This window comes from Schistocerca serialis, chromosome 4, assembly GCF_023864345.2.
Source record: "Schistocerca serialis cubense isolate TAMUIC-IGC-003099 chromosome 4, iqSchSeri2.2, whole genome shotgun sequence".
Lineage (NCBI taxonomy): Eukaryota > Metazoa > Arthropoda > Insecta > Orthoptera > Acrididae > Schistocerca > Schistocerca serialis.
The window spans coordinates 982,016,497-982,160,675 of record NC_064641.1 but is presented as its reverse complement, the minus strand read 5'-3'; positions in this window follow the sequence as shown (position 1 = coordinate 982,160,675).

The following is a 144,179-nucleotide window of genomic DNA, read 5'->3' as shown; positions in this document are numbered from 1 at the left end:
AAGCATCGGAATCTATAACTAGTGTCACAGGAATGGTTCAAATCATAGACTGTAAGAAGAGTCAGTCTTCGTGTACTTAAGTCAGCATTGTGCCTTTTGTATTTAATTCCGATGCAATTTCTGTGTTTCATTGTCATTAAGAAGATCGTAGGGATACAGTAAACCTGATGTGAAACATCGGAATCTATAACTAGTGTCACAGGAATGGTTCAAAACATAGACAGTAAGAAGAGTCAGTCTTCTTGTACTTAAGTCGGTATTGTGCCTTATGTATTTAATTCCGATGCAATTTCTGTGTTTCATCGTCAATAAGAAGGTCCAAGGGATACAGTAAACCTGGAGTGAAGCATCGGAATCTATAACTAGTGTCAATGGACTGGTTCAAAGCATAGACAGTAAGAAGAGTCAGTCTTCTTGTACTGAAGTCGGCATTGTGCCTTTTGTAATTAATTCCGATGCAATTTATGTGTTTCATCGTCAATAAGATGGTCCAAGGGATACAGTAAACCTGGAGAGAAGAATCGGAATGTGTAACTACTGTCACAGGAATGGTTCAAAGCATAGACTGTAAGAAGAGTCAGTCTTCTTGTACTTAAGTTGGCATTGTGCCTTTTGTATTTAATTCCGACGCAATTTCTGTGTTTCATCGTCAATAAGAAGGTCGAAGGGATACAGTAAACCTGAAGTGAAGCATCGGAATCTATAACTAGTGTCACAGGAATATTTCAAAAGCATAGTCAGTAGAAAGAGTCCGTCTTCATGTACTTAAATCGGCATTGCGCCTTTTGTATTTAATTCCGATGCAATTTCTGTGTTTCATCGTCAATAAGAAGGTCCAAGGGATACAGTAAACCTGAAGTGAAGCATCGGAATCTATAACTAGTGTCACAGGAATGGTTCAAAACATAGACAGTAGGAAGAGTCAGTCTTCTTGTACTTAAGTCGGCATTGTGCCTTTTGTATTTAATTCCGATGCAAATTCTGTGTTTCATCGTCAATAAGAAGGTCAGAGGGATACAGCAAACCTGAAGTGAAGCATCGCAATCTATAACCAGTGTCACAGGAATGGTTCAAAACATAGTCTGTAAGAAGAGTCAGTGTTATTGTACTTAAGTCTGCATTGTGCCTTTTGTATTTAATTCCAATGCAATTTCTGTGTTTGATCATCAATAAGAAGGTCAGAGGGTTACAGTAAACCTGAAGTGAAGCATCGGAATCTATAACTAGTGTCTCAGGAATGGTTCAAAACATAGACACTAAGAAGGATCAGTCCTCTTGTACTTAAGTCGGGATTGTGCCTTTTGTATTTAATTCCAATGCAATTTCTGTGTTTCATCATCAATAAGAAGATCATAGGGATACAGTAAACCTGAAGTGAAGCATCGGAATCTATAACTAGTGTCACAGGAATGGTTCAAAACATAGACAGTAAGAAGAGTCAGTCTTCTTGTACTTAAGTCGGTATTGTGCCTTTTGTATTTAATTCCGATGCAATTTCTGTTTTTCATCGTCAATAAGAAGGTCCAAGGGATACAGTAAACCTGGAGAGAAGAATCGGAATGTGTAACTACTGTCACAGGAATGGTTCAAAGCATAGACTGTAAGAAGAGTCAGTCTTCTTGTACTTAAGTTGGCATTGTGCCATTTGTATTTAATTCCGATGCAATTTCTGTGTTTCATCGTCAATAAGAAGGTCCAAGGGAAACAGTAAACCTGGAGTGAGGCACCGGAATCTATAACTAGTGTCACAGGAATGGTTGAAAAACATAGTCAGTAAGAAGCGTCAGTCTTCTTGTACTTAAGTCGGCATTGTTCCTCTTCTATTCAATTCTGATGCAATTTCTGTGTTTCATCGTCAATAAGAAGGTCCAAGGGATACAGTAAGCCTGAAGTGAAGCATCGGAATCTATAACTAGTGTCACAGGAATGGTTCAAAACATAGACTGTAAGAAGAGTCAGTCTTCTTGTACTTAAGTCAGCATTGTGCCTTTTGTATTTAATTCCGATGCAATTTCTGTGTTTCATTGTCATTAAGAAGATCGTAGGGATACAGTAAACCTGATGTGAAACATCGGAATCTATAACTAGTGTCACAGAAATGGTTCAAAACATAGACAGTAAGAAGAGTCAGTCTTCTTGTACTTAAGTCGGTATTGTGCCTTATGTATTTAATTCCGATGCAATTTCTGTGTTTCATCGTCAATAAGAAGGTCCAAGGGAGACAGTGAACCTGAAGTGAAGTATCGCAATCCGTAACTAGTGTCACAGAAATGGTTCAAAACATAGACAGTAAAAAGAGGCAGCCTTCTTGTACTTAAGTCGGCATTGTGCCTTTTCTATTTCATTCCGATGCAATTTCTGTGTTTCATCGTTAATAAGAAGGTCCAAGGGATACAGTAAACCTGAAGTGAAGCATCGGAATCTATAACTAGTGTCACAGAAATGGTTCAAAACATAGACAGTAAGAAGAGTCAGTCTTCTTGTACTTAAGTCGGTATTGTGCCTTATGTATTTAATTCCGATGCAATTTCTGTGTTTCATCGTCAATAAGAAGGTCCAAGGGAAACAGTAAACCTGGAGTGAAACACCGGAATCTATAACTAATGTCACAGGAATGGTTCAAAACATAGACTGTAAGAAGAGTCAGTCTTCTTGTACTTAAGTCAGCATTGTGCCTTTTTTATTTAATTCCGATGCAATTTCTGTGTTTCATTGTCAATAAGAAGATCATAGGGATACAAAAATAATGATGTGAAGCATCGGAATCTATAACTAGTGTCACAGGAATGGATCAAAACATAGTCAGTAAGAAGAGTCAGTCTGCTTGTACTTAAGTCGGTATTGTGCCTTTTGTATTTAATTCCGATGCAATTTCTGTTTTTCATCGTCAATAAGAAGGTCCAAGGGATACAGTAAACTTGGAGTGTAGCATCGAAATCTATAACTAGTGTCACAGGAATGGTTCAAAACATAGGCAGTAAGAAGAGTCAGTCTTCGTGTACTGAAGTCGGCAATTTGCCCTTTGTATTTAATTCCGATGCAATTTCTGTGTTTCATCGTGAATAAGAAGGTCCAAGGGATACAGTAAACCTGTGGTGAAGCATCGGAATCTATGACTAGTGTCACCGGAATGGTTCAAAACATAGAAGGAAGAGGAGTCAGTACTCTTGTACTTAAGACGGCATTGTGCCTTTTCTATTTAATTCCGATGCAATTTCTGTGTTTCATCGTCAATAAGAAGGTCCAAGGGATACAGTAAATCTGGAGTGAAGCATCGGAATCTATAACTAGTGTCAATGGAATGGTTCAAAGCATAGACTGTAAGAAGAGTCAGTCTTCTTGTACTTAAGTTGGCATTGTGCCTTTTGTATTTAATTCCGATGCAATTTCTGTGTTTCATCGTCAATACGAAGGTCGAAGGGATACAGTAAACCTGAAGTGAAGCATCGGAATCTATAACTAGTGGCACAGAAATAGTTCAAAAGCATAGTCAGTGGAAAGAGTCCGTCTTCATGTACTTAAATCGGCATCGTGCCTTTTGTATTTAATTACGATGCAATATCTGTGTTTCATCGTCAATAAGAAGGTCCAAGGGATACAGTAAACCTGGAGTGAAGCATCGGAATCTATAACTAGTGTTACAGGAATGGTTCAAAACATAGACAGTAGGAAGAGTCAGTCTTCTTGTACTTAAGTCGGCATTGTGCCTTTTGTATTTAATTCCGATGCAAATTCTGTGTTTCATCGTCAATAAGAAGGTCAGAGGGATACAGCAAACCTGAAGTGAAGCATCGCAATCTATAACCAGTGTCACAGGAATGGTTCAAAACATAGTCTGTAAGAAAAGTCAGTGTTATTGTACTTAAGTCTGCATTGTGCCTTTTGTATTTAATTCCGATGCAATTTCTGTGTTTGATCTTCAATAAGAAGGTCAGAGGGTTACAGTAAACCTGAAGTGAAGCATCGGAATCTATAACTAGTGTCTCAGGAATGGTTCAAAGCATAGACAGTAAGAAGGATCAGTCCTCTTGTACTTAAGTCGGGATTGTGCCTTTTGTATTTAATTCCAATGCAATTTCTGTGTTTCATCATCAATAAGAAGATCATAGGGATACAGTAAACCTGAAGTGAAGCATCGGAATCTATAACTAGTGTCACAGGAATGGTTCAAAACATAGACAGTAAGAAGAGTCAGTCTTCTTGTACTTAAGTCGGTATTGTGCCTTTTGTATTTAATTCCGATGCAATTTCTGTGTTTCATCGTCAATAAGAAGGTCCAAGGGAGACAGTAAACCTGAAGTGAAGCATCGCAATCTATAACTAGTGTCACAGAAATGGTTCAAAACATAGACAGTAAAAAGAGGCAGCATTCGTGTACTTAAGTCGGCAATGTGCCTTTTCTATTTAATTCCGATGCAATCTCTGTGTTTCATCGTCAATTAGAAGGTCCAAGGTATACAGTAAACCTGAAGTGAAGCATCGGAATCTATAACTAGTGACACAGGAATGGTTCAAACCTAGTCAGTAAGACGAGTCAGTCTTCTTGTACTTAAGTCGGCATTGTGCCTTTTGTATTTAACTCCGTTGCAATTTCTGTGTTTCATCGTCAAAAAGAAGGTCCAAGGGAAACAGTAAACCTGGAGTGAAGCACCGGAATCTATAACTAGTGTCACAGGAATGGTTGAAAAACATAGTCAGTAAGAAGCGTCAGTCTTCTTGTACTTAAGTCGGCATTGTTCCTTTTCTATTTAATTCTGATGCAATTTCTGTGTTTCATCGTCAATAAGAAGGTCCAAGGGATACAGTATGCCTGAAGTGAAGCATCGGAATCTATAACTAGTGTCACAGGAATGGTTCAAAGCATAGACTGTAAGATGAGTCAGTCTTCTTGTACTTAAGTCAGCATTGTGCCTTTTGTATTTAATTCCGATGCAATTTCTGTGTTTCATTGTCATTAAGAAGATCGTAGGGATACAGTAAACCTGATGTGAAACATCGGAATCTATAACTAGTGTCACAGGAATGGTTCAAAACATAGACAGTAAGAAGAGTCAGTCGTCTTGTACTTAAGTCGGTATTGTGCCTTATGTATTTAATTCCGATGCAATTTCTATGTTTCATCGTCAATAAGAAGGTCCAAGGGAGACAGTGAACCTGAAGTGAAGTATCGCAATCTGTAACTAGTGTCACAGAAATGGTTCAAAACATAGACAGTAAAAAGAGGCAGCCTTCTTGTACTTAAGTCGGCATTGTGCCTTTTCTATTTCATTCCGATGCAATATCTGTGTTTCATCGTCAATAAGAAGGTCCAAGGGATACAGTAAACCTGAAGTGAAGCATCGGAATCTATAACTAGTGTCACAGGAATGGTTCAAAAACATAGTCAGTAAGAAGCGTCAGTCTTCTTGTACTTAAGTCGGCATTGTGCCTTTTCTATTTAATTCTGATGCAATTTCTGTGTTTCATCGTCAATAAGAAGGTCCAAGGGAAACAGTAAACCTGGAGTGAAGCACCGGAATCTATAACTAATGTCACAGGAATGGTTCAAAACATAGACTGTAAGAAGAGTCAGTCTTCTTGTACTTAAGTCAGCATTGTGCCTTTTGTATTTAATTCCGATGCAATTTCTGTGTTTCATTGTCAATAAGAAGATCATAGGGATACAAAAAATCTGATGTGAAGCATCGGAATCTATAACTAGTGTCACAGGAATGGTTCAAAACATAGACAGTAAGGAGAGTCAGTCTTCTTGTACTTAAGTCGGTATTGTGCCTTTTGTATTTAATTCCGATGCAATTTCTGTTTTTCATCGTCAATAAGATGGTCCAAGGGATACAGTAAACTTGGAGTGTAGCATCGGAATCTATAACTAGTGTCACAGGAATGGTTCAAAACATAGGCAGTAAGAAGAGTCAGTCTTCGTGTACTGAAGTCGGCAATTTGCCCTTTGTATTTAATTCCGATGCAATTTCTGTGTTTCATCGTCAATAAGAAGGTCCAAGGGTTACAGTAAACCTGTGGTGAAGCATCGGAATCTATGACTAGTGTCACCGGAATGGTTCAAAACATAGAAGGAAGAAGAGTCAGTACTCTTGTACTTAAGACGGCATTGTGCCTTTTCTATTTAATTCCGATGCAATTTCTGTGTTTCATCGTCAATAAGAAGGTCCAAGGGATACAGTAAACCTGGAGTGAAGCATCGGAATCTATAACTAGTGTCAATGGAATGGTTCAAAGCATAGACAGTAAGAAGAGTCAGTCTTCTTGTACTGAAGTCGGCATTGTGCCTTTTGTATTTAATTCCGATTCAATTTCTGTGTTTCATCGTCAATAAGAAGGTCAGAGGGATACAGTAAACCTGAAGTGAAGCATCGGAATCTATAGCTAGTGTCACAGGAATGGTTCAAATCATTGTCAGTAAGAAGAGTTAGTCTTCTTGTCCTTAAGTCGGCATTGTGCCTTTTGTATTTAATTCCGATGCAATTTCTGTGTTTCATCGTCAATAAGAAGGTCCAAGGGATACAGTAAACCTGGAGAGAAGAATCGGAATGTGTAACTACTGTCACAGGAATGGTTCAAAGCATAGACTGTAAGAAGAGTCAGTCTTCTTGTACTTAAGTTGGCATTGTGCATTTTGTATTTAATTCCGATGCTATTTCTGTGTTTCATCGTCAATAAGAAGGTCGAAGGGATATAGTAAACCTGAAGTGAAGCATCGGAATCTATAACTAGTGTCACAGGAATAGTTCAAAAGCATAGTCAGTAGAAAGAGTCCGTCTTCATGTACTTAAATCGGCATAGTGCCTTTTGTATTTAATTCCGATGCAATTTCTGTGTTTCATCGTCAATAAGAAGGTCCAAGGGATACAGTAAACCTGAAGTGAAGCATCGGAATCTATAACTAGTGTCACAGGAATGGTTGAAAACATAGACAGTAGGAAGAGTCAGTCTTCTTGTACTTAAGTCGGCATTGTGCCATTTGTATTTAATTCCGATGCAAATTCTGTGTTTCATCGTCAATAAGAAGGTCAGAGGGATACAGCAAACCTGAAGTGAAGCATCGCAATCTATAACCAGTGTCACAGGAATGGTTCAAAACATAGTCTGTAAGAAGAGTCAGTGTTATTGTACTTAAGTCTGCATTGTGCCTTTTGTATTTAATTCCGATGCAATTTCTGTGTTTGATCATCTATAAGAAGGTCAGAGGGTTACAGTAAACCTGAAGTGAAGCATCGGAATCTATTACTAGTGTCTCAGGAATGGCTCAAAACATAGACAGTAAGAAGGATCAGTCCTCTTGTACTTAAGTCGGGATTGTGCCTTTTGTATTTAATTCCAATGCAATTTCTGTGTTTCATCATCAATAAGAAGATCATAGGGATACAGTAAACCTGAAGTGAAGCATCGGAATCTATAACTAGTGACACAGGAATGGTTCAAACGTAGTCAGTAAGACGAGTCAGTCGTCTTGTACTTAAGTCGGCATTGTGCCTTTTGTATTTAACTCCGTTGCAATTTCTGTGTTTCATCGTCAAAAAGAAGGTCCAAGGGAAACAGTAAACCTGGAGTGAAGCACCGGAATCTATAACTAGTGTCACAGGAATGGTTGAAAAACATAGTCAGTAAGAAAACTCAGTCCTCTTGTACTTAAGTCGGCATTGTTCCTTTTCTATTTAATTCTGATGCAATTTCTGTGTTTCATCGTCAATAAGAAGGTCCAAGGGATACAGTAAGCCTGAAGTGAAGCATCGGAATCTATAACTAGTGTAACAGGAATGGTTCAAAACATAGACTGTAAGAAGAGTCAGTCTTCTTGTACTTAAGTCAGCATTGTGCCTTTTGTATTTAATTCCGATGCAATTTCTGTGTTTCATTGTCATTAAGAAGATCATAGGGATACAGTAAACCTGATGTGAAACATCGGAATCTATAACTAGTGTCACAGGAATGGTTCAAAACATAGACAGTAAGAAGAGTCAGTCTTCTTGTACTTAAGTCGGTATTGTGCCTTATGTATTTAATTCCGATGCAATTTCTGTGTTTCATCGTCAATAAGAAGGTCCAAGGGAGACAGTGAACCTGAAGTGAAGTATCGCAATCTGTAACTAGTGTCACAGAAATGGTTCAAAACATAGACAGTAAAAAGAGGCAGCCTTCTTGTACTTAAGTCGGCATTGTGCCTTTTCCATCTCATTCCGATGCAATATCTGTGTTTCATCGTCAATAAGAAGGTCCAAGGGATACAGTAAACCTGAAGTGAAGCATCGGAATCTATAACTAGTGTCACAGGAATGGTTCAAAAACATAGTCAGTAAGAAGCGTCAGTCTTCTTATACTTAAGTCGGCATTGTGCGTTTTCTATTTAATTCTGATGCAATTTCTGTGTTTCATCGTCAATAAGAAGGTCCAAGGGAAACAGTAAACCTGGAGTGAAGCACCGGAATCTATAACTAATGTCACAGGAATGGTTCAAAACATAGACTGTAAGAAGAGTCAGTCTTCTTGTACTTAAGTCAGCATTGTGCCTTTTGTATTTAATTCCGATGCAATTCCTGTGTTTCATTGTCAATAAGAAGATCATAGGGATACAAAAAATCTGATGTGAAGCATCGGAATCTACAACTAGTGTCACAGGAATGGTTCAAAACATAGACAGTAAGAAGAGTCAGTCTTCTTGTACTTAAGTCGGTATTGTGCCTTTTGTATTTAATTCCGATGCAATTTCTGTTTTTCATCGTCAATAAGAAGGTCCAAGGGATACAGTAAACTTGGAGTGTAGCATCGGAATCCATAACTAGTGTCACAGGAATGGTTCAAAACATAGGCAGTAAGAAGAGTCAGTCTTCGTGTACTGAAGTCGGCAATTTGCCCTTTGTATTTAATTCCGATGCAATATCTGTGTTTCATCGTCAATAAGAAGGTCCAAGGGATACAGTAAACCTGTGGTGAAGCATCGGAATCTATGACTCGTGTCACCGGAATGGTTCAAAACATAGAAGGAAGAAGAGTCAGTTCTCTTGTACTTAAGACGGCATTGTGCCTTTTCTATTTAATTCCGCTGCAATTTCTGTGTTTCATCGTCAATAAGAAGGTCCAAGGGATACAGTAAACCTGGAGTGAAGCATCGGAATCTATAACTAGTGTCAATGGAATGGTTCAAAGCATAGACAGTAAGAAGAGTCAGTCTTCTTGTACTGAAGTCGGCATTGTGCCTTTTGTATTTAATTCCGATGCAATTTCTGTGTTTCATCGTCAATAAGAAGGTCAGAGGGATACAGTAAACCTGAAGTGAAGCATCGGAATCTATAGCTAGTGTCACAGGAATGGTTCAAATCATTGTCAGTAAGAAGAGTTAGTATTCTTGTCCTTAAGTCGGCATTGTGCCTTTTGTATTTAATTCCGATGCAATTTCTGTGTTTCATCGTCAATAAGAAGGTCCAAGGGATACAGTAAACCTGGAGAGAAGAATCGGAATGTGTAACTACTGTCACAGGAATGGTTCAAAGCTGAGACTGTCAGGAGAGTCAGTCTTCTTGTACTTAAGTTGTCATTGTGCCTTTTGTATTTAATTCCGATGCAATTTCTGTGTTTCAGCGTCAATAAGAAGGTCCAAGGGATACAGTAAGCCTAAAGTGAAGCATCGGAATCTATAACTAGTGTCACAGGAATGGTTAAAAACATAGACTGTAAGAAGAGTCAGTCTTCTTGTACTTAAGTCAGCATTGTGCCTTTTGTATTTAATTCCGATGCAATTTCTGTATTTCATTGTCATTAAGAAGATCATAGGGATACAGTAAACCTGATGTGAAACATCGGAATCTATAACTAGTGTCACAGGAATGGTTCAAAACATAGACAGTAAGAAGAGTCAGTCTTCTTGTACTTAAGTCGGTATTGTGCCTTATGTATTTAATTCCGATGCAATTTCTGTGTTTCATCGTCAATAAGAAGGTCCAAGCGAGACAGTGAACCTGAAGTGAAGTATCGCAATCTGTAACTAGTGTCACAGAAAGGGTTCAAAACATAGACAGTAAAAAGAGGCAGCCTTCTTGTACTTAAGTCGGCATTGTGCCTTTTCCATCTCATTCCGATGCAACATCTGTGTTTCATCGTCAATAAGAAGGTCCAAGGGATACAGTAAACCTGAAGTGAAGCATCATAATCTATAACTAGTGTCACAGGAATGGTTCAAAAACATAGTCAGTAAGAAGCGTCAGTCTTCTTGTACTTAAGTCGGCATTGTGAGTTTTCTATTTAATTCTGATGCAATTTCTGTGTTTCATCGTCAATAAGAGGTCCAAGGGAAACAGTAAACCTGGAGTGAAGCACCGGAATCTATAACTAATGTCACAGGAATGGTTCAAAACATAGACTGTAAGAAGAGTCAGTCTTCTTGTACTTAAGTCAGCATTGTGCCTTTTGTATTTAATTCCGATGCAATTTCTGTGTTTCATTGTCAATAAGAAGATCATAGGGATACAAAAAATCTGATGTGAAGCATCGGAATCTACAACTAGTGTCACAGGAATGGTTCAAAACATAGACAGTAAGAAGAGTCAGTCTTCTTGTACTTAAGTCGGTATTGTGCCTTTTGTATTTAATTCCGATGCAATTTCTGTTTTTCATCGTCAATAAGAAGGTCCAAGGGATACAGTAAACTTGGAGTGTAGCATCGGAATCTATAACTAGTGTCACAGGAATGGTTCAAAACATAGGCAGTAAGAAGAGTCAGTCTTCGTGTACTGAAGTCGGCAATTTGCCCTTTGTATTTAATTCCGATGCAATTTCTGTGTTTCATCGTCAATAAGAAGGTCCAAGGGATACAGTAAACCTGTGGTGAAGCATCGGAATCTATGACTAGTGTCACCGGAATGGTTCAAAACATAGAAGGAAGAAGAGTCAGTTCTCTTGTACTTAAGACGGCATTGTGCCTTTTCTATTTAATTCCGATGCAATTTCTGTGTTTCATCGTCAATAAGAAGGTCCAAGGGATACAGTAAACCTGGAGTGAAGCATCGGAATCTATAACTAGTGTCAATGGAATGGTTCAAAGCATAGACAGTAAGAAGAGTCAGTCTTCTTGTACTGAAGTCGGCATTGTGCCTTTTGTATTTAATTCCGATGCAATTTCTGTGTTTCATCGTCAATAAGAAGGTCAGAGGGATACAGTAAACCTGAAGTGAAGCATCGGAATCTATAGCTAGTGTCACAGGAATGGTTCAAATCATTGTCAGTAAGAAGAGTTAGTCTTCTTGTCCTTAAGTCGGCATTGTGCCTTTTGTATTTAATTCCGATGCAATTTCTGTGTTTCATCGTCAATAAGAAGGTCCAAGGGATACAGTAAACCTGGAGAGAAGAATCGGAATGTGTAACTACTGTCACAGGAATGGTTCAAAGCATAGACAGTAAGAAGAGTCAGTCTTCTTGTACTGAAGTCGGCATTGTGCCTTTTGTATTTAATTCCGATGCAACTTCTGTGTTTCATCGTCAATAAGAAGGTCAGAGGGATACAGTAAACCTGAAGTGAAGCATCGGAATCTATAACTAGTGTCACAGGAATGGTTCAAAAACATAGTCAGTAAGAAGCGTCAGTCTTCTTGTACTTAAGTCGGCATTGTGCGTTTTCTATTTAATTCTGATGCAATTTCTGTGTTTCATCGTCAATAAGAAGGTCCAAGGGAAACAGTAAACCTGGAGTGAAGCACCGGAATCTATAACTAATGTCACAGGAATGGTTCAAAACATAGACTGTAAGAAGAGTCAGTCTTCTTGTACTTAAGTCAGCATTGTGCCTTTTGTATTTAATTCCGATGCAATTTCTGTGTTTCATTGTCAATAAGAAGATCATAGGGATACAAAAAATCTGATGTGAAGCATCGGAATCTACAACTAGTGTCACAGGAATGGTTCAAAACATAGACAGTAAGAAGAGTCAGTCTTCTTGTACTTAAGTCGGTATTGTGCCTTTTGTATTTAATTCCGATGCAATTTCTGTTTTTCATCGTCAATAAGAAGGTCCAAGGGATACAGTAAACTTGGAGTGTAGCATCGGAATCTATAACTAGTGTCACAGGAATGGTTCAAACATAGGCAGTAAGAAGAGTCAGTCTTCGTGTACTGAAGTCGGCAATTTGCCCTTTGTATTTAATTACGATTCAATTTCTGTGTTTCATCGTCAATAAGAAGGTCCAAGGGATACAGTAAACCTGTGGTGAAGCATCGGAATCTATGACTAGTGTCACCGGAATGGTTCACAACATAGAAGGAAGAAGAGTCAGTTCTCTTGTACTTAAGACGGCATTGTGCCTTTTCTATTTTATTCCGATGCAATTTCTGTGTTTCATCGTCAATAAGAAGGTCCAAGGGATACAGTAAACCTGGAGTGAAGCATCGGAATCTATAACTAGTGTCAATGGAATGGTTCAAAGCATAGACAGTAAGAAGAGTCAGTCTTCTTGTACTGAAGTCGGCATTGTGCCTTTTGTATTTAATTCCGATGCAATTTCTGTGTTTCATCGTCAATAAGAAGGTCAGAGGGATACAGTAAACCTGAAGTGAAGCATCGGAATCTATAGCTAGTGTCACAGGAATGGTTCAAATCATTGTCAGTAAGAAGAGTTAGTCTTCTTGTCCTTAAGTCGGCATTGTGCCTTTTGTATTTAATTCCGATGCAATTTCTGTGTTTCATCGTCAATAAGAAGGTCCAAGGGATACAGTAAACCTGGAGAGAAGAATCGGAATGTGTAACTACTGTCACAGGAATGGTTCAAAGCTGAGACTGTAAGAAGAGTCAGTCTTCTTGTACTTAGGTTGTCATTGTGCCTTTTGTATTTAATTCCGATGCAATTTCTGTGTTTCAGCGTCAATAAGAAGGTCGAAGGGATACAGTAAACCTGAAGTGAAGCATCGGAATCTATAACTAGTGTCAAAGGAATAGTTCAAAAGCATAGTCAGTAGAAGGAGTCCGTCTTCATGTACTTAAATCGGCATTGTGCCTTATGTATTTAATTCCGATGCAATTTCTGTGTTTCATCGTCAATAAGAAGGCCCAAGGGATACAGTAAACCTGAAGTGAAGCATCGGAATCTATAACTAGTGTCACAGGAATGGTTCAAAACATAGACAGTAGGAAGAGTCAGTCTTATTGTACTTAAGTCTGCATTGTGCCTTTTGTATTTAATTCCGATGCAATTTCTGTGTTTGATCATCAATAAGAAGGTCTGAGGGTTACAGTAAACCTGAAGTGAAGCATCGGAATCTATAACTAGTGTCTCAGGAATGGTTCAAAACATAGACAGTAAGAAGGATCAGTCCTCTTGTACTTAAGTCGGGATTGTGCCTTTTGTATTTAATTCCGATGCAATTCCTGTGTTTCATCATCAATAAGAAGATCATAGGGATACAGTAAACCTGAAGTGAAGCATCGGAATCTATAACTAGTGTCACAGGAATGGTTCAAAACATAGACAGTAAGAAGAGTCAGTCTTCTTGTGCTTAAGTCGGTATTGTGCCTTTTGTATTTAATCCCGATGCAATTTCTGTGTTTCATCGTCAATAAGAAGGTCCAAGGGAGACAGTAAACCTGAAGTGAAGCATCGCAATCTATAACTAGTGTCACAGAAATGGTTCAAAACATAGACAGTAAAAAGAGGCAGCATTCGTGTACTTAAGTCGCCATTGTGCCTTTTCTATTTAATTCCGATGCAATCTCTGTGTTTCATCGTCAATTAGAAGGTCCAAGGTATACAGTAAACCTGAAGTGAAGCATCGGAATCTATAACTAGTGACACAGGAATGGTTCAAACATAGTCAGCAAGACGAGTCAGTCTTCTTGTACTTAAGTCGGTATTGTGCCTTTTGTATTTAATTCCGATGCAATTTCTGTTTTTCATCGTCAATAAGAAGGTCCAAGGGATACAGTAAACTTGGAGTGTAGCATCGGAATCTATAACTAGTGTCACAGGAATGGTTCAAAACATAGGCAGTAAGAAGAGTCAGTCTTCGTGTACTGAAGTCGGCAATTTGCCCTTTGTATTTAATTCCGATGCAATTTCTGTGTTTCATCGTGAATAAGAAGGTCCAAGGGATACAGTAAACCTGTGGTGAAGCATCGGAATCTATGACTAGTGTCACCGGAATGGTTCAAAACATAGAAGGAAGAAGAGTCAGTACTCTTGTACTTAAGACGGCATTGTGCCTTTTCTATTTAATTCCGATGCAATTTCTGTGTTTCATCGTCAATAAGAAGGTCCAAGGGATACAGTAAACCTGGAGTGAAGCATCGGAATCTATAACTAGTGTCAATGGAATGGTTCAAAGCATAGACTGTAAGAAGAGTCAGTCTTCTTGTACTTAGGTTGGCATTGTGCCTTTTGTATTTAATTCCGATGCAATTTCTGTGTTTCATCGTCAATACGAAGGTCGAAGGGATACAGTAAACCTGAAGTGAAGCATCGGAATCTATAACTAGTGTCACAGGAATAGTTCAAAAGCATAGTCAGTGGAAAGAGTCCGTCTTCATGTACTTAAATCGGCATCGTGCCTTTTGTATTTAATTACGATGCAATTTCTGTGTTTCATCGTCAATAAGAAGGTCCAAGGGATACAGTAAACCTGGAGTGAAGCATCGGAATCTATAACTAGTGTCACAGGAATGGTTCAAAACATAGACAGTAGGAAGAGTCAGTCTTCTTGTCCTTAAGTCGGCATTGTGCCTTTTGTATTTAATTCCGATGCAAATTCTGTGTTTCATCGTCAATAAGAAGGTCAGAGGGATACAGCAAACCTGAAGTGAAGCATCGCAATCTATAACCAGTGTCACAGGAATGGTTCAAAACATAGTCTGTAAGAAGAGTCAGTGTTATTGTACTTAAGTCTGCATTGTGCCTTTTGTATTTAATTCCGATGCAATTTCTGTGTTTGATCATCAATAAGAAGGTCAGAGGGTTACAGTAAACCTGAAGTGAAGCATCGGAATCTATAACTAGTGTCTCAGGAATGGATCAAAGCATAGACAGTAAGAAGGATCAGTCCTCTTGTACTTAAGTCGGGATTGTGCCTTTTGTATTTAATTCCAATGCAATTTCTGTGTTTCATCATCAATAAGAAGTTCATAGGGATACAGTAAACCTGAAGTGAAGCATCGGAATCTATAACTAGTGTCACAGGAATGGTTCAAAACATAGACAGTAAGAAGAGTCAGTCTTCTTGTACTTAAGTCGGTATTGTGCCTTTTGTATTTAATTCCGATGCAATTTCTGTGTTTCATCGTCAATAAGAAGGTCCAAGGGAGACAGTAAACCTGAAGTGCAGCATCGCAATCTATAACTAGTGTCACAGAAATGGTTCAAAACATAGACAGTAAAAAGAGGCAGCATTCGTGTACTTAAGTCGGCATTGTGCCTTTTCTATTTAATTCCGATGCAATCTCTGTGTTTCATCGTCAATTAGAAGGTCCAAGGGAAACAGTAAACCTGGAGTGAAGCACCGGAATCTATAACTAGTGTCACAGGAATGGTTGAAAAACATAGTCAGTAAGAAGCGTCAGTCTTCTTGTACTTAAGTCGGCATTGTTCCTTTTCTATTTAATTCTGATGCAATTTCTGTGTTTCATCGTCAATAAGAAGGTCCAAGGGATACAGTATGCCTGAAGTGAAGCATCGGAATCTATAACTAGTGTCACAGGAATGGTTCAAAGCATAGACTGTAAGAAGAGTCAGTCTTCTTGTACTTAAGTCAGCATTGTGCCTTTTGTATTTAATTCCGATGCAATTTCTGTGTTTCATTGTCATTAAGAAGATCGTAGGGATACAGTAAACCTGATGTGAAACATCGGAAACTATAACTAGTGTCACAGGAATGGTTCAAAACATAGACAGTAAGAAGAGTCAGTCTTCTTGTACTTAAGTCGGTATTGTGCCTTATGTATTTAATTCCGATGCAATTTCTATGTTTCATCGTCAATAAGAAGGTCCAAGGGAGACAGTGAACCTGAAGTGAAGTATCGCAATCTGTAACTAGTGTCACAGAAATGGTTCAAAACATAGACAGTAAAAAGAGGCAGCCTTCTTGTACTTAAGTCGGCATTGTGCCTTTTCTATTTCATTCCGATGCAATATCTGTGTTTCATCGTCAATAAGAAGGTCCAAGGGATACAGTAAACCTGAAGTGAAGCATCGGAATCTATAACTAGTGTCACAGGAATGGTTCAAAAACATAGTCAGTAAGAAGCGTCAGTCTTCTTGTACTTAAGTCGGCATTGTGCCTTTTCTATTTCATTCTGATGCAATTTCTGTGTTTCATCGTCAATAAGAAGGTCCAAGGGAAACAGTAAACCTGGAGTGAAGCACCGGAATCTATAACTAATGTCACAGGAATGGTTCAAAACATAGACTGTAAGAAGAGTCAGTCTTCTTGTACTTAAGTCAGCATTGTGCCTTTTGTATTTAATTCCGATGCAATTTCTGTGTTTCATTGTCAATAAGAAGATCATAGGGATACAAAAAATCTGATGTGAAGCATCGGAATCTATAACTAGTGTCACAGGAATGGTTCAAAACATAGACAGTAAGAAGAGTCAGTCTTCGTGTACTGAAGTCGGCAATTTGCCCTTTGTATTTAATTCCGATGCAATTTCTGTGTTTCATCGTCAATAAGAAGGTCCAAGGGATACAGTAAACCTGTGGTGAAGCATCGGAATCTATGACTAGTGTCACCGGAATGGTTCAAAACATAGAAGGAAGAAGAGTCAGTACTCTTGTACTTAAGACGGCATTGTGCCTTTTCTATTTAATTCCGATGCAATTTCTGTGTTTCATCGTCAATAAGAAGGTCAGAGGGATACAGTAAACCTGAAGTGAAGCATCGGAATCTATAGCTAGTGTCACAGGAATGGTTCAAATCATTGTCAGTAAGAAGAGTTAGTCTTCTTGTCCTTAAGTCGGCATTGTGCCTTTTGTATTTAATTCCGATGCAATTTCTGTGTTTCATCGTCAATAAGAAGGTCCAAGGGATACAGTAAACCTGGAGAGAAGAATCGGAATGTGTAACTACTGTCACAGGAATGGTTCAAAGCATAGACTGTAAGAAGAGTCAGTCTTCTTGTACTTAAGTTGGCATTGTGCATTTTGTATTTAATTCCGATGCAATTTCTGTGTTTCATCGTCAATAAGAAGGTCGAAGGGATACAGTAAACCTGAAGTGAAGCATCGGAATCTATAACTAGTGTCACAGGAATAGTTCAAAAGCATAGTCAGTAGAAAGAGTCCGTCTTCATGTACTTAAATCGGCATAGTGCCTTTTGTATTTAATTCCGATGCAATTTCTGTGTTTCATCGTCAATAAGAAGGTCCAAGGGATACAGTAAACCTGAAGTGAAGCATCGGAATCTATAACTAGTGTCACAGGAATGGTTGAAAACATAGACAGTAGGAAGAGTCAGTCTTCTTGTACTTAAGTCGGCATTGTGCCATTTGTATTTAATTCCGATGCAAATTCTGTGTTTCATCGTCAATAAGAAGGTCAGAGGGATACAGCAAACCTGAAGTGAAGCATCGCAATCTATAACCAGTGTCACAGGAATGGTTCAAAACATAGTCTGTAAGAAGAGTCAGTGTTATTGTACTTAAGTCTGCATTGTGCCTTTTGTATTTAATTCCGATGCAATTTCTGTGTTTGATCATCAATAAGAAGGTCAGAGGGTTACAGTAAACCTGAAGTGAAGCATCGGAACAGTAAGAAGGATCAGTCCTCTTGTACTTAAGTCGGGATTGTGCCTTTTGTATTTAATTCCAATGCAATTTCTGTGTTTCATCATCAACAAGAAGATCATAGGGATACAGTAAACCTGAAGTGAAGCATCGGAATCTATAACTAGTGTCACAGGAATGGTTCAAAACATAGACAGTAAGAAGAGTCAGTCTTCTTGTACTTAAGTCGGTATTGTGCCTTTTGTATTTAATTCCGATGCAATTTCTGTGTTTCATCGTCAATAAGAAGGTCCAAGGGAGACAGTAAACCTGAAGTGAAGCATCGCAATCTATAACTAGTGTCACAGAAATGGTTCAAAACATAGGCAGTAAAAAGAGGCAGCATTCGTGTACTTAAGTCGGCATTGTGCCTTTTCTATTTAATTCCGATGCAATCTCTGTGTTTCATCGTCAATTAGAAGGTCCAAGGTATACAGTAAACCTGAAGTGAAGCATCGGAATCTATAACTAGTGACACAGGAATGGTTCAAACGTAGTCAGTAAGACGAGTCAGTCGTCTTGTACTTAAGTCGGCATTGTGCCTTTTGTATTTAACTCCGTTGCAATTTCTGTGTTTCATCGTCAAAAAGAAGGTCCAAGGGAAACAGTAAACCTGGAGTGAAGCACCGGAATCTATAACTAGTGTCACAGGAATGGTTGAAAAACATAGTCAGTAAGAAGACTCAGTCTTCTTGTACTTAAGTCGGCATTGTTCCTTTTCTATTTAATTCTGATGCAATTTCTGTGTTTCATCGCCAATAAGAAGGTCCAAGGGAAACAGTAAACCTGGAGTGAAGCACCGGAATCTATAACTAATGTCACAGGAATGGTTCAAAACATAGACTGTAAGAAGAGTCAGTCTTCTTGTACTTAAGTCAGCATTGTGCCTTTTGTATTTAATTCCGATGCAATTTCTGTGTTTCATTGTCAATAAGAAGATCATAGGGATACAAAAAATCTGATGTGAAGCATCGGAATCTACAACTAGTGTCACAGGAATGGTTCAAAACATAGACAGTAAGAAGAGTCAGTCTTCTTGTACTTAAGTCGGTATTGTGCCTTTTGTATTTAATTCCGATGCAATTTCTGTTTTTCATCGTCAATAAGAAGGTCCAAGGGATACAGTAAACTTGGAGTGTAGCATCGGAATCTATAACTAGTGTCACAGGAATGGTTCAAAACATAGGCAGTAAGAAGAGTCAGTCTTCGTGTACTGAAGTCGGCAATTTGCCCTTTGTATTTAATTCCGATGCAATTTCTGTGTTTCATCGTCAATAAGAAGGTCCAAGGGATACAGTAAACCTGTGGTGAAGCATCGGAATCTATGACTAGTGTCACCGGAATGGTTCAAAACATAGAAGGAAGAAGAGTCAGTTCTCTTGTACTTAAGACGGCATTGTGCCTTTTCTATTTAATTCCGATGCAATTTCTGTGTTTCATCGTCAATAAGAAGGTCCAAGGGATACAGTAAACCTGGAGTGAAGCATCGGAATCTATAACTAGTGTCAATGGAATGGTTCAAAACATAGACAGTAAGAAGAGTCAGTCTTCTTGTACTGAAGTCGGCATTGTGCCTTTTGTATTTAATTCCGATGCAATTTCTGTGTTTCATCGTCAATAAGAAGGTCAGAGGGATACAGTAAACCTGAAGTGAAGCATCGGAATCTATAGCTAGTGTCACAGGAATGGTTCAAATCATTGTCAGTAAGAAGAGTTAGTCTTCTTGTCCTTAAGTCGGCATTGTGCCTTTTGTATTTAATTCCGATGCAATTTCTGTGTTTCATCGTCAATAAGAAGGTCCAAGGGATACAGTAAACCTGGAGAGAAGAATCGGAATGTGTAACTACTGTCACAGGAATGGTTCAAAGCTGAGACTGTAAGAAGAGTCAGTCTTCTTGTACTTAAGTTGTCATTGTGCCTTTTGTATTTAATTCCGATGCAATTTCTGTGTTTCAGCGTCAATAAGAAGGTCGAAGGGATAAAGTAAACCTGAAGTGAAGCATCGGAATCTATAACTAGTGTCAAAGGAATAGATCAAAAGCATAGTCAGTAGAAAGAGTCCGTCTTCATGTACTTAAATCGGCATTGTGCCTTATGTATTTAATTCCGATGCAATTTCTGTGTTTCATCGTCAATAAGAAGGCCCAAGGGATACAGTAAACCTTAAGTGAAGCATCGGAATCTATAACTAGTGTCACAGGAATGGTTCAAAACATAGACAGTAGGAAGAGTCAGTCTTCTTGTACTTAAGTCGGCATTGTGCCTTTTGTATTTAATTCCAATGCAAATTCTGTGTTTCATCGTGAATAAGAAGGTCAGAGGGATACAGCAAACCTGAAGTGAAGCATCGCAATCTATAACCAGTGTCACAGGAATGGTTCATAACATAGTCTGTAAGAAGAGTCAGTCTTATTGTAATTAAGTCTGCATTGTGCCTTTTGTATTTAATTCCGATGCAATTTCTGTGTTTGATCATCAATAAGAAGGTCTGAGGGTTACAGTAAACCTGAAGTGAAGCATCGGAATCTGTAACTAGTGTCTCAGGAATGGTTCAAAACATAGACAGTAAGAAGGATCAGTCCTCTTGTACTTAAGTCGGGATTGTGCCTTTTGTATTTAATTCCGATGCAATTCCTGTGTTTCATCATCAATAAGAAGATCATAGGGATACAGTAAACCTGAAGTGAAGCATCGGAATCTATAACTAGTGTCACAGGAATGGTTCAAAACATAGACAGTAAGAAGAGTCAGTCTTCTTGTGCTTAAGTCGGTATTGTGCCTTTTGTATTTAATTCCGATGCAATTTCTGTGGTTCATCGTCAATAAGAAGGTCCAAGGGAGACAGTAAACCTGAAGTGAAGCATCGCAATCTATAACTAGTGTCACAGAAATGGTTCAAAAACATAGACAGTAAAAAGAGGCAGCAATCGTGTACTTAAGTCGCCATTGTGCCTTTTCTATTTAATTCCGATGCAATCTCTGTGTTTCATCGTCAATTAGAAGGTCCAAGGTATACAGTAAACCTGAAGTGAAGCATCGGAATCTATAACTAGTGACACAGGAATGGTTCAAACATAGTCAGTAAGACGAGTCAGTCTTCTTGTACTTAAGTCGGCATTGTGCCTTTTGTATTTAATTCCGATGCAATTTCTGTGTTTCATCGTCAATAAGAAGGTCCAAGGGAGACAGTAAACCTGAAGTGAAGCATCTCAATCTGTGACTAGTGTCACAGAAATGGTTCAAAACATAGAAAGTAGAAAGAGGCAGCCTTCTTGTACTTAAGTCGGCATTGTGCCTTTTCTATTTCATTCCGACGCAATATCTGTGTTTCATCGTCAATAAGAAGGTCCAAGGGATGCAGTAAACCTGAAGTGAAGCATCGGAATCTATAACTAGTGTCACAGGAATGGTTCAAAAACATAGTCAGTAAGAAGCGTCAGTCTTTTTGTACTTATGTCGGCATTGTGCCTTTTCTATTTAATTCTGATGCAATTTCTGTGTTTCATCGTCAATAAGAAGGTCCAAGGGAAACAGTAAACCTGGAGTTAAGCACCGGAATCTATAACTAGTGTCACAGGAATGGTTCAAAACATAGACTTTAAGAAGAGTCAGTCTTCTTGTACTTAAGTCAGCATTGTGCCTTTTGTATTTAATTCCGATGCAATTTCTGTGTTTCATTGTCAATAAGAAGATCATAGGGATACAGTAAATCTGATGTGAAGCATCGGAATCTAACACTAGTGTCACAGGAATGGTTCAAAACATGGACAGTAAGAAGAGTCAGTCTTATTGTACATAAGTCTGCATTGTGCCTTTTGTATATAATTCCGATGCAATTTCTGTGTTTCATCATCAATAAGAAGGTCAGAGGGTTACAGTAAACCTGAAGTGAAGCATCGGAATCTATAACTAGTGTCACAGGAATGGTTCAAAACATAGACAGTAAGAAGAGTCAGTCTTCTTGTACTTAAGTCGGTATTGTGCCTTTTGTATTTAATTCCGATGCAAGTTCTGTGTTTCATCGTCAATAAGAAGGTCCAAGGGAGACAGTAAACCTGAAGTGAAGCATCGCAATCTGTAACTAGTGTCACAGAAATGGTTCAAAACATAGACAGTAAAAAGAGGCAGCCTTCTTGTACTTAAGTTGGCATTGTGCCTTTTCTATTTCATTCCGATGCAATAACTGTGTTTCATCGTCAATAAGAAGGTCCAAGGGATACAGTAAACCTGAAGTGAAGCATCGGAATCTATAACTAGTCTCACAGGAATGGTTCAAAACATAGTCAGTAAGAAGCGTCAGTCTTCTTGTACTTAGGTAGGCATTGTGCCTTTTCTATTTAATTCTGATGCAATTTCTGTGTTTCATCGTCAATAAGAAAATCCAAAGGAAACAGTAAACCTGGAGTGTAGCACCGGAATCTATAACTAGTGTCACAGGAATGGTTCAAAACATAGACTGTAAGAAGAGTCAGTCTTCTTGTACTTAAGTCAGCATTGTGCCTTTTGTATTTAATTCCGATGCTATTTCTGTGTTTCATTGTCAATAAGAAGATCATAGGGATACAGTAAATCTGATGTGAAGCATCGGAATCTATAACTAGTGTCACAGGAATGGTTCAAAACATAGACAGTAAGAAGAGACAGTCTTATTATACTTAAGTCTGCATTGTGCCTTTTGTATTTAATTCCGATGCAATTTCTGTGTTTCATCGTCAATAAGAAGGTCAGAGGGTTACAGTAAACCTGAAGTGAAGCATCGGAATCTATAACTAGTGACACAGGAATGGTTCAAACATAGTCAGTAAGACGAGTCAGTCTTCTTGTACTTAAGTCGGCATTGTGCCTTTTGTATTTCATTCCGATGCAATTTCTGTGTTTCATCGTCAATAATTAGGTCCAAGGGAGACAGTAGACCTGGATTGAAGCACCGGAATCTATAACTAGAGTCACAGGAATGGTTGAAAAACATTGTCAGTAAGAAGCGTCAGTCTTCTTGTACTTAAGTCGGCATTGTTCCTTTTCTATTTAATTCTGATGCAATTTCTGTGTTTCATCGTCAATAAGAAGGTCTAAGGGATACAGTAAGCCTGAAGTGAAGCATCGGAATCTATAACTAGTGTCACAGGAATGGTTCAAAACATAGACTGTAAGAAGAGTCAGTCTTCTTGTACTTAAGTCAGCATTGTGCCTTTTGTATTTAATTCCGATGCAATTTCTGTGTTTCATTGTCATTAAGAAGATCATAGGGATACAGTAAACCTGATGTGAAGCATCGGAATCTATAACTAGTGTCACAGGAATGGTTCAAAACATAGACTGTAAGAAGAGTCAGTCTTCTTGTACTTAAGTCGGCATTGTGCCTTTTCTATTTAATTCCGATGCAATCTCTGTGTTTCATCGTCAATTAGAAGGTCCAATGTATACAGTAAACCTGAAGTGAAGCATCGGAATCTATAACTAGTGATACAGGAATGGTTCAAACATAGTCAGTAAGACGAGTCAGTCTTCTTGTACTTAAGTCGGCATTGTGCCTTTTGTATTTAATTCCGATTCAATTTCTGTGTTTCATTGTCAATAAGAAGATCATAGGGATACAGTAAATCTGATGTGAAGCATCGGAATCTATAACTAGTGTCACAGGAATGGTTCAAAACATAGACAGTAAGAAGAGTCATTCTTATTGTACATAAGTCAGCATTGTGCCTTTTGTATTTAATTCCGATGCAATTTCTGTGTTTCATTGTCAACAAGAAGATCATAGGGATACAGTAAATCTGATGTGAAGCATCGGAATCTATAACTAGTGTCACAGGAACGGTTCAAAACATAGACAGTAAGAAGAGTCATTCTTATTGTACATAAGTCAGCATTGTGCCTTTTGTATTTAATTCCGATGCAATTTCTGTGTTTGATCATCAATAAGAAGGTCAGAGGGTTACAGTAAACCTGAAGTGAAGCATCGGAATCTATAACTAGTGACACAGGAATGGTTCTAACATAGTCAGTAAGAACAGTCAGTCTTCTTGTACTTAAGTCGGCATTGTGCCTTTTGTATTTAATTCCGATGGAATTTCTGTGTTTCATCGTCAATAAGAAGGTCCAAGGGAAACAGTAAACCTGGATTGAAGCACCGGAATCTATAACTAGAGTCACAGGAATGGTTGAAAAACATTGTCAGTAAGAAGCGTCAGTCTTCTTGTACTTAAGTCGGCATTGTTCCTTTTCTATTTAATTCTGATGCAATTTCTGTGTTTCATCGTCAATAAGAAGGTCCAAGGGATACAGTAAGCCTGAAGTGAAGCATCGGAATCTATAACTAGTGTCACAGGAATGGTTCAAAACATAGACTGTAAGAAGAGTCAGTCTTCTTGTACTTAAGTCAGCATTGTGCCTTTTGTATTTAATTCCGATGCCATTTCTGTGTTTCATTGTGATTAAGAAGATCATAGGGATACAGTAAACCTGATGTGAAGCATCGGAATCTATAACTAGTGTCACAGGAATGGTTCAAAACATAGACTGTAAGAAGAGTCAGTCTTCTTGTACTTAAGTCAGCATTGTGCCTTTTGTATTTCATTCCGATGCAATTTCTGTGTTTCATCGTCAATAAGAAGGTCCAAGGGAGACAGTAAACCTGAAGTGAAGCATCGCAATCTATAACTAGTGTCACAGAAATGGTTCAAAACATAGACAGTAAAAAGAGGCAGCATTCGTGTACTTAAGTCGGCATTGTGCCTTTTCTATTTAATTCCGATGCAATCTCTGTGTTTCATCGTCAATTAGAAGGTCCAAGGTATACAGTAAACCTGAAGTGAAGCATCGGAATCTATAACTAGTGATACAGGAATGGTTCAAACATAGTGAGTAAGACGAGTCAGTCTTCTTGTACTTAAGTCGGCATTGTGCCTTTTGTATATAATTCCGATGCAATTTCTGTGTTTCATTGTCAATAAGAAGATCATAGGGATACAGTAAATCTGATGTGAAGCATCGGAATCTATAACTAGTGTCACAGGAATGGTTCAAAACATAGACAGTAAGAAGAGTCATTCTTATTGTACATAAGTCAGCATTGTGCCTTTTGTATTTAATTCCGATGCAATTTCTGTGTTTCATTGTCAATAAGAAGATCATAGGGATACAGTAAAACTGATGTGAAGTATCGGAACCTATAACTAGTGTCACAGGAATGGTTCAAAACATAGACAGTAAGAAGAGTCTTTCTTATTGTACATAAGTCAGCATTGTGCCTTTTGTATTTAATTCCGATGCAATTTCTGTGTTTGATCATCAATAAGAAGGTCAGAGGGTTACAGTAAACCTGAAGTGAAGCATCGGAATCTATAACTAGTGACTCAGGAATGGTTCAAACATAGTCAGTAAGAACAGTCAGTCTTCTTGTACTTAAGTCGGTATTGTGCCTTTTGTATTTAATTCCGATGCAATTTCTGTTTTCCATCGTCAATAAGAAGGTCCAAGGGAGACAGTAAACCTGAAGTGAAGCATCGCAATCTGTAACTAGTGTCACAGAAATGGTTCAAAACATAGACAGTATAAAGAGAGACAGCCTTCTTGTACTTAAGTCGGCATTGTGCCTTTTCTGTTTCATTCCGACGCAAGATCTGTGTTTCATCGTCAATAAGAAGGTCCAAGGGATGCAGTAAACCTGAAGTGAAGCATCGGAATCTATAACTAGTGTCACAGGAATGGTTCAAAAACATAGTCAGTAAGAAGCGTCAGTCTTTTTGTACTTATGTCGGCATTGTGCCTTTTCTATTTAATTCTGATGCAATTTCTGTGTTTCATCGTCAATAAGAAGGTCCAAGGGAAACAGTAAACCTGGAGTGAAGCACCGGAATCTATAACTAGTGTCACAGGAATGGTTCAAAACATAGACTTTAAGAAGAGTCAGTCATCTTGTACTTAAGTCAGCATTGTGCCTTTTGTATTTAATTCCGATGCAATTTCTGTGTTTCATTGTCAATACGAAGATCATAGGGATACAGTAAATCTGATGTGAAGCATCGGAATCTATAACTAGTGTCACAGGAATGGTTCAAAACATAGACAGTAAGAAGAGTCATTCTTATTGTACATAAGTCAGCATTGTGCCTTTTGTATTTAATTCCGATGCAATTTCTGTGTTTCATTGTCAATAAGAAGATCATAGGGATACAGTAAATCTGATGTGAAGCATCGGAATCTATAACTAGTGTCACAGGAATGGTTCAAAACATAGACAGTAAGAAGAGTCAGTCTTATTGTACTTAAGTCTGCATTGTGCCTTTTGTATTTAATTCCGATGCAATTTCTGTGTTTCATCGTCAATAAGAAGGTCAGAGGGTTACAGTAAACCTGAAGTGAAGCATCGGAATCTATAACTAGTGTCTCAGGAATGGTTCAAAACATAGACAGTAAGAAGGATCAGTCCTCTTGTACTTAAGTCGGGATTGTGCCTTTTGTATTTAATTCCGATGCAATTTCTGTGTTTCATCGTCAATAAGAAGATCATAGGGATACAGTAAACCTGAAGTGAAGCATCGGAATCTAAAACTAGTGTCACAGGAATGGTTCAAAACATAGACAGTAAGAAGAGTCAGTCTTCTTGTACTTAAGTCGGTATTGTGCCTTTTGTATTTACTTCCGATGCAAGTTCTGTGTTTCATCGTCAATAAGAAGGTCCAGGGGAGACAGTAAACCTGAAGTGAAGCATCGCAATCCATAACTAGTGTCACAGAAATGGTTCAAAACATAGACAGTAAAAAGAGGCAGCATTCGTGTACTTAAGTCGGCATTGTGCCTTTTCTATTTAATTCCGATGCGATCTCTGTTTTTCATCGTCAATTACAAGGTTCAAGGTATACAGTAAACCTGAAGTAAAGCATCGGAATCTATAACTAGTGACACAGGAATGGTTCAAACATAGTCAGTAAGAAGAGTCAGTCTTCTTGTACTTAAGTCGGCATTGTGCCTTTTGAATTTAATTCCGATGCAATTTCTGTGTTTCATCGTCAATAAGAAGCTCCAAGGGAAACAGTAAACCTGGAGTGAAGCACCGGAATCTATAACTAGTGTCACAGGAATGGTTGAAAAACATAGTCACTAAGAAGCGTCAGTCTTCTTGTACTTAAGTCGGCATTGTTCCTTTTCTATTTAATTCTGGTGCTATTTCTGTGTTTCATCGTCAATAAGAAGGTCCAAGGGATACAGTAAGCCTGAAGTGAAGCATCGGAATCTATAACTAGTGTCACAGGAATGGTTCAAAACATAGACTGTTAGAAGAGTCAGTCTTCTTGTACTTAAGTCAGCATTGTGCCTTTTGTATTTAATTCCGATGCAATTTCTGTGTTTCATTGTCAATACGAAGATCGTAGGGATACAGTAAATCTGATGTGAAGCATCGGAATCTATAACTAGTGTCACAGGAATGGTTCAAAACATAGACAGTAAGAAGAGTCATTCTTATTGTACATAAGTCAGCATTGTGCCTTTTGTATTTAATTCCGATGCAATTTCTGTGTTTCATTGTCAATAAGAAGATCATAGGGATACAGTAAATCTGATGTGAAGCATCGGAATCTATAACTAGTGTCACAGGAATGGTTCAAAACATAGACAGTAAGAAGAGTCAGTCTTATTGTACTTAAGTCTGCATTGTGCCTTTTGTATTTAATTCCGATGCAATTTCTGTGTTTCATCGTCAATAAGAAGGTCAGAGAGTTACAGTAAACCTGAAGTGAAGCATCGGAATCTATAACTAGTGATACAGGAATGGTTCAAACATAGTCAGTAAGACGAGTCAGTCTTCTTGTACTTAAGTCGGCATTGTGCCTTTTGTATTTAATTCCGATGCAATTTCTGTGTTTCATTGTCAATAAGAAGATCATAGGGATACAGTAAATCTGATGTGAAGCATCGGAATCTATAACTAGTGTCACAGGAATGGTTCAAAACATAGACAGTAAGAAGAGTCATTCTTATTGTACATAAGTCAGCATTGTGCCTTTTGTATTTAATTCCGATGCAATTTCTGTGTTTCATTGTCAACAAGAAGATCATAGGGATACAGTAAATCTGATGTGAAGCATCGGAATCTATAACTAGTGTCACAGGAACGGTTCAAAACATAGACAGTAAGAAGAGTCATTCTTATTGTACATAAGTCAGCATTGTGCCTTTTGTATTTAATTCCGATGCAATTTCTGTGTTTGATCATCAATAAGAAGGTCAGAGGGTTACAGTAAACCTGAAGTGAAGCATCGGAATCTATAACTAGTGACACAGGAATGGTTCAAACATAGTCAGTAAGAAGAGTCAGTCTTCTTGTACTTAAGTCGGCATTGTGCCTTTTGTATTTAATTCCGATGGAATTTCTGTGTTTCATCGTCAATAAGAAGGTCCAAGGGAAACAGTAAACCTGGATTGAAGCACCGGAATCTATAACTAGAGTCACAGGAATGGTTGAAAAACATTGTCAGTAAGAAGCGTCAGTCTTCTTGTACTTAAGTCGGCATTGTTCCTTTTCTATTTAATTCTGATGCAATTTCTGTGTTTCATCGTCAATAAGAAGGTCCAAGGGATACAGTAAGCCTGAAGTGAAGCATCGGAATCTATAACTAGTGTCACAGGAATGGTTCAAAACATAGACTGTAAGAAGAGTCAGTCTTCTTGTACTTAAGTCAGCATTGTGCCTTTTGTATTTAATTCCGATGCCATTTCTGTGTTTCATTGTCATTAAGAAGATCATAGGGATACAGTAAACCTGATGTGAAGCATCGGAATCCATAACTAGTGTCACAGGAATGGTTCAAAACATAGACTGTAAGAAGAGTCAGTCTTCTTGTACTTAAGTCAGCATTGTGCCTTTTGTATTTCATTCCGATGCAATTTCTGTGTTTCATCGTCAATAAGAAGGTCCAATGGAGACAGTAAACCTGAAGTGAAGCATCGCAATCTATAACTAGTGTCACAGAAATGGTTCAAAACATAGACAGTAAAAAGAGGCAGCATTCGTGTACTTAAGTCGGCATTGTGCCTTTTCTATTTAATTCCGATGCAATCTCTGTGTTTCATCGTCAATTAGAAGGTCCAAGGTATACAGTAAACCTGAAGTGAAGCATCGGAATCTATAACTAGTGTCACAGGAATGGTTCAAAAACATAGTCAGTAAGAAGCGTCAGTCTTTTTGTACTTATGTCGGCATTGTGCCTTTTCTATTTAATTCTGATGCAATTTCTGTGTTTCATCGTCAATAAGAAGGTCCAAGGGAAACAGTAAACCTGGAGTGAAGCACCGGAATCTATAACTAGTGTCACAGGAATGGTTCAAAACATAGACTTTAAGAAGAGTCAGTCATCTTGTACTTAAGTCAGCATTGTGCCTTTTGTATTTAATTCCGATGCAATTTCTGTGTTTCATTGTCAATACGAAGATCATAGGGATACAGTAAATCTGATGTGAAGCATCGGAATCTATAACTAGTGTCACAGGAATGGTTCAAAACATAGACAGTAAGAAGAGTCATTCTTATTGTACATAAGTCAGCATTTTGCCTTTTGTATTTAATTCCGATGCAATTTCTGTGTTTCATTGTCAATAAGAAGATCATAGGGATACAGTAAATCTGATGTGAAGCATCGGAATCTATAACTAGTGTCACAGGAATGGTTCAAAACATAGACAGTAAGAAGAGTCAGTCTTATTGTACTTAAGTCTGCATTGTGCCTTTTGTATTTAATTCCGATGCAATTTCTGTGTTTCATCGTCAATAAGAAGGTCAGAGGGTTACAGTAAACCTGAAGTGAAGCATCGGAATCTATAACTAGTGTCTCAGGAATGGTTCAAAACATAGACAGTAAGAAGGATCAGTCCTCTTGTACTTAAGTCGGGATTGTGCCTTTTGTATTTAATTCCGATGCAATTTCTGTGTTTCATCGTCAATAAGAAGATCATAGGGATACAGTAAACCTGAAGTGAAGCATCGGAATCTAAAACTAGTGTCACAGGAATGGTTCAAAACATAGACAGTAAGAAGAGTCAGTCTTCTTGTACTTAAGTCGGTATTGTGCCTTTTGTATTTACTTCCGATGCAAGTTCTGTGTTTCATCGTCAATAAGAAGGTCCAGGGAGACAGTAAACCTGAAGTGAAGCATCGCAATCCATAACTAGTGTCACAGAAATGGTTCAAAACATAGACAGTAAAAAGAGGCAGCATTCGTGTACTTAAGTCGGCATTGTGCCTTTTCTATTTAATTCCGATGCGATCTCTGTGTTTCATCGTCAATTACAAGGTTCAAGGTATACAGTAAACCTGAAGTGAAGCATCGGAATCTATAACTAGTGACACAGGAATGGTTCAAACATAGTCAGTAAGAAGAGTCAGTCTTCTTGTACTTAAGTTGGTATTGTGCCTTTTGAATTTAAGTCCGATGCAATTTCTGTGTTTCATCGTCAATAAGAAGCTCCAAGGGAAACAGTAAACCTGGAGTGAAGCACCGGAATCTATAACTAGTGTCACAGGAATGGTTGAAAAACATAGTCACTAAGAAGCGTCAGTCTTCTTGTACTTAAGTCGGCATTGTTCCTTTTCTATTTAATTCTGGTGCTATTTCTGTGTTTCATCGTCAATAAGAAGGTCCAAGGGATACAGTAAGCCTGAAGTGAAGCATCGGAATCTATAACTAGTGTCACAGGAATGGTTCAAAACATAGACTGTTAGAAGAGTCAGTCTTCTTGTACTTAAGTCAGCATTGTGCCTTTTGTATTTAATTCCGATGCAATTTCTGTGTTTCATTGTCATTAAGAAGATCATAGGGATACAGTAAACCTGATGTGAAGCATCGGAATCTATAACTAGTGTCACAGGAATGGTTCAAAACATAGACAGTAAGAAGAGTCAGTCTTCTTGTACTTAAGTCGGTATTGTGCCTTTTGTATTTAATTCCGATGCAATCTCTGTGTTTCATCGTCAATTAGAAGGTCCAAGGTATACAGTAAACCTGAAGTGAAGCATCGGAATCTATAACTAGTGATACAGGAATGGTTCAAACATAGTCAGTAAGACGAGTCAGTCTTCTTGTACTTAAGTCGGCATTGTGCCTTTTGTATTTAATTCCGATGCAATTTCTGTGTTTCATTGTCAATAAGAAGATCATAGGGATACAGTAAATCTGATGTGAAGCATCGGAATCTATAACTAGTGTCACAGGAATGGTTCAAAACATAGACAGTAAGAAGAGTCATTCTTATTGTACATAAGTCAGCATTGTGCCTTTTGTATTTAATTCCGATGCAATTTCTGTGTTTCATTGTCAACAAGAAGATCATAGGGATACAGTAAATCTGATGTGAAGCATCGGAATCTATAACTAGTGTCACAGGAACGGTTCAAAACATAGACAGTAAGAAGAGTCATTCTTATTGTACATAAGTCAGCGTTGTGCCTTTTGTATTTAATTCCGATGCAATTTCTGTGTTTGATCATCAATAAGAAGGTCAGAGGGTTACAGTAAACCTGAAGTGAAGCATCGGAATCTATAACTAGTGACACAGGAATGGTTCAAACATAGTCAGTAAGAACAGTCAGTCTTCTTGTACTTAAGTCGGCATTGTGCCTTTTGTATTTAATTCCGATGGAATTTCTGTGTTTCATCGTCAATAAGAAGGTCCAAGGGAAACAGTAAACCTGGATTGAAGCACCGGAATCTATAACTAGAGTCACAGGAATGGTTGAAAAACATTGTCAGTAAGAAGCGTCAGTCTTCTTGTACTTAAGTCGGCATTGTTCCTTTTCTATTTAATTCTGATGCAATTTCTGTGTTTCATCGTCAATAAGAAGGTCCAAGGGATACAGTAAGCCTGAAGTGAAGCATCGGAATCTATACCTAGTGTCACAGGAATGGTTCAAAACATAGACTGTAAGAAGAGTCAGTCTTCTTGTACTTAAGTCAGCATTGTGCCTTTTGTATTTAATTCCGATGCCATTTCTGTGTTTCATTGTCATTAAGAAGATCATAGGGATACAGTAAACCTGATGTGAAGCATCGGAATCTATAACTAGTGTCACAGGAATGGTTCAAAACATAGACTGTAAGAAGAGTCAGTCTTCTTGTACTTAAGTCAGCATTGTGCCTTTTGTATTTCATTCCGATGCAATTTCTGTGTTTCATCGTCAATAAGAAGGTCCAAGGGAGACAGTAAACCTGAAGTGAAGCATCGCAATCTATAACTAGTGTCACAGAAATGGTTCAAAACATAGACAGTAAAAAGAGGCAGCATTCGTGTACTTAAGTCGGCATTGTGCCTTTTCTATTTAATTCCGATGCAATCTCTGTGTTTCATCGTCAATTAGAAGGTCCAAGGTATACAGTAAACCTGAAGTGAAGCATCGGAATCTATAACTAGTGTCACAGGAATGGTTCAAAAACATAGTCAGTAAGAAGCGTCAGTCTTTTTGTACTTATGTCGGCATTGTGCCTTTTCTATTTAATTCTGATGCGATTTCTGTGTTTCATCGTCAATAAGAAGGTCCAAGGGAAACAGTAGACCTGGAGTGAAGCACCGGAATCTATAACTAGTGTCACAGGAATGGTTCAAAACATAGACTTTAAGAAGAGTCAGTCATCTTGTACTTAAGTCAGCATTGTGCCTTTTGTATTTAATTCCGATGCAATTTCTGTGTTTCATTGTCAATACGAAGATCATAGGGATACAGTAAATCTGATGTGAAGCATCGGAATCTATAACTAGTGTCACAGGAATGGTTCAAAACATAGACAGTAAGAAGAGTCATTCTTATTGTACATAAGTCAGCATTGTGCCTTTTGTATTTAATTCCGATGCAATTTCTGTGTTTCATTGTCAATAAGAAGATCATAGGGATACAGTAAATCTGATGTGAAGCATCGGAATCTATAACTAGTGTCACAGGAATGGTTCAAAACATAGACAGTAAGAAGAGTCAGTCTTATTGTACTTAAGTCTGCATTGTGCCTTTTGTATTTAATTCCGATGCAATTTCTGTGTTTCATCGTCAATAAGAAGGTCAGAGGGTTACAGTAAACCTGAAGTGAAGCATCGGAATCTATAACTAGTGTCTCAGGAATGGTTCAAAACATAGACAGTAAGAAGGATCAGTCCTCTTGTACTTAAGTCGGGATTGTGCCTTTTGTATTTAATTCCGATGCAATTTCTGTGTTTCATCGTCAATAAGAAGATCATAGGGATACAGTAAACCTGAAGTGAAGCATCGGAATCTAAAACTAGTGTCACAGGAATGGTTCAAAACATAGACAGTAAGAAGAGTCAGTCTTCTTGTACTTAAGTCGGTATTGTGCCTTTTGTATTTACTTCCGATGCAAGTTCTGTGTTTCATCGTCAATAAGAAGGTCCAGGGGAGACAGTAAACCTGAAGTGAAGCATCGCAATCCATAACTAGTGTCACAGAAATGGTTCAAAACATAGACAGTAAAAAGAGGCAGCATTCGTGTACTTAAGTCGGCATTGTGCCTTTTCTATTTAATTCCGATGCGATCTCTGTGTTTCATCGTCAATTACAAGGTTCAAGGTATACAGTAAACCTGAAGTGAAGCATCGGAATCTATAACTAGTGACACAGGAATGGTTCAAACATAGTCAGTAAGAAGAGTCAGTCTTCTTGTACTTAAGTCGGCATTGTGCCTTTTGAATTTAATTCCGATGCAATTTCTGTGTTTCATCGTCAATAAGAAGCTCCAAGGGAAACAGTAAACCTGGAGTGAAGCACCGGAATCTATAACTAGTGTCACAGGAATGGTTGAAAAACATAGTCACTAAGAAGCGTCAGTCTTCTTGTACTTAAGTCGGCATTGTTCCTTTTCTATTTAATTCTGGTGCTATTTCTGTGTTTCATCGTCAATAAGAAGGTCCAAGGGATACAGTAAGCCTGAAGTGAAGCATCGGAATCTATAACTAGTGTCACAGAAATGGTTCAAAACATAGACAGTAAGAAGAGTCAGTCTTCTTGTACTTAAGTCGGTATTGTGCCTTTTGTATTTAATTCCGATGCAATTTCTGTGTTTCATCGTCAATAAGATGGTCCAAGGGAGACAGTAAACCTGAAGTGAAGTATCGCAATCTGTAACTAGTGTCACAGAAATGGTTCAAAACATAGACAGTAAAAAGAGGCAGCCTTCTTGTACTTAAGTCGGCATTGTGCCTTTTCTATTTCATTCCGATGCAATATCTGTGTTTCATCGTCAATAAGAAGGTCCAAGGGATACAGTAAACCTGAAGTGAACCATCGGAAACTATAACTAGTGTCACAGGAATGGTTCAAAAACATAGTCAGTATGAAGCGTCAGTCTTCTTGTACTTAAGTCGGTATTGTGCCTTTTGTATTTAATTCCGATGCAATTTCTGTGTTTCATCGTCAATAAGAAGGTCCAAGGGACACAGTAAACCTGAAGTGAAGCATCGCAATCTGTAACTAGTGTCACAGAAATGGTTCAAAACATAGACAGTGAGAACAGGCAGCCTTCTTGTAATTAAGTCGGCATTGTGCCTTTTCTATTTAATTCCGATGCTATTTCTGTTTTTCATCGTCAATAAGAAGGTCCAAGGGATACAGTAAACTTGGAGTGTAGCACCGGAATCTATAACTAGTGTCACAGGAATGGTTCAAAACATAGGCAGTAAGAAGAGTCAGTCTTCGTGTACTGAAGTCGGCAATTTGCCCTTTGTATTTAATTCCGATGCAATTTCTGTGTTTCATCGTCAATAAGAAGGTCCAAGGGATACAGTAAACCTGGAGTGAAGCATCGGAATCTATAACTAGTGTCAATGGAATGGTTCAAAGCATAGACAGTAAGAAGAGTCAGTCTTCGTGTACTGAAGTCGGCATTGTGCCTTTTGTATTTAATTCCGATGCAATTTCTGTGTTTCATTGTCAATAAGAAGGTCAGAGGGATACAGTAAACCTGAAGTGAAGCATCGGAATCAATAGCTAGTGTCACAGGAATGGTTCAAATCATTGTCAGTAAGAAGAGTTAGTCTTCTTGTCCTTAAGTCGGCATTGGGCCTTTTGTATTTAATTCCGATGCAATTTCTGTGTTTCATCGTCAATAAGAAGGTCCAAGGGATACAGTAAACCTGGAGAGAAGAATCGGAATGTGTAACTACTGTCACAGGAATGGTTCAAAGCATAGACTGTAAGAAGAGTCAGTCTTCTTGTACTTAAGTTGGTATTGTGCCTTTTGTATTTAATTCCGGTGCAATTTCTGTGTTTCATCGTCAATAAGAAGGTCGAAGGGATACAGTAAACCTGAAGTGAAGCATCGGAATCTATAACTAGTGTCACAGGAATAGTTCAAAAGCATAGTCAGTAGAAAGAGTCCGTCTTCATGTACTTAAATCGGCATTGTGCCTTTTGTATTTAATTCCGATGCAATTTCTGTGTTTCATCGTCAATAAGAAGGTCCAAGGGATACAGTAAACCTGAAGTGAAGCATCGGAATCTATAACTAGTGTCACAGGAATGGTTCAAAACATAGACAGTAGGAAGAGTCAGTCTTCTTGTACTTAAGTCGGCATTGTGCCTTTTGTATTTAATTCCGATGCAAATTCTGTGTTTCATCGTCAATAAGAAGGTCAGAGGGATACAGCAAACCTGAAGTGAAGCATCGCAATCTATAACCAGTGTCACAGGAATGGTTCAAAACATAGTCTGTAAGAAGAGTCAGTCTTATTGTACTTAAGTCTGGATTGTGCCTTTTGTATTTAATTCCGATGCTATTTCTGTGATTGATCATCAATAAGAAGGTCAGAGGGTTACAGTAAACCTGAAGTGAAGCATCGGAATCTATAACTAGTGTCTCCGGAATGGTTCAAAACATAGACAGTAAGAAGGATCAGTCCTCTTGTACTTAAGTCGGGATTGTGCCTTTTGTATTTAATTCCGATGCTATTTCTGTGTTTCATCATCAATAAGAAGATCATAGGGATACAGTAAACCTGAAGTGAAGGATCGGAATCTATAACTAGTGTCACAGGAATGGTTCAAAACATAGACAGTAAGAAGAGTCAGTCTTCTTGTACTTAAGTCGGTATTGTGCCTCTTGTATTTAATTCCGATGCAATTTCTGTGTTTCATTGTCATTAAGAGGATCATAGGGATACAGTAAACCTGATGTGAAGCATCGGAATCTATAACTAGTGTCACAGGAATGGTTCAAAACATAGACAGTAAGAAGAGTCAGTCTTCTTGTACTTAGGTTGGTATTGTGCCTTTTGTATTTAATTCCGATGCAATTTCTGTGTTTCATCGTGAATAAGAAGGTCCAATGGAGACAGTAAACCTGAAGTGAAGCATCGCAATCTGTAACTAGTGTCACAGAAATGGTTCAAAACATAGTCAGTTAAAAGAGGCAGCCTTCTTGTACTTAAGTCGGCATTGTGCCTTTTCTATTTCATTCCGACGCAATATCTGTGTTTCATCGTCAATAAGATGGTCCAAGGGATACAGTAAACCTGAAGTGAAGCATCGGAATCTATAACTAGTGTCACAGGAATGGTTCAAAAACATAGTCAGTAAGAAGCGTCAGTCTTCTTGTACTTATGTCGGCATTGTCCCTTTTCTATTTAATTCTGATGCAATTTCTGTGTTTCATCGTCAATAAGAAGGTCCAAGGGAAACAGTAAACCTGGAGTGAAGCACCGGAATCTATAACTAGTGTCACAGGAATGGTTCAAACATAGACTTTAAGAAGAGTCAGTCTTCTTGTACTTAAGTCAGCATTGTGCCTTTTGTATTTAATTCCGATGCGATTTCTGTGTTTCATTGTCAATAAGAAGATCATAGGGATACAGTAAATCTGATGTGAAGCATCGGAATCTATAACTAGTGTCACAGGAATGGTTCAAAACATAGACAGTAAGAAGAGTCAGTCTTATTGTACATAAGTCTGCATTGTGACTTTTGTATTTAATTCCGATGCAATTGATGTGTTTGATCATCAATAAGAAGGTCAGAGGGTTACAGTAAACCTGAAGTGAAGCATCGGAATCTATAACTAGTGTCACAGGAATGGTTCAAAACATAGACAGTGAGAAGAGTCAGTCTTCTTGTACTTAAGTCGGTATTGTGCCTTTTGTATTTAATTCCGATGCAAGTTCTGTGTTTCATCGTCAATAAGAAGGTCCAAGGGAGACAGTAAACCAGAAGTGAAGCATCGCAATCTATAACTAGTGTCACAGAAATGGTTCAAAACATAGACAGTAAAAAGAGGCAGCATTCGTGTACTTAAGTCGGCATTGTGCCTTTTCTGTTTAATTCCGATGCTATCTCTGTGTTTCATCGTCAATTACAAGGTCCAAGGTATACAGTAAACCTTAAGTGAAGCATCGGAATCTATAACTAGTGACACAGGAATGGTTCAAACATAGTCAGTAAGAACAGTCAGTCTTCTTGTACTTAAGTCGGCATTGTGCCTTTTGTATTTAATTCCGATGCAATTTCTGTGTTTCATCGTCAATAAGAAGGTCCAAGGGAAACAGTAAACCTGGAGTGAAGCACCGGAATCTATAACTAGTGTCACAGGAATGGTAGAAAAACATAGTCAGTAAGAAGACTCAGTCTTCTTGTACTTAAGTCGGCATTGTTCCTTTTCTATTTAATTCTGATGCAATTTCTGTGTTTCATCGTCAATAAGAAGTTCCAAGGGATACAGTAAGCCTGAAGTGAAGCATCGGAATCTATAACTAGTGTCACAGGAATGGTTCAAAACATAGACTGTAAGAAGAGTCAGTCTTCTTGTACTTAAGTCAGCATTGTGCCTTTAGTATTTAATTCCGATGCAATTTCTGTGTTTCATTGTCATTAAGAAGATCATAGGGATACAGTAAACCTGATGTGAAGCATCGGAATCTATAACTAGTGTCACAGGAATGGTTCAAAACATAGACAGTAAGAAGAGTCAGTCTTCTTGTACTTAAGTCGGTATTGTGCCTTTTGTATTTAATTCCGATGCAATTTCTGTGTTTCATCGTCAATAAGAAGGTCCAAGGGAGACAGTAAACCTGAAGTGAAGCATCGCAATCTGTAACTAGTGTCACAGAAATGGTTCAAAACATAGACAGTAAAAAGAGGCAGCATTCTTGTACTTAAGTCGGCATTGTGCCTTTTCTATTTCATTCCGATGCAATATCTGTGTTTCATCGTCAATAAGAAGGTCCAAGGGATACAGTAAACCTGAAGTGAAGCATCGGAATCTATAACTAGTGTCACAGGAATGGTTCAAAAACATAGTCAGTAAGAAGCGTCAGTCTTCTTGTACTTAAGTCGGCGTTGTGCCTTTTCTATTTAATTCTGATGCAATTTCTGTGTTTCATCGTCAATAAGAAGGTCCAAGGGAAACAGTAAACCTCGAGTGAAGCATCGGAATCTATAACTAGTGTCACAGGAATGGTTCAGAAACATAGACTGTAAGAAGAGTCAGTCTTCTTGTACTTAAGTCAGCATTGTGCCTTTTGTATTTAATTCCGATGCAATTTCTGTGTTTCATCATCAATAAGAAGGTCAGAGTGTTACAGTAAACCTAAAGTGAAGCATCGGAATCTATAACTAGTGTCACAGGAATGGTTCAAAACATAGACAGTAAGAAGAGTCAGTCTTCTTGTACTTAAGTCGGTATTGTGCCTTTTGTATTTAATTCCGATGCAAGTTCTGTGTTTCATCGTCAATAGGAAGGTCCAAGGGAGACAGTAAACCTGAAGTGAAGCATCGCAATCTATAACTAGTGTCACAGAAATGGTTCAAAACATAGACAGTAAAAAGAGGCAGCATTCGTGTACTTAAGTCGGCATTGTGCCTTTTCTATTTAATTCCGATGCAATCTCTGTGTTTCATCGTCAATTACAAGGTCCAAGGTATACAGTAAACCTGAAGTGAAGCATCGGAATCTATTACTAGTGACACAGGAATGATTCAAACATAGTCAGTAAGAAGAGTGAGTCTTCTTGTACTTAAGTCGGCATTGTGCCTTTTGTATTTAATTCCGATGCAATTTCTGTGTTTCATCGTCGATAAGAAGGTCCAAGGGAAACAGTAAACCTGGAGTGAAGCACCGGAATCTATAACTAGTGTCACAGGAATGGTTGAAAAACATAGTCAGTAAGAAGAGTCAGTCTTCTTGTACTTAAGTCGGCATTGTTCCTTTTCTATTTAATTCTGATGCAATTTCTGTGTTTCATCGTCAATAAGAAGGTCCAAGGGATACAGTAAGCCTGAAGTGAAGCATCGGAATCTATAACTAGTGGCACAGGAATGGTTCAAAACATAGACTGTAAGAAGAGTCAGTCTTCTTGTACTTAAGTCAGCATTGTGCCTTTTGTATTTAATTCCGATGCAATTTCTGTGTTTCATTGTCATTAAGAAGATCATAGGGATACAGTAAACCTGATGTGAAGCATCGGAATCTATAACTAGTGTCACAGGAATGGTTCAAACATAGTCAGTAAGAACAGTCAGTCTTCTTGTACTTAAGTCGGCATTGTGCCTTTTGTATTTAATTCCGATGCAATTTCTGTGTTTCATTGTCATTAAGAAGATCATAGGGATACAGTAAACCTGAAGTGAAGTATCGCAATCTGTAACTAGTGTCACAGAAATGGTTCAAAACATAGACAGTAAAAAGAGGCAGCCTTCTTGTACTTAAGTCGGCATTGTGCCTTTTCTATTTCATTCCGATGCAATATCTGTGTTTCATCGTCAATAAGAAGGTCCAAGGGATACAGTAAACCTGAAGTGAAGCATCGGAATCTATAACTAGTGTCACAGGAATGGTTCAAAAACATAGTCAGTAAGAAGCGTCAGTCTTCTTGTACTTAAGTCGGTATTGTGCCTTTTGTATTTAATTCCGATGCAATTTCTGTGTTTCATCGTCAATAAGAAGGTACAAGGGACACAGTAAACCTGAAGTGAAGCATCGCAATCTGTAACTAGTGTCACAGAAATGGTTCAAAACATAGACAGTAAGAACAGGCAGCCTTCTTGTACTTAAGTCGGCATTGTGCCTTTTCTATTTAATTCCGATGCAATTTCTGTTTTTCATCGTCAATAAGAAGGTCCAAGGGATACAGTAAACTTGGAGTGTAGCATCGGAATCTATAACTAGTGTCACAGAAATGGTTCAAAACATAGGCAGTAAGAAGAGTCAGTCTTCGTGTACTGAAGTCGGCAATTTGCCCTTTGTATTTAATTCCGATGCAACTTCTGTTTTTCATCGTCAATAAGAAGGTCCAAGGGATACAGTAAACCTGTGGTGAAGCATCGGAATCTATGACTAGTGTCACCGGAATGGTTCAAAACATAGAAGGAAGAAGAGTCAGTACTCTTGTACTTAAGACGGCATTGTGCCTTTTCTATTTAATTCCGATGCAATTTCTGTGTTTCATCGTCAATAAGAAGGTCCAAGGGATACAGTAAACCTCGAGTGAAGCATCGGAATCTATAACTAGTGTCACAGGAATGGTTCAAAACATAGACAGTAGGAAGAGTCAGTCTTCTTGTACTTAAGTCGGCATTGTGCCTTTTGTATTTAATTCCGATGCAAATTCTGTGTTTCGTCGTCAATAAGAAGGTCAGAGGGATACAGCAAACCTGAAGTGAAGCATCGCAATCTATAACCAGTGTCACAGGAATGGTTCAAAACATAGTCTGTAAGAAGAGTCAGTCTTATTGTACTTAAGTCTGCATTGTGCCTTTTGTATTTAATTCCGATGCAATTTCTGTGTTTGATCATCAATAAGAAGGTCAGAGGGTTACAGTAAACCTGAAGTGAAGCATCGGAATCTATAACTAGTGTCTCAGGAATGGTTCAAAACATAGACAGTAAGAAGGATCAGTCCTCTTGTACTTAAGTCGGGATTGTGCCTTTTGTATTTAATTCCGATGCTATTTCTGTGTTTCATAATCAATAAGATGACATAGGGATACAGTAAACCTGAAGTGAAGCATCGGAATCTATAACTAGTGTCACAGGAATGGTTCAAAACATAGACAGTAAGAAGAGTCAGTCTTCTTGTACTTAAGTCGGTATTGTGCCTTTTGTATTTAATTCCGATGCAATTTCTGTGTTTCATTGTCATTAAGAGGATCATAGGGATACAGTAAACCTGATGTGAAGCATCGGAATCTATAACTAGTGTCACAGGAATGGTTCAAAACATAGACAGTAAGAAGAGTCAGTCTTCTTGTACTTAAGTCGGTATTGTGCCTTTTGTATTTAATTCCGATGCAATATCTGTGTTTCATCGTCAATAAGAAGGTCCAAGGGAGACAGTAAACATGAAGTGAAGCATCGCAATCTGTAACTAGTGTCACAGAAATGGTTCAAAACATAGACAGTAAAAAGAGGCAGCCTTCTTGTACTTAAGTCGGCATTGTGCCTTTTCTATTTCATTCCGACGCAATATCTGTGTTTCATCGTCAATAAGATGGTCCAAGGGATACAGTAAACCTGAAGTGAAGCATCGGAATCTATAACTAGTGTCACAGGAATGGTTGAAAAACATAGTCAGTAAGAAGCGTCAGTCTTCTTGTACTTATGTCGGCATTGTGCCTTTTCTATTTAATTCTGATGCAATTTCTGTGTTCCATCGTCAATAAGAAGGTCCAAGGGAAACAGTAAACCTGAAGTGAAGCATCGGAATCTATAACTAGTGTCACAGGAATGGTTCAAACATAGACTTTAAGAAGAGTCAGTCTTCTTGTACTTTAGTCAGCATTGTGCCTTTTGTATTTAATTCCGATGCAATTTCTGTGTTTCATTGTCATTAAGAAGATCATAGGGATACAGTAAACCTGATGTGAAGCATCGGAATCTCTAACTAGTGTCACAGGAATGGTTCAAACATAGTCAGTAAGAACAGTCAGTCTTCTTGTACTTAAGTCGGCATTGTGCCTTTTGTATTTAATTCCGATGCAATTTCTGTGTTTCATTGTCATTAAGAAGATCATAGGGATACAGTAAACCTGATGTGAAGCATCGGAATCTATAACTAGTGTCACAGGAATGGTTCAAAACATAGACAGTATGAAGAGTCAGTCTTCTTGTACTTAAGTCGGTATTGTGCCTTTTGTATTTAATTCCGATGCAATTTCTGTGTTTCATCGTCAATAAGAAGGTCCAAGGGAGACAGTAAACCTGAAGTGAAGTATCGCAATCTGTAACTAGTGTCACAGAAATGGTTCAAAACATAGACAGTAAAAAGAGGCAGCCTTCTTGTACTTAAGTCGGCATTGTGCCTTTTCTATTTCATTCCGATGCAATATCTGTGTTTCATCGTCAATAAGAAGGTCCAAGGGATACAGTAAACCTGAAGTGAAGCATCGGAATCTATAACTTAGTGTCACAGGAATGGTTCAAAAACATAGTCAGTAAGAAGCGTCAGTCTTCTTGTACTTAAGTCGGTATTGTGCCTTTTGTATTTAATTCCGATGCAATTTCTGTGTTTCATCGTCAATAAGAAGGTCCAAGGCACACAGTAAACCTGAAGTGAAGCATCGCAATCTGTAACTAGTGTCACAGAAATGGTTCAAAACATAGACAGTAAGAACAGGCAGCCTTCTTGTACTTAAGTCGGCATTGTGCCTTTTCTATTTAATTCCGATGCAATTTCTGTTTTTCATCATCAATAAGAAGGTCCAAGGGATACAGTAAACTTGGAGTGTAGCATCGGAATCTATAACTAGTGTCACAGGAATGGTTCAAAACATAGGCAGTAAGAAGAGTCAGTCTTCGTGTACTGAAGTCGGCAATTTGCCCTTTGTATTTCATTCCGATGCAATTTCTGTTTTTCATCGTCAATAAGAAGGTCCAAGGGATACAGTAAACCTGTGGTGAAGCATCGGAATCTATGACTAGTGTCACCGGAATGGTTCAAAACATAGAAGGAAGAAGAGTCAGTACTCTTGTACTTAAGACGGCATTGTGCCTTTTCTATTTAATTCCGATGCAATTTCTGTGTTTCATCGTCAATAAGAAGGTCCAAGGGATACAGTAAACCTGGAGTGAAGCATCGGAATCTATAACTAGTGTCAATGGAATGGTTCAAAGCATAGACAGTAAGAAGAGTCAGTCTTCTTGTACTGAAGTCGGCATTGTGCCTTTTGTATTTAATTCCGATGCAATTTCTGTGTTTCATCGTCAATAAGAAGGTCAGAGGGATACAGTAAACCTGAAGTGAAGCATCGGAATCTATAGCTAGTGTCACAGGAATGGTTCAAATCATTGTCAGTAAGAAGAGTTAGTCTTCTTGTCCTTAAGTCGGCATTGTGCCTTTTGTATTTAATTCCGATGCAATTTCTGTGTTTCATCGTCAATAAGAAGGTCCAAGGGATACAGTAAACCTGGAGAGAAGAATCGGAATGCGTAACTACTGTCACAGGAATGGTTCAAAGCATAGACTGTAAGAAGAGTCAGTCTTCTTGTACTTAAGTTGGCATTGTGCCTTTTGTATTTAATTCCGGTGCAATTTCTGTGTTTCATCGTCAATAAGAAGGTCGAAGGGATACAGTAAACCTGAAGTGAAGCATCGGAATCTATAACTAGTGTCACAGGAATAGTTCAAAAGCATAGTCAGTAGAAAGAGTCCGTCTTCATGTACTTAAATCGGCATTGTGCCTTTTGTATTTAATTCCTATGCAATTTCTGTGTTTCATCGCCAATAAGAAGGTCCAAGGGATACAGTAAACCTGAAGTGAAGCATCGGAATCTATAACTAGTGTCACAGGAATGGTTCAAAACATAGACAGTAGGAAGAGTCAGTCTTCTTGTACTTAAGTCGGCATTGTGCCTTTTGTATTTAATTCCGATGCAATTTCTGTGTTTCATCGTCAATAAGAAGGTCAGAGGGATACAGCAAACCTGAAGTGAAGCATCGCAATCTATAACCAGTGTCACAGGAATGGTTCAAAACATAGTCTGTAAGAAGAGTCAGTCTTATTGTACTTAAGTCTGCATTGTGCCTTTTGTATTTAATTCCGATGCAATTTCTGTGTTTGATCATCAATAAGAAGGTCAGAGGGTTACAGTAAACCTGAAGTGAAGCATCGGAATCTATAACTAGTGTCTCAGGAATGGTTCAAAACATAGACAGTAAGAAGGATCAGTCCTCTTGTACTTACGTCGGGATTGTGCCTTTTGTATTTAATTCCGATGCCATTTCTGTGTTTCATCATCAATAAGAAGACATAGGGATACAGTAAACCTGAAGTGAAGCATCGGAATCTATAACTAGTGTCACAGGAATGGCTCAAAACATAGACAGTAAGAAGAGTCAGTCTTCTTGTACTTAAGTCGGTATTGTGCCTTTTGTATTTAATTCCGATGCAATTTCTGTGTTTCATTGTCATTAAGAGGATCATAGGGATACAGTAAACCTGATGTGAAGCATCGGAATCTATAACTAGTGTCACAGGAATGGTTCAAAACATAGACAGTAAGAAGAGTCAGTCTTCCTGTACTTAAGTCGGTATTGTGCCTTTTGTATTTAATTCCGATGCAATTTCTGTGTTTCATCGTCAATAAGAAGGTCCAAGGGAGACAGTAAACCTGAAGTGAAGCGTCGCAATCTGTAACTAGTGTCACAGAAATGGTTCAAAACATAGACAGTAAAAAGAGGCAGCCTTCTTGTACTTAAGTCGGCATTGTGCCTTTTCTATTTCATTCCGACGCAATATCTGTGTTTCATCGTCAATAAGATGGTCCAATGGATACAGTAAACCTGAAGTGAAGCATCGGAATCTATAACTAGTGTCACAGGAATGGTTGAAAAACATAGTCAGTAAGAAGCGTCAGTCTTCTTGTACTTATGTCGGCATTGTGCCTTTTCTATTTAATTCTGATGCAATTTCTGTGTTCCATCGTCAATAAGAAGGTCCAAGGGAAACAGTAAACCTGGAGTGAAGCACCGGAATCTATAACTAGTGTCACAGGAATGGTTCAAACATAGACTTTAAGAAGAGTCAGTCTTCTTGTACTTTAGTCAGCATTGTGCCTTTTGTATTTCATTCCGATGCAATTTCTGTGTTTCATTGTCAATAAGAAGATCATAGGGATACAGTAAATCTGATGTGAAGCATCGGAATCTATAACTAGTGTCACAGGAATGGTTCAAAACATAGACAGTAAGAAGAGTCAGTCTTATTGTACATAAGTCTGCATTGTGACTTTTGTATTTAATTCCGATGCAATTTCTGTGTTTGATCATCAATAAGAAGGTCAGAGGGTTACAGTAAACCTGAAGTGAAGCATCGGAATCTATAACTAGTGTCAAAGGAATGGTTCAAAACATAGACAGTAAGAAGAGTCAGTCTTCTTGTACTTAAGTCGGTATTGTGCCTTTTGTATTTAATTCCGATGCAAGTTCTGTGTTTCTTCGTCAATGAGAAGGTCCAAGGGAGACAGTAAACCAGAAGTGAAGCATCGCAATCTATAACTAGTGTCACAGAAATGGTTCAAAACATAGACAGTAACAAGAGGCAGCATTCGTGTACTTAAGTCGGCATTGTGCCTTTTCTGTTTAATTCCGATGCAATCTCTGTGTTTCATCGTCAATTACAAGGTCCAAGGTATACAGTAAACCTTAAGTGAAGCATCGGAATCTATAACTAGTGACACAGGAATGGTTCAAACATAGTCAGTAAGAACAGTCAGTCTTCTTGTACTTAAGTCGGCATTGTGCCTTTTGTATTTAATTCCGATGCAATTTCTGTGTTTCATCGTCAATAAGAAGGTCCAAGGGAAACAGTAAACCTGGAGTGAAGCACCGGAATCTATAACTAGTGTCACAGGAATGGTTGAAAAACATAGTCAGTAAGAAGATTCAGTCTTCTTGTACTTAAGTCGGCATTGTTCCTTTTCTATTTAATTCTGATCCAATTTCTGTGTTTCATCGTCAATAAGAAGTTCCAAGGGATACAGTAAGCCTGAAGTGAAGCATCGGAATCTATAACTAGTGTCACAGGAATGGTTCAAAACATAGACTGTAAGAAGAGTCAGTCTTCTTGTACTTAAGTCAGCATTGTGATATTTGTATTTAATTCCGATGCAATTTCTGTGTTTCATTGTCATTAAGAAGATCATAGGGATACAGTAAACCTGATGTGAAGCATCGGAATCTATAACTAGTGTCACAGGAATGGTTCAAAACATAGACAGTAAGAAGAGTCAGTCTTCTTGTACTTAAGTCGGTATTGTGCCTTTTGCATTTAATTCCGATGCAATTTCTGTGTTTCATCGTCAATAAGAAGGTCCAAGGGAGACAGTAAACCTGAAGTGAAGCATCGCAATCTGTAACTAGTGTCACAGAAATGGTTCAAAACATAGACAGTAAAAAGAGGCAGCATTCTTGTACTTAAGTCGGCATTGTGCCTTTTCTATTTCATTCCGATGCTATATCTGTGTTTCATCGTCAATAAGAAGGTCCAAGGGATACAGTAAACCTGAAGTGAAGCATCGGAATCTATAACTAGTGTCACAGGAATGGTTCAAAAACATAGTCAGTAAGAAGCGTCAGTCTTCTTGTACTTAAGTAGGCGTTGTGCCTTTTCTATTTAATTCTGATGCAATTTCTGTGTTTCATCGTCAATAAGAAGGTCCAAGGGAAACAGTAAACCTGGAGTGAAGCATCGGAATCTATAACTAGTGTCTCAGGAATGGTTCAAAACATAGACAGTAAGAAGGATCAGTCCTCTTGTACTTAAGTCGGGATTGTGCCTTTTGTATTTAATTCCGATGCAATTTCTGTGTTTCATCGTCAATAAGAAGATCATAGGGATACAGTAAACCTGAAGTGAAGCATCGGAATCTATAACTAGTGTCACAGGAATGGTTCAAAACATAGACAGTAAGAAGAGTCAGTCTTCTTGTACTTAAGTCGGTATTGTGCCTTTTGTATTTAATTCCGATGCAAGTTCTGTGTTTCATCGTCAATAAGAAGGTCCAGGGGAGACAGTAAACCTGAAGTGAAGCATCGCAATCTATAACTAGTGTCACAGAAATGGTTCAAAACATAGACAGTAAAAAGAGGCAGCATTCGTGTACTTAAGTCGGCATTGTGCCTTTTCTATTTAATTCCGATGCAATCTCTGTGTTTCATCGTCAATAAGAAGGTCCAAGGGATACAGTAAGCCTGAAGTGAAGCATCGGAATCTATAACTAGTGTCACAGGAATGGTTCAAAACATAGACTGTAAGAAGAGTCAGTCTTCTTGTACTTAAGTCAGCATTGTGCCTTTTGTATTTAATTCCGATGCAATTTCTGTGTTTCATTGTCATTAAGAAGATCATAGGGATACAGTAAACCTGATGTGAAGCATCGGAATCTATAACTAGTGTCACAGGAATGGTTCAAAACATAGACAGTTAGAAGAGTCAGTCTTCTTGTACTTAAGTCGGTATTGTGCCTTTTGTATTTATTTACGATGCAATTTCTGTGTTTCATCGTCAATAAGAAGGTCCAAGGGAGACAGTAAACCTGAAGTGAAGTATCGCAATCTGTAACTAGTGTCACAGAAATGGTTCAAAACATAGACAGTAAAAAGAGGCAGCCTTCTTGTACTTAAGTCGACATTGTGCCTTTTCTATTTCATTCCGATGCAATATCTGTGTTTCATCGTCAATAAGAAGGTCCGAGGGATACAGTAAACCTGAAGTGAAGCATCGGAATCTATAACTAGTGTCACAGGAATGGTTCAAAAACATAGTCAGTAAGAAGCGTCAGTCTTCTTGTACTTAAGTCGGTATTGTGCCTTTTGTATTTAATTCCGATGCAATTTCTGTGTTTCATCGTCAATAAGAAGGTCCAAGGGAGACAGTAAACCTGAAGTGAAGCATCGCAATCTGTAACTAGTGTCACAGAAATGGTTCAAAACATAGACAGTGAGAACAGGCAGCCTTCTTGTACTTAAGTCGGCATTGTGCCTTTTCTATTTAATTCCGATGCAATCTCTGTGTTTCATCGTCAATTATAAGGTCCAAGGTATACAGTAAACCTGAAGTGAAGCATCGGAATCTATAACTAGTGACACAGGAATGGTTCAAACATACTCAGTAAGAGGAGTCAGTCTCCTTGTACTTAAGTCGGCATTGTGCCTTTTGTATTTAATTCCGATGCAATTTCTGTGTTTCATCGACAATAAGAAGGTTTAAGGGATACAGTAAACCTGAAGTGAAGCATCGGAATCTATAACTAGTGTCACGAGAATGGTTCAAAACATAGTTAGTAAGAAGAGTCAGTCTTCCTGTACTTAAGTCGGCATTGTGCCTTATGTATTTATTTCCGATGCAATTTCTGTGTTTCATCGTCAATAAGAAGGTCAGAGGGATACAGTAAACCTGAAGTGTAGCATCGAAATCTATAACTAGTGTCACAGGAATGGTTCAAAACATAGACAGTAGGAAGAGTCAGTCTTCTTGTACTTAAGTCGATATTGTGCCTTTTGTATTTAATTCGGATGCAATTTCTGTGTTTCATCGTCTATAGGAAGGTCCAAGGGATACAGTAAACCTGAAGTGAAGCATCGGAATCTATAACTAGTGTCACAGGAATGGTTCAAAACATAGGCAGTAAGAAGAGTCAGTCTTCGTGTACTTATGTCGGCAATTTGCCCTTTGTATTTAATTCCGATGCAATTTCTGTGTTTCATCGTCAATAAGAAGGTCCAAGGGATACAGTAAACCTGTGGTGAAGCATCGGAATCTATGACTAGTGTCACCGGAATGGTTCAAAACATAGAAGGAAGAAGAGTCAGTACTCTTGTACTTAAGACGTCATTGTGCGTTTTCTATTTAATTCCGATGCAATTTCTGTGTTTAATCGTCAATAAGAAGGTCCAAGGGATACAGTAAACCTGGAGTGAAGCATCGGAATCTATAACTAGTGTCAATGGAATGGTTCAAAGCATAGACAGTAAGAAGAGTCAGTCTTCTTGTACTGAAGTCGGCATTGTGCCTTTTGTATTTAATTCCGATGCAATTTCTGTGTTTCATCGTCAATAAGAAGGTCAGAGGGATACAGTAAACCTGAAGTGAAGCATCGGAATCTATAGCTAGTGTCACAGGAATGGTTCAAATCATTGTCAGTAAGAAGAGTTAGTCTTCTTGTCCTTAAGTCGGCATTGTGCCTTTTGTATTTAATTCCGATGCAATTTCTGTGTTTCATCGTCAATAAGAAGGTCCAAGGGATACAGTAAACCTGGAGAGAAGAATCGGAATGTGTAACTACTGTCACAGGAATGGTTCAAAGCATAGACAGTAAGAAGAGTCAGTCTTCTTGTACTTAAGTTGGCATTGTGCCTTTTGTATTTAATTCCGATGCAATTTCTGTGTTTCATCGTCAATAAGAAGGTCGAAGGGATACAGTAAACCCGAAGTGAAGCATCGGAATCTATAACTAGTGTGACAGGAATAGTTCATAAGCATATTCAGTAGAATGAGTCCGTCTTCATGTACTTAAATCGGCATTGTGCCTTTTGTATTTAATTCCGATGCAATTTCTGTGTTTCATCGTCAATAAGAAGGTCCAAGGGATACAGTAAACCTGAAGTGAAGCATCGGAATCTATAACTAGTGTCACAGGAATGGTTCAAAACATAGACAGTAGGAAGAGTCAGTCTTCTTGTACTTAAGTCGGCATTGTGCCTTTTGTATTTAATTCCGATGCAAATTCTGTGTTTCATCGTCAATAAGAAGGTCAGAGGGATACAGCAAACCTGAAGTGAAGCATTGCAATCTATAACCAGTGTCACAGGAATGGTTCAAAACATAGTCTGTAAGAAGAGTCAGTCTTATTGTACTTAAGTCTGCATTGTGCCTTTTGTATTTAATTCCGATGCAATTTCTGTGTTTGATCATCAATAAGAAGGTCAGAGGGTTACAGTAAACCTGAAGTGAAGCATCGGAATCTATAACTAGTGTCTCAGGAATGGTTCAAAACATAGACAGTAAGAAGGATCAGTCCTCTTGTACTTAAGTCGGGATTGTGCCTTTTGTATTTAATACCGATGCTATTTCTGTGTTTCATCATCAATAAGAAGATCATAGGGATACAGTAAACCTGAAGTGAAGAATCGGAATCTATAAATAGTGTCACAGGAATGGTTCAAAACATAGACAGTAAGAAGAGTCAGTCATCTTGTACTTAAGTCGGTAATGTGCCTTTTGTATTTAATTCCGATGCAATTTCTGTGTTTCATTGTCATTAAGAGGATCATAGGGATACAGTAAACATGATGTGAAGCATCGGAATCTATAACTAGTGTCACAGGAATGGTTCAAAACATAGACAGTAAGAAGAGTCAGTCTTCTTGTACTTAAGTCGGTATTGTGCCTTTTGTATTTAATTCCGATGCAATTTCTGTGTTTCATCGTCAATAAGAAGGTCCAAGGGATACAGTAAACCTGGAGAGAAGAATCGGAATGTGTAACTACTGTCACAGGAATGGTTCAAAGCATAGACTGTAAGAAGAGTCAGTCTTCTTGTACTTAAGTTGGCATTGTGCCTTTTGTATTTAATTCCGATGCAATTTCTGTGTTTCATCGTCAATAAGAAGATCATAGGGATACAGTAAACCTGAAGTGAAGAATCGGAATCTATAACTAGTGTCACAGGAATGGTTCAAAAACATAGTCAGTAAGAAGCGTCAGTCTTCTTGTACTTATGTCGGCATTGTGCCTTTTCTATTTAATTCTGATGCAATTTCTGTGTTTCATCGTCAATAAGAAGGTCCAAGGGATACAGTAAACCTGGAGTGAAGCACCGGAATCTATAACTAGTGTCACAGGAATGGTTCAAACATAGACTTTAAGAAGAGTCAGTCTTCTTGTACTTAAGTCAGCATTGTGCCTTTTGTATTTAATTCCGATGCAATTTCTGTGTTTCATTGTCAATAAGAAGATCATAGGAATACAGTAAATCTGATGTGAAGCATCGGAATCTATAACTAGTGTCACAGGAATGGTTCAAAACATAGACAGTAAGAAGAGTCAGTCTTATTGTACATAAGTCTGCATTGTGCCTTTTGTATTTAATTCCGATGCAATTTCTGTGATTGATCATCAATAAGAAGGTCAGAGGGTTACAGTAAACCTGAAGTGAAGCATCGGATTCTATAACTAGTGACACAGGAATGGTTCAAAACATAGACAGTAAGAAGAGTCAGTCTTCTTGTACTTAAGTCGGCATTGTGCCTATTGTATTTAATTCCGATGCAATTTCTGTGTTTCATCGTCAATAAGAAGGTCCAAGAGAAACAGTAAACCTGGAGTGAAGCACCGGAATTTATAACTAGTGTCACAGGAATGGTTGAAAAACATAGTCAGTAAGAAGACTCAGTCTTCTTGTACTTAAGTCGGCATTGTTCCTTTTCTATTTAATTCTGATGCAATTTCTGTGTTTCATCGTCAATAAGATGGTCCAAGGGATTCAGTAAGCCTGAAGTGATGCATCGGAATCTATAACTAGTGTCACAGGAATGGTTCAAATCATAGACTGTAAGAAGAGTCAGTCTTCTTGTACTTAAGTCAGCATTGTGCCTTTTGTATTTAATTCCGATGCAATTTCTGTGTTTCATTGTCATTAAGAAGATCATAGGGATACAGTAAACCTGATGTGAAGCATCGGAATCTATAACTAGTGTCACAGGAATGGTTAAAAACATAGACAGTAAGAAGAGTCAGTCTTCTTGTACTTAAGTCGGTATTGTGCCTTTTGTATTTAATTCCGATGCAATTTCTGTGTTTCATCGTCAATAAGAAGGTCCAAGGGAGACAGTAAACCTGAAGTGAAGCATCGTAATCTGTAACTAGTGTCACAGAAATGGTTCAAAACATAGACAGTAAAAAGAGGCAGCATTCTTGTACTTAAGTCGGCATTGTGCCTTTTCTATTTCATTCCGATGCAATATCTGTGTTTCATCGTCAATAAGAAGGTCCAAGGGATACAGTAAACCTGAACTGAAGCATCGGAATCTATAACTAGTGTCACAGGAATGGTTCAAAAACATAGTCAGTAAGAAGCGTCAGTCTTCTTGTACTTAAGTCGGCGTTGTGCCTTTTCTATTTAATTCTGATGCAATTTCTGTGTTTCATCGTCAATATGAAGGTCCAAGGGAAACAGTAAACCTGGAGTGAAGCACCGGAATCTATAACCAGTGTCACAGGAATGGTTCAAAACATAGACTGTAAGAAGAGTCAGTCTTCTTGTACTTAAGTCAGCATTGTGCCTTTTGTATTTAATTCCGATGCAATTTCTGTGTTTCATTGTCAATAAGAAGATCATAGGGATACAGTCAATCTGATGTGAAGCATCGGAATCTATAACTAGTGTCACAGGAATGGTTCAAAACATAGACAGTAAGAAGAGTCAGTCTTATTGTACATAAGTCTGCATTGTGCCTTTTGTATTTAATTCCGATGCAATTTCTGTGTTTCATCGTCAATAAGAAGGTCAGAGTGTTACAATAAACCTGAAGTGAAGCATCGGAATCTATAACTAGTGTCACAGGAATGGTTCAAAACATAGACAGTAAGAAGAGTCAGTCTTCTTGTACTAAAGTCGGTATTGTGCCTTTTGTATTTAATTCCGATGCAAGTTCTGTGTTTCATCGTCAATAAGAAGGTCCAAGGGAGACAGTAAACCAGAAGTGAAGCATCGCAATCTATAACTAGTGTCACAGAAATGGCTCAAAACATAGACAGTAAAAAGAGGCAGCATTCGTGTACTTAAGTCGGCATTGTGCCTTTTCTATTTAATTCCGATGCAATCTCTGTGTTTCATAGTCAATTACAAGGTCCAAGGTATACAGTAAACCTTAAGTGAAGCATCGGAATCTATAACTAGTGACACCGGAATGGTTCAAACACAGTCAGTAAGAACAGTCAGTCTTCTTGTACTTAAGTCGGCATTGTGCCTATTGTATTTAATTCCGATGCAATTTCTGTGTTTCATCGTCAATAAGAGGGTCCAAGAGAAACAGTAAACCTGGAGTGAAGCACCGGAATTTATAACTAGTGTCACAGGAATGGTTGAAAAACATAGTCAGTAAGAAGACTCAGTCTTCTTGTACTTAAGTCGGCATTGTTCCTTTTCTATTTAATTCTGATGCAATTTCTGTGTTTCATCGTCAATAAGAAGGTCCAAGGGATACAGTAAGCCTGAAGTGAAGCTTCGGAATCTATAACTAGTGTCACAGGAATGGTTCAAAACATAGACTGTAAGAAGAGTCAGTCTTCTTGTACTTAAGTCAGCATTGTGCCTTTTGTATTTAATTCCGATGCAATTTCTGTGTTTCATTGCCATTAAGAAGATCATAGGGATACAGTAAACCTGATGTGAAGCATCGGAATCTATAACTAGTGTCACAAAAATGGTTCAAAACATAGACAGTAAGAAGAGTCAGTCTTCTTGTACTTAAGTCGGTATTGTGCCTTTTGTATTTAATTCCGATGCAATTTCTGTGTTTCATCGTCAATAAGAAGGTCCAAGGGAGACAGTAAACCTGAAGTGAAGCATCGCAATCTGTAACTAGTGTCACAGAAATGGTTCAAAACATAGACAGTAAAAAGAGCAGCATTCTTGTACTTAAGTTGGCATTGTGCCTTTTCTATTTCATTCCGATGCAATATCTTTGTTTCATCGTCAATAAGAAGGTCCAAGGGATACAGTAAACCTGAAGTGAAGCATCGGAATCTATAACTAGTGTCACAGGAATGGTTCAAAAACATAGTCAGTAAGAAGCGTCAGTCTTCTTGTACTTAAGTCAGCATTGTGCCTTTTGTATTTAATTCCGATGCAATTTCTGTGTTTCATTGTCAATAAGAAGATCATAGGGATACAGTAAATCTGATGTGAAGCATCGGAATCTATAACTAGTGTCACAGGAATGGTTCAAAACATAGACAGTAAGAAGTGTCAGTCTTATTGTACATAAGTCTGCATTGTGCCTTTTGTATTTAATTCCGATGCAATTTCTGTGTTTCATCGTCAATAAGAAGGTCAGAGTGTTACAGTAAACCTGAAGTGAAGCATCGGAATCTATAACTAGTGTCTCAGGAATGGTTCAAAACATAGACTGTAAGAAGGATCAGTTCTCTTGTACTTAAGTCGGGATTGTGCCTTTTGTATTTAATTCCGATGCAATTTCTGTGTTTCATCGTCAATAAGAAGATCATAGGGATACAGTAAACCTGAAGTGAAGCATCGGAATCTATAACTAGTGTCACAGGAATGGTTCAAAACATAGACAGTAAGAAGAGTCAGTCTTCTTGTACTTAAGTCGGTATTGTGCCTTTTGTATTTAATTACGATGCAATTTCTGTGTTTCACCGTCAATAAGAAGGTCCAAGGGAGACAGTAAACCTGAAGTGAAGTATCGCAATCTGTAACTAGTCTCACAGAAATGGTTCAAAAACATAGTCAGTAAGAAGCGTCAGTCTTCTTGTACTTAAGTCAGCATTGTGCCTTTTGTATTTAATTCCGATGCAATTTCTGTGTTTCATTGTCAATAAGAAGATCATAGGGATACAGTAAATCTGATGTGAAGCATCGGAATCTATAACTAGTGTCACAGGAATGGTTCAAAACATAGACAGTAAGAAGTGTCAGTCTTATTGTACATAAGTCTGCATTGTGCCTTTTGTATTTAATTCCGATGCAATTTCTGTGTTTCATCGTCAATAAGAAGGTCAGAGTGTTACAGTAAACCTGAAGTGAAGCATCGGAATCTATAACTAGTGTCTCAGGAATGGTTCAAAACATAGACTGTAAGAAGGATCAGTTCTCTTGTACTTAAGTCGGGATTGTGCCTTTTGTATTTAATTCCGATGCAATTTCTGTGTTTCATCGTCAATAAGAAGATCATAGGGATACAGTAAACCTGAAGTGAAGCATCGGAATCTATAACTAGTGTCACAGGAATGGTTCAAAACATAGACAGTAAGAAGAGTCAGTCTTCTTGTACTTAAGTCGGTATTGTGCCTTTTGTATTTAATTCCGATGCAATTTCTGTGTTTCATCGTCAATAAGAAGGTCAGAGTGTTACAGTAAACCTGAAGTGAAGCATCGGAATCTATAACTAGTGTCTCAGGAATGGTTCAAAACATAGACTGTAAGAAGGATCAGTTCTCTTGTACTTAAGTCGGGATTGTGCCTTTTGTATTTAATTCCGATGCAATTTCTGTGTTTCATCGTCAATAAGAAGATCATAGGGATACAGTAAACCTGAAGTGAAGCATCGGAATCTATAACTAGTGTCAAAGGAATGGTTCAAAAACATAGTCAGTAAGAAGCGTCAGTCTTCTTGTACTTAAGTCGGTATTGTGCCTTTTGTATTTAAATCCGATGCAATTTCTGTGTTTCATCGTCAATAAGAAGGTCCAAGGGACACAGTAAACCTGAAGTGAAGCATCGCAATCTGTAACTAGTGTCACAGAAATGGTTCAAAACATAGACAGTAAGAACAGGCAACCTTCTTGTACTTAAGTCGGCATTGTGCCTTTTCTATTTAGTTCCGATGCAATCTCTGTGTTTCATCGTCAATTATAAGGTCCAAGGTATACAGTAAACCTGAAGTGAAGCATCGGAATCTATAGCTAGTGTCACAGGAATGGTTCAAAACATTGTCAGTAAGAAGAGTTAGCCTTCTTGTCCTTAAGTCGGCATTGTGCTTTTTGTATTTAATTCCGATGCAATTTCTGTGTTTCATCGTCAATAAAAAGGTCCAAGGGATACAGTAAACCTGGAGTGAAGAATCGGAATGTGTAACTAGTGTCACAGGAATGGTTCAAAGCATAGACTGTAAGAGGAGTCAGTCTTCTTGTACTTAAGTCGGCATTGTGCCTTTTGTATTTAATTCCGATGCAATTTCTGTGTTTCATCGTCACGAAGAAGGTCCAAGGGATACAGTAAACCTGAAGTGAAGCATCGGAATCTATAACTAGTGTCACAGGAATGGTTCAAAGCATAGTCAGTAGAAAGAGTCGGTCTTCATGTACTTAAATCGGCATTGTGCCTTTTGTATTTAATTCCGATGCAATTTCTGTGTTTCATCGTCAATAAGAAGGTCCAAGGGATACAGTAAACCTGAAGTGAAGCATCGGAATCTATAACTAGTGTAACAGGAATGGTTCAAAACATAGACAGTAGGAAGAGTCAGTCTTCTTGTACTTAAGTCGGCATTGTGCCTTTTTAATTTAATTCCGATGCAAATGCTGTGTTTCATCGTCAATAAGAAGGTCAGAGGGATACAGCAAACCTGAAGTGAAGCATCGCAATCAATAACTACTGTCACAGGAATGTTTCAAAACATAGTCTGTAAGAAGAGTCAGCCTTCTTGTACTTAAGTCTGCATTGTGCGTTTTATATTTAACTCCGATGCAATTTCTGTGTTTCATCATCAATAAGAAGGTCTGAGGGTTACAGTAAACCTGAAGTGAAGCATCGGAATCTATAACTAGTGTCTCAGGAATGGTTCAAAACATAGACGTTAAGAAGGATCTGTCCTCTTGTACTTAAGTCGGCTTTGTGCCTTTTGTATTTAATTCCGATGCAATTTCTGTGTTTCATCGTCAATAAGAAGGTCAGAGTGTTACAGTAAACCTGAAGTGAAGCATCGGAATCTATAACTAGTGTCTCAGGAATGGTTCAAAACATAGACTGTAAGAAGGATCAGTTCTCTTGTACTTAAGTCGGGATTGTGCCTTTTGTATTTAATTCCGATGCAATTTCTGTGTTTCATCGTCAATAAGAAGATCATAGGGATACAGTAAACCTGAAGTGAAGCATCGGAATCTATAACTAGTGTCACAGGAATGGTTCAAAACATAGACAGTAAGAAGAGTCAGTCTTCTTGTACTTAAGTCGGTATTGTGCCTTTTGTATTTAATTACGATGCAATTTCTGTGTTTCACCGTCAATAAGAAGGTCCAAGGGAGACAGTAAACCTGAAGTGAAGTATCGCAATCTGTAACTAGTCTCACAGAAATGGTTCAAAACATAGACAGTAAAAAGAGGCAGCCTTCTTGTACTTAAGTCGGCATTGTGCCTTTTCTATTTCATTCCGATGCAATATCTGTGTTTCATCGTCAATAAGAAGGTCCAAGGGATACAGTAAACCTGAAGTGAAGCATCGGAATCTATAACTAGTGTCAAAGGAATGGTTCAAAAACATAGTCAGTAAGAAGCGTCAGTCTTCTTGTACTTAAGTCGGTATTGTGCCTTTTGTATTTAAATCCGATGCAATTTCTGTGTTTCATCGTCAATAAGAAGGTCCAAGGGACACAGTAAACCTGAAGTGAAGCATCGCAATCTGTAACTAGTGTCACAGAAATGGTTCAAAACATAGACAGTAAGAACAGGCAACCTTCTTGTACTTAAGTCGGCATTGTGCCTTTTCTATTTAATTCCGATGCAATCTCTGTGTTTCATCGTCAATTATAAGGTCCAAGGTATACAGTAAACCTGAAGTGAAGCATCGGAATCTATAGCTAGTGTCACAGGAATGGTTCAAAACATTGTCAGTAAGAAGAGTTAGCCTTCTTGTCCTTAAGTCGGCATTGTGCTTTTTGTATTTAATTCCGATGCAATTTCTGTGTTTCATCGTCAATAAAAAGGTCCAAGGGATACAGTAAACCTGGAGTGAAGAATCGGAATGTGTAACTAGTGTCACAGGAATGGTTCAAAGCATAGACTGTAAGAGGAGTCAGTCTTCTTGTACTTAAGTCGGCATTGTGCCTTTTGTATTTAATTCCGATGCAATTTCTGTGTTTCATCGTCACGAAGAAGGTCCAAGGGATACAGTAAACCTGAAGTGAAGCATCGGAATCTATAACTAGTGTCACAGGAATGGTTCAAAGCATAGTCAGTAGAAAGAGTCGGTCTTCATGTACTTAAATCGGCATTGTGCCTTTTGTATTTAATTCCGATGCAATTTCTGTGTTTCATCGTCAATAAGAAGGTCCAAGGGATACAGTAAACCTGAAGTGAAGCATCGGAATCTATAACTAGTGTAACAGGAATGGTTCAAAACATAGACAGTAGGAAGAGTCAGTCTTCTTGTACTTAAGTCGGCATTGTGCCTTTTTAATTTAATTCCGATGCAAATGCTGTGTTTCATCGTCAATAAGAAGGTCAGAGGGATACAGCAAACCTGAAGTGAAGCATCGCAATCAATAACTACTGTCACAGGAATGTTTCAAAACATAGTCTGTAAGAAGAGTCAGCCTTCTTGTACTTAAGTCTGCATTGTGCGTTTTATATTTAACTCCGATGCAATTTCTGTGTTTCATCATCAATAAGAAGGTCTGAGGGTTACAGTAAACCTGAAGTGAAGCATCGGAATCTATAACTAGTGTCTCAGGAATGGTTCAAAACATAGACGTTAAGAAGGATCTGTCCTCTTGTACTTAAGTCGGCTTTGTGCCTTTTGTATTTAATTCCAATGCAGTTTCTGTGTTTCATCGTCAATAAGAAGATCAGAGGGATACAGTAAACCTGAAGTGAAGCATCGGAATCTATAACTAGTGTCACAGGAATGGTTCAATATAAAGGCAGTAAGAAAAGTCAGTCGTCTTGTACTTAAGTCGGCATTGTGTCTTTACTATTTAATTCCGATGCAATTTATGTGTTTCATCGTCAATAAGAAGGTCAGAGGGATACAGTAAACCAGAAGTAAAGCATCCGAATCCATAACTAGTGTCACAGGAATGGTTCAAAACATAGTCAGTAAAAAGAGTCAGTCTTCTTGTCCTTAAGTCGGCATTGTGGCTTTTGTATTTAATTCCGATGCAATTCTGTGTTTCATCGTCAATAAGAAGGTCAGAGGGGTACAGTAAACCTGAAGTGAAGCATCAGAACCTATAACCAGTGTCACAGGAATGGTTCAAAACATAGTCAGTAAGAAGAGTCAGTCTATATGTACTTAAGTCGGCATTGTGCCTTTTGTGTTTAAATCCGATGCAATTTCTGTGTTTCATCGTCAATAAGAAGGTCCAAGGGATACAGTAAGCCTGAAGTGAAGCATCGGAATCTATAACTAGTGTCACAGGAATGGTTCAAAGCATAGACAGTAAGAAGAGTCAGTCTTCTTGTACTTAAGTCGGCATTGTGCCTTCTGTATTTAATTCCGATGCAATTTCTGTGATTCATCGTCAATAAGAAGATCAGAGAGATACAGTAAACCTGAAGTGAAGCATCGGAATCTATAACTAGTGTCACAGGAATGGTTCAAAACATAGACAGTAAGAAGAGTCAGTCTTCTTGTACTTAAGTCGGTATTGTGCCTTTTGTATTCAATTCCGATGCAATTTCTGTGTTTCATCGTCAATAAGAAGGTCCAAGGGAGACAGTAAACCTGAAGTGGAGCATCGGAATCTATAACTAGTGTCACAGAAATGGTTCAAAACATAGAGAGTAAGAAGGGTCAGTCTTCTTGTACTTAAGTCGTCATTGTGCCTTTTCTATTTAATTCCGATGCAATTTCTGTATTTCATCGTCAATTAGAAAGTCCAAGGTATACAGTAAACCTGAAGTGAAGCATCGGAATCTATAACTAGTGACACAGGAATGGTTCAAAACATAGTCAGTAAGAAACGTCAGTCTTCGTGTACTTAAGTCGGCATTTTGCCCTTTGTATTTAATTCCGATGCAATTTCTGTGTTTCATCGTCAATAAGAAGTTCCAAGGGACACAGTAACCTTGAAGTGAAGCTTCGGAATCTATGACTAGTGTCACCGGAATGGTTCAAAACATAGTCAGTAAGAAGAGTCAGTCTTCTTGTACTTAAGTCGGCATTGTGCCTTTTGTATTTAATTCCGATGCAATTTCTGTGTTTCATCGTCAATAAGAAGGACCAAGGGATACAGTAAACCTGGAGTGAAGAATCGGAATGTGTAACTACTGTCACAGGAATGGTTCAAAGCATAGACAGTAAGAAGAGTCAGTCTTCTTGTACTTAAGTCGGCATTGTGCGTTTTGTATTTAATTCCGATGCAATTTCTGTGTTTCATCGTCAATAAGTAGGTCCAAGGGATACAGTGAACCTGAAGTGAAGCATCGGAATCTATGACTAGTGTCACCGGAATGGTTCAAAACATAGTCAGTAAGAAGAGTCAGTCTTCTTGTACTTAAGTCGGCATTGTGCCTTTTGTATTTAATTCCGATGCAATTTCTGTGTTTCGTCGTCAATAAGAAGGTCCAAGGGATACAGTAAGCCTGAAGTGAAGCATCGGAATCTATAACTAGTGTCACAGGAATGGTTCAAAACATAGACAGTAAGAAGAGTCAGTCTTCTTGTACTTAAGTCGGAATTGTGCCTTTTGTATTTAATTCCGATGCAATTTCTGTGTTTCATCGTCAATAGGAAGGTCAAAGGGATACAGTAAACGTGGAGTGTAGCAGCGGAATCTATAACTAGTGTCACAGGAATGGTTTAAAACATAGACAGTAAGAAGAGTCAGTCTTATTGTACATAAGTCTGCATTGTGCCTTTTGAATTTAATTCCGATGCAATTTCTGTGTTTCATCGTCAATAAGAAGGTCAGAGTGTTACAGTAAACCTGAAGTGAAGCATCGGAATCTATAACTAGTGTCTCAGGAATGGTTCAAAACATAGTCAGTTAAAAGAGTCAGTCTTCTTGTCCTTAAGTCGGGATTGTGCCTTTTGTATTTAATTCCGATGCAATTTCTGTGTTTCATCGTCAATAAGAAGATCATAGGGATACAGTAAACCTGAAGTGAAGCATCAGAACCTATAACCATTGTCACAGGAATGGTTCAAAACATAGTCAGTAAGAAGAGTCAGTCTATTTGTACTTAAGTCGGCATTGTGCCTTTTGTGTTTAATTCCGATGCAATTTCTGTGTTTCATCGTCAATAAGAAGGTCCAAGGGATACAGTAAGCCTGAAGTGAAGCATCGGAATCTATAACTAGTGTCACAGGAATGGTTCAAAACATAGACAGTAAGAAGATTCAGTCTTCTTGTACTTAAGTCGGCATTGTGCCTTCTGTATTTAATTCCGATGCAATTTCTGTGATTCATCGTCAATAAGAAGATCAGAGAGATACAGTAAACCTGAAGTGAAGCATCGGAATCTATAACTAGTGTCACAGGAATGGTTCAAAACATAGACAGTAAGAAGAGTCAGTCTTCTTGTACTTAAGTCGGTATTGTGCCTTTTGTATTCAATTCCGATGCAATTTCTGTGTTTCATCGTCAATAAGAAGGTCCAAGGGACACAGTAAACCTGAAGTGGAGCATCGGAATCTATAACTAGTGTCACAGAAATGGTTCAAAACATAGAGAGTAAGAAGAGTCAGTCTTCTTGTACTTAAGTCGTCATTGTGCCTTTTCTATTTAATTCCGATGCAATTTCTGTGTTTCATCGTCAATAAGAAGGTCCAAGGGATACAGTAAGCCTGAAGTGAAGCATCGGAATCTATAACTAGTGTCACAGGAATGGTTCAAAACATAGACTGTAAGAAGAGTCAGTCTTCTTGTACTTAAGTCGGCACTGTGCCTTTTGTATTTAATTCCGATGCAATTTCTGTGTTTCATCGTCAATAGGAAGGTCCAAGGGATACAGTAAACGTGGAGTGAAGCATCGGAATCTATGACTAGTGTCACCGGAATGGTTCAAAACATAGTCAGTAAGAAGAGTCAGTCATCTTGTACTTAAGTCATCATTGTGCCTTTTGTATTTAATTCCGATGCAATTTCTGTGTTTCATCGTCAATAAGAAGGTCAGAGTGTTACAGTAAACCTGAAGTGAAGCATCGGAATCTGTAACTAGTGTCTCAGGAATGGATCAAAACATAGACAGTAAGAAGGATCAGTCCTCTTGTACTTAAGTCGGCATTGTGCCTTTCCTATTTAATTCCGATGCAATCTCTGTGTTTCATCGTCAATTACAAGGTCCAAGGTATACAGTAAACCTGAAGTGAAGCATCGGAATCTATAACTAGTGACACAGGAATGGTTCAAACATAGTAAGTAAGAAGGGTCAGTCTTCTTGTACTTAAGTCGGCATTGTGCCTTTTGTATTTAATTCCGATGCAATTTCTGTGTTTCATCGTCAATAAGAAGGTCCAAGGGAAACAGTAAACCTGGAGTGAAGCACCGGAATCTATAACTAGTGTCACAGGAATGGTTGAAAAACATAGTCAGTAAGAAGCGTCAGTCTTCTTGTACTTAAGTCGGCATTGTTCCTTTTCTATTTAATTCTGATGCAATTTCTGTGTTTCATCGTCAATAAGATGGTCCAAGGGATACAGTAAGCCTGAAGTGAAGCATCGGAATCTATAACTAGTGTCACAGGAATGGTTCAAAACATAGACTGTAAGAAGAGTTAGTCTTCTTGTACTTAAGTCAGCATTGTGCCTTTTGTATTTAATTCCGATGCAATTTCTGTGTTTCATTGTCATTAAGAAGATCATAGGGATGCAGTAAACCTGATGTGAAGCATCGGAATGTATAACTAGTGTCACAGGAATGGTTCAAAACATAGACAGTAAGAAGAGTCAGTCTTCTTGTACTTAAGTCGGTATTGTGCCTTTTGTATTTAATTACGATGCAATTTCTGTGTTTCATCGTCAATAAGAAGGTCCAAGGGAGACAGTAAACCTGAAGTGAAGTATCGCAATCTGTAACTAGTGTCACAGAAATGGTTCAAAACATAGACAGTAAAAAGAGGCAGCCTTCTTGTACTTAAGTCGGCATTGTGCCTTTTCTATTTCATTCCGATGCAATATCTGTGTTTCATCGTCAATAAGAAGGTCCAAGGGATACAGTAAACATGAAGTGAAGCATCGGAATCTATAACTAGTGTCACAGGAATGGTTCAAAAACATAGTCAGTAAGAAGCGTCAGTCTTCTTGTACTTAAGTCGGTATTGTGCCTTTTGTATTTAAATCCGATGCAATTTCTGTGTTTCATCGTCAATAAGAAGGTCCAAGGGACACAGTAAACCTGAAGTGAAGCATCGTAATCTGTAACTAGTGTCACAGAAATGGTTCAAAACATAGACAGTAAGAACAGGCAGCCTTCCTGTACTTAAGTCGGCATTGTGCCTTTTCTATTTAATTCCGATGCAATCTCTGTGTTTCATCGTCAATTATAAGGTCCAAGGTATACAGTAAACCTGAAGTGAAGCATCGGAATCTATAGCTAGTGTCACAGGAATGGTTCAAAACATTGTCAGTAAGAAGAGTTAGCCTTCTTGTCCTTAAGTCGGCATTGTGCTTTTTGTATTTAATTCCGATGCAATTTCTGTGTTTCATCGTCAATAAAAAGGTCCAAGGGATACAGTAAACCTGGAGTGAAGAATCGGAATGTGTAACTAGTGTCACAGGAATGGTTCAAAGCATAGACTGTAAGAGGAGTCAGTCTTCTTGTACTTAAGTCGGCATTGTGCCTTTTGTATTTAATTCCGATGCAATTTCTGTGTTTCATCGTCACGAAGAAGGTCCAAGGGATTCAGTAAACCTGAAGTGAAGCATCGGAATCTATAACTAGTGTCACAGGAATGGTTCAAAGCATAGTCAGTAGAAAGAGTCGGTCTTCATGTACTTAAATCGGCATTGTGCCTTTTGTATTTAATTCCGATGCAATTTCTGTGTTTCATCGTCAATAAGAAGGTCCAACGGATACAGTAAACCTGAAGTGAAGCATCGGAATCTATAACTAGTGTAACAGGAATGGTTCAAAACATAGACAGTAGGAAGAGTCAGTCTTCTTGTACTTAAGTCGGCATTGTGCCTTTTGTATTTAATTCCGATGCAAATGCTGTGTTTCATCGTCAATAAGAAGGTCAGAGGGATACAGCAAACCTGAAGTGAAGCATCGCAATCTATAACTACTGTCACAGGAATGTTTCAAAACATAGTCTCTAAGAAGAGTCAGTCTTCTTGTACTTTAGTCTGCATTGTGCGTTTTATATTTAACTCCGTTGCAATTTCTGTGTTTCATCATCAATAAGAAGGTCTGAGGGTTACAGTAAACCTGAAGTGAAGCATCGGAATCTATAACTAGTGTCTCAGGAATGGTTCAAAGCATAGACGTTAAGAAGGATCTGTCCTCTTGTACTTAAGTCGGCTTTCTGCCTTTTGTATTTAATTCCGATGCAATTTCTGTGTTTCATCGTCAGTAAGAAGATCAGAGGGATACAGTAAACCTGAAGTGAAGCATCGGAATCTATAACTAGTGTCACAGGAATGGTTCAATATAAAGGCAGTAAGAAAAGTCAGTCGTCTTGTACTTAAGTCGGCATTGTGTCTTTACTATTTAATTCCGATGCAATTTCTGTGTTTCATCGTCAATATGAAGGTCAGAGGGATACAGTAAACCAGAAGTAAAGCATCCGAATCCATAACTAGTGTCACAGGAATGGTTCAAAACATAGTCAGTAAAAAGAGTCAGTCTTCTTGTCCTTAAGTCGGCATTGTGCCTTTTGTATTTAATTCCGATGCAATTCTGTGTTTCATCGTCAATAAGAAGGTCAGAGGGGTACAGTAAACCTGAAGTGAAGCATCAGAACCTATAACCAGTGTCACAGGAATGGTTCAAAACATAGTCAGTAAGAAGAGTCAGTGTATTTGTACTTAAGTCGGCATTGTGCCTTTTGTGTTTAATTCCGATGCAATTTCTGTGTTTCATCGTCAATAAGAAGGTCCAAGGGATACAGTAAGCCTGAAGTGAAGCATCGGAATCTATAACTAGTGTCACAGGAATGGTTCAAAACATAGACTGTAAGAAGAGTCAGTCTTCTTGTACTTAAGTCGGCATTGTGCCTTCTGTATTTAATTCCGATGCAATTTCTGTGATTCATCGTCAATAAGAAGATCAGAGAGATACAGTAAACCTGAAGTGAAGAATCGGAATCTATAACTAGTGTCACAGGAATGGTTCAAAACATCGACAGTAAGAAGAGTCAGTCTTCTTGTACTTAAGTCGGTATTGTGCCTTTTGTATTCAATTCCGATGCAATCTCTGTGTTTCATCGTCAATAAGAAGGTCCAAGGGAGACAGTAAACCTGAAGTGGAGCATCGGAATCTATAACTAGTGTCACAGAAATGGTTCAAAACATAGAGAGTAAGAAGAGTCAGTCTTCTTGTACTTATGTCGTCATTGTGCCTTTTCTATTTAATTCCGATGCAATTTCTGTATTTCATCGTCAATTAGAAAGTCCAAGGTATACAGTAAACCTGAAGTGAAGCATCGGAATCTATAACTAGTGACACAGGAATGGTTCAAAACATAGTCAGTAAGAAACGTCAGTGTTCGTGTACTTAAGTCGGCATTTTGCCCTTTGTATTTAATTCCGATGCAATTTCTGTGTTTCATCGTCAATACGAAGGTCCAAGGGACACAGTAACCTTGAAGTGAAGCATCGGAATCTATGACTAGTGTCACCGGAATGGTTCAAAACATAGTCAGTAAGAAGAGTCAGTCTTCTTGTACTTAAGTCGGCATTGAGCTTTTTGTATTTAATTCCGATGCAATTTCTGTGTTTCATCGTCAATAAGAAGGACCAAGGGATACAGTAAACCTGGAGTGAAGAATCGGAATGTGTAACTACTGTCACAGGAATGGTTCAAAGCATAGACAGTAAGAAGAGTCAGTCTTCTTGTACTTAAGTCGGCATTGTGCCTTTTGTGTTTAATTCCGATGCAATTTCTGTGTTTCATCGTCAATAAGCAGGTCCCAGGGATACAGTAAACCTGAAGTGAAGCATCGGAATCTATGACTAGTGTCACCGGAATGGTTCAAAACATAGTCAGTAAGAAGAGTCAGTCTTCTTGTACTTAAGTCGGCATTGTGCCTTTTGTATTTAATTCCGATGCAATTTCTGTGTTTCATCGTCAATAAGAAGGTCCAAGGGATACAGTAAGCCTGAAGTGAAGCATCGGAATCTATAACTAGTGTCACAGGAATGGTTCAAAACATAGACAGTAAGAAGAGTCAGTATTCTTGTACATAAGTCGGCATTGTGCCTTTTGTATTTAATTCCGATGCAATTTCTGTGTTTCATCGTCAATAGGAAGGTCCAAGGGATACAGTAAACGTGGAGTGTAGCATCGGAATCTATAACTAGTGTCACAGGAATTGTTCAAAGCATAGACAGTAAGAAGAGTCAGTCTTCTTGTACTTAAGTCAGCATTGTGCCTTTTGTATTTAATTCCGATACAATTTCTGTGTTTCATTGTCATTAAGAAGATCATAGGGATACAGTAAACCTGATGTGAAGCATCGGAATCTATAACTAGTGTCACAGGAATGGTTCAAAACATAGACAGTAAGAAGAGTCAGTATTCTTGTACTTAAGTCGGTATTGTGCCTTTTGTATTTAATTACGATGCAATTTCTGTGTTTCATCGTCAATAAGAAGGTCCAAGGGAGACAGTAAACCTGAAGTGAAGTATCGCAATCTGTAACTAGTGTCACAGAAATGGTTCAAAACATAGACAGTAAAAAGAGGCAGCCTTCTTGTACTTAAGTCGGCATTGTGCCTTTTCTATTTCATTCCGATGCAATATCTGTGTTTCATCGTCAATAAGAAGGTCCAAGGGATACAGTAAACCTGAAGTGAAGCATCGGAATCTATAACTAGTGTCACAGGAATGGTTCAAAAACATAGTCAGTAAGAAGCGTCAGTCTTCTTGTACTTAAGTCGGTATTGTGCCTTTTGTATTTAAATCCGATGCAATTTCTGTGTTTCATCGTCAATAAGAAGGTCCAAGGGACACAGTAAACCTGAAGTGAAGCATCGCAATCTGTAACTAGTGTCACAGAAATGGTTCAAAACATAGACAGTAAGAACAGGCAGCCTTCTTGTACTTAAGTCGGCATTGTGCCTTTTCTATTTCATTCCCATGCAATCTCTGTGTTTCATCGTCAATTATATGGTCCAAGGTATACAGTAACCCTGAAGTGAAGCATCGGAATCTATAACTAGTGACACAGGAATGGTTCAAACATACTCAGTAAGAAGAGTCAGTCTTCTTGTACTTAAGTCGGCATTGTTCATTTTGTATTTAATTCCGATGCAATTTCTGTGTTTCATCGACAATAAGAAGGTTTAAGGGATACAGTAAACCTGAAGTGAAGCATCGGAATCTATAACGAGTGTCACGAGAATGGTTCAAAACATAGTCAGTAAGAAGAATCAGTCTTCCTGTACTTAAGTCGGCATTGTGCCTTTTGCATTTAATTCCGATGCAATTTCTGTGTTTCATCGTCAATAAGAAGGACCAAGGGATACAGTAAACCTGGAGTGAAGAATCGGAATGTGTAACTACTGTCACAGGAATGGTTCAAAGCATAGACAGTAAGAAGAGTCAGTCTTCTTGTACTTAAGTCGGCATTGTGCCTTTTGTATTTAATTCCGATGCAATTTCTGTGTTTCATCGTCAATAAGCAGGTCCAAGGGATACAGTAAACCTGAAGTGAAGCATCGGAATCTATGACTAGTGTCACCGGAATGGTTCAAAACATAGTCAGTAAGAAGAGTCAGTCTTCTTGTACTTAAGTCGGCATTGTGCCTTTTGTATTTAATTCCGATGCAATTTCTGTGTTTCATCGTCAATAAGAAGGTCCAAGGGATACAGTAAACGTGGAGTGTAGCATCGGAATCTATAACTAGTGTCACAGGAATTGTTCAAAACATAGGCAGTAAGAAACGTCAGTCTTCGTGTACTTAAGTCGGCATTTTGCCCTTTGTATTTAATTCCGATGCAATTTCTGTGTTTCATCGTCAATAAGAAGGTCCAAGGGATACAGTAACCCTGAAGTGAAGCATCGGAATCTATAACTAGTGTCACAAGGAATGGTTGAAAAACATAGTCAGTAAGAAGCGTCAGTCTTCTTGTACTTAAGTCGGCATTGTTCCTTTTCTATTTAATTCTGATGCAATTTCTGTGTTTCATCGTCAATAAGAAGGTCCAAGGGATACAGTAAGCCTGAAGTGAAGCATCGGAATCCATAACTAGTGTCACAGGAATGGTTCAAAACATAGACTGTAAGAAGAGTCAGTCTTCTTGTACTTAAGTCAGCATTGTGCCTTTTGTATTTAATTCCGATGCAATTTCTGTGTTTCATTGTCATTAAGAAGATCATAGGGATACAGTAAACCTGATGTGAAGCATCGGAATCTATAACTAGTGTCACAGGAATGGTTCAAAACATAGACAGTAAGAAGAGTCAGTCATCTTGTACTTAAGTCGGTATTGTGCCTTTTGTATTTAATTACGATGCAATTTCTGTGTTTCATCGTCAATAAGAAGGTCCAAGGGAGACAGTAAACCTGAAGTGAAGTATCGCAATCTGTAACTAGTGTCACAGAAATGGTTCAAAACATAGACAGAAAAAGCGGCAGCCTTCTTGTACTTAAGTCGGCATTGTGCCTTTTCTATTTCATTCCGATGCAATATCTGTGTTTCATCGTCAATAAGAAGGTCCAAGGGATACAGTAAACCTGAAGTGAAGCATCGGAATCTATAACTAGTGTCACAGGAATGGTTCAAAAACATAGTCAGTAAGAAGCGTCAATCTTCTTGTACTTAAGTCGGTATTGTGCATTTTGTATTTAAATCCGATGCAATTTCTGTGTTTCATCGTCAATAAGAAGGTCCAAGGGACACAGTAAACCTGATGTGAAGCATCGCAATCTGTAACTAGTGTCACAGAAATGGTTCAAAACATAGACAGTAAGAACAGGCAGCCTTCTTGTACTTAAGTCGGCATTGTGCCTTTTCTATTTAATTCCGATGCAATCTCTGTGTTTCATCGTCAATTATAAGGTCCAAGGTATACAGTAAACCTGAAGTGAAGCATCGGAGTCTATAACTAGTGACACAGGAATGGTTCAAACATACTCAGTAAGAAGAGTCAGTCTTCTTGTCCTTAAGTCGGCATTGTGCATTTTATATTTAATTCCGATGCAATTTCTGTGTTTCATCGACAATAAGAAGGTTTAAGGGATACAGTAAACCTGAAGTGAAGCATCGGAATCTATAACTAGTGTCACGAGAATGGTTCAAAACATAGTCAGTAAGAAGAGTCAGTCTTCCTGTACTTAAGTCGGCATTGTGCCTTTTGTATTTAATTCCGATGCAATTTCTGTGTTTCATCGTCAATAAGAAGGTCAGAGGGATACAGTAAACCTGAAGTGTAGCATCGAAATCTATAACTAGTGTCACAGGAATGGTTCAAAACATAGACAGTAGGAAGAGTAAGTCTTCTTGTACTTAAGTCGATATTGTGCCTTTCGTATTTAATTCGGATGCAATTTCTGTGTTTCATCGTCTATAGGAAGGTCAGAGGGATACAGTAAACCTGAAGTGAAGCATCGGAATCTATAACTAGTGTCACAGGAATGATTCAATCATAAACAGTAAGAAGAGTCAGTCTTCTTGTACTTAAGTCGGCATTGTCCCTTTTCTATTTCATTCCGATGCAGTATCTGTGTTTCATCGTCAATAAGAAGGTCCAAGGGATACAGTAAACCTGAAGTGAAGCATCGGAATCTATAACTAGTGTCACAGGAATGGTTCAAAATCATAGTCAGTAAGAAGCGTCAGTCTTCTTGTACTTAAGTCGGCATTGTGCCTTTTGTATTTAATTCCGAAACAATTTCTGTGTTTCATCGTCAATACGAAGGTCAGAGGGATACAGTAAACCTGAAGTGAAGCATCGGAATCTATAGCTAGTGTCACAGGAATGGTTCAAAACATTGTCAGTATGAAGAGTTAGCCTTCTTGTCCTTAAGTCGGCATTGTGCTTTTTGTATTTAATTCCGATGCAATTTCTGTGTTTCATCGTCAATAAAAAGGTCCAAGGGATACAGTAAACCTGAAGTGAAGCATCGGAATCTATAACTAGTGTCACGAGAATGGTTCAAAACATAGTCAGTAAGAAGAGTCAGTCTTCCTGTACTTAAGTCGGCATTGTGCCTTTTGTATTTAATTCCGATGCAATTTCTGTGTTTCATCGTCAATAAGAAGGTCAGAGGGATACAGTAAACCTGAAGTGTAGCATCGAAATCTATAACTAGTGTCACAGGAATGGTTCAAAACATAGACAGTAGGAAGAGTCAGTCTTCTTGTACTTAAGTCGATATTGTGCCTTTCGTATTTAATTCGGATGCAATTTCTGTGTTTCATCGTCTATAGGAAGGTCAGAGGGATACAGTAAACCTGAAGTGAAGCATCGGAATCTATAACTAGTGTCACAGGAATGATTCAATCATAAACAGTAAGAAGAGTCAGTCTTCTTGTACTTAAGTCGGCATTGTCCCTTTTCTATTTCATTCCGATGCAATATCTGTGTTTCATCGACAATAAGAAGGTCCAAGGGATACAGTAAACCTGAAGTGAAGCATCGGAATCTATAACTAGTGTCACAGGAATGGTTCAAAATCATAGTCAGTAAGAAGCGTCAGTCTTCTTGTACTTAAGTCGGCATTGTGCCTTTTGTATTTAATTCCGATGCAATTTCTCTGTTTCATCGTCAATACGAAGGTCAGAGGGATACAGTAAACCTGAAGTGAAGCATCGGAAATCTATAGCTAGTGTCACAGGAATGGTTCAAAACATTGTCAGTATGAAGAGTTAGCCTTCTTGTCCTTAAGTCGGCATTGTGCTTTTTGTATTTAATTCCGATGCAATTTCTGTGTTTCATCGTCAATAAAAGGGTCCAGGGGATACAGTAAACCTGGAGTGAAGAATCGGAATGTGTAACTAGTGTCACAGGAATGGTTCAAAGCATAGACTGTAAGAGGAGTCAGTCTTCATGTACTTAAATCGGCATTGTGCCTATTGTATTTAATTCCGATGCAATTTCTGTGTTTCATCGTCAATAAGAAGGTCCAAGGGATGCAGTAAACCTGAAGTGAAGCATCGGAATCTATAACTAGTGTAACAGGAATGGTTCAAAACATAGACAGTAGGAAGCGTCAGTCTTCTTGTACTTAAGTCGGCATTGTGCCTTTTGTATTTAATTCCGATGCAAATGCTGTGTTTCATCGTCAATAAGAAGGTCAGAGGGATACAGCAAACCTGAAGTGAAGCATCGCAATCTATAACTACTGTCACAGGAATGTTTCAAAACATAGTCTGTAAGAAGAGTCAGTCTTCTTGTACTTAAGTCTGCATTGTGCGTTTTATATTTAACTCCGATGCAATTTCTGTGTTTCATCATCAATAAGAAGGTCAGAGGGTTACAGTAAACCTGAAATGAAGCATCGGAATCTATAACTAGTGTCTCAGGAATGGTTCAAAACATAGACGTTAAGAAGGATCTGTCCTCTTGTACTTAAGTCGGCTTTGTGCCTTTTGTATTTAATTCCGATGCAATTTCTGTGTATCATCGTCAATAAGAAAATCAGAGGGATACAGTAAACCTGAAGTGAAGCATCGGAATCTATAACTAGTGTTACAGGAATGGTTCAATATAAAGGCAGTAAGAAAAGTCAGTCGTCTTGTACTTAAGTCGGCATTGTGTCTTTACTATTTAATTCCGATGCAATTTCTGAGTTTCATCGTCAATAAGAAGGTCAGAGGGATACAGTAAACCAGAAGTAAAGCATCCGAATCCATAACTAGTGTCACAGGAATGGTTCAAAACATAGTCAGTAAAAAGAGTCAGTCTTCTTGTCCTTAAGTCGGCATTGTGCCTTTTGTATTTAATTCCGATGCAATTCTGTGTTTCATCGTCAATAAGAAGGTCAGAGGGGTACAGTAAACCTGAAGTGAAGCATCAGAATCTATAACCAGTGTCACAGGAATGGTTCAAAACATAGTCAGTAAGAAGAGTCAGTCTATTTGTACTTAAGTCGGCATTGTGCCTTTTGTGTTTAATTCCGATGCAATTTCTGTGTTTCATCGTCAATAAGAAGGTCCAAGGGATACAGTAAGCCTGAAGTGAAGCATCGGAATCTATAACTAGTGTCACAGGAATGGTTCAAAACATAGACAGTAAGAAGACTCAGTCTTCTTGTACTTAAGTCGGCATTGTGCCTTTTGTATTTAATTCCGATGCAATTTCTGTGATTCATCGTCAATAAGAAGATCAGAGAGATACAGTAAAACTGAAGTGAAGCATCGGAATCTATAACTAGTGTCACAGGAATGGTTCAAAACATAGACAGTAAGAAGAGTCAGTCTTCTTGTACTTAAGTCGGTATTGAGCCTTTTGTATTTAATTCCGATGCAATTTCTGTGTTTCATCGTCAATAAGAAGGTCCAAGGGAGACAGTAAACCTGAAGTGGAGCAGCGGAATCTATAACTAGTGTCACAGAAATGGTTCAAAACATAGAGAGTAAGAAGAGTCAGTCTTCTTGTACTTAAGTCGTCATTGTGCCTTTTGTATTTAATTCCGATGCAATTTCTGTATTTCATCGTCAATTAGAAAGTCCAAGGTATACAGTAAACCTGAAGTGAAGCATCGGAATCTATAACTAGTGACACAGGAATGGTTCAAAACATAGTCAGTAAGAAACGTCAGTCTTCGTGTACTTAAGTCGGCATTTTGCCCTTTGTATTTAATTCCGATGCAATTTCTGTGTTTCATCGTCAATAAGAAGGTCCAAGGGACACAGTAACCTTGAAGTGAAGCATCGCAATCTATGACTAGTGTCACCGGAATGGTTCATAACATAGTCAGTAAGAAAAGTCAGTCTTCTTGTACTTAAGTCGGCATTGTGCCTTTTGTATTTAATTCCGATGCAATTTCTGTGTTTCATCGTCAATAAGAAGGACCAAGGGATACAGTAAACCTGGAGTGAAGATTCGGAATGTGTAACTACTGTCACAGGAATGGTTCAAAGCATAGACAGTAAGAAGAGTCAGTCTTCTTGTACTTAAGTCGGCATTGTGCCTTTTGTATTTAATTCCGATGCAATTTCTGTGTTTCTTCGTCAATAAGCAGGTCCAAGGGATACAGTAAACCTGAAGTGAAGCATCGGAATCTATGACTAGTGTCACCGGAATGGTTCAAAACATAGTCAGTAAGAAGAGTCAGTCTTCTTGTACTTAAGTCGGCATTGTGCCTTTTGTATTTAATTCCGATGCAATTTCTGTGTTTCATCGTCAATAAGAAGGACCAAGGGATACAGTAAACCTGGAGTGAAGAATCGGAATGTGTAACTACTGTCACAGGAATGGTTCAAAGCATAGACAGTAAGAAGAGTCAGTCTTCTTGTACTTAAGTCGGCATTGTGCCTTTTGTATTTAATTCCGATGCAATTTCTGTGTTTCATCGTCAATAAGAAGGTCCAAGGGATACAGTAAACGTGGAGTGTAGCATCGGAATCTATAACTAGTGTCACAGGAATTGTTCAAAACATAGGCAGTAAGAAACGTCAGTCTTCGTGTACTTAAGTCGGCATTTTGCCCTTTGTATTTAATTCCGATGCAATTTCTGTGTTTCATCGTCAATAAGAAGGTCCAAGGGATACAGTAACCCTGAAGTGAAGCATCAGAATCTATGACTAGTGTCACCGGAATGGTTCAAAACATAGTCAGTAAGAAGAGTCAGTCTTCTTGTACTTAAGTCGGCATTGTGCCTTTTGTATTTAATTCCGATGCAATTTCTGTGTTTCATCGTCAATATGAAGGTTTAAGGGATACAGTAAACCTGAAGTGAAGCATCGGAATCTATAACTAGTGTCACGAGAATGGTTCAAAACATAGTCAGTAAGAAGATTCACTCTTCCTGTACTTAAGTCGGCATTGTGCCTTTTGTATTTAATTCCGATGCAATTTCTGTGTTTCATCGTCTATAAGAAGGTCAGAGGGATACAGTAAACCTGAAGTGTAGCATCGAAATCTATAACTAGTGTCACAGGAAGGGGTCAAAACATAGACAGTAGGAAGACTCAGTCTTCTTGTACTTAAGTCGATATTGTGCCGTTTGTATTTAATTCGGATGCAATTTCTGTGTTTCATCGTCTATAGGAAGGTCAGAGGGATACAGTAAACCTGAAGTGAAGCATCGGAAACTATAACTAGTGTCACAGGAATGGTTCAAACATAAACAGTAAGAAGAGTCAGTCTTCTTGTACTTAAGTCATCATTGTGCCCTTTCTATTTCATTCCGATGCAATATCTGTGTTTCATCGTCAATAAGAAGGTTCAAGGGAAACAGTAAACCTGGAGTGAAGCATCGGAATCTATAACTAGTGTCACAGGAATGGTTCAAAACATAGACTGTAAGAAGAGTCAGTCTTCTTGTACTTAAGTCAGCATTGTGCCTTTTGTATTTAATTCCGAGCAATCTCTGTGTTTCATCGTTAATTATAAGGTCCAAAGTATACAGTAAACCTGAAGTGAAGCATCGGAATCTATAACAAGCGACACAGGAATGGTTCAAACATACTCAGTAAGAAGAGTCAGTCTTCTTGTACTTAAGTCGGCATTGTGCCTTTTGTATTTAATTCCGATGCAATTTCTGTGTTTCATCGTCAATAAGAAGGTTTAAGGGATACAGTAAACCTGAAGTGAAGCATCGGAATCTATAACTAGGGTCACGAGAATGGTTCAAATCATAGTCATTAAGAAGAGTCAGTCTTCCTGTACTTAAGTCGGCATTGTGCCTTTTGTATTTAATTCCGATGCAATTTCTGTGTTTCATCGTCAATAAGAAGGTAAGAGGGATACAGTAAACCTGAAGTGTAGCATCGAAATCTATAACTAGTGTCACAGGAATGGTTCAAAACATAGACAGTAGGAAGAGTCAGTCTTCTTGTACTTAAGTCGATAATGTGCCTTTTGTATTTAATTCGGATGCAATTTCTGTGTTTCATCGTCTATAGGAAGGTCAGAGGGATACAGTAAACCTGAAGTGAAGCATCGGAATCTATAACTAGTGTCACAGGAATGGTTCAAACATAAACAGTAAGAAGAGTCAGTCTTCTTGTACTTAAGTCGGCATTGTGCCTTTTCTATTTCATTCCGATGCAATATCTGTGTTTCATCGTCAATAAAAAGGTCCAAGGGATACAGTAAACCTGAAGTGAAGCATCGGAATCTATAACTAGTGTCACAGGAATGGTTCAAAAACATAGTCAGTAAGAAGCGTCAGTCTTCTTGTACTTAAGTCGGCATTGTGCCTTTTGTATTTAATTCCGATGCAATTTCTGTGTTTCATTGTCAATAAGAAGGACCAAGGGATACAGTAAACCTGGAGTGAAGAATCGGAATGTGTAACTACTGTCCCAGGAATGGTTCAAAGCATAGACAGTAAGAAGAGTCAGTCTTCTTGTACTTAACTCGGCATTGTGCCTTTTGTATTTAATTCCGATGCAATTTCTGTGTTTCATCGTCAATAAGCAGGTCCAAGGGATACAGTAAACCTGAAGTGAAGCATCGGAATCTATAACTAGTGTCACAGGAATGGTTCAAAACATAAATAGTAAAAAGAGGCAGCCTTCTTGAACTTAAGTCGGCATTGTGCCTTTTCTATTTAATTCCGATGCAATCTCTGTGTTTCATCGTCATTTACAAGGTCCAAGGTATACAGTAAACATGAAGTGAAGCATCGGAATCTATAACTAGTGACACAGGAATGGTTCAAACATACTCAGTAAGAAGAGTCAGTCTTCTTGTACTTAAGTCGGCATTGTGCCTTTTGTATTTAATTCCGATGCAATTTCTGTGTTTCATCGTCAATATGAAGGTTTAAGGGATACAGTAAACCTGAAGTGAAGCATCGGAATCTATAACTAGTGTCACGAGAATGGTTCAAAACATAGTCAGTAAGAAGATTCACTCTTCCTGTACTTAAGTCGGCATTGTGCCTTTTGTATTTAATTCCGATGCAATTTCTGTGTTTCATCGTCAATAAGAAGGTCAGAGGGATACAGTAAACCTGAAGTGTAGCATCGAAATCTATAACTAGTGTCACAGGAATGGTTCAAAACATAGACAGTAGGAAGACTCAGTCTTCTTGTACTTAAGTCGATATTGTGCCGTTTGTATTTAATTCGGATGGAATTTCTGTGTTTCATCGTCTATAGGAAGGTCAGAGGGATACAGTAAACCTGAAGTGAAGCATCGGAAACTATAACTAGTGTCACAGGAATGGTTCAAACATAAACAGTAAGAAGAGTCAGTCTTCTTGTACTTAAGTCGGCATTGTGCCCTTTATATTTCATTCCGATGCAATATCTGTGTTTCATCGTCAATAAGAAGGTCCAAGGGAAACAGTAAACCTGGAGTGAGGCATCGGAATCTATAACTAGTGTCACAGGAATGGTTCAAAACATAGACTGTAAGAAGAGTCAGTCTTCTTGTACTTAAGTCAGCATTGTGCCTTTTGTATTCAATTCCGAGCAATCTCTGTGTTTCATCGTTAATTATAAGGTCCAAAGTATACAGTAAACCTGAAGTGAAGCATCGGAATCTATAACAAGCGACACAGGAATGGTTCAAACATACTCAGTAAGAAGAGTCAGTCTTCTTGTACTTAAGTCGGCATTGTGCCTTTTGTATTTAATTCCGATGCAATTTCTGTGTTTCATCGTCAATAAGAATGTTTAAGGGATACAGTAAACCTGAAGTGAAGCATCGGAATCTATAACTAGGGTCACGAGAATGGTTCAAATCATAGTCATTTAGAAGAGTCAGTCTTCCTGTACTTAAGTCGGCATTGTGCCTTTTGTATTTAATTCCGATGCAATTTCTGTGTTTCATCGTCAATAAGAAGGTAAGAGGGATACAGTAAACCTGAAGTGTAGCATCGAAATCTATAACTAGTGTCACAGGAATGGTTCAAAACATAGACAGTAGGAAGAGTCAGTCTTCTTGTACTTAAGTCGATATTGTGCCTTTTGTATTTAATTCGGATGCAATTTCTGTGTTTCATCGTCTATAGGAAGGTCAGAGGGATACAGTAAACCTGACGTGAAGCATCGGAATCTATAACTAGTGTCACAGGAATGGTTCAAACATAAACAGTAAGAAGAGTCAGTCTTCTTGTACTTATGTCGGCATTGTGCCTTTTCTATTTCATTCCGATGCAATATCTGTGTTTCATCGTCAATAAGAAGGTCCAAGGGATACAGTAAACCTGAAGTGAAGCATCGGAATCTATAACTAGTGTCACAGGAATGGTTCAAAAACATAGTCAGTAAGAAGCGTCAGTCTTCTTGTACTTAAGTCGGCATTGTGCCTTTTCTATTTAATTCTGCTGCAATTGCTGTGTTTCATCGTCAATAAGAAGGTCCAAGGGAAACAGTAAACCTGGAGTGAAGCACCGGAATCTATAACTAGTGTCACAGGAATGGTTCAAAACATTGACAGTAGGAAGAGTCAGTCCTCTTGTACTTAAGTCGGCATTGTGCCTATTCTATTTAATTCCGATGCAATTTCTGTGTTTCATCGTTAATAAGAAGGTCCAAGGGATACAGTAAACCTGGAGTGAAACATCGGAATCTATAACTAGTGTCAATGGAATGGTTCAAAGCATAGACAGTAATAAGAGTCAGACTTCTTGTACTTAAGTCGGCATTGTGCCTTTTGTATTTAATTCCGATGCAATTTCTGTGTTTCATCGCCAATACGAAGGTCAGAGGGATAGAGTAAACCTGAAGTGAAGCATCGGAATCTATAGCTAGTGTCACAGGAATGGTTCAAAACATTGTCAGTGAGAAGAGTTAGCCTTCTCGTCCTTAGGTCGGCATTGTGCTTTTTGTATTTAATTCCGATGCAATTTCTGTGTTTCATCGTCAATAAAAAGGTCCAAGACATACAGTAAACCTGGAGTGAAGAATGGGAATGTGTAACTAGTGTCACAGGAATGGTTCAAAGCATAGACTGTAAGAGGAGTCAGTTTTCTTGTACTTAAGTCGGCATTGTGCCTTTTGTATTTAATTCCGATGCAATTTCTGTGTTTCATCGTCACGAATAAGGTCCAAGGGATACAGTAAACCTGAAGTGAAGCATCGGAATCTATAACTAGTGTCACAGGAATGGTTCAAAACACAGTCAGTAGAAAGAGTCGGTCTTCATGTACTTAAATCGGCATTGTGCCTTTTGTATTTAATTCCGATGCAATTTCTGTGTTTCATCGTCAATAAGAAGGTCCAAGGGATACAGTAAACCTGAAGTGAAGCATCGGAATCTATAACTAGTGTAACAGGAATGGTTCAAAACATAGACAGTAGGAAGAGTCTGTCTTCTTGTACTTAAGTCGGCATTGTGCCTTTTGTATTTAATTCCGATGCAAATGCTGTGTTTCATCGTCAATAAGAAGGTCAGAGGGATACAGCAAACCTGAAGTGAAGCATCGCAATCTATAACTACTGTCACAGGAATGTTTCAAAACATAGTCTGTAAGAAGAGTCAGTCTTCTTGTACTTAAGTCTGCATTGTGCCTTTTATATTTAACTCCGATGCAATTTCTGTGTTTCATCATCAATAAGAAAGTCAGAGGGTTATAGTAAACCTGAAGTGAAGCATCGGAATCTATAACTAGTGTCTCAGGAATGGTTCAAAACATAGACGGTAAGAAGGATCAGTCCTCTTGTACTTAAGTCGGCTTTGTGCCTTTTGTATTTAATTCCGATGCAATTTCTGTGTTTCATCGTCAATAAGAAGATCAGAGGGATACAGTAAACCTGAAATGAAGCATCGGAATCTATAACTAGTGTCACAGGAATGGTTCAATACATAGACAGTAAGAAAAGTCAGTCGTCTTGTACTTAAGTCGGCATTGTGTCTTTACTATTTAATTCCGATGCAATTTCTGTGTTTCATCGTCAATAAGAAGGTCAGAGGGATACAGTAAACCAGAAGTAAAGCATCCGAATCCATAACTAGTGTCACAGGAATGGTTCAAAACATAGTCAGTAAAAAGAGTCAGTCTTCTTATCCTTAAGTCGGCATTGTGCCTTTTGTATTTAATTCCGATGCAATTTCTGTGTTTCATCGTCAATAAGAAGGTCAGAGGGGTACAGTAAACCTGAAGTGAAGCATCAGAATCTATAACCAGTGTCACAGGAATGGTTCAAAACATAGTCAGTAAGAAGAGTCAGTCTATTTGTACTTAAGTCGGCATTGTGCCTTTTGTGTTTAATTCCGATGCAATTTCTGTGTTTCATCGTCAATAAGAAGGTCCAAGGGATACAGTAAGCCTGAAGTGAAGCATCGGAATCTATAACTAGTGTAACAGGAATGGTTCAAAGCATAGACAGTAAGAAGAGTCAGTCTTCTTGTACTTAAGTCGGCATTGTGCATTTTGTATTTAATTCCGATGCAATTTCTGTGATTCATCGTCAATAAGAAGATCAGAGGGATACAGTAAACCTGAAGTGAAGAGTCGGAATCTATAACTAGTGACACAGGAATGGTTCAAAACATAGTCAGTAAGAAGAGTCAGTCTTCTTGTCCTTAAGTCGGCATTGTGCCTTTTGTATTTCATTCCGATGCAATTTCTGTTTTTCATCGTCAATAAGAAGGTCCAAGGGATACAGTAAACGTGGAGTGTAGCATCGGAAACTATAGCTAGTGTCACAGGAATTGTTCAAAACATAGGCAGTAAGAAGAGTCAGTCTTCGTGTACTTAAGTCAGCATTTTGCCCTTAGTATTTAATTCCGATGCAATTTCTGTGTTTCATCGTCAATAAGAAGGTCCAAGGGATACAGTAACCCTGAAGTGAAGCATCGGAATCTGTGACTAGTGTCACCGGAATGGTTCAAAACATAGTCAGTAAGAAGAGTCAGTCTTCTTGTACTTAAGTCGGCATTGTGCCTTTTGTATTTAATTCCGATGCAATTTCTGTGTTTCATCGTCAATAAGAAGGACCAAGGGATACAGTAAATCTGGAGTGAAGAATCGGAATGTGTAACTACTGTCACAGGAATGGTTCAAAGCATAGACAGTAAGAAGAGTCAGTCTTCTTGTACTTAAGTCGGCATTGTGCCTTTTGTATTTAATTCCGATGCAATTTCTGTGATTCATCGTAATACGAAGATCAGAGGGATACAGTAAACCTGAAGTGAAGAGTCGGAATCTATAACTAGTGTCACAGGAATGGTTCAAAACATAGACAGTAAGAAGAGTCAGTCTTCTTGTACTTAGGTCGGAATTGTGCCTTTTGTATTTAATTCCGATGCAATTTCTGTGTTTCATCGTCAATAAGAAGGTCCAAGGGATACAGTAAACCTGAAGTGAAGCATCGGAATCTATAACTAGTGTAACAGGAATGGTTCAAATCATAGACAGTAGGAAGAGTCTGTCTTCTTGTACTTAAGTCGGCATTGTGCCTTTTGTATATAATTCCGATGCAAATGCTGTGTTTCATCGTCAATAAGAAGGTCAGAGGGATACAGCAAACCTGAAGTGAAGCATCGCAATCTATAACTACTGTCACAGGAATATTTCAAAACATAGTCTGTGAGAAGAGTCAGTCTTCTTGTACTTAAGTCTGCATTTTGCCTTTTATATTTAACTCCGATGCAATTTCTGTGTTTCATCATCAATAAGAAGGTCAGTGGGTTACAGTAAACCTGAAGTGAAGCATCGGAATCTATAACTAGTGTCTCAGGAATGGTTCAAAACATAGACGGTAAGTAGGATCAGTCCTCTTGTACTTAAGTCGGCTTTGTGCCTTTTGTATTTAATTCCGATGCAATTTCTGTGTTTCATCGTCAATAAGAAGATCAGAGGGATACAGTAAACCTGAAGTGAAGCATCGGAATCTATAATTAGTGTCACAGGAATGCTTCAATACATAGACAGTAAGAAAAGTCAGTCGTCTTGTACTTAAGTCGGCATTGTGTCTTTACTATTTAATTCCGATGCAATTTCTGTGTTTCATCGTCAATAAGAAGGTCAGAGCGATACAGTAAACCAGAAGTAAAGCATCCGAATCCATAACTAGTGTCACAGGAATGGTTCAAAACATAGTCAGTAAAAAGAATCAGTCTTCTTGTCCTTGAGTCGGCATTGTGCCTTTTGTATTTAATTCCGATGCAATTTCTGTGTTTCATCGTCAATAAGAAGGTCAGAGGGGTTCAGTAAACCTGAAGTGAAGCAGCATAACCAGTGTCACAGGAATGGTTCAAAACATAGTCAGTAAGAAGAGTCAGTCTATTTGTACTTAAGACGGCATTGTGCCTTTTGTGTTTAATTCCGATGCAATTTCTGTGTTTCATCATCAATAAGAAGATCAGAGGGATACAGTAAACCTGAAGTGAAGCATCGGAATCTATAACTAGTGTCACAGAAATGGTTCAAAACATAGACAGCAAGAAGGGTCAGTCTTCTTGTACTTAAGTCGGCATTGTGCCTTTTCTATTTCATTCCGATGCAATTTCTTTGTTTCATCGTCAATTAGAAAGTCCAAGGTATACAGTAAACCAGAAGTGAAGCATCGGAATCTATAACTAGTGACACAGGAATGGTTCAAAACATAGTCAGTAAGAAGAGTCAGTCTTCTTGTACTTAAGTCGGCATTGTGAGTTTTGTATTTAATTCCGATGCAATTTCTGTGTTTCATCGTCAATAAGAAGGTCAGAGGGATACAGCAAACCTGAAGTGAAGCATCGGAATCTATAACTAGTGACACAGGAATGGTTCAAACATAGTCAGTAAGAAGAGTCAGTCTTCTTGTACTTAAGTCGGCATTGTGCCTCTTGTGTTTAATTCCGATGCAATTTCTGTGTTTCATCATCAATAAAAAGATCAGAGGGATACAGTAAACCTGAAGTGAAGCATCGGAATCTATAACTAGTGTCACAGAAATGGTTCAAGACATAGACAGCAAGAAGGGTCAGTCTTCTTGTACTTAAGTCGGCATTGTGCCTTTTCTATTTAATTCCGATGCAATTTCTTTGTTTCATCGTCAATTAGAAAGTCCAAGGTATACAGTAAACCAGAAGTGAAGCATCGGAATCTATAACTAGTGACACAGGAATGGTTCAAAACATAGTCAGTAAGAAGAGTCAGTCTTCTTGTACTTAAGTCGGCATTGTGAATTTTGTATTTAATTCCGATGCAATTTCTGTGTTTCATCGTCAATAGGAAGATCAGAGGGATACAGTAAACCTGAAGTGAAGCATCGGAATCTGTAACTACTGTCACAGGAATGGTTCAAAGATAGACAGTAAGAAAAGTCAGTCGTCTCGTACTTAAGTCGGCATTGTGCCTTTACTATTTAATTCCAATGCAATTTCTGTGTTTAATCGTCAATAAGAAGGTCAGAGGGATACAGTAAACCTGAAGTGAAGCATCGGAATCTATAACTAGTGTCACAGGAATGGTTCAAATCATAGTCAGTAAGAAGAGTCAGTCTTTTTGTACTTAAGTCGGCATTGTGCCTCTTGTGTTTAATTCCGATGCAATTTCTGTGTTTCATCATCAATAAAAAGATCAGAGGGATACAGTAAACCTGAAGTGAAGCATCGGAATCTATAACTAGTGTCACAGAAATGGTTCAAGACATAGACAGCAAGAAGGGTCAGTCTTCTTGTACTTAAGTCGGCATTGTGCCTTTTCTATTTAATTCCGATGCAATTTCTTTGTTTCATCGTCAATTAGAAAGTCCAAGGTATACAGTAAACCAGAAGTGAAGCATCGGAATCTATAACTAGTGACACAGGAATGGTTCAAAACATAGTCAGTAAGAAGAGTCAGTCTTCTTGTACTTAAGTCGGCATTGTGAATTTTGTATTTAATTCCGATGCAATTTCTGTGTTTCATCGTCAATAAGAAGGTCAGAGGGATACAGCAAACCTGAAGTGAAGCATCGGAATCTATAACTAGTGACGCAGGAATGGTTCAAACATAGTCAGTAAGAAGAGTCAGACTTCTTGTACTTAAGTCGGCATTGTGCCTTTTGTATTTAATTCCGATGCAATTTCTGTGTTTCATCGTCAATAAGAAGGTCCAAGGGATACAGTAAGCCTGAAGTGAAGCATCGGAATCTATAACTAGTGTAACAGGAATGGTTCAAAGCATAGACAGTAAGAAGAGTCAGTCTTCTTGTACTTAAGTCGGCATTGTGCCTTTTGTATTTAATTCCGATGCAATTTCTGTGATTCATCGTAATAAGAAGATCAAAGGGATACAGTAAACCTGAAGTGAAGAGTCGGTATCTATAACTAGTGTCACAGGAATGGTTCAAAACATAGACAGTAAGAAGAGTCAGTCTTCTTGTACTTAGGTCGGTATTGTGCCTTTTGTATTTAATTCCGATGCAATTTCTGTGTTTCATCGTCAATAAGAAGGTCCAAGGGATACAGTAAACCTGAAGTGAAGCATCGGAATCTATAACTAGTGTAACAGGAATGGTTCAAATCATAGACAGTAGGAAGAGTCTGTCTTCTTGTACTTAAGTCGGCATTGTGCCTTTTGTATTTAATTCCGATGCAAATGCTGTGTTTCATCGTCAATAAGAAGGTCAGAGGGATACAGCAAACCTGAAATGAAGCATCGCAATCTATAACTACTGTCACAGGAATATTTCAAAACATAGTCTGTAATAAGAGTCAGTCTTCTTGTACTTAAGTCTGCATTGTGCCTTTTATATTTAACTCCGATGCAATTTCTGTGTTTCATCATCAATAAGAAGGTCAGTGGGTTACAGTAAACCTGAAGTGAAGCATCGGAATCTATAACTAGTGTCTCAGGAATGGTTCAAAACATAGACGGTAAGAAGGATCAGTCCTCTTGTACTTAAGTCGGCTTTGTGCCTTTTGTATTTAATTCCGATGCAATTTCTGTGTTTCGTCGTCAATAAGAAGATCAGAGGGATACAGTAAACCTGAAGTGAAGCATCGGAATCTATAACTAGTGTCACAGGAATGCTTCAATACATAGACAGTAAGAAAAGTCAGTCGTCTTGTACTTAAGTCGGCATTGTGTCTTTACTATTTAATTCCGATGCAATTTCTGTGTTTCATCGTCAATAAGAAGGTCAGAGGGATACAGTAAACCAAAAGTAAAGCATCCGAATCCATAACTAGTGTCACAGGAATGGTTCAAAACATAGTCAGTAAAAAGAATCAGTCTTCTTGTCCTTGAGTCGGCATTGTGCCTTTTGTATTTAATTCCGATGCAATTTCTGTGTTTCATCGTCAATAAGAAGGTCAGAGGGGTACAGTAAACCTGAAGTGAAGCAGCATAACCAGTGTCACAGGAATTGTTCAAAACATAGTCAGTAAGAAGAGTCGGTCTATTTGTACTTAAGTCGGCATTGTGCCTTTTGTGTTTAATTCCGATGCAATTTCTGTGTTTCATCGTCAATAAGAAGGTCCAAGGGATACAGTAAGCCTGAAGTGAAGCATCGGAATCTATAGCTAGTGTAACAGGAATGGTTCAAAGCATAGACAGTAAGAAGAGTCAGTCTTCTTGTACTTAAGCCGGCATTGTGCCTTTTGTATTTAATTCCGATGCAATTTCTGTGTATCATCGTCAATTAGAAAGTCCAAGGTATACAGTAAACCTGAACTGAAGCATCGGAATCTATAACTAGTGACACAGGAATGGTTCAAAACATAGTCAGTAAGAAGAGTCAGTCTTCTTGTACTTAAGTCGGCATTGTGCCTTTTGTATTTCATTCCGATGCAATTTATGTTTTTCATCGTCACTAAGAGGGTCCAAAGGATACAGTAAACGTGGAGTGTAGCATCGGAAACTATAGCTAGTGTCACAGGAATTGTTCAAATCATAGGCAGTGAGAAGAGTCAGTCTTCGTGTACTTAAGTCGGCATTTTGCCCTTAGTATTTAATTCCGATGCAATTTCCGTGTTTCATCGTCAATAAGAAGGTCCAAGGGATACAGTAACCCTGAAGTGAGGCATCGGAATCTATGACTAGTGTCACCGGAATGGTTCAAAACATAGTCAGTAAGAAGAGTCAGTCTTCTTGTACTTAAGTCGGCATTGTGCCTTTTGTATTTAATTCCGATGCAATTTCTGTGATTCATCGTAATACGAAGATCAGAGGGATACAGTAAACCTGAAGTGAAGAGTCGGAATCTATAACTAGTGTCACAGGAATGGTTCAAAACATAGACAGTAAGAAGAGTCAGTCTTCTTGTACTTAGGTCGGAATTGTGCCTTTTGTATTTAATTCCGATGCAATTTCTGTGTTTCATCGTCAATAAGAAGGTCCAAGGGATACAGTAAACCTGAAGTGAAGCATCGGAATCTATAACTAGTGTAACAGGAATGGTTCAAATCATAGACAGTAGGAAGAGTCTGTCTTCTTGTACTTAAGTCGGCATTGTGCCTTTTGTATATAATTCCGATGCAAATGCTGTGTTTCATCGTCAATAAGAAGGTCAGAGGGATACAGCAAACCTGAAGTGAAGCATCGCAATCTATAACTACTGTCACAGGAATATTTCAAAACATAGTCTGTGAGAAGAGTCAGTCTTCTTGTACTTAAGTCTGCATTTTGCCTTTTATATTTAACTCCGATGCAATTTCTGTGTTTCATCATCAATAAGAAGGTCAGTGGGTTACAGTAAACCTGAAGTGAAGCATCGGAATCTATAACTAGCGTCTCAGGAATGGTTCAAAACATAGACGGTAAGTAGGATCAGTCCTCTTGTACTTAAGTCGGCTTTGTGCCTTTTGTATTTAATTCCGATGCAATTTCTGTGTTTCATCGTCAATAAGAAGATCAGAGGGATACAGTAAACCTGAAGTGAAGCATCGGAATCTATAATTAGTGTCACAGGAATGCTTCAATACATAGACAGTAAGAAAAGTCAGTCGTCTTGTACTTAAGTCGGCATTGTGTCTTTACTATTTAATTCCGATGCAATTTCTGTGTTTCATCGTCAATAAGAAGGTCAGAGCGATACAGTAAACCAGAAGTAAAGCATCCGAATCCATAACTAGTGTCACAGGAATGGTTCAAAACATAGTCAGTAAAAAGAATCAGTCTTGTTGTCCTTGAGTCGGCATTGTGCCTTTTGTATTTAATTCCGATGCAATTTCTGTGTTTCATCGTCAATAAGAAGGTCAGAGGGGTTCAGTAAACCTGAAGTGAAGCAGCATAACCAGTGTCACAGGAATGGTTCAAAACATAGTCAGTAAGAAGAGTCAGTCTATTTGTACTTAAGACGGCATTGTGCCTTTTGTGTTTAATTCCGATGCAATTTCTGTGTTTCATCATCAATAAGAAGATCAGAGGGATACAGTAAACCTGAAGTGAAGCATCGGAATCTATAACTAGTGTCACAGAAATGGTTCAAAACATAGACAGCAAGAAGGGTCAGTCTTCTTGTACTTAAGTCGGCATTGTGCCTTTTCTATTTCATTCCGATGCAATTTCTTTGTTTCATCGTCAATTAGAAAGTCCAAGGTATACAGTAAACCAGAAGTGAAGCATCGGAATCTATAACTAGTGACACAGGAATGGTTCAAAACATAGTCAGTAAGAAGAGTCAGTCTTCTTGTACTTAAGTCGGCATTGTGAGTTTTGTATTTAATTCCGATGCAATTTCTGTGTTTCATCGTCAATAAGAAGGTCAGAGGGATACAGCAAACCTGAAGTGAAGCATCGGAATCTATAACTAGTGACACAGGAATGGTTCAAACATAGTCAGTAAGAAGAGTCAGTCTTCTTGTACTTAAGTCGGCATTGTGCCTTTTGTATTTAATTCCGATGCAATTTCTGTGTTTCATCGTCAATAGGAAGATCAGAGGGATACAGTAAACCTGAAGTGAAGCATCGGAATCTGTAACTACTGTCACAGGAATGGTTCAAAGATAGACAGTAAGAAAAGTCAGTCGTCTCGTACTTAAGTCGGCATTGTGCCTTTACTATTTAATTCCAATGCAATTTCTGTGTTTAATCGTCAATAAGAAGGTCAGAGGGATACAGTAAACCTGAAGTGAAGCATCGGAATCTATAACTAGTGTCACAGGAATGGTTCAAATCATAGTCAGTAAGAAGAGTCAGTCTTTTTGTACTTAAGTCGGCATTGTGCCTCTTGTGTTTAATTCCGATGCAATTTCTGTGTTTCATCATCAATAAAAAGATCAGAGGGATACAGTAAACCTGAAGTGAAGCATCGGAATCTATAACTAGTGTCACAGAAATGGTTCAAGACATAGACAGCAAGAAGGGTCAGTCTTCTTGTACTTAAGTCGGCATTGTGCCTTTTCTATTTAATTCCGATGCAATTTCTTTGTTTCATCGTCAATTAGAAAGTCCAAGGTATACAGTAAACCAGAAGTGAAGCATCGGAATCTATAACTAGTGACACAGGAATGGTTCAAAACATAGTCAGTAAGAAGAGTCAGTCTTCTTGTACTTAAGTCGGCATTGTGAATTTTGTATTTAATTCCGATGCAATTTCTGTGTTTCATCGTCAATAAGAAGGTCAGAGGGATACAGCAAACCTGAAGTGAAGCATCGGAATCTATAACTAGTGACGCAGGAATGGTTCAAACATAGTCAGTAAGAAGAGTCAGACTTCTTGTACTTAAGTCGGCATTGTGCCTTTTGTATTTAATTCCGATGCAATTTCTGTGTTTCATCGTCAATAAGAAGGTCCAAGGGATACAGTAAGCCTGAAGTGAAGCATCGGAATCTATAACTAGTGTAACAGGAATGGTTCAAAGCATAGACAGTAAGAAGAGTCAGTCTTCTTGTACTTAAGTCGGCATTGTGCCTTTTGTATTTAATTCCGATGCAATTTCTGTGATTCATCGTAATAAGAAGATCAAAGGGATACAGTAAACCTGAAGTGAAGAGTCGGTATCTATAACTAGTGTCACAGGAATGGTTCAAAACATAGACAGTAAGAAGAGTCAGTCTTCTTGTACTTAGGTCGGTATTGTGCCTTTTGTATTTAATTCCGATGCAATTTCTGTGTTTCATCGTCAATAAGAAGGTCCAAGGGATACAGTAAACCTGAAGTGAAGCATCGGAATCTATAACTAGTGTAACAGGAATGGTTCAAATCATAGACAGTAGGAAGAGTCTGTCTTCTTGTACTTAAGTCGGCATTGTGCCTTTTGTATTTAATTCCGATGCAAATGCTGTGTTTCATCGTCAATAAGAAGGTCAGAGGGATACAGCAAACCTGAAATGAAGCATCGCAATCTATAACTACTGTCACAGGAATATTTCAAAACATAGTCTGTAATAAGAGTCAGTCTTCTTGTACTTAAGTCTGCATTGTGCCTTTTATATTTAACTCCGATGCAATTTCTGTGTTTCATCATCAATAAGAAGGTCAGTGGGTTACAGTAAACCTGAAGTGAAGCATCGGAATCTATAACTAGTGTCTCAGGAATGGTTCAAAACATAGACGGTAAGAAGGATCAGTCCTCTTGTACTTAAGTCGGCTTTGTGCCTTTTGTATTTAATTCCGATGCAATTTCTGTGTTTCATCGTCAATAAGAAGATCAGAGGGATACAGTAAACCTGAAGTGAAGCATCGGAATCTATAACTAGTGTCACAGGAATGCTTCAATACATAGACAGTAAGAAAAGTCAGTCGTCTTGTACTTAAGTCGGCATTGTGTCTTTACTATTTAATTCCGATGCAATTTCTGTGTTTCATCGTCAATAAGAAGGTCAGAGGGATACAGTAAACCAAAAGTAAAGCATCCGAATCCATAACTAGTGTCACAGGAATGGTTCAAAACATAGTCAGTAAAAAGAATCAGTCTTCTTGTCCTTGAGTCGGCATTGTGCCTTTTGTATTTAATTCCGATGCAATTTCTGTGTTTCATCGTCAATAAGAAGGTCAGAGGGGTACAGTAAACCTGAAGTGAAGCAGCATAACCAGTGTCACAGGAATTGTTCAAAACATAGTCAGTAAGAAGAGTCGGTCTATTTGTACTTAAGTCGGCATTGTGCCTTTTGTGTTTAATTCCGATGCAATTTCTGTGTTTCATCGTCAATAAGAAGGTCCAAGGGATACAGTAAGCCTGAAGTGAAGCATCGGAATCTATAGCTAGTGTAACAGGAATGGTTCAAAGCATAGACAGTAAGAAGAGTCAGTCTTCTTGTACTTAAGCCGGCATTGTGCCTTTTGTATTTAATTCCGATGCAATTTCTGTGTATCATCGTCAATTAGAAAGTCCAAGGTATACAGTAAACCTGAACTGAAGCATCGGAATCTATAACTAGTGACACAGGAATGGTTCAAAACATAGTCAGTAAGAAGAGTCAGTCTTCTTGTACTTAAGTCGGCATTGTGCCTTTTGTATTTCATTCCGATGCAATTTATGTTTTTCATCGTCACTAAGAAGGTCCAAAGGATACAGTAAACGTGGAGTGTAGCATCGGAAACTATAGCTAGTGTCACAGGAATTGTTCAAATCATAGGCAGTGAGAAGAGTCAGTCTTCGTGTACTTAAGTCGGCATTTTGCCCTTAGTATTTAATTCCGATGCAATTTCCGTGTTTCATCGTCAATAAGAAGGTCCAAGGGATACAGTAACCCTGAAGTGAGGCATCGGAATCTATGACTAGTGTCACCGGAATGGTTCAAAACATAGTCAGTAAGAAGAGTCAGTCTTCTTGTACTTAAGTCGGCATTGTGCCTTTTGTATTTAATTCCGATGCAATTTCTGTGTTTCATCGTCAATAAGAAGGACCAAGGGATACAGTAAACCTGGAGTGAAGAATCGGAATGTGTAACTACTGTCACAGGAATGGTTCAAAGCATAGACAGTAAGAAGAGTCAGTCTTCTTGTACTTAAGTCGGCATTGTGCCTTTTGTATTTAATTCCGATGCATTTCTGTGTTTCATCGTCAATAAGCAGATCCAAGGGATACAGTAAACCTGAAGTGAAGCATCGGAATCTATAACTAGTGTCACAGGAATGGTTCAAAACATAGTCAGTAGAAAGAGTCGGTCTTCATGTACTTAAATCGGCATTGTGCCTTTTGTATTTAATTCCGATGCAATTTCTGTGTTTCATCGTCAATGAGGAGGTCCAACGGATACAGTAAACCTGAAGTGAAGCATCGGAATCTATAACTAGTGTCACAGGAATGGTTCAAAACATAGACAGTAGGAAGAGTAAGTCTTCTTATACATAAATTGGCATTGTGCCTTTTGTATTTAATTCCGATGCAAATTCTGTGTTTCATCGTCAATAAGAAGGGCAGAGGGATACAGCAAACCTGACGTGAAGCATCGCAATCTATAACTAGTGTCACAGGAATGGTTCAAAACATAGTCAGTAAGAATAGTCAGTTATCTTGTACTTAAGTCTGCATTGTGCCTTTTGTATTTAATTCCGAAGCAATTTCTGTGTTTCATCATCAATAAGAAGGTCAGAGGGATACAGTAAACCTGAAGTGAAGCATCGGAATCTATAACTAGTGTCTCAGGAATGGTTCAAAGAAGAGACAGTAAGAGGGATCAGTCCACTTGTACTTAAGTCGGCATTGTGCCTTTTGTATTTAATTCCGATGCAATTTCTGTGTTTCATCGTCAATAGGAAGATCAGAGGGATACAGTAAACCTGAAGTGAAGCATCGGAATCTGTAACTACTGTCACAGGAATGGTTCAAAGATAGACAGTAAGAAAAGTCAGTCGTCTCGTACTTAAGTCGGCATTGTGCCTTTACTATTTTATTCCAATGCAATTTCTGTGTTTAATCGTCAATAAGAAGGTCAGAGGGATACAGTAAACCTGAAGTGAAGCATCGGAATCTATAACTAGTGTCACAGGAATCGTTCAAATCATAGTCAGTAAGAAGAGTCAGTCTTTTTGTACTTAAGTCGGCATTGTGCCTCTTGTGTTTAATTCCGATGCAATTTCTGTGTTTCATCATCAATAAGAAGATCAGAGGGATACAGTAAACCTGATGTGAAGCATCGGAATCTATAACTAGTGTCACAGAAATGGTTCAAAACATAGACAGCAAGAAGGGTCAGTCTTCTTGTACTTAAGTCGGCATTGTGCCTTTTCTATTTAATTCCGATGCAATTTCTTTGTTTCATCGTCAATTAGAAAGTCCAAGGTATACAGTAAACCAGAAGTGAAGCATCGGAATCTATAACTAGTGACACAGGAATGTTTCAAAACATAGTCAGTAAGAAGAGTCAGTCTTCTTGTACTTAAGTCGGCATTGTGAATTTTGTATTTAATTCCGATGCAATTTCTGTGTTTCATCGTCAATAAGAAGGTCAGAGGGATACAGCAAACCTGAAGTGAAGCATCGGAATCTATAACTAGTGACACAGGAATGGTTCAAACATAGTCTGTAAGAAGAGTCAGTCTTCTTGTACTTAAGTCTGCATTGTGCCTTTTATATTTAACTCCGATGCAATTTCTGTGTTTCATCATCAATAAGAAGGTCAGTGGGTTACAGTAAACCTGAAGTGAAGCATCGGAATCTATAACTAGTGTCTCAGGAATGGTTCAAAACATAGACGGTAAGAAGGATCAGTCCTCTTGTACTTAAGTCGGCTTTGTGCCTTTTGTATTTAATTCCGATGCAATTTCTGTGTTTCATCGTCAATAAGAAGATCAGAGGGGTACAGTAAACCTGAAGTGAAGCATCGGAATCTATAACTAGTGTCACAGGAATGCTTCAATACATAGACAGTAAGAAAAGTCAGTCGTCTTGTACTTAAGTCGGCATTGTGTCTTTACTATTTAATTCCGATGCAATTTCTGTGTTTCATCGTCAATAAGAAGGTCAGAGGGATACAGTAAACCAAAAGTAAAGCATCCGAATCCATAACTAGTGTCACAGGAATGGTTCAAAACATAGTCAGTAAAAAGAATCAGTCTTCTTGTGCTTGAGTCGGCATTGTGCCTTTTGTATTTAATTCCGATGCAATTTCTGTGTTTCATCGTCAATAAGAAGGTCAGAGGGGTACAGTAAACCTGAAGTGAAGCAGCATAACCAGTGTCACAGGAATGGTTCAAAACATAGTCAGTAAGAAGAGTCAGTCTATTTGTACTTAAGTCGGCATTGTGCCTTTTGTGTTTAATTCCGATGCAATTTCTGTGTTTCATCGTCAATAAGAAGGTCCAAGGGATACAGTAAGCCTGAAGTGAAGCATCGGAATCTATAGCTAGTGTAACAGGAATGGTTCAAAGCATAGACAGTAAGAAGAGTCAGTCTTCTTGTACTTAAGCCGGCATTGTGCCTTTTGGATTTAATTCCGATGCAATTTCTGTGTATCATCGTCAATTAGAAAGTCCAAGGTATACAGTAAACCTGAACTGAAGCATCGGAATCTATAACTAGTGACACAGGAATGGTTCAAAACATAGTCAGTAAGAAGAGTCAGTCTTCTTGTACTTAAGTCGGCATTGTGCCTTTTGTATTTCATTCCGATGCAATTTCTGTTTTTCATCGTCAATAAGAAGGTCCAAAGGATACAGTAAACGTGGAGTGTAGCATCGGAAACTATAGCTAGTGTCACAGGAATTGTTCAAAACATTGGCAGTAAGAAGAGTCAGTCTTCGTGTACTTAAGTCGGCATTTTGCACTTAGTATTTAATTCCGATGCAATTTCCGTGTTTCATCGTCAATAAGAAGGTCCAAGGGATACAGTAACCCTGAAGTGAAGCATCGGAATCTATGACTAGTGTCACCGGAATGGTTCAAAACATAGTCAGTAAGAAGAGTCAGTCTTCTTGTACTTAAGTCGGCATTGTGATTTTTGTATTTAATTCCGATGCAATTTCTGTGTTTCATCGTCAATAAGAAGGACCAAGGGATACAGTAAACCTGGAGTGAAGAATCGGAATGTGTAACTACTGTCACAGGAATGGTTCAAAGCATAGACAGTAAGAAGAGTCAGTCTTCTTGTACTTAAGTCGGCATTGTGCCTTTTGTATTTAATTCCGATGCGTTTCTGTGTTTCATCGTCAATAAGCAGATCCAAGGGATACAGTAAACCTGAAGTGAAGCATCGGAATCTATAACTAGTGTCACAGGAATGGTTCAAAACATAGTCAGTAGAAAGAGTCGGTCTTCATGTACTTAAATCGGCATTGTGCCTTTTGTATTTAATTCCGATGCAATTTCTGTGTTTCATCGTCAATGAGGAGGTCCAACGGATACAGTAAACCTGAAGTGAAGCATCGGAATCTATAACTAGTGTCACAGGAATGGTTCAAAACATAGACAGTAGGAAGAGTAAGTCTTCTTATACTTAAATTGGCATTGTGCCTTTTGTATTTAATTCCGATGCAAATTCTGTGTTTCATCGTCAATAAGAAGGGCAGAGGGATACAGCTATCCTGAAGTGAAGCATCGCAATCTATAACTAGTGTCACAGGAATGGTTCAAAACATAGTCAGTAAGAAGAGTCAGTTATCTTGTACTTAAGTCTGCATTGTGCCTTTTGTATTTAATTCCGAAGCAATTTCTGTGTTTCATCATCAATAAGAAGGTCAGAGGGATACAGTAAACCTGTAGTGAAGCATCGGAATCTATAACTAGTGTCTCAGGAATGGTTCAAAGAAGAGACAGTAAGAGGGATCAGTCCACTTGTACTTAAGTCGGCATTGTGCCTTTTGTATTTAATTCCGATGCAATTTCTGTGTTTCATCGTCAATAGGAAGATCAGAGGGATACAGTAAACCTGAAGTGAAGCATCGGAATCTGTAACTACTGTCACAGGAATGGTTCAAAGATAGACAGTAAGAAAAGTCAGTCGTCTCGTACTTAAGTTCGCATTGTGCCTTTACTATTTTATTCCAATGCAATTTCTGTGTTTAATCGTCAATAAGAAGGTCAGAGGGATACAGTAAACCTGAAGTGAAGCATCGGAATCTATACCTAGTGTCACAGGAATCGTTCAAATCATAGTCAGTAAGAAGAGTCAGTCTTTTTGTACTTAAGTCGGCATTGTGCCTCTTGTGTTTAATTCCGATGCAATTTCTGTGTTTCATCATCAATAAGAAGATCAGAGGGATACAGTAAACCTGAAGTGAAGCATCGGAATCTATAACTAGTGTCACAGAAATTGTTCAAAACATAGACAGCAAGAAGGGTCAGTCTTCTTGTACTTAAGTCGGCATTGTGCCTTTTCTATTTAATTCCGATGCAATTTCTTTGTTTCATCGTCAATTAGAAAGTCCAAGGTATACAGTAAATCAGAAGTGAAGCATCGGAATCTATAACTAGTGACACAGGAATGTTTCAAAACATAGTCAGTAAGAAGAGTCAGTCTTCTTGTACTTAAGTCGGCATTGTGAATTTTGTATTTAATTCCGATGCAATTTCTGTGTTTCATCGTCAATAAGAAGGTCAGAGGGATACAGCAAACCTGAAGTGAAGCATCGGAATCTATAATTAGTGACACAGGAATGGTTCAAACATAGTCAGTAAGAAGAGTCAGTCTTCTTGTACTTAAGTCGGCATTGTGCCTTTTGTATTTAATTCCGATGCAATTTCTGTGTTTCATCGTCAATAAGAAGGTCCAAGGGATACAGTAAACCTGGAGTGAAGCACCGCAATCTAAAACTAGTGTCACAGGAATGGTTGAAAAACATAGTCAGTAAGAAGCGTCAGTCTTCTTGTACTTAAGTCGGGATTGTGCCTTTTCTATTTAATTCTGATGCAATTTCTGTGTTTCATCGTCAATAAGAAGGTCCAAGGGAAACAGTAAACCTGGAGTGAAGCACCGGTATCTATAACTAGTGTCACAGGAATGGTTCAAAAGATTGACAGAAGGAAGAGTTAGTCCTCTTGTACTTAAGTCGGCATTGTGCCTTTTCTATTTAATTCCGATGCAATTTCTGTGTTTCATCGTCAATAAGAAGGTCCAAGGGATACAGTAAACCTGGAGCGAAGCATCGGAATCTATAACTAGTGTCACAGGAATGGTTCAAAATATAGACAGTCAGAAGAGTCAGTCTTCTTGTCCTTAAGTCGGCATTGTGCCTTTTGTATTTCATTCCGATGCAATTTCTGTTTTTCATCGTCAATAAGAAGGTCCAAGGGATACAGTAAAATTGGAGTGAAGAATCGGAATGTGTAACTAGTGTCACAGGAATGGTTCAAAGCATAGACTGTAAGAGGAGTCAGTCTTCTTGTACTTAAGTCGGCATTGAGCCTTTTGTATTTAATTCCGATGCAATTTCTGTGTTTCATCGTCACGAAGAAGGTCCAAGGGATACAGTAAACCTGAAGTGAAGCATCGGAATCTATAACTAGTGTCACAGGAATGGTTCAAAACATAGTCAGTAGAAAGAGTCCGTCTTCATGTACTTAAATCGGCATTGTGCCTTTTGTATTTAATACCGATGCAATTTCTGTGTTTCATCGTCAATAAGAATGTCCAAGGGATACAGTAAACCTGAAGTGAAGCATCGGAATCTATAACTAGTGTAACAGGAATGGTTCAAAACATAGACAGTAGGAAGAGTCTGTCTTCTTGTACTTAAGTCAGCATTGTGCCTTTTGTATTTAATTCCGATGCAATTTCTGTGTTTCATCGTCAATTAGAAGGTCCAAGGGATACAGTAAACCTGAAGTGAAGCATCGGAATCTATAACTAGTGTCACAGGAATGGTTCAAAACATAGTCAGTAAAAAGAGTCAGTCTTCTTATCCTTAAGTCGGCATTGTGCCTTTTGTATTTAATTCCGAAGCAATTTCTGTGTTTCATCGTCAATAAGAAGGTCAGAGGGGTACAGTAAACCTGAAGTGAAGCATCAGAATCTATAACCAGTGTCACAGGAATTTTTCAAAGCATAGTCAGTAAGAAGAGTCAGTCTATTTGTACTTAAGTCGGCATTGTGCCTTTTGTGTTTAATTCCGATGCAATTTCTGTGTTTCATCGTCAATTAGAAGGTCCAAGGGATACAGTAAGCCTGAAGTGAAGCATCGGAATCTATAACTAGTGCAACAGGAATGGTTCAAAGCATAGACAGTAAGAAGAGTCAGTCTTCTTGTACTTAAGTCGGCATTGTGCCTTTTGTATTTAATTCCGATGCAATTTCTGTGATTCATCGTCAATAAGAAGATCAGAGGGATACAGTAAACCTGAAGTGAAGAGTCGGAATATATAACTAGTGTCACAGGAATGGTTCCAAACATAGACAGTAAGAAGAGTCAGTCTTCTTGTACTTACGTCGGTATTGTGCCTTTTGTATTTAATTCCGATGCTATTTCTGTGTTTCATCGTCAATAAGAAGATCCAAGGGATACAGCAAACCTGAAGTGAAGCATCGCAATCTATAACTACTGTCACAGGAATATTTCAAAACATAGACTGTAAGAAGAGTCATTCTTCTTGTACTTAAGTCTGCATTGTGCCTTTTATATTTAACTCCGATGCAATTTCTGTGTTTCATCATCAATAAGAAGGTCAGTGGGTTACAGTAAACCTGAAGTGAAGCATCGGAATCTATAACTAGTGTCTCAGGAATGGTTCAAAACATAGACGGTAAGAAGGATCAGTCCTCTTGTACTTAAGTCGGCTTTGTGCCTTTTGTATTTAATTCCGATGCAATTTCTGTGTTTCATCGTCAATAAGAAGATCAGAGGGATACAGTAAACCTGAAGTGAAGCATCGGAATCTATAACTAGTGTCACAGGAATGCTTCAATACATAGACAGTAAGAAAAGTCAGTCATCTTGTACTTAAGTCGGCATTGTGTCTTTACTATTTAATTGCGATGCAATTTCTGTGTTTCATCGTCAATAAGAAGGTCAGAGGGATACAGTAAACCAGAAGTAAAGCATCCGAATCCATAACTAGTGTCACAGGAATGGTTCAAATCATAGTCAGTAAAAAGAGTCAGTCTTCTTGTCCTTAAGTCGGCATTGTGCCTTTTGTATTTAATTCCGATGCAATTTCTGTGTTTCATCGTCAATAAGAAGGTCAGAGGGGTACAGTAAACCTGAAGTGAAGCATCAGAATCTATAACCAGTGTCACAGGAATGTTTCAAAACATAGTCAGTAAAAAGAGTAAGTCTATTTGTACTTAAGTCGGCATTGTGCCTTTTGTGTTTAATTCCGATGCACTTTCTGTGTTTCATCGTCAATAAGAAGGTCCAAGGGATACAGTAAGCCTGAAGTGAAGCATCGGAATCTATAACTAGTGTAACAGGAATGGTTCAAAACATAGTCAGTAAGAAGAGTCAGTCTTTTTGTACTTAAGTCGGCATTGTGCCTCTTGTGTTTAATTCCGATGCAATTTCTGTGTTTCAACGTCAATAAGAAGATCAGAGGGATACAGTAAACGTGGAGTGTAGCATCGGAAACTATAGCTAGTGTAACAGGAATGGTTCAAAACATAGTCAGTAGAAAGAGTCGGTCTTCATGTACTTAAATCGGCATTGTGCCTTTTCTATTTAATTCCGATGCAATTTCTTTGTTTCATCGTCAATTAGAAAGTCCAAGGTATACAGTAAACCAGAAGTGAAGCATCGGAATCTATAACTAGTGACACAGGAATGGTTCAAATCATAGTCAGTAAGAAGAGTCAGTCTTCTTGTACTTAAGTCGGCATTGTGAATTTTGTATTTAATTCCGATACAATTTCTGTGTTTCATCGTCAATAAGAAGATCAGAGGGATACAGTAAACCTGAAGTGAAGCATCGGAATCTATAACTAGTGTCACAGAAATGGTTCAAAACATAGACAGCAAGGAGGGTCAGTCTTCTTGTACTTAAGTCGGCATTGTGCCTTTTCTATTTAATTCCGATGCAATTTCTTTGTTTCATCGTCAATTAGAAAGTCCAAGGTATACAGTAAACCAGAAGTGAAGCATCGGAATCTATAACTAGTGACACAGGAATGGTTCAAATCATAGTCAGTAAGAAGAGTCAGTCTTCTTGTACTTAAGTCGGCATTGTGAATTTTGTATTTAATTCCGATGCAATTTCTGTGTTTCATCGTCAATAAGAAGGTCAGAGGGATACAGCAAACCTGAAGTGAAGCATCGGAATCTATAACTAGTGACACAGGAATGGTTCAAACATAGTCAGTAAGAAGAGTCAGTCTTCTTCTACTTAAGTCGGCATTGTGCCTTTTGTATTTAATTCCGATGCAATTTCTGTGTTTCATCGTCAATAAGAAGGTCCAAGGGATACAGTAAACCTGGAGTGAAGCACCGGAATCTATAACTAGTGTCACAGGAATGGTTGAAAAACATAGTCAGTAAGAAGCGTCAGTCTTCTTGTACTTAAGTCGGGATTGTGCCTTTTCTATTTAATTCTGATGCAATTTCTGTGTTTCATCGTCAATATGAAGGTCCAAGGGAAACAGTAAACCTGGAGTGAAGCACCGGAATCTATAACTAGTGTCACAGGAATGGTTCAAAACATTGACAGTAGGAAGAGTCAGTCCTCTTGTACTTAAGTCGGCATTGTGCCTTTTCTATTTAATTCCGATGCAATTTCTGTGTTTCATCGTCAATAAGGAGGTCCAAGGGATACAGTAAACCTGGAGCGAAGCATCGGAATCTATAACTAGTGTCACAGGAATGGTTCAAAACATAGACAGTCAGAAGAGTCAGTCCTCTTGTCCTTAAGTCGGCATTGTGCCTTTTGTATTTCATTCCGATGCAATTTCTGTTTTTCATCGTCAATAAGAAGGTCCAAGGGATACAGTAAACCTGTGGTGAAGCATCGGAATCTATGACTAGTGTCACCGGAATGGTTCAAAACATAGTCAGTAAGAAGAGTCAGTACTCTTGTATTTAAGTCGGCAATGTGCCTTTTCTATTTAATTCCGATGCAATTTCTGTGTTTCATCGTCAATCAGAAGGTCCAAGGGATACAGTAAACCTGGAGTGAAGCATCGGAATCTATAACTAGTGTCAATGGAATGGTTCAAAACATAGACAGTAAGAAGAGTCAGTCTTCTTGTACTGAAGACCGCATTGTGCCTTTTGTATTTAATTCCGATGCAATTTCTGTGTTTCATCGTCAATAAGAAGGTCAGCGGGACACAGTAAACCTGAAGTGAAGCATCGGAATCAATAGCTAGTGCCACACGAATGGTTCAAATTATTGTCAGTAAGAAGAGTTAGTCTTCTTGTCCTTAAGTCGGCATTGTGCCTTTTGTATTTAATTCCGATGCAATTTCTGTGTTTCATCGTCAATAAGAAGGTCCAAGGGATACAGTAAACCTGAAGTGAAGCATCGGAATCTATAACTAGTGTCACAGGAATGGTTCAAAACATAGACAGTAGGAAGAGTCAGTCTTCTTGTACTTAAGTCGGCATTCTGTCTTTTGTATTTAATTCCGATGCAAATTCTGTGTTTCATCGTCAATAAGAAGGTCAGCTGGATACAGCAAACCTGAAGTGAAGCATCGCAATCTATAACCAGTGTCACAGGAATGGTTCAAAACATAGTCTGTAAGAAGGATCAGTCCTCTTGTACTTAAGTCGGCATTGTGCCTTTTGTATTCAAATCCGATGCAATTTCTGTGTTTCATCGTCAATAAGAAGGTCAGAGGGTTACAGTAAACCTGAAGTGAAGCATCGGAATCTATAACTAGTGTCACAGGAATGGTTGAAAACATAGACAGTATGAAGGATCAGTCCTCTTGTATTAAGTCGGCATTGTGCCTTTTGTATTTAATTCCGATGCAATTTCTGTGTTTAATCGTCAATAAGAAGATCAGAGGGATACAGTAAACCTGAAGTAAAGCATCGGAATCTATAACTAGTATCACAGGAATAGTTCAAATCATAGAGAGTAAGAAAAGTCAGTCGTCTTGTACATAAGTCGGCATTGTGCCTTTTCTATTTAATTCCGATGCAATTTCTGTGTTTCATCGTCAATAAGAAGGTCAGAGGGATACAGTGAACCAGAAGTGAAGCATCCGAATCCATAACTAGTGTAACAGGAATGGTTCAAACATAGTCAGTAAAAAGAGACAGTCTTCTTGTACTTAAGTCAGCATTGTGCCTTTTGTATTTAATCGCGATGCAATTTCTGTGTTTCATCGTCAATAAGAAGATCATAGGGATACAGTAAACCTGATGTGAAGCATCGGAATCTATAACTAGTGCCACAGGAATGGTTCAAAACATAGACAGTCAGAAGAGTCAGTCTTCTTGTACTTAAGTCGGTATTGTGCCTTTTGTATTTAGTTCCGATGCAATTTCTGTGTTTCATCGTCGATAAGAAGGTCCAAGGGAGACAGTAAACCTGAAGTGATGCATCGCATTCTATAACTAGTGTCACAGAAATGGTTCAAAACATAGACAGTAAAAAGAGGCAGCCTTCTTTTACTTAAGTCGGCATTGTGCCTTTTCTATTTAATTCCGATGCAATCTCTGTGTTTCATCGTCAATTATTAGGTCTAAGGTATACAGTAAACCTGAAGAGAAGCATCGGAATCTATAACAAGTGACACAGAATGGTTCAAACATAGTCAGTAAGAAGAGTCAGTCTTCTTGTACTTAAGTCGGCATTGTGCCTTTTGTATTTAATTCCGATACAATTTCTGTGTTTCATCGTCAATAAGAAGGTCAGAGGGACACAGTAAACCTGAAGTGAAGCACCGGAATCTATAACTAGTGTCACAGGAATGGTTCAAAACCAAAGTCAGTAAGAAGCGTCAGTCTTCTTGTACTTAAGTCGACAGTTTGCCTTTTGTATTTAATTCCGATGCAATTTCTGTGTTTCTTCGTCTATAAGAAGGTCCAAGGGATACAGTAAACCTGAAGTGTAGCATCGAAATCTATAACTAGTGTCACAGGAATGGTTCAAAACATAGACAGTAGGAAGAGTCAGTCTTCTTGTACTTAAGTCGATATTGTGCCTTTTGTATTTAATTCGGATGCAATTTCTGTGTTTCATCGTCTATAGGAAGGTCAGAGGGATACAGTAAACCTGAAGTGAAGCATCGGAATCTATAACTAGTGTCACAGGAATGGTTCAAACATAAACAGTAAGAAGAGTCAGTCTTCTTGTACTTAAGTCGGCATTGTGCCTTTTCTATTTCATTCCGATGCAATATCTGTGTTTCATCGTCAATAAGAAGGTCCAAGGGATACAGTAAATCTGAAGTGAAGCATCGGAATCTATAACTAGCATCACAGGAATGGTTCAAAAACATAGTCAGTAAGAAGCGTCAGTCTTCTTGTACTTAAGTCGGCGTTGTGCCTTTTCTATTTAATTCTGATGCAATTTCTGTGTTTCATCGACAATTAGAAGGTCCAAGGGAAACAGTAATCCTGGAGTGAGGCACCGGAATCTATAACTAGTGTGACAGGAATGGTTCAAAGCATTGACTGTAGGAAGAGTCAGTCCTCTTGTACTTAAGTCGGCATTGTGCCTTTTGTATTTAATTCCGATGATATTTCTGTGTTTCATCGTCAATAAGAAGGTCCAAGGGATACAGTAAATCTGGAGTGAAGCATCGGAATCTATAACTAGTGTCACAGGAATGGTTCAAAACATAGACAGTAAGAAGAGTTAGTCTTCTTGTACTTAAGTCGGCATTGTGCCTGTTCCAATTAATTCCGATGCAATTTCTGTGTTTCATCGTCAATAAGAAGGTAAGAGGGATAATGTAAACCTGAAGTGAAGCATCGGAATCTATAACTAGTGTCACAGGAATGGTTCAAAGCATAGACAGTAAGAAGAGTCAGTCTTCTTGTACTTAAGTCTGCATTGTGCCATTTGTATTTAAATCCGATGCAATTTCTGTGTTTCAACATCAATAAGAAGGTCAAAGGGATACAGTAAACCTGAAGTGAAGCATCGGAATCTATAACTAGTGTCACAGGAATGGTTGAAAACTTAGACAGTATGAAGGATCAGTCCTCTTGTACTTAAGTCGGCATTGTGGCTTTTGTATTTAATTCCGATGCAATTTCTGTGTTTAATCGTCAATAAGAAGATCAGAGGGATACAGTAAACCTGAAGTAAAGCATCGGAATCTATAACTAGTATCACAGGAATAGTTCAAATCATAGACAGTAAGAAAAGTCAGTCGTCTGTAACATAAGTCGGCTTTGTGCCTTTTCTATTTAATTCCGATGCAATTTCTGTGTTTCATCGTCAATAAGAAGGTCAGAGGGATACAGTGAACCAGAAGTGAAGCATCCGAATCTATAACTAGTGTCACAGGAATGGTTCAAACATAGTCAGTAAAAAGAGTCAGTCTTCTTGTACTTAAGTCAGCATTGTGCCTTTTGTATTTAATCCCGATGCAATTTCTGTGTTTCATCGTCAATAAGAAGGTCATAGGGATACAGTAAACCTGTTGTGAAGCATCGGAATCTATAACTAGTGCCACAGGAATGGTTCAAATCATAGACAGTCAGAAGAGTCAGTCTTCTTGTACTTAAGTCGGTATTGTGCCTTTTGTATTTAATTCCGATGCAATTTCTGTGTTTCATCGTCAATAAGAAGGTCCTAGGGAGACAGTAAACCTGAAGTGATGCATCGCAGTCTATAACTATTGTCACAGAAATGGTTCAAAACATAGACAGTAAAAAGAGGCAGCCTTCTTGTACTTAAGTCGGCATTGTGCCTTTTCTATTTAATTCCGATGCAATCTCTGTCTTTCATCGTCAATTATAAGGTCCAAGGTATACAGTAAACCTGAAGTGAAGCATCGGAATCTATAACTAGTGACACAGGAATGGTTCAAACATAGTCAGTAAGAAGAGTCAGTCTTCTTGTTCTTAAGTCGGCATTGTGCCTTTTGTATTTAATTCCGACGCAATTTCTGTGTATCATCGTCAATAAGAAGGTTTAAGGGATACAGTAAACCTGAAGTGAAGCATCGGACTCTATAACTAGTGTCACGAGAATGGTTCAAAACATAGTCAGTAAGAAGAGTCAGTCTTCTTGTACATAAGTCGGCATAGTGCCTTTTGTATTTAATTACGATGCAATTTCTGTGTTTCATCGTCAATAAGAAGGTCAGAGGGATACAGTAAACCTGGAGTGTAGCATCGAAATCTATAACTAGTGTCACAGGAATGGTTCAAAACATAGACAGTAGGAAGAGTCAGTCTTCTTGTACTTAAGTCGATATTGTGCCTTTTGTATTTAAGTCGGATGCAATTTCTGTGTTTCATCGTCTATAGGAAGGTCAGAGGGATACAGTAAACCTGAAGTGAAGCATCGGAATCTATAACTAGTATCACAGGAATAGTTCAAATCATAGACAGTAAGAAAAGTCAGTCGTCTTGTACATAAGTCGGCATTGTGCCTTTTCTATTTAATTCCGATGCAATTTCTGTGTTTCATCGTCAATAAGAAGGTCAGAGGGATACAGTGAACCAGAAGTGAAGCATCCGAATCTATAACTAGTGTCACAGGAATGGTTCAAAACATTGACTGTAGGAAGAGTCAGTCCTCTTGTACTTAAGTCGGCATTGTGCCTTTTGTATTTAATTCCGATGATATTTCTGTCTTTCATCGTCAATAAGAAGGTCCAAGGGATACAGTAAACCTGGAGTGAAGCATCGGAATCTATAACCAGTGTCACAGGAATGGTTCAAAACATAGACAGTAAGAAGAGTTAGTCTTCTTGTACTTAAGTCGGCATTGTGCCTGTTCCATTTAATTCCGATGCAATTTCTGTGTTTCATCGTCAATACGAAGGCAAGAGGGATAATGTAAACCTGAAGTGAAGCATCGGAATCTATAACTAGTGTCACAGGAATGGTTCAAAGCATAGACAGTAAGAAGAGTCAGTCTTCTTGTACTTAAGTCTGCATTGTGCCATTTGTATTTAATTCCGATGCAATTTCTGTGTTTCAACATCAATAAGAAGGTCAGAGGGATACAGTAAACCTGAAGTGAAGCATCGGAATCTATAACTAGTGTCACAGGAATGGTTGAAATCATAGACAGTATGAAGGATCAGTCCTCTTGTACTTAAGTCGGCATTGTGGCTTTTGTATTTAATTCCGATGCAATTTCTGTGTTTAATCGTCAATAAGAAGATCAGAGGGATGCATTAAACCTGAAGTAAAGCATCGGAATCTATAACTAGTATCACAGGAATAGTTCAAATCATAGACAGTAAGAAAAGTCAGTCGTCTTGTACATAAGTCGGCATTGTGCCTTTTCTATTTAATTCCGATGCAATTTCTGTGTTTCATCGTCAATAAGAAGGTCAGAGGGATACAGTGAACCAGAAGTGAAGCATCCGAATCTATAACTAGTGTCACAGGAATGGTTCAAACATAGTCAGTAAAAAGAGTCAGTCTTCATGTACTTAAGTCAGCATTGTGCCTTTTGTATTTAATCCCGATGCAATTTCTGTGTTTCATCGTCAATAAGAAGGTCATAGGGATACAGTAAACCTGATGTGAAGCATCGGAATCTATAACTAGTGCCACAGGAATGGTTCACACATAGACAGTCAGAAGAGTCAGTCTTCTTGTACTTAAGTCGGTATTGTGCCTTTTGTATTTAATTCCGATGCAATTTCTGTGTTTCATCGTGAATAAGAAGGTCCAAGGGAGCCAGTAAACCTGAAGTGATGCATCGTAATCTATAACTAGTGTCGCAGAAATGGTTCAAAACATAGGCAGTAAAAAGAGGCAGCCTTCTTGTACTTAAGTCGGCATTGTGCCTTTTCTATTTAATTCCGATGCAATCTCTGTGTTTCATCGTCAATTATAAGGTCCAAGGTATACTGTAAACCTGAAGTGAAGCATCGGAATCTATAACTAGTGACACAGGAATGGTTCAAAGCATAGACAGTAAGAAGAGTCAGTCTTCTTGTACTTAAGTCTGCATTGTGCCATTTGTATTTAATTCCGATGCAATTTCTGTGTTTCAACATCAATAAGAAGGTCAGAGGGATACAGTAAACCTGAAGTGAAGCATCGGAATCTATAACTAGTGTCACAGGAATGGTTGAAATCATAGACAGTATGAAGGATCAGTCCTCTTGTACTTAAGTCGATATTGTGCCTTTTGTATTTAATTCGGATGCAATTTCTGTGTTTCATCGTCTATAGGAAGGTCAGAGGGATACAGTAAACCTGAAGTGAAGCATCGGAAACTATAACTAGTGTCACAGGAATGGTTCAAACATAAACAGTAAGAAGAGTCAGTCTTCTTGTACTTAAGTCGGCATTGTGCCTTTTCTATTTCATTCCGATGCAATATCTGTGTTTCATCGTCACTAACAAGGTCCAAGGGATACAGTAAACCTGAAGTGAAGCATCGTAATCTATAACTAGTGTCACAGAAATGGTTCAAAACATAGACAGCAAGGAGGGTCAGTCTTCTTGTACTTAAGTCGGCATTGTGCCTTTTCTATTTAATTCCGATGCAATTTCTTTGTTTCATCGTCAATTAGAAAGTCCAAGGTATACAGTAAACCAGAAGTGAAGCATCGGAATCTATAACTAGTGACACAGGAATGGTTCAAATCATAGTCAGTAAGAAGAGTCAGTCTTCTTGTACTTAAGTCGGCATTGTGAATTTTGTATTTAATTCCGATGCAATTTCTGTGTTTCATCGTCAATAAGAAGGTCAGAGGGATACAGCAAACCTGAAGTGAAGCATCGGAATCTATAACTAGTGACACAGGAATGGTTCAAACATAGTCAGTAAGAAGAGTCAGTCTTCTTCTACTTAAGTCGGCATTGTGCCTTTTGTATTTAATTCCGATGCAATTTCTGTGTATCATCGTCAATAAGAAGGTTTAAGGGATACAGCAAACCTGAAGTGAAGCATCGGAATCTATAACTAGTGTCACGAGAATGGTTCAAAACATAGTCAGTAAGAAGAGTCTGTCTTCTTGTACTTAAGTCGGCATTGTGCCTTTTGTATTTAATTCCGATGCAATTTCTGTGTTTCATCGTCAATAAGAAGGTCAGAGGGATACAGTAAACCTGAAGTGTAGCATCGAAATCTATAACTAGTGTCACAGGAATGGTTCAAAACATAGACAGTAGGAAGAGTCAGTCTTCTTGTACTTAAGTCGATATTGTGCCTTTTGTATTTAATTCGGATGCAATTTCTGTGTTTCATCGTCTATAGGAAGGTCAGAGGGATACAGTAAACCTGAAGTGAAGCATCGGACACTATTACTAGTGTCTCAGGAATGGTTCAAACATAAACAGTAAGAAGAGTCAGTCTTCTTGTACTTAAGTCGGCATTGTGCTTTTTCTATTTCATTCCGATGCAATATCTGTGTTTCATCGTCAATAACAAGGTCCAAGGGATACAGTAAACCTGAAGTGAAGCATCGAAATCTATAACTAGTGTCACAGGAATGGTTCAAACATAAACAACAAGAAGAGTCAGTCTTCTTGTACTTAAGTCGGCATTGGGCCTTTTCTATTTCATTCCGATGCAATATGTGTGTTTCATCGTCAATAAGAAGGTCCAAGGGATATAGTAAATCTGAAGTGAAGCATCGGAATCTATAACTAGCTTCACAGGAATGGTTCAAAAACATAGTCAGTAAGAAGCGTCAGTCTTCTTGTACTTAAGTCGGCATTGTGGCTTTTCTATTCAATTCTGATGCAATTTCTGTGTTTCATCGTCAATAAGAAGGTCCAAGGGAAACAGTAAACCTGGAGTGAAGCACCGGAATCTATAACTAGTGTGACAGGAATGGTTCAAAACATTGTTGGTAGGAAGAGTCAGTCCTCTTGTACTTAAGTCGGCATTGTGCTTTCGTATTTAATTCCGATGATATTTCTGTGTTTCATCGTCAATAAGAATGTCAGAGGGATACAGTAAACCTGAAGTGTAGCATCGAAATCTATAACTAGTGTCACAGGAATGGTTCAAAACATAGACAGTAGGAAGAGTCAGTCTTCTTGTACTTAAGTCGATATTGTGCCTTTTGTATTTAATTCGGATGCAATTTCTGTGTTTCATCGTCTATAGGAAGGTCAGAGGGATACAGTAAACCTGAAGTGTAGCATCGGAATCTATAACTAGTGTCACAGGAATGGTTCAAAACATAGACAGTAAGAAGAGTTAGTCTTCTTGGACTTAAGTCGGCATTGTGCCTGTTCCATTTAATTCCGATGCAATTTCTGTGTTTCATCGTCAATTAGAAGGTAAGAGGGATAATGTAAACCTGAAGTGAAGCATCGGAATCTATTACTAGTGTCACAGAAATGGTTCAAAGCATAGACAGTAAGAAGAGTCAGTCTTCTTGTACTTAAGTCGGCATTGTGCCTTTTGTATTTAATTTCGATGCAATTTCTGTGTTTCATCGTCAATACGAAGGTCAGAGGGATACAGTAAATCTGAAGTGGAGCATCGGAATCTATAGCTAGTGTCACAGGAATGGTTCAAAACATAGTCAGTCAGAAGAGTCAGTCTATTTGTACTTAAGTCGGCATTGTGCCTTTTGTGTTTAATTCCGATGCAATTTCTGTGTTTCATCGTCAATAAGAAGATCCAAGGGATACAGTAAGCCTGAAGTGAAGCATCGGAATCTATAACTAGTGTCACAGGAATGGTTCAAAACATAGACAGTAAGAAGAGTCAGTCTTCTTGTACTTAAGTCGGCATTGTGCCTTTTTTATTTAATTCCGATGCAATTTCTGTGTTTCATCGTCAATAAGAAGATCAGAGGAATACAGTAAACCTGAAGTGAAGGATCAGAATCTATTACTAGTGTCACAGGAATGGTTCAAAACATAGACGGTAAGAAGAGTCAGTCTTCTTGTACTTAAGTCGGTATTGTGCCTTTTGTATATAATTCCGATGCAATTTCTGTGTTTCATCGTCAATAAGAAGGTCCAAGGGAGACAGTAAACCTGATGTGGAGCATCGGAATCTATAACTAGTGTCACAGAAATGGTTCAAAACATAGAGAGTAAGAAGAGTCAGTCTTCTTGTACTTAAGTCGTCATTGTGCCTTTTCTATTTAATTCCGATGCAATTTCTGTGTTTCATCGTCAAGTACAAAGTCCAAGGTATACTGTAAACCTGAAGTGAAGCAACGGAATCTATAACTAGTGTCACTGGAATGGTTCAAAATATAGTCAGTAAGAAGAATCGGAATGTGTCTTCTTGTAATTAAGTCGGTATTGTGCCTTTTGTATTTAATTCCGATGCAATTACTGTGTTTCATCGTCAATAAGAACGTCCAAGGGATACAGTAAACCTAGAGTGAAGAATCGGAATGTGTAACTACTGTCACAGGAATGGTTCAAAGCATAGACAGTAAGAAGAGTCAGTCTTCTTTTACTTAAGTCGGCATTGTGCCTTTTGTATTTAATTCCGATGCAATTTCTGTGTTTCATCGTCGATAAGAAGGTCCAAGGAATACAGTAAACCTGAAGTGAAGCATCGGAATCTATAACTAGTGTCGCAGGAATGGTTCAAAACATAGTCAGTGGAAAGAGTCGGTCCTCATTTACTTAAATCGGCATTGTGCCTTTTGTATTTAATTCCGATGCAATTTCTGTGTTTCATCGTCAATAAGAAGGTCCAAAGGATACAGTAAACCTGAAGTGAAGCATCGGAATCTACAGCTAGTGTCAATGGAATGGTTCAAAACATAGAAAGTAAGAAGAGTCAGTCTTCTTGTACTTATGTCGGCATTGTGCCTTTTGTATCTAATTCCGATGCAATTTCTGTGTTTCATCGTCAATAAGAAGGTCAGAGGGATACAGTAAACCTGAAGTGAAGCATCGGAATCTATTGCTAGTGTCACAGGAATGGTTCAAAACATTGTCAGTAAGAAGAGTTAGTCTTCTTGTCCTTATGGCGGCATTGTGCCTTTTGTATTTAATTCCGATGCAATTTCTGTGTTTCATCGTCAATAAGAAGGTCAGAGGGATACAGTAAACCTGAAGTGAAGCATCGGAATCTATAACTAGTGTCACAGGAATGGTTCAAAACTTAGACAGTAGGAAGTGTAAGTCTTCTTGTACTTAAGTCGGCATTGTGCCTTTTGTATTTAATTCCGTTGCAAATTCTGTGTTTCATCGTCAATAAGAAGGTCAGAGGGATACAGCAAACCTGAAGTGAAGCATCGCAATCTATAACTAGTGTCACAGGAAAGGTTCAAAACATAGTCAGTAAGAAGAGTCAGTCATCTTGTACTTAAGTCTGCATTGTGCCTTTTGTATTTAATTCCAATGCAATTTCTGTGTTTCATCATCAATAAGAAGGTCAGAGGGATACAGTAAACCTGAAGTGAAGCATCGGAATCTATAACTAGTGTCTCAGGAATGGTTCTAAACAGAGACAGTAAGAAGGATCAGTCCTCTTGTACTTAGTCGGCATTGTGCCTTTTGTATTTCATTCCGATGCAATTTCTGTGTTTCATCGTCAATAAGAAGATCAGAGGGATACAGTAAATCTGAAGTGAAGCATCGGAATCTATAACTAGTGTCACAGGAATGGTTCAAAAGATAGACAGTAAGAAAAGTCAGTTGTCTTGTACTTAAGTCGGCATTGTGCCTTTACTATTTTATTCTGATGCAATTTCTGTGTTTCATCGTCAATAAGAAGATCAGAGGGATACAGTAAACCTGAAGTGAAGCATCGGAATCTATAACTAGTGTCACAGGAATGGTTCTAAACATAGACAGTAAGAAGAGTCAGTCTTCTTGTACTTAGGTCGGTATTGTGCCTTTTGTATTTAATTCCGATGCAATTTCTGTGTTTCATCGTCAATAAGAAGGTCCAAGGGAGACAGTAAACCTGAAGTGAAGCATCGGAATCTATAACTAGTGTCACAGAAATGGTTCAAAACATAGACAGTAAGAAGAGTCAGTCTTCTTGTACTTAAGTCGGCATTGTGCCTTTTCTATTTAATTCCGATGCAATTTCTATGTTTCATCGTCAATTAGAAAGTCGAAGGTATACAGTAAACCTGAAGTGAAGCATCGGAATCTATTACAAGTGTCACAGGAATGGTTCAAAACTTAGAGAGTAAGAAAAGTCAGTCGTCTTGTACTTTAGTCGGCATTGTGCCTTTTCTATTTAATTCCGATGCAATTCCTGTGTTTCATATTCAATATGAAGGTCAGAGGGATACAGTAAACCAAAATTGAAGCATCCGAATCCACAAGTAGTGTCACAGGAATGGTTCAAAACATAGTCAGTAAAAAGAGTCAGTCTTCTTGTCCTTAAGTTGTCATTGTGCCTTTTGTATTTAATTCCGATGCAATTTCTGTATTTCATCGTCAATAAGAAGATCAGAGGGATACAGTAATCCTGAAGTGAAGCATCGGAATCTATAACTAGTGTCACAGGAATGGTTCAAAACATAGACGGTAAGAAGAGTCAGTCTTCTTGTACTTAAGTCGGTATTGTGCCTTTTGTATTTAATTCCGATGCAATTTCTGTGTTTCATCGTCAATAAGAAGGTCCAAGGGAGACAGTAAACCTGAAGTGGAGCATCGGAATCTATAACTAGTGTCAATGGAATGGTTCAAAATATAGTCAGTATGAAGAGTCAGTCTTTTTGTAATTAAGTCGGTATTGTGCCTTTTGAATTTAATTCCGATGCAATTACTGTGTTTCATCGTCAATAAGAATGTCCTAGTGATACAGTAAACCTGGAGTGAAGAATCGGAATGTGTAACTACTGTCACAGGAATGGTTCAAAGCATAGACAGTAAGAAGAGTCAGTCTTCTTTTACTTAAGTCGGCATTGTGCCTTTTGTATTTAATTCCGATGCAATTTCTGTGTTTCATCGTCGATAAGATGGTCCAAGGAATACAGTAAACCTGAAGTGAAGCATCGGAATCTATAACTAGTGTCACAGGAATGGTTCAAAACATAGTCAGTGGAAAGAGTCGGTCCTCATGTACTTAAATCGGCATTGTGCTTTTTGTATTTAATTCCGATGCAATTTCTGTGTTTCATCGTCAATAAGAAGGTCAGAGGGATACAGTAAACCTGAAGTGAAGCATCGGAATCTATAACTAGTGTCTCAGGAATGGTTCAAAACATAGACAGTAGGAAGAGTAAGTCTTCTTGTACTTAAGTCGGCATTGTGCCTTTTGTATTTAATTCCGTTGCCAATTCTGTGTTTCATCGTCAATAAGAAGGTCAGAGGGATACAGCAAACCTGAAGTGAAGCATCGCAATCTATAACTAGTGTCACAGGAAAGGTTCAAAACATAGTCAGTAAGAAGAGTCAGTCATCTTGTACTTAAGTCTGCATTGTGCCTTTTGTATTTAATTCCAATGCAATTTCTGTGTTTCATCATCAATAAGAAGGTCAGAGGGATACAGTAAACCTGAAGTGAAGCATCGGAATCTATAACTAGTGTCTCAGGAATGGTTCAAAACAGAGACAGTAAGAAGGATCAGTCCTCTTGTACTTAGTCGGCATTGTGCCTTTTGTATTTAATTCCGATGCAATTTCTGTGTTTCATCGTCAATAAGAAGATCAGAGGGATACAGTAAATCTGAAGTGAAGCATCGGAATCTATAACTAGTGTCACAGGAATGGTTCAAAAGATAGACAGTAAGAAAAGTCAGTCGTCTTGTACTTAAGTCGGCATTGTGGCTTTTGTATTTAATTCCGATGCAATTTCTGTTTTTCATCGTCAATAAGAAGGTCCAAGGGTTACAGTAAACCTGGAGTGAAGCATCGGAATCTATAACTAGTGTCACAGGAATGTTTCATAACATAGACAGTAGGAAGAGTCAGTCTTCTTGTACTTAAGTCGGTTTTGTGCTTGTTCTATTCAATTCCGATGCAATTTCTGTGTTTCATCGTCAATAAGAAGGTCAGAGGGATAATGTAAACCTGAAGTGAAGCATCGGAATCTATAACTAGTATCACAGGAATTGGTCAAAATATAGTCAGTAAGAAGAGTCAGTCTTCTTGTCCTTAAGTCGGCATTGTGCCTTTTGTATTTAATTCCGATGCAATTTCTGTTTTTCATCGTCAATAAGAAGCTCCAAGGGATACAGTAAACCTGGAGTGAAGCATCGGAATCTATAAGTAGTGTCAATGGAATGGTTCAAAACATACACAGTAAGAAGAGTCAGTCTTCTTGTACTTATGTCGGCATTGTGCCTTTTGTATCTAATTCCGATGCAATTTCTGTGTTTCATCGTCAATAAGAAGGTCAGAGGGATACAGTAAACCTGAAGTGAAGCATCGGAATCTATAGCTAGTGTCACAGGAATGGTTCAAAACATTGTCAGTAAGAAGAGTTAGTCTTCTTGTCCTTAAGGCGGCATTGTGCCTTTTGTATTTAATTCCGATGCAATTTCTGTGTTTCATCGTCAATAAGAAGGTCCAAGAGATACAGTAAACCTGGAGTGAAGAATCGGAATGTGTAACTAGTCTAACAGGAATGGTTCAAAACATAGACAGTAAGAAGAGTCAGTCTTCTTGTACTTATGTCGGCATTGTGCCTTTTGTGTTTAATTCCGATGCAATTTCTGTGTTTCATCGTCAAGAAGAAGGTCCAAGGGATACAGTAAACCTGAAGTGAAGCATCGGAATCTATAACTAGTGTCACAAGAATGGTTCAAAACATAGTCAGTAGGAAGAGTCGGTCTTCATGTACTTAAATCGGCATTGTGCCTTTTGTATTTAATTCCGATGCAATTTCTGTGTTTCATCGTCAATAAGAAGGTCCAAGGGATACAGTAAACCTGAAATGAAGCATCGGAATCTATAACAAGTGTCACAGGAATGGTTCAAAACATAGAGAGTAAGAAAAGTCAGTCGTCTTGTACTTTAGTCGGCATTGTGCCTTTTCTATTTAATTCCGATGCAATTCCTGTGTTTCATATTCAATATGAAGGTCACAGGGATACAGTAAACCAAAATTGAAGCATCCGAATCCATAAGTAGTGTCACAGGAATGGTTCAAAACATAGTCAGTAAAAAGAGTCAGTCATCTTGTCCTTAAGTTGTCATTGTGCCTTTTGTATTTAATTCCGATGCAATTTCTGTGTTTCATCGTCAATAAGAAGATCAGAGGGATACAGTAATCCTGAAGTGAAGCATCGGAATCTATAACTAGTGTCACAGGAATGGTTCAAAACATAGACAGTAAGAAGAGTCAGTCTTCTTGTACTTAAGTCGGTATTGTGACTTTTGTATTTAATTCCGATGCAATTTCTGTGTTTCTTCGTCAATAAGAAGGTCCAAGGGAGACAGTAAACCTGAAGTGACGCATCGGAATCTGTAACTAGTGTCACAGAAATGGTTCAAATCATAGACAGTGAGAAGAGTCAGTCTTCTTGTACTTAAGTCGGCATTGTGCTTTTTCTATTTTATTCCGATGCAATTTCTGTGTTTTATCGTCTATTAGATAGTCCAAGGTATACTTTAAACCTGAAGTGAAGCATCGGAATCTATAACTAGTGACACAGGAATGGTTCAAAACATAGTCAGTAAGAAGAGTCAGTCTTCTTGTACTTAAGTCGGCATTGTGCCTTTTGTATTTAATTCCGATGCAATTTCTGTGTTTCATCGTCAATAAGAAGGTTTAAGGGATACAGTAAACCTGAAGTGATGCATCGGAATCTATAACTAGTGTCACGAGAATGGTTCAAAACATAGTCAGTAAGAAGAGTCAGTCTTCTTGTACTTAAGTCGGCATTGTGCGTTTTGTATTTAATTCCGATGCAATTTCTGTGTTTCATCGTCAATAAGAAGGTCAGAGGGATACAGTAAACCTGAAGTGAAGCATCGGAATCTATAACTAGTGTCACAGGAATGGTTCAAATCATAGACAGTAGGAAGAGTCAGTCTTCTTGTACTTAAGTCGTCATTGTGCCTTTTGTATTCAATTCCGATGCAAATTCTGTCTTTCATCGTCAATAAGAAGGTCAGAGGGATACAGCAAACCTGAAGTGAAGCATCGGAATCTATAACTAGTGTCACAGGAATGGTTCAAAACATAGACAGTAAGAAGAGTCAGTCTTCTTGTGATTAAGTCGGTATTGTGACTTTTGTATTTAATTCCGATGCAATTTCTGTGTTTCATCGTCAATAAGAAGGTCCAAGGGAGACAGTAAACCAGAAGTGAAGCATCGGAATCTATAACTAGTGTCATAGAAATGGTTCAAATCATAGACAGTGAGAAGAGTCAGTCTTCTTGTACTTAAGTCGGCATTGTGCCTTTTCTATTTTATTCCGATGCAATTTCTGTGTTTCATCGTCTATTAGATAGTCCAAGGTATACTGTAAACCTGAAGTGAAGCATCGGAATCTATAAGTAGTGACACAGGAATGGTTCAAAACATAGTCAGTAAGAAGAGTCAGTCTTCTTGTACTTAAGTCGGCATTGTGCCTTTTGTATTTAATTCCGATGCAATTTCTGTGTTTCATCGTCAATAAGAAGGTTTAAGGGATAAAGTAAACCTGAAGTGATGCATCGGAATCTATAACTAGTGTCACGAGAATGGTTCAAAACATAGTCAGTAAGAAGAGACAGTCTTCTTGTACTTAAGTCGGCCTTGTGCGTTTTGTATTTAATTCCGATGCAATTTCTGTGTTTCATCGTCAATAAGAAGGTCAGAGGGATACAGTAAACCTGAAGTGAAGCATTGGAATCTATAACTAGTGTCACAGGATTGGTTCAAAACATAGACAGTATGAAGAGTCGGTCTTCTTGTACTTAAGTCGGCATAGTGCCTTTTGTATTTAATTCCGATGCAATTTCTGTGTTTCATCGTCTATAGGAAGGTCAGAGGGATACAGTAAACCTGAAGTGATGCATCGGAATCTATAACTAGTGTCACGAGAATGGTTCAAAACATAGTCAGTAAGAAGAGTCAGTCTTCTTGTACTTAAGTCGGCATTGTGCCTTTTGTATTTAATTCCGATGCAATTTCTGTGTTTCATCGTCAATAAGAAGGTCAGTGGGACACAGTAAACCTGAAGTGAAGCATTGGAATCTATAACTAGTGCCACAGGAATGGTTCAAAGCATAGACAGTATGAAGATTCAGTCTTCTTGTACTTAAGTCGGCATTGTGCCTTTTGTATTTAATTCCGATACAATATCTGAGTTTCATCGTCAATAAGAAGGTCCAAGGGATACAGTAAACCTGAAGTGAAGCATCGGAATCTATAACTAGTGTCACAGGAATGGTTCAAATCATAGTCAGTAAGAAGCGTCAGTCTTCTTGTACTTAAGTCGGCATTGTGCCTTTTCTATTTAACTTTGATGCAATTTCTGTGTTTCATCGTCAATAAGAAGGTCCAAGGGAAACAGTAAACCTGGAGTGAAGCACCGGAATTTATAACTAGTGTCATAGGAATGGTTCAAAACATAGACAGTAGGAACAGTCCGTCCTCTTGTACTTAAGTCGGCATTGTGCCTTTTCTATTTATTTCCGATGCAATATCTGTGTTTCATCGTCTATAGGAATGTCAGAGGGATACAGTAAACCTGAAGTGATGCATCGGAATCTATAACTAGTGTCACGAGAATGGTTCAAAACATAGTCAGTAAGAAGAGTCAGTCTTCTTGTACTTAAGTCGGCATTGTGCCTGTTCTATTTAATTCCGATGCAATTTCTGTGTTTCATCGTCAATAAGAAGGTCAGAGGGATACAGTAAACCTGGAGTGAAGCATCGGAATCTATAGCTAGTGTTACAGGAATGGTTTAGAACATTGTCAGTAAGAAGAGTCAGTCTGCTTGTCCATAAGTCGGCATTGTGCCTTTTGTATTTAATTCCGATGCAATTTCTGTGTTTCATCGTCAAGAAGAAGGTCAGAGGGATACAGTAAACCTGAAGTGAGGCATCGGAATCTATAGCTAGTGTCACAGGAATGGTTCAGAACATTGGCAGTAAGAAGAGTCAGTCTTCTTGTCCATAAGTCGGCATTGTGCCTTTGGTATTTAATTCCGATGCAAATTCTGTGTTTCATCGTCAATAAGAAGGTCCAAGGGATACAGTAAACCTGGAGTGAAGCATCGGAATCAGTAACTAGTGACACAGGAATGGTTCAAACATAGTCAGTAAGAAGAGTCAGTCTTCTTTACTTAAGTCGGCATTGTGCATTTTGTATTTAATTCCGATGCAATTTCTGTGTTTCATCGTCAGTAAGAAGGTCCAAGGGAAACAGTAAACCTGGAGTGAAGCATCGGAATCTATAACTAGTGTCACAGGAATGGTTGAAAAACATAGTCAGTAAGAAGCGTCAGTCTTCTTGTACTTAAGTCGGCATTGTGCCTTTTCTATTTAATGCCGATGCTATTTCTGTGTTTCATCGTCAATAAGAAGGTCCAAGGGATACAGTAAACCTGGTGTGAAGCATCGGAATCTATAGCTAGTGTTACAGGAATGGTTCAGAACATTGTCAGTAAGAAGAATCAGTCTTCTTGTCCATAAGTCGGCATTGTGCCTTTGGTATTTAATTCGGATGGATTTCTGTGTTTCATCATCAATAAGAAGGTCAGAGGGATACAGTAAACCTGAAGTGAAGCATCGGAATCTATAACTAGTGTCTCAGGAATGGTTCAAAACGTAGACAGTAAGAAGGATCAGTCCTCTTGTACTTAGGGTGGCATTGTGCCTTTTGTATTTAATTCCGATGCAATTTCTGTGTTTCATCGTCAATAAGAAGATCAGAGGGATACAGTAAACTTGAAGTGAAGCATCGGAATCTATAACAAGTGTCACAGCAATGGTTCAAAACATGGAGAGTAAGAAAAGTCAGTCGTGTTGTACTTTAGTCGGCATTGTGCCTTTTCTATTTAATTCCGATGCACTTCCTGTGTTTCATCATCAATATGAAGGTCAGAGGGATACAGTAACCCAAAATTGAAGCATCCGAATCCATAAGTAGTGTCACAGGAATGGTTCAAAACATAGTCAGTAGAAAGAGACAGTCTTCTTGTCCTTAAGTCGGCATTGTGCATTTTCTATTTAATTCCGATGCAATTTCTGTGTTTCATCGTCAATAAGAAGATCAGAGGGATACAGTAATCCTGAAGTGAAGCATCGGAATCTATAACTAGTGTCACAGGAATGGTTCAAAATATAGTCAGTAAAAAGAATCAGTCTTCTTGTACTTAAGTCGGCATTGTGCGTTTTGTATTTAAATCCGATGCAATTTCTGTGTTTCATCGTCAATAAGAAGGTCAGAGGGATACAGTAAACCTGAAGTGAAGCATCGGAATCTATAACTAGTGTCACAGGAATGGTTCAAATCATAGACAGTAGGAAGAGTCAGTCTTCTTGTACTTAAGTCGTCATTGTGCCTTTTGTATTTAATTTCGATGCAAATTCTGTGTTTCATCGCCAATAAGAAGGTCAGAGGGATACAGCAAACCTGAAGTGAAGCATCGCAATCTATAACTAGTGTCACAGGAATGGTTCAAAACATAGTCAGTAAGAAGAGTCAGTCTTCTTGTACTTAAGTCTGCATTGTGCCTTTTGTATTTACTTCCGATGGATTTCTGTGTTTCATCTTCAATATGGAGGTCAGAGGGATACAGTAAACCAAAATTGAAGCATCCGAACCCATAAGTAGTGTCACAGGAATGGTTCAAAACATAGTCAGTAAAAAGAGTCAGTCTTCTTATCCTTAAGTCGGCATTGTGCCTTTTGTATTTAATTCCGATGCAATTTCTGTGTTTCATCGTCAATAAGAAGATCAGAGGGATACAGTAAACTTGAAGTGAAGCATCGGAATCTATAACAAGTGTCACAGCAATGGTTCAAAACATAGAGAGTAAGAAAAGTCAGTCGTGTTGTACTTTAGTCGGCATTGTGCCTTTTCTATTTAATTCCGATGTACTTCCTGTGTTTCATCATCAATATGAAGGTCAGAGGGATACAGTAACCCAAAATTGAAGCATCCGAATCCATAAGTAGTGTCACAGGAATGGTTCAAAACATAGTCAGTAAAAAGAGTCAGTCTTCTTATCCTTAAGTCGGCATTGTGCCTTTTGTATTTAATTCCGATGCAATTTCAGTGTTTCATTGTCAATAAGAAGATCAGAGGGATACAGTAATCCTGAAGTGAAGCATCGGAATCTATAACTAGTGTCACAGGAATGGTTCAAAACATAGACAGTAAGAAGAGTCAGTCTTCTTGTACTTAAGTCGGTATTGTGACTTTTGTATTTAATTCTGATGCAATTTCTGTGTTTCATCGTCAATAAGAAGGTCCAAGGGAGACAGTAAACCTGAAGTGAAGCATCGGAATCTATAACTAGTGTCATAGAAATGGTTCAAATCATAGACAGTGAGAAGAGTCAGTCTTCTTGTACTTAAGTCGGCATTGTGTCTTTTCTATTTTATTCCCATGCAATTTCTGTGTTTCATCGTCTATTAGATAGTCCAAGGTATACTGTAAACCTGAAGTGAAGCATCGGAATCTATAACTAGTGACACAGGAATGGTTCAAAACATAGTCAGTAAAAAAAAGGCAGCATTCGTGTACTTAAGTCGGCATTGTGCCTTTTCTATTTAATTCCGATGCAATCTCTGTGTTTCATCGTCAATTAGAAGGTCCAAGGTATACAGTAAACCTGAAGTGAAGCATCGGAATCTATAACTAGTGACACAGGAATGGTTCAAACATAGTCAGTAAGACGAGTCAGTCTTCTTGTACTTAAGTCGGCATTGTGCCTTTTGTATTTAACTCCGTTCCAATTTCTGTGTTTCATCGTCAAAAAGAAGGTCCAAGGGAAACAGTAAACCTGGAGTGAAGCACCGAAATCTATAACTAGTGTCACAGGAATGGTTGAAAAACATAGTCAGTAAGAAGCATCAGTCTTCTTGTACTTAAGTCGGCATTGTTCCTTTTCTATTTAATTCTGATGCAATTTCTGTGTTTCATCGTCAATAAGAAGGTCCAAGGGATACAGTAAGCCTGAAGTGAAGCATCGGAATCTATAACTAGTGTCACAGGAATGGTTCAAATCATAGACTGTAAGAAGAGTCAGTCTTCGTGTACTTAAGTCAGCATTGTGCCTTTTGTATTTAATTCCGATGCAATTTCTGTGTTTCATTGTCATTAAGAAGATCGTAGGGATACAGTAAACCTGATGTGAAACATCGGAATCTATAACTAGTGTCACAGGAATGGTTCAAAACATAGACAGTAAGAAGAGTCAGTCTTCTTGTACTTAAGTCGGTATTGTGCCTTATGTATTTAATTCCGATGCAATTTCTGTGTTTCATCGTCATTAAGAAGGTTTAAGGGATACAGTAAACCTGAAGTGAAGCATCGGAATCTATAACTAGTGTCACGAGAATGGTTCAAAACATAGTCAGTAAGAAGAGTCTGTCTTCTTGACTTAAGTCGGCATTGTGCCTTTTGTATATAATTCCGATGCAATTTCTTTGTTTCATCGTCAATAAGAAGGTAAGAGCGATAATGTAAACCTGAAGTGAAGCATCGGAATCTATAATTAGTGTCACAGGAATGGTTCAAAACATAGTCAGTAAGAAGAGTCAGTCATCTTGTCCTTAAGTCGGCATTGTGCCTTTTGTATTTAATTCCGATGCAATTTCTGTTTTTCATCATCAATAAGAAGTTCCAAGGGATACAGTAAGCCTGGAGTGTACCATCGGAATCTATAACTAGTGTTACAGGAGTGGTTCAAACATAGGCAGTAAGAAGAGTCAGTCTTCGTGTACTTAAGTCGGCATTGTGCTTTTTGTATTTAATTCCGATGCAATTTCTGTGTTTCATCGTCAATAAGAAGGTCCAAGGGATACAGTAAACCTGAAGTGAAGCATCGGAATCTATAACTAGTGTAACAGGAATGGTTCAAAACATAGACAGTAGGAAGAGTCAGTCTTCTTGTACTTAAGTCGGCATTGTGCCTTTTGTATTTAATTCCGATGCAAATTCTGTGTTTCATCGTCAATTAGAAGGTTAGAGGTATACAGCAAACCTGAAGTGAAGCATCGCAATCTATAACTTGTGTCACAGGAATGGTTCAAAACATAGTCTGTAAGAAGAGTCAGTCTTCTTGTACTTATGTCTGCATTGTGCCTTTTGTATTTAATTCCGATGCAATTTCTGTGTTTCATCATCAATAAGAAGGTCAGAGGGTTACAGTAAACCTGAAGTGAAGCATCGGAATCTATAACTAGTGTCTCAGGGATGGTTCAAAACATAGACAGTAAGAAGGATCGGTCCTCTTGTACTTAAGTCGGCATTGTGCCTTTTGTATTTAATTCCGATGCAATTTCTGTGTTTCATCGTCAATTAGAAGATCAGAGGGATACAGTAAACCAGAAGTGATGCATCCGAATCCATAACTAGTGTCACAGGAATGGTTCAAAACATAGTCAGTAAAAAGAGTCAGTCTATTTGTACTTAAGTCGGCATTGTGCCTTTTGTATTTAATTCCGATGCAATTTCTGTGTTTCATCGTCAATAAGAAGGTCCAAGGGATACAGTAAACCTGAAGTGAAGCATCGGAATCTATAACTAGTGTCACAGGAATGGTTCAAAGCATAGTCAGTAAGAAGAGTCAGTCTTTTTGTACTTAAGTCGGCATTGTGCCTTTTGTGTTTAATTCAGATGCAATTTCTGTGTTTCATCGTCAATTAGAAGGTCCAAGGTATACAGTAAACCAGAAGTGAAGCATCGGAATCTATAACTAGTGACACAGGAATGGTTCAAACATAGTCAGTAAGAAGAGTCAGTCATCTTGTACATAACAAGGCATTGTGCCTTTTGAATTTAATTCCGATGCAATTTCTGTGTTTCATCGTCAATAAGAAGGTTTAAGGGATACAGTAAACCTGAAGCGAAGCATCGGAATCTATAACTATTGTCACGAGAATGGTTCAAAACATAGTCAGTAAGAAGAGTCTGTCTTCTAGTACTTAAGTCGGCATTGTGCCTTTTGTATATAATTCCGATGCATTTTCTGTGTTTCATCGTCAATAAGAGGGTCAGAGGGATACATTAAACCTGAAGTGAAGCATCGTAATCTATAACTACTTTCACAGGAATGGTTCAAAACATAGACAGTAGGAAAAGTCAGTCTTCTTGTACTTAAGTCGGTATTGTGCCTTTTGTATTTAATTCGGATGCAATTTCTGTGTTTCATCGTCTATAGGAACGTCAGAGGGATACAGTAAACCTGAAGTGAAGCATCGGAATCTATAACTAGTGTCACAGGAATGGTTCAAACATAAACAGTAAGAAGAGTCAGTCTTCTTGTACTTAAGTCGGCATTGTGCCTTTTGTATTTAATTCCGATGCAACTTCTGTGTTTCATCGTCAATAAGAAGGTCCAAGGGATACAGTAAACCTGAAGTGAAGCATCGGAATCTATAACTAGTGTACAGGAATGGTTCAAAGCATAGTCAGTAAGAAGAGGCAGTCTTTTTGTACTTAAGTCGGCATTGTGCCTTTTGTGTTTAATTCCGATGCAATTTCTGTGTTTCATCGTCAATAAGAAGGTCCAAGGGATACAGTAAACCTGAAGTGAAGCATCGGAATCTATAACTAGTTATACAGGAATGGTTCAAAACATAGACAGTAAGAAGAGTCAGTCTTCTTATTCTTAAGTCGGTATTGTGCCTTTTGTATTTAATTCCGATGCAATTTCTGTGTTTCATCGTCAATAAGAAGGTCCAAGGGAGACAGTAAACCTGAAGTGAAGCATCGCAATCTATATCTAGTGTCACAGAAATGGTTCAATACATAGACAGTAAAAAGAGGCAGCATTCTTGTACGTAAGTCGGCATTGTGCCTTTTCTACTTAATTCCGATGCAATCTCTGTGTTTAATCGTCAATTAGAAGGTCCAAGGTATACAGTAAACCAGAAGTGAAGCATCGGAATCTATAACTAGTGACTCAGGAATGGTTCAAACATAGTCAGTAAGAAGAGTCAGTCTTGTTGTACTTAAGTCGGCATTGTGCCTTTTGTATTTAATTCCGATGCAATTTCTGTGTTTCATCGTCAATAAGAAGGTCCAAGGGAAACAGTAAACCTATAGTGAAACACCGGAATCTATAACTAGTGTCACAGGAATGGTTCAAAACATTGACAGTAGGAAGAGTCAGTCCTCTTGTACTTAAGTCGGCATTGTGCCTTTTCTATTTAATTCCGAGGCAATTTCTGTGTTTCATCGTCAATAAGAAGGTCCAAGGGATACAGTAAACCTGGAGTGAAGCATCGGAATCTATAACTAGTGTCACAGGAATGGTTCAAAACATAGACAGTTAAAAGAGTCAGTCATCTTGTCCTTAAGTCGGCATTGTGCCTTTTGTATTTAATTCCGATGCACTTTCTGTTTTTCATCGTCAATAAGAAGGTCCAAGGGATACAGTAAACTTGGAGTGTAGCATCGGAATCTATAACTAGTGTCACAGGAATGGTTCAAAACATAGGCAGTAAGAAGAGTCAGTCTTCGTGTACTTAAGTCGGCAATTTGCCCTTTGTATTTAATTCCGATGCAATTTCTGTGTTTCATCGTCAATAAGAAGGTCCAAGGGATACAGTAAACCTGTGGTGAAGCATCGGAATCTATGACTAGTGTCACCGGAATGGTTCAAAACATAGAAGGAAGAAGAGTCAGTACTCTTGTACTGAAGACGGCATTGTGCCTTTTCTATTTAATTCCGATGCAATTTCTGTGTTTCATCGTCTATAAGAAGGTCCAAGGGATACAGTAAACCTGGAGTGAAGCATCGGAATCTATAACTAGTGTCACAGGAATGGTTCAAAACATAGTCAGTAAAAAGAGTCAGTCTTCTTGTCCTTAAGTCGGCATTGTGCCTTTTGTATTTAATTCCGATGCAACTTCTGTGTTTCATCGTCAATAAGAAGGTCCAAGGGATACAGTAAACCTGAAGTGAAGCATCGGAATCTATAACTAGTGTCACAGGAATGGTTCAAAAACATAGTTACTAAGAAGCGTCAGTCTTCTTGTACTTAAGTCGGCATTGTGCCTTTTCTATTTAATTCTGATGCAATTTCTGTGTTTCATCGTCAATAAGAAGGTCCAAGGGAAACAGTAAACCTGGAGTGAAGCACCGGAATCTATAACTAGTGTCACAGGAATGGTTCAAAACATTGACAGTAGGAAGAGTCAGCCCTGTGGTACTTAAGTCTGCATCGTGCCTTTTCTATTTAATTCCGATGCAATTTCTGTGTTTCATCGTCAATAAGAAGGTCCAAGGGATACAGTAAACTTGGAGTGAAGCATCGGAATCTATAACTAGTGTCACAGGAATAGTTCAAAAACATAGATAGTAAGAAGAGTCAGTCTTCTTGTACTTAAGTCGGCATTGTGCCTGTTCCATTTAATTCCGATGCAATTTCTGTGTTTCATCGTCAATAAGAAGGTCCAAGGGATACAGTAAGCCTGAAGTGAAGCATCGGAATCTATAACTAGTGTCACAGGAATGGTTCAAAACATAGACAGTAAGTACAGTCAGTCTTCTTGTACTTAAGTCGGCATTGTGCCTTTTGTATTTAATTCCGATGCAATTTCTGTGTTTCATCGTCAATAAGAAGATCAGAGGGATACAGTAAACCTGAAGTGAAGCATCGGAATCTATAACTAGTGTCACAGGAATGGTTCAAAACATAGTCAGTAAAAAGAGTCAGTCTTCTTGTCCTTAAGTCGGCATTGTGCCTTTTGTATTTAATTCCGATGCAACTTCTGTGTTTCATCGTCAATAAGAAGGTCCAAGGGATACAGTAAACCTGAAGTGAAGCATCGGAATCTATAACTAGTGTCACAGGAATGGTTCAAAACATAGTCAGTAAAAAGAGTCAGTCTTCTTGTCCTTAAGTAGGCATTGTGCCTTTTGTATTTAATTCCGATGCAACTTCTGTGTTTCATCGTCAATAAGAAGGTCCAAGGGATACAGTAAACCTGAAGTGAAGCATCGGAATCTATAACTTGTGTCACAGGAATGGTTCAAAACATAGTCTGTAAGAAGAGTCAGTCTTCTTGTACTTATGTCTGCATTGTGCCTTTTCTATTTCATTCCGATGCAATATCTGTGTTTCATCGTCAATAAGAAGATCAAAGGGATACAGTAAACCTGAAGTGAAGCATCGGAATCTATAACTAGTGTCACAGGAATGGTTCAAAACATAGTCAGTAAAAAGAGTCAGTCTTCTTGTCCTTAAGTCGGCATTGTGCCTTTTGTATTTAATTCCGATGCAACTTCTGTGTTTCATCGTCAATAAGAAGGTCCAAGGGATACAGTAAACCTGAAGTGAAGCATCGGAATCTATAACTAGTGTCACAGGAATGGTTCAAAAACATAGTCACTAAGAAGCGTCAGTCTTCTTGTACTTAAGTCGGCATTGTGCCTTTCCTATTTAATTCTGATGCAATTTCTGTGTTTCATCGTCAATAAGAAGGTCCAAGGGAAACAGTAAACCTGGAGTGAAGCACCGGAATCTATAACTAGTGTCACAGGAATGGTTCAAAACATTGACAGTAGGAAGAGTCAGTCCTGTTGTACTTAAGTCTGCATTGTGCCTTTTCTATTTAATTCCGATGCAATTTCTGTGTTTCATCGTCAATAAGAAGGTCCAAGGGATACAGTAAACCTGGAGTGAAGCATCGGAATCTATAACTAGTGTCACAGGAATAGTTCAAAAACATAGACAGTAAGAAGAGTCAGTCTTCTTGTACTTAAGTCGGCATTGTGCCTGTTCCATTTAATTCCGATGCAATTTCTGTGTTTCATCGTCAATAAGAAGATCATAGGGATACAGTAAACCGGAAGTGAAGCATCGGAATCTATAACTAGTTTTACAGGAATGGTTCAAATCATAGACAGTAAGAAGAGTCAGTCTTCTTGTACTTAAGTCGGTATTGTGCCTTTTGTATTTAATTCCGATGCAATTTCTGTGTTTCATCGTCAATAAGAAGGTCCAAGGGATACAGTAAGCCTGAAGTGAAGCATCGGAATCTATAACTAGTGTCACAGGAATGGTTAAAAACATAGACAGTAAGTACAGTCAGTCTTCTTGTACTTAAGTCGGCATTGTGCCTTTTGTATTTAATTCCGATGCAATTTCTGTGTTTCATCGTCAATAAGAAGATCAGAGGGATACAGTAAACCTGAAGTGAAGCATCGGTATCTATAACTAGTGTCACAGGAATGGTTCAAAGCATAGTCAGTAAAAAGAGTCAGTCTTCTTGTCCTTAAGTCGGCATTGTGCCTTTTGTATTTAATTCCGATGCAACTTCTGTGTTTCATCGTCAATAAGAAGGTCCAAGGGATACAGTAAACCTGAAGTGAAGCATCGGAATCTATAACTAGTGTCACAGGAATGGTTCAAAGCATAGTCAGTAAGAAGAGGCAGTCTTTTTGTACTTAAGTCGGCATTGTGCCTTTTGTGTTTAATTCCGGTGCAATTTCTGTGTTTCATCGTCAATAAGAAGGTCCAAGGGATACAGTAAACCTGAAGTGAAGCATCGGAATCTATAACTAGTTATACAGGAATGGTTCAAAACATAGACAGTAAGAAGAGTCAGTCTTCTTGTACTTAAGTCGGTATTGTGCCTTTTGTATTTAATTCCGATGCAATTTCTGTGTTTCATCGTCAATAAGAAGGTCCAAGGGAGACAGTAAACCTGAAGTGAAGCATCGCAATCTATAACTAGTGTCACAGAAATGGTTCAATACATAGACAGTAAAAAGAGGCAGCATTCTTGTACTTAAGTCGGCATTGTGCCTTTTCTATTTAATTCCGATGCAATGTCTGTGTTTAATCGTCAATTAGAAGGTCCAAGGTATACAGTAAACCTGAAGTGAAGCATCGGAATCTATAACTAGTGACTCAGGAATGGTTCAAACATAGTCAGTAAGAAGAGTCAGTCTTGTTGTACTTAAGTCGGCATTGTGCCTTTTGTATTTAATTCCGATGCAATTTCTGTGTTTCATCGTCAATAAGAAGGTCCAAGGGAAACAGTAAACCTGGAGTGAAGCACCGGAATTTATAACTAGTGTCACAGAAATGGTTCAAAACATTGACAGTAGGAAGAGTCAGTCCTCTTGTACTAAAGTCGGCATTGTGCATTTTCTATTTAATTCCGAGGCAATTTCTGTGTTTCATCGTCAATAAGAAGGTCCAAGGGATACAGTAAACCTGGAGTGAAGCATCGGAATCTATAACTAGTGTCACAGGAATGGTTCAAAACATAGACAGTTAGAAGAGTCAGTCATCTTGTCCTTAAGTCGGCATTGTGCCTTTTGTATTTAATTCCGATGCAATTTCTGTTTTTCATCGTCAATAAGAAGGTCCAAGGGATACAGTAAACTTGGAGTGTAGCATCGGAATCTATAACTAGTGTCACAGGAATGGTTCAAAACATAGGCAGTAAGAAGAGTCAGTCTTCGTGTACTTAAGTCGGCAATTTGCCCTTTGTATTTAATTCCGATGCAATTTCTGTGTTTCATCGTCAATAAGAAGGTCCAAGGGATACAGTAAACCTGTGGTGAAGCATCGGAATCTATGACTAGTGTCACCGGAATGGTTCAAAACATAGAAGGAAGAAGAGTCAGTACTCTTGTACTGAAGACGGCATTGTGCCTTTTCTATTTAATTCCGATGCAATTTCTGTGTTTCATCGTCAATTAGAAGGTCCATGGTATACAGTAAACCTGAAGTGAAGCATCGGAATCTATAACTAGTGACACAGGAATGGTTCAAACATAGTCAGTAAGACGAGTCAGTCTTCTTGTACTTAAGTCGGCATTGTGCCTATTGTATTTAATTCCGATGCAATTTCTGTGTTTGATCGTCAATAAGAAGGTCCAAGGGAGACAGTAACCCTGGAGTCAAGCACCGGAATCTATAACTAGTGTCACAGGAATGGTTGAAAAACATAGTCAGTAAGAAGCGTAAGTCTTCTTGCACTTAAGTCGGCATTGTTCCTTTTCTATTTAATTCTGATGCAATTTCTGTGTTTCATCGTCAATAAGAAGGTCCAAGGGATACAGTAAGCCTGAAGTGAAGCATCGGAATCTATATCTAGTGTCACAGGAATGGTTCAAAACATTGACTGTAAAAAGAGTCAGTCTTCTTGTACTTAAGTCAGCATTGTGCCTTTTGTATTTAATTCCAATGCAATTTCTGTGTTTCATTGTCATAAGGAAGATCACAGGGATACAGTAAACCTCATGTGAAGCATCGGAATCTATAACTAGTGTCACAGGAATGGTTCAAATCAAAGACAGTAAGAAGAGTCAGTCTTCCTGTACTTAAGTCGGTATTGTGCCTTTTGTATTTAATTCCGATGCAATTTCTGTGTTTCATCGTCAATAAGAAGGTCCAAGGGATACAGTAAGCCTGAAGTGAAGCATCGGAATCTATAACTAGTGTCACAGGAATGGTTCAAAAACATAGTCACTAAGAAGCGTCAGTCTTCTTGTACTTAAGTCGGCATTGTGCCTTTTCTATTTAATTCTGATGCAATTTCTGTGTTTCATCGTCAATAAGAAGGTCCAAGGGAAACAGTAAACCTGGAGTGAAGCACCGGAATCTATAACTAGTGTCACAGGAATGGTTCAAAACATTGACAGTAGGAAGAGTCAGTCCTGTTGTACTTAAGTCTGCATCGTGCCTTTTCTATTTAATTCCGATGCAATTTCTGTGTTTCATCGTCAATAAGAAGGTCCAAGGGATACAGTAAACCTGGAGTGAAGCATCGGAATCTATAACTAGTGTCACAGGAATGGTTCAAAAACATAGATAGTAAGAAGAGTCAGTCTTCTTGTACTTAAGTCGGCATTGTGCCTGTTCCATTTAATTCCGATGCAATTTCTGTGTTTCATCGTCAATAAGAAGGTCCAAGGGATACAGTAAGCCTGAAGTGAAGCATCGGAATCTATAACTAGTGTCACAGGAATGGTTCAAAACATAGACAGTAAGTACAGTCAGTCTTCTTGTACTTAAGTCGGCATTGTGCCTTTTGTATTTAATTCCGATGCAATTTCTGTGTTTCATCGTCAATAAGAAGATCAGAGGGATACAGTAAACCTGAAGTGAAGCATCGGAATCTATAACTAGTGTCACAGGAATGGTTCAAAACATAGTCAGTAAAAAGAGTCAGTCTTCTTGTCCTTAAGTCGGCATTGTGCCTTTTGTATTTAATTCCGATGCAACTTCTGTGTTTCATCGTCAATAAGAAGGTCCAAGGGATACAGTAAACCTGAAGTGAAGCATCGGAATCTATAACTAGTGTCACAGGAATGGTTCAAAACATAGTCAGTAAAAAGAGTCAGTCTTCTTGTCCTTAAGTAGGCATTGTGCCTTTTGTATTTAATTCCGATGCAACTTCTGTGTTTCATCGTCAATAAGAAGGTCCAAGGGATACAGTAAACCTGAAGTGAAGCATCGGAATCTATAACTTGTGTCACAGGAATGGTTCAAAACATAGTCTGTAAGAAGAGTCAGTCTTCTTGTACTTATGTCTGCATTGTGCCTTTTCTATTTCATTCCGATGCAATATCTGTGTTTCATCGTCAATAAGAAGATCAAAGGGATACAGTAAACCTGAAGTGAAGCATCGGAATCTATAACTAGTGTCACAGGAATGGTTCAAAACATAGTCAGTAAAAAGAGTCAGTCTTCTTGTCCTTAAGTCGGCATTGTGCCTTTTGTATTTAATTCCGATGCAACTTCTGTGTTTCATCGTCAATAAGAAGGTCCAAGGGATACAGTAAACCTGAAGTGAAGCATCGGAATCTATAACTAGTGTCACAGGAATGGTTCAAAATCATAGTCACTAAGAAGCGTCAGTCTTCTTGTACTTAAGTCGGCATTGTGCCTTTTCTATTTAATTCTGATGCAATTTCTGTGTTTCATCGTCAATAAGAAGGTCCAAGGGAAACAGTAAACCTGGAGTGAAGCACCGGAATCTATAACTAGTGTCACAGGAATGGTTCAAAACATTGACAGTAGGAAGAGTCAGTCCTGTTGTACTTAAGTCTGCATTGTGCCTTTTCTATTTAATTCCGATGCAATTTCTGTGTTTCATCGTCAATAAGAAGGTCCAAGGGATACAGTAAACCTGGAGTGAAGCATCGGAATCTATAACTAGTGTCACAGGAATAGTTCAAAAACATAGACAGTAAGAAGAGTCAGTCTTCTTGTACTTAAGTCGGCATTGTGCCTGTTCCATTTAATTCCGATGCAATTTCTGTGTTTCATCGTCAATAAGAAGATCATAGGGATACAGTAAACCTGAAGTGAAGCATCGGAATCTATAACTAGTTTTACAGGAATGGTTCAAATCATAGACAGTAAGAAGAGTCAGTCTTCTTGTACTTAAGTCGGTATTGTGCCTTTTGTATTTAATTCCGATGCAATTTCTGTGTTTCATCGTCAATAAGAAGGTCCAAGGGATACAGTAAGCCTGAAGTGAAGCATCGGAATCTATAACTAGTGTCACAGGAATGGTTAAAAACATAGACAGTAAGTACAGTCAGTCTTCTTGTACTTAAGTCGGCATTGTGCCTTTTGTATTTAATTCCGATGCAATTTCTGTGTTTCATCGTCAATAAGAAGATCAGAGGGATACAGTAAACCTGAAGTGAAGCATCGGTATCTATAACTAGTGTCACAGGAATGGTTCAAAGCATAGTCAGTAAAAAGAGTCAGTCTTCTTGTCCTTAAGTCGGCATTGTGCCTTTTGTATTTAATTCCGATGCAACTTCTGTGTTTCATCGTCAATAAGAAGGTCCAAGGGATACAGTAAACCTGAAGTGAAGCATCGGAATCTATAACTAGTGTCACAGGAATGGTTCAAAGCATAGTCAGTAAGAAGAGGCAGTCTTTTTGTACTTAAGTCGGCATTGTGCCTTTTGTGTTTAATTCCGGTGCAATTTCTGTGTTTCATCGTCAATAAGAAGGTCCAAGGGATACAGTAAACCTGAAGTGAAGCATCGGAATCTATAACTAGTTATACAGGAATGGTTCAAAACATAGACAGTAAGAAGAGTCAGTCTTCTTGTACTTAAGTCGGTATTGTGCCTTTTGTATTTAATTCCGATGCAATTTCTGTGTTTCATCGTCAATAAGAAGGTCCAAGGGAGACAGTAAACCTGAAGTGAAGCATCGCAATCTATAACTAGTGTCACAGAAATGGTTCAATACATAGACAGTAAAAAGAGGCAGCATTCTTGTACTTAAGTCGGCATTGTGCCTTTTCTATTTAATTCCGATGCAATGTCTGTGTTTAATCGTCAATTAGAAGGTCCAAGGTATACAGTAAACCTGAAGTGAAGCATCGGAATCTATAGCTAGTGACTCAGGAATGGTTCAAACATAGTCAGTAAGAAGAGTCAGTCTTGTTGTACTTAAGTCGGCATTGTGCCTTTTGTATTTAATTCCGATGCAATTTCTGTTTTTCATCGTCAATAAGAAGGTCCAAGGGATACAGTAAACTTGGAGTGTAGCATCGGAATCTATAACTAGTGTCACAGGAATGGTTCAAAACATAGGCAGTAAGAAGAGTCAGTCTTCGTGTACTTAAGTCGGCAATTTGCCCTTTGTATTTAATTCCGATGCAATTTCTGTGTTTCATCGTCAATAAGAAGGTCCAAGGGATACAGTAAACCTGTGGTGAAGCATCGGAATCTATGACTAGTGTCACCGGAATGGTTCAAAACATAGAAGGAAGAAGAGTCAGTACTCTTGTACTGAAGACGGCATTGTGCCTTTTCTATTTAATTCCGATGCAATTTCTGTGTTTCATCGTCAATTAGAAGGTCCATGGTATACAGTAAACCTGAAGTGAAGCATCGGAATCTATAACTAGTGACACAGGAATGGTTCAAACATAGTCAGTAAGACGAGTCAGTCTTCTTGTACTTAAGTCGGCATTGTGCCTATTGTATTTAATTCCGATGCAATTTCTGTGTTTGATCGTCAATAAGAAGGTCCAAGGGAGACAGTAACCCTGGAGTGAAGCACCGGAATCTATAACTAGTGTCACAGGAATGGTTGAAAAACATAGTCAGTAAGAAGCGTAAGTCTTCTTGCACTTAAGTCGGCATTGTTCCTTTTCTATTTAATTCTGATGCAATTTCTGTGTTTCATCGTCAATAAGAAGGTCCAAGGGATACAGTAAGCCTGAAGTGAAGCATCGGAATCTATATCTAGTGTCACAGGAATGGTTCAAAACATAGACTGTAAAAAGAGTCAGTCTTCTTGTACTTAAGTCAGCATTGTGCCTTTTGTATTTAATTCCGATGCAATTTCTGTGTTTCATTGTCATAAGGAAGATCACAGGGATACAGTAAACCTGATGTGAAGCATCGGAATCTATAACTAGTGTCACAGGAATGGTTCAAATCAAAGACAGTAAGAAGAGTCAGTCTTCCTGTACTTAAGTCGGTATTGTGCCTTTTGTATTTAATTCCGATGCAATTTCTGTGTTTCATCGTCAATAAGAAGGTCCAAGGGAGACAGTAAACCTGAAGTGAAGCATCGCAATCTGTAACTAGTGTCACAGAAATGGTTCAAAACATAGACAGTAAAAAGAGGCAGCCTTCTTGTACTTAAGTCGGCATTGTGCCTTTTCTATTTCATTCCGATGCAATATCTGTGTTTCATCGACAATAAGAAGGTCCAAGGGATACAGTAAACCTGAAGTGAAGCATCGGAATCTATAACGAGTGTCACAGGAATGGTTCAAAACATAGTCAGTAAGATGCGTCAGTCTTCTTGTACTTCAGTCGGCATTGTGCCTTTTCTATTTAATTCTGATGCAATTTCTGTGTTTCATCGTCAATAAGAAGGTCCAAGGGAAACAGTAAACCTGGAGTGAAGCATCGGAATCTATAACTAGTGTCACAGGAATGGTTCAAAGCATAGTCAGTAAGAAGAGGGAGTCTTTTTGTACTTAAGTCGGCATTGTGCCTTTTGTGTTTAATTCCGATGCAATTTCTGTGTTTCATCGTCAATAAGAAGTTCCAAGGGATACAGTAAGCCTGAAGTGAAGCATCGGAATCTATAACTAGTGTCACAGGAATGGTTCAAAACATAGACTGTAAGAAGAGTCAGTCATCTTGTACTTAAGTCAGCATTGTGCATTCTTTTTTTAATTCCGATGCAATTTCTGTGTTTCATCGTCAATAAGAAGATCATAGGGATACAGTAAACCTGAAGTGAAGCATCGGAATCTATAACTAGTTTTACAGGAATGGTTCAAAACATAGACAGTAAGAAGAGTCAGTCTTCTTGTACTTAAGTCGGTATTGTGCCTTTTGTATTTAATTCCGATGCAATTTCTGTGTTTCATCGTCAATAAGAAGGTCCAAGGGAGACAGTAACCCTGAAGTGAAGCATCGCAATCTATAACTAGTGACACAGGAATGGTTCAAACATAGTCAGTAAGAAGAGTCAGTCTTCTTGTACTTAAGTCGGCATTGTGCCTTTTGTATTTAATTCCGATGCAATTTCTGTGTTTCATCGTCAATAAGAAGGTCCAAGGGAAACAGTAAACCTGGAGTGAAGCACCGGAATCTATAACTAGTGTCACTGGAATGGTTGAAAAACATAGTCAGTAAGAAGCGTCAGCCTTCTTGTACTTAAGTCGGCATTGTTCCTTTTCTATTTAATTCTGATGCATTTTCTGTGTTTCATCGTCAATAAGAGGGTCCAAGGGAAACAGTAAGCCTGGAGTGAAGCACCGGAATCTATAACTAGTGTCACAGGAATGGTTCAAAACATTGACAGTAGGAAGAGTCAGTCCTCTTGTACTTAAGTCGGCATTGTGCCTTTTCTATTTAATTCCGATGCAATTTCTGTGTTTCATCGTCAATAAGAAGGTCCAAGGGATACAGTAAACCTGGAGTGAAGCATCGGAATCTATAACTAGTGTCACAGGAATGGTTCAAAACATAGACAGTTAGAAGAGTCAGTCTTCTTGTCCTTAAGTCGGCATTGTGAGTTTTGTATTTAATTCCGATGCAATTTCTGTTTTTCATCGTCATTAAGAAGGTCCAAGGGATACAGTAAACCTGAAGTGTAGCATCGGAATATATAACTAGTGTCACCGGAATGGTTCAAAACATAGAAGGAAGAAGAGTCAGTACTCTTGTACTTAAGACGGCATTGTGCCTTTTCTATTTAATTCCGATGCAATTTCTGTGTTTCATCGTCAATAAGAAGGTCTGAGGGATACAGTAAACCTGAAGTGAAGCATCGGAATCTATAGCTAGTGTCACAGGAATGGTTCAAATCATTGTCAGTAAGAAGACTTAGTCTTCTTGTCCTTAAGTCGGCATTGTGCCTTTTGTATTTAATTCCGATGCAATTTCTGTGTTTCATCGTCAATAAGAAGGTCCAAGGGATACAGTAAATCTGGAGAGAAGAATCGGAATGTGTAACTACTGTCACAGGAATGGTTCAAAGCATAGACTGTAAGAGGAGTCAGTCTTCTTGTACTTAAGTTGGCATTGTGCCTTTTGTATTTAATTCCGATGCAATTTCTGTGTTTCATCGTCAATAAGAAGGGCGAAGTGATACAGTAAACCTGAAGTGAAACATCGGAATCTATAACTAGTGTCACAGGAATAGTTCAAAAGCATAGTCAGTAGAAAGAGTCCGTCTTCATGTACTTAAATCGGCATTGTGCCTTTTGTATTTAATTCCGATGCAATTTCTGTGTTTCATCGTCAATAAGAAGGTCCAAGGGATACAGCAAACCTGAAGTGAAGCATCGCAATCTATAACCAGTGTCACAGGAATGGTTCAAAACATAGTCTGTAAGAAGAGTCAGTCTTATTGTACTTAAGTCTGCATTGTGCCTTTTGTATTTAATTCCGATGCAATTTCTGTGTTTGATCATCAATAAGAAGGTCAGAGGTTTACAGTAAACCTGAAGTGAAGCATCGGAATCTATAACTAGTGTCTCAGGAATGGTTCAATACATAGACAGTAAGAAGGATCAGTCCTCTTGTACTTAAGTCGGGATTGTGCCTTTTGTATTTAATTCCGATGCAATTTCTGTGTTTCATCATCAATAAGAAGATCATAGGGATACAGTAAACCTGAAGTGAAGCATCGGAATCTATAACTAGTGTCACAGGAAAGGTTCAAAACATAGACAGTAAGAAGAGTCAGTCTTCTTGTACTTAAGTCGGTATTGTGCCTTTTGTATTTAATTCCGATGCAATTTCTGTGTTTCATCGTCAATAAGAAGGTCCAAGGGAGACAGTAAACCTGAAGTGAAGCATCGCAATCTATAACTAGTGTCACAGAAATGGTTCAAAACATAGACAGTAAAAAGAGGCAGCATTCGTGTACTTAAGTCGGCATTGTGCCTTTTCTATTTAATTCCGATGCAATCTCTGTGTTTCATCGTCAATTAGAAGGTCCAAGGTATACAGAAAACCTGAAGTGAAGCATCGGAATCTATATCTAGTGTCACAGGAATGGTTCAAAACATAGACTGTAAGAAGAGTCAGTCTTCTTGTACTTAAGTCAGCATTGTGCCTTTTGTATTTAATTCCGATGCAATTTCTGTGTTTCATTGTCATTAAGAAGATCACAGGGATACAGTAAACGTGATGTGAAGCATCGGAATCTATAACTAGTGTCACAGGAATGGTTCAAAACATAGACAGTAAGAAGAGTCAGTCCTCTTGTACTTAAGTCGGTATTGTGCCTTTTGTATTTAATTCCGATGCAATTTCTGTGTTTCATCGTCAATAAGAAGGTCCAAGGGAGACGGTAAACCTGAAGTGAAGCATCGCAATCTGTAACTAGTGTCACAGAAATGGTTCAAAACATAGACAGTAAAAAGAGGCAGCCTTCTTGTACTTAAGTCGGCATTGTGCCTTTTCTATTTCATTCCGATGCAATATCTGTGTTTCATCGTCAATAAGAAGGTCCAAGTGATACAGTAAACCTAAAGTGAAGCATCGGTATTTATAACTAGTGTCACAGGAAAGGTTCAAAAACATAGTCAGTAAGAAGCGTCAGTCTTCTTGTACTTAAGTCGGCATTGTGCCTTTTCTATTTAATTCTGATGCAATTTCTGTGTTTCATCGTCAATAAGAAGGTCCAAGGGAAACAGTAAACCTGGAGTGAAGCACCGGAATCTATAACTAGTGTCACAGGAATGGTTCAAACCATAGACTGTAAGAAGAGTCAGTCTTCTTGTACTTAAGTCAGCATTGTGCCTTTTGTATTTAATTCCGATGCAATTTCTGTGTTTCATTGTCAATAAGAACATCATAGGGATACAGTAAATCTGATGTGAAGCATCGGAATCTATAACTAGTGTCACAGGAATGGTTCAAAACATAGACAGTAAGAAGAGTCAGTCTTATTGTACATAAGTCTGCATTGTGCCTTTTGTATTTAATTCCGATGCAGTTTCTGTGTTTGATCATCAATAAGAAGGTCAGAGGGTTACAGTAAACCTGAAGTGAAGCATCGGAATCTATAACTAGTGTCTCAGGAATGGTTCAAATCATAGACAGTAAGAAGGATCAGTCCTCTTGTACTTAAGTCGGGATTGTGCCTTTTGTATTTAATTCCGATGCAATTTCTGTGTTTCATCGTCAATAAGAAGATCATAGGGATACAGTAAACCTGAAGTCAAGCATCGGAATCTATAACTAGTGTCACAGGAATGGTGCAAAACATAGACAGTAAGAAGAGTCAGTCTTCTTGTAATTAAGTCGGGATTGTGCCTTTTGTATTTAATTCCGATGCAAGTTCTGTGTTTCATCTTCAATAGGAAGATCATAGGGATACAGTAAACCTGAAGTGAAGCATCGGAATCTATAACTAGTGTCACAGGAATGGTTCAAAACATAGACAGTAAGAAGAGTCAGTCTTCTTGTACTTAAGTCGTCATTGTGCCTTTTGTATTTAATTCCGATGCAATTTCTGTGTTTCATCGTCAATAAGAAGATCAGAGGGATACAGTAAACCTGAAGTGAAGCATCGGAATCTATAACTAGTGTCACAGGAATGGTTCAAAACATAGTCAGTAAAACGAGTCAGTCTTCTTGTCCTTAAGTCGGCATTGTGCCTTTTGTATATAATTCCGATGCAACTTCTGTGTTTCATCGTCAATAGGAAGGTCCAAGGGATACAGTAAACCTGAAGTGAAGCATCGGAATCAATAACTAGTGTAACAGGAATGGTTCAAAGCATAGTCAGTAAAAAGAGGCAGTCTTTTTGTACTTAAGTCGGCATTGTGCCTTTTGTGTTTAATTCCGATGCAATTTCTGTGTTTCATCGTCAATAAGAAGGTCCAAGGGATACAGTAAGCCTGAAGTGAAGCATCGGAATCTATAACTAGTGTCACAGGTATGGTTCAAAACATAGACTGTAAGAAGAGTCAGTCATCTTGTACTTAAGTCAGCATTGTGCCTTTTGTATTTAATTCCGATGCAATTTCTGTGTTTCATCGTATAAGAAGATCATAGGGATACAGTAAACCTGAAGTGAAGCATCGGAATCTATAACTAGTTTTACAGGAATGGTTCAAAACATAGACAGTAAGAAGAGTCAGTCTTCTTGTACTTAAGTCGGCATTGTTCCTTTTCTATTTAATTCTGATGCAATTTCTGTTTTTCATCGTCAACAAGAAGGTCCAAGGGAAACAGTAAACCTGGAGTGAAGCACCGGAATCTATAACTAGTGTCACAGGAATGGTTCAAAACATTGGCAGTAGGAAGAGTCAGTCCTCTTGTACTTAAGTCGGCATTGTGCCTTTTCTATTTCATTCCGATGCAATATCTGTGTTTCATCGACAATAAGAAGGTCCAAGGGATACAGTAAACCTGAAGTGAAGCATCGGAATCTATAACGAGTGTCACAGGAATGGTTCAAAAAATAGTCAGTAAGATGCGTCAGTCTTCTTGTACTTCAGTCGGCATTGTGCCTTTTCTATTTAATTCTGATGCAATTTCTGTGTTTCATCGTCAATAAGAAGGTCCAAGGGAAACAGTAAACCTGGAGTGAAGCATCGGAATCTATAACTAGTGTCACAGGAATGGTTCAAAGCATAGTCAGTAAGAAGAGGGAGTCTTTTTGTACTTAAGTCGGCATTGTGCCTTTTGTGTTTAATTCCGATGCAATTTCTGTGTTTCATCGTCAATAAGAAGTTCCAAGGGATACAGTAAGCCTGAAGTGAAGCATCGGAATCTATAACTAGTGTCACAGGAATGGTTCAAAACATAGACTGTAAGAAGAGTCAGTCATCTTGTACTTAAGTCAGCATTGTGCATTCTTTTTTTAATTCCGATGCAATTTCTGTGTTTCATCGTCAATAAGAAGATCATAGGGATACAGTAAACCTGAAGTGAAGCATCGGAATCTATAACTAGTTTTACAGGAATGGTTCAAAGCATAGACAGTAAGAAGAGTCAGTCTTCTTGTACTGAAGTCGGTATTGTGCCTTTTGTATTTAATTCCGATGCAATTTCTGTGTTTCATCGTCAATAAGAAGGTCCAAGGGAGACAGTAACCCTGAAGTGAAGCATCGCAATCTATAACTAGTGTCACAGAAATGGTTCAATACATAGACAGTAAAAAGAGGCAGCATTCTTGTACTTAAGTCGGCATTGTGCCTTTTCTATTTAATTCCGATGCAATCTCTGTGTTTCATCGTCAATTAGAAGGTCCAAGGTATACAGTAAACCTGAAGTGAAGCATCGGAATCCATAACTAGTGACACAGGAATGGTTCAAACATAGTCAGTAAGAAGAGTCAGTCTTCTTGTACTTAAGTCGGCATTGTGCCTTTTGTAGTTAATTCCGATGCAATTTCTGTGTTTCATCGTCAATAAGAAGGTCCAAGGGAAACAGTAAACCTGGAGTGAAGCACCGGAATCTATAACTAGTGTCACAGGAATGGTTGAAAAACATAGTCAGTAAGAAGCGTCAGCCTTCTTGTACTTAAGTCGGCATTGTTCCTTTTCTATTTAATTCTGATGCATTTTCTGTGTTTCATCGTCAATAAGAGGGTCCAAGGGAAACAGTAAACCTGGAGTGAAGCACCGGAATCTATAACTAGTGTCACAGGAATGGTTCAAAACATTGACAGTAGGAAGAGTCAGTCCTCTTGTACTTAAGTCGGCATTGTGCCTTTTCTATTTAATTCCGATGCAATTTCTGTGTTTCATCGTCAATAAGAAGGTCCAAGGGATACAGTAAACCTGGAGTGAAGCATCGGAATCTATAACTAGTGTCACAGGAATGGTTCAAAACATAGACAGTTAGAAGAGTCAGTCTTCTTGTCCTTAAGTCGGCATTGTGAGTTTTGTATTTAATTCCGATGCAATTTCTGTTTTTCATCGTCATTAAGAAGGTCCAAGGGATACAGTAAACCTGAAGTGTAGCATCGGAATATATAACTAGTGTCACCGGAATGGTTCAAAACATAGAAGGAAGAAGAGTCAGTACTCTTGTACTTAAGACGGCATTGTGCCTTTTCTATTTAATTCCGATGCAATTTCTGTGTTTCATCGTCAATAAGAAGGTCTGAGGGATACAGTAAACCTGAAGTGAAGCATCGGAATCTATAGCTAGTGTCACAGGAATGGTTCAAATCATTGTCAGTAAGAAGACTTAGTCTTCTTGTCCTTAAGTCGGCATTGTGCCTTTTGTATTTAATTCCGATGCAATTTCTGTGTTTCATCGTCAATAAGAAGGTCCAAGGGATACAGTAAATCTGGAGAGAAGAATCGGAATGTGTAACTACTGTCACAGGAATGGTTCAAAGCATAGACTGTAAGAAGAGTCAGTCTTCTTGTACTTAAGTTGGCATTGTGCCTTTTGTATTTAATTCCGATGCAATTTCTGTGTTTCATCGTCAATAAGAAGGTCGAAGTGATACAGTAAACCTGAAGTGAAACATCGGAATCTATAACTAGTGTCACAGGAATAGTTCAAAAGCATAGTCAGTAGAAAGAGTCCGTCTTCATGTACTTAAATCGGCATTGTGCCTTTTGTATTTAATTCCGATGCAATTTCTGTGTTTGATCATCAATAAGAAGGTCAGAGGTTTACAGTAAACCTGAAGTGAAGCATCGGAATCTATAACTAGTGTCTCAGGAATGGTTCAATACATAGACAGTAAGAAGGATCAGTCCTCTTGTACTTAAGTCGGGATTGTGCCTTTTGTATTTAATTCCGATGCAATTTCTGTGTTTCATCATCAATAAGAAGATCATAGGGATACAGAAAACCTGAAGTGAAGCATCGGAATCTATAACTAGTGTCACAGGAAAGGTTCAAAACATAGACAGTAAGAAGAGTCAGTCTTCTTGTACTTAAGTCGGTATTGTGCCTTTTGTATTTAATTCCGATGCAATTTCTGTGTTTCATCGTCAATAAGAAGGTCCAAGGGAGACAGTAAACCTGAAGTGAAGCATCGCAATCTGTAACTAGTGTCACAGAAATGGTTCAAAACATAGACAGTAAAAAGAGGCAGCCTTCTTGTACTTAAGTCGGCATTGTGCCTTTTCTATTTCATTCCGATGCAATATCTGTGTTTCATCGTCAATAAGAAGGTCCAAGTGATACAGTAAACCTAAAGTGAAGCATCGGTATTTATAACTAGTGTCACAGGAAAGGTTCAAAAACATAGTCAGTAAGAAGCGTCAGTCTTCTTGTACTTAAGTCGGCATTGTGCCTTTTCTATTTAATTCTGATGCAATTTCTGTGTTTCATCGTCAATAAGAAGGTCCAAGGGAAACAGTAAACCTGGAGTGAAGCACCGGAATCTATAACTAGTGTCACAGGAATGGTTCAAACCATTGACTGTAAGAAGAGTCAGTCTTCTTGTACTTAAGTCAGCATTGTGCCTTTTGTATTTAATTCCGATGCAATTTCTGTGTTTCATTGTCAATAAGAACATCATAGGGATACAGTAAATCTGATGTGAAGCATCGGAATCTATAACTAGTGTCACAGGAATGGTTCAAAACATAGACAGTAAGAAGAGTCAGTCTTATTGTACATAAGTCTGCATTGTGCCTTTTGTATTTAATTCCGATGCAATTTCTGTGTTTGATCATCAATAAGAAGGTCAGAGGGTTACAGTAAACCTGAAGTGAAGCATCGGAATCTATAACTAGTGTCTCAGGAATGGTTCAAAACATAGACAGTAAGAAGAGTCAGCCTTCTTGTACTTAAGTCGTCATTGTGCCTTTTGTATTTAATTCCGATGCAATTTCTGTGTTTCATCGTCAATAAGAAGATCAGAGGGATACAGTAAACCTGAAGTGAAGCATCGGAATCTATAACTAGTGTCACAGGAATGGTTCAAAACATAGTCAGTAAAACGAGTCAGTCTTCTTGTCCTTAAGTCGGCATTGTGCCTTTTGTACATAATTCCGATGCAACTTCTGTGTTTCATCGTCAATAGGAAGGTCCAAGGGATACAGTAAACCTGAAGTGAAGCATCGGAATCAATAACTAGTGTCACAGGAATGGTTCAAAGCATAGTCAGTAAAAAGAGGCAGTCTTTTTGTAGTTAAGTCGGCATTGTGCCTTTTGTGTTTAATTCCGATGCAATTTCTGTGTTTCATCGTCAATAAGAAGGTCCAAGGGATACAGTAAGCCTGAAGTGAAGCATCGGAATCTATAACTAGTGTCACAGGAATGGTTCAAAACATAGACTGTAAGAAGAGTCAGTCATCTTGTACTTAAGTCAGCATTGTGCCTTTTGTATTTAATTCCGATGCAATTTCTGTGTTTCATCGTCAATAAGAAGATCATAGGGATACAGTAAACCTGAAGTGAAGCATCGGAATCTATAACTAGTTTTACAGGAATGGTTCAAAACATAGACAGTAAGAAGAGTCAGTCTTCTTGTACTTAAGTCGGCATTGTTCCTTTTCTATTTAATTCTGGTGCAATTTCTGTTTTTCATCGTCAACAAGAAGGTCCAAGGGAAACAGTAAACCTGGAGTGAAGCACCGGAATCTATAACTAGTGTCACAGGAATGGTTCAAAACAATGGCAGTAGGAAGAGTCAGTCCTCTTGTACTTAAGTCGGCATTGTGCATTTTCTATTTAATTCCGAGGCAATTTCTGTGTTTCATCGTCAATAAGAAGGTCCAAGGGATACAGTTAACCTGGAGTGAAGCATCGGAATCTATAACTAGTGTCACAGGAATGGTTCAAAACATAGACAGTTAGAAGAGTCAGTCTTCTTGTCCTTAAGTCGGCATTGTGCCTTTTGTATTTAATTCCGATGCAATTTCTGTTTTTCATCGTCAATAAGAAGGTCCAAGGGATACAGTAAACTTGGAGTGTAGCATCGGAATCTATAACTAGTGTCACAGGAATGGTTCAAAGCATAGTCAGTAAGAAGAGGCAGTCTTTTTGTACTTAAGTCGGCATTGTGCCTTTTGTGTTTAATTCCGATGCAATTTCTGTGTTTCATCGTCAATAAGAAGGTCCAAGGGATACAGTAAGCCTGAAGTGAAGCATCGGAATCTATAACTAGTGTCACAGGAATGGTTCAAAGCATAGACTGTAAGAAGAGTCAGTCATCTTGTACTTAAGTCAGCATTGTGCCTTTTGTATTTAATTCCGATGCAATTTCTGTGTTTCATCGTCAATAAGAAGATCAAAGGGATACAGTAAACCTGAAGTGAAGCATCGGAATCTATAACTAGAGTCACAGGAATGGTTCAAAACATAGACAGTAAGAAGAGTCAGTCTTCTTGTACTTAAGTCGGCATTGTGCCTTTTGTATTTAATTCCGATGCAAATTCTGAGTTTCATCGTCAATAAGAAGGTCAGAGGGATACAGCAAACCTGAAGTGAAGCATCGCAATCTATAACCAGTGCCACAGGAATGGTTCAAATCATAGTCTGTAAGAAGAGTCAGTCTTATTGTACTTAAGTCTGCATTGTGCCTTTTGTATTTAATTCCGATGCAATTTCTGTGTTTGATCATCAATAAGATGGTCAGAGGGTTACAGTAAACCTGAAGTGAAGAATCGGAATCTATAACTAGTGTCTCAGGAATGGTTCTAAACATAGACAGTAAGAAGGATCAGTCCTCTTGTACTTAAGTCGGGATTGTGCCTTTTGTATTTAATTCCGATGCGATTTCTGTGTTTCATCATCAATAAGAAGATCATAGGGATACAGTAAACCTGAAGTGAAGCATCGGAATCTATAACTAGTGTCACAGGAATGGTTCAAAACATAGACTGTAAGAAGAGTCAGTCTTCTTGTACTTAAGTCAGCATTGTGCCTTTTGTATTTAATTCCGATGCAATTTCTGTGTTTCATTGTCATTAAGAAGATCGTAGGGATACAGTAAACCTGATGTGAAACATCGGAATCAATAAATAGTGTCACAGGAATGGTTCAAAGCATAGACAGTAAGAAGAGTCAGTCTTCTTGTACTTAAGTCGGTATTGTGCCTTATGTATTTAATTCCGATGCAATTTCTGTGTTTCATCGTCAATAAGAAGGTCCAAGGGAGACAGTGAACCTGAAGTGAAGTATCGCAATCTGTAACTAGTGTCACAGAAATGGTTCAAAACATAGACAGTAAAAAGAGGCAGCCTTCTTGTACTTAAGTCGGCATTGTGCCTTTTCTATTTCATTCCGATGCAATATCTGTGTTTCATCGTCAATAAGAAGGTCCAAGGGATACAGTAAACCTGAAGTGAAGCATCGGAATCTATAACTAGTGTCACAGGAATGGTTCAAAAACTTAGTCAGTAAGAAGCGTCAGTCTTCTTGTACTTAAGTCGGCATTGTGCCTTTTGTATTTAATTCCGATGCAATTTCTGTGTTTCATCGTCAATAAGAAGGTCCAAGGGATACAGTAAACCTGAAGTGAAGCATCGGAATCTATAACTAGTGTCACAGGAATGGTTCAAAACATAGACAGTAAGAAGAGGCAGTCTTCTTGTACTTAAGTCGTCATTGTGCCTTTTGTATTTAATTCCGATGCAATTTCTGTGTTTCATCGTCAATAAGAAGGTCAGAGGGATACAGTAAACCTGAAGTGAAGCATCGGAATCTATAGCTAGTGTCACAGGAATGGTTCAAATCATTGTCAGTAAGAAGAGTTAGTCTTCTTGTCCTTAAGTCGGCATTGTGCCTTTTGTATATAATTCCGATGCAATTTCTGTGTTTCATCGTCAATAAGAAGGTCCAAGGGAAACAGTAAACCTGGAGAGAAGAATCGGAATGTGTAACTACTGTCACAGGAATGGTTCAAAGCATAGACTGTAAGAAGAGTCAGTCTTCTTGTACTGAAGTTGGCATAGTGCCTTTTGTATTTAATTCCGATGCAATTTCTGTGTTTCATCGTCAATAAGAAGGTCGAAGGGATACAGTAAACCTGGAGTGAAGCATCGGAATCTATAACTAGTGTCACAGGAATTGTTCAAAAGCATAGTCAGTAGAAAGAGTCCGTCTTCATGTACTTAAATCGGCATTGTGCCTTTTGTATTTAATTACGATGCAATTTCTGTGTTTCATCGTCAATAAGAAGGTAAAAGGGATACAGTAAACCTGAAGTGAAGCATCGGAATCTATAACTAGTGTCACAGGAATGGTTCAAAACATAGACAGTAGGAAGAGTCAGCCTTCTTGTACTTAAGTCGGCATTGTGCCTTTTGTATTTAATTCCGATGCAAATTCTGTGTTTCATCGTCAATAAGAAGGTCAGAGGGATACAGCAAACCTGAAGTGAAGCATCGCAATCTATAACCAGTGTCACAGGAATGGTTCAAAACATAGTCTGTAGGAAGAGTCAGTGTTATTGTACTTAAGTCTGCATTGTGCCTTTGTATTTAATTCCGATGCAATTTCTGTGTTTGATCATCAATAAGAAGGTCAGAGGGTTACAGTAAACCTGAAGTGAAGCATCGGAATCTATAACTAGTGTCTCAGGAATGGTTCAAAACATAGACAGTAAGAAGGATCAGTCCTCTTGTACTTAAGTCGGGATTGTGCCTTTTGTATTTAATTCCAATGCAATTTCTGTGTTTCATCATCAATAAGAAGATCATAGGGATACAGTAAACCTGAAGTGAAGCATCGGAATCTATAACTAGTGTCACAGGAATGGTTCAAAACACAGACAGTAAGAAGAGTCCGTCTTCTTGTACTTAAGTCGGTATTGTGCCTTTTGTATTTAATTCCGATGCAATTTCAGTGTTTCATCGTCAATAAGAAGGTCCAAGGGAGACAGTAAACCTGAAGTGAAGCATCGCAATCTATAACTAGTGTCACAGAAATGGTTCAAAACATAGACAGTAAAAAAAGGCAGCATTCGTGTACTTAAGTCGGCATTGTGCCTTTTCTATTTAATTCCGATGCAATCTCTGTGTTTCATTGTCAATAAGAAGATCATAGGGATACAAAAAATCTGATGTGAAGTATCGGAATCTATAACTAGTGTCACAGGAATGGTTCAAAACATAGACAGTAAAAAGAGGCAGCCTTCTTGTACTTAAGTCGGCATTGTGCCTTTTCTATTTCATTCCGATGCAATATCTGTGTTTCATCGTCAATAAGAAGGTCCAAGGGATACAGTAAACCTGAAGTGAAGCATCGGAATCTATAACTAGTGTCACAGGAATGGTTCAAAAACATAGTCAGTAAGAAGCGTCTGTCTTCTTGTACTTAAGTCGGCATTGTGCCTTTTCTATTTAATTCTGATGCAATTTCTGTGTTTCATCGTCAA